This window comes from Aulonocara stuartgranti (assembly GCF_965226115.1).
Source record: "Aulonocara stuartgranti genome assembly, chromosome: 3".
Classification (NCBI taxonomy): domain Eukaryota; kingdom Metazoa; phylum Chordata; class Actinopteri; order Cichliformes; family Cichlidae; genus Aulonocara; species Aulonocara stuartgranti.
In genome coordinates, this window is record NC_138941.1 from 30083974 (window position 1) to 30209240 (window position 125267).

The 125267-nt window shown below is 39.1% G+C and overlaps 11 protein-coding genes and 2 long non-coding RNA genes across 18 annotated transcripts; 11 read left to right on the plus strand and 2 right to left on the minus strand.

The window, feature by feature from the left end:
- Nucleotides 1–14197: 14197 nt before the first annotated feature.
- syt4 (synaptotagmin IV) lies at nt 14198–22084 on the minus strand. 3 transcript variants are annotated; one of them, XM_082528785.1, is made up of 6 exons: nt 21216–21604; nt 20472–20544; nt 19110–19726; nt 18689–19012; nt 15938–16058; nt 14198–15516 (listed from the first exon to the last, which is right to left on the minus strand). In XM_082528785.1, the coding sequence occupies exons 3-6, from the start codon at nt 19593–19595 to the stop codon at nt 15197–15199; spliced, it is 1251 nt and encodes a 416-aa protein (XP_082384911.1). In that variant the 5' UTR covers nt 19596–19726; nt 20472–20544; nt 21216–21604; the 3' UTR covers nt 14198–15196. The 3 variants fall into 3 exon arrangements, with proteins under 3 accessions (XP_082384911.1, XP_082384910.1, XP_082384909.1); XM_082528784.1 differs by lacking the exons at nt 20472–20544; nt 21216–21604 and adding an exon at nt 21640–22084; XM_082528783.1 differs by lacking the exon at nt 20472–20544.
- A 6198-nt stretch (nt 22085–28282) lies between these two features.
- On the plus strand, nt 28283–29919 carry LOC309697396 (uncharacterized protein). Its single transcript, XM_082519275.1, has 3 exons — nt 28283–28515; nt 28685–28738; nt 28933–29919. The coding sequence occupies exons 1-3, from the start codon at nt 28387–28389 to the stop codon at nt 29203–29205; spliced, it is 456 nt and encodes a 151-aa protein (XP_082375401.1). The 5' UTR covers nt 28283–28386; the 3' UTR covers nt 29206–29919.
- A 1445-nt stretch (nt 29920–31364) lies between these two features.
- Nucleotides 31365–32578, plus strand: LOC309703451 (uncharacterized protein). 2 transcript variants are annotated; one of them, XM_082528259.1, is made up of 4 exons: nt 31365–31414; nt 31574–31707; nt 31859–31909; nt 32065–32578. In XM_082528259.1, the coding sequence occupies exons 2-4, from the start codon at nt 31576–31578 to the stop codon at nt 32335–32337; spliced, it is 456 nt and encodes a 151-aa protein (XP_082384385.1). In that variant the 5' UTR covers nt 31365–31414; nt 31574–31575; the 3' UTR covers nt 32338–32578. The 2 variants fall into 2 exon arrangements, with proteins under 2 accessions (XP_082384385.1, XP_082384386.1); XM_082528260.1 differs by having other exon boundaries at nt 31379–31414; nt 31553–31707.
- Nucleotides 32579–34384: 1806 nt separating this feature from the next.
- On the plus strand, nt 34385–35672 carry LOC309692420 (uncharacterized protein). Its single transcript, XM_082510876.1, has 6 exons — nt 34385–34412; nt 34491–34633; nt 34793–34834; nt 34982–35059; nt 35241–35294; nt 35469–35672. Exons 2-6 carry the CDS (start codon nt 34511–34513, stop codon nt 35661–35663), a joined length of 492 nt encoding a protein of 163 aa, XP_082367002.1. The 5' UTR covers nt 34385–34412; nt 34491–34510; the 3' UTR covers nt 35664–35672.
- A 2510-nt stretch (nt 35673–38182) lies between these two features.
- LOC309693272 (uncharacterized protein) lies at nt 38183–39767 on the plus strand. The gene is made up of 6 exons (XM_082512341.1): nt 38183–38265; nt 38549–38679; nt 38816–38857; nt 38945–39022; nt 39142–39195; nt 39392–39767. Exons 1-6 carry the CDS (start codon nt 38262–38264, stop codon nt 39608–39610), a joined length of 528 nt encoding a protein of 175 aa, XP_082368467.1. The 5' UTR covers nt 38183–38261; the 3' UTR covers nt 39611–39767.
- A 1028-nt stretch (nt 39768–40795) lies between these two features.
- Nucleotides 40796–42677, plus strand: LOC309692388 (uncharacterized protein). Its single transcript, XM_082510810.1, has 4 exons — nt 40796–40820; nt 40923–41058; nt 41210–41263; nt 41441–42677. Exons 1-4 carry the CDS (start codon nt 40801–40803, stop codon nt 41723–41725), a joined length of 495 nt encoding a protein of 164 aa, XP_082366936.1. The 5' UTR covers nt 40796–40800; the 3' UTR covers nt 41726–42677.
- Nucleotides 42678–43380: 703 nt separating this feature from the next.
- Nucleotides 43381–44462, plus strand: LOC309703363. Its single transcript, XR_014275878.1, has 4 exons — nt 43381–43573; nt 43721–43827; nt 44000–44050; nt 44157–44462. It is a non-coding gene; the product is annotated as an uncharacterized lncRNA (long non-coding RNA).
- Nucleotides 44463–51324: 6862 nt separating this feature from the next.
- Nucleotides 51325–53948, plus strand: LOC309703782. The gene is made up of 3 exons (XR_014276034.1): nt 51325–51389; nt 51534–51593; nt 53897–53948. It is a non-coding gene; the product is annotated as an uncharacterized lncRNA (long non-coding RNA).
- Nucleotides 53949–69236: 15288 nt separating this feature from the next.
- LOC309703771 (uncharacterized protein) lies at nt 69237–70950 on the plus strand. Its single transcript, XM_082528662.1, has 4 exons — nt 69237–69327; nt 69579–69730; nt 70157–70210; nt 70374–70950. The coding sequence occupies exons 2-4, from the start codon at nt 69602–69604 to the stop codon at nt 70662–70664; spliced, it is 474 nt and encodes a 157-aa protein (XP_082384788.1). The 5' UTR covers nt 69237–69327; nt 69579–69601; the 3' UTR covers nt 70665–70950.
- A 1978-nt stretch (nt 70951–72928) lies between these two features.
- On the minus strand, nt 72929–74176 carry LOC309703855 (uncharacterized protein). Its single transcript, XM_082528773.1, has 4 exons — nt 74094–74176; nt 73720–73850; nt 73553–73612; nt 72929–73431 (listed from the first exon to the last, which is right to left on the minus strand). The coding sequence occupies exons 2-4, from the start codon at nt 73846–73848 to the stop codon at nt 73153–73155; spliced, it is 468 nt and encodes a 155-aa protein (XP_082384899.1). The 5' UTR covers nt 73849–73850; nt 74094–74176; the 3' UTR covers nt 72929–73152.
- Nucleotides 74177–90018: 15842 nt separating this feature from the next.
- LOC309701750 (uncharacterized protein) lies at nt 90019–93357 on the plus strand. 2 transcript variants are annotated; one of them, XR_014275234.1, is made up of 5 exons: nt 90019–90122; nt 90327–90475; nt 90676–90729; nt 90893–92107; nt 92185–93357. XR_014275234.1 is itself a non-coding variant. In XM_082525967.1 (4 exons), the coding sequence occupies exons 1-4, from the start codon at nt 90032–90034 to the stop codon at nt 91124–91126; spliced, it is 528 nt and encodes a 175-aa protein (XP_082382093.1). In that variant the 5' UTR covers nt 90019–90031; the 3' UTR covers nt 91127–93357. The 2 variants fall into 2 exon arrangements, 1 of the variants encoding a protein (XP_082382093.1); XM_082525967.1 differs by having other exon boundaries at nt 90893–93357.
- Nucleotides 93358–94591: 1234 nt separating this feature from the next.
- LOC309701665 (uncharacterized protein) lies at nt 94592–96302 on the plus strand. The gene is made up of 4 exons (XM_082525815.1): nt 94592–94679; nt 94937–95082; nt 95509–95562; nt 95726–96302. Exons 2-4 carry the CDS (start codon nt 94954–94956, stop codon nt 96014–96016), a joined length of 474 nt encoding a protein of 157 aa, XP_082381941.1. The 5' UTR covers nt 94592–94679; nt 94937–94953; the 3' UTR covers nt 96017–96302.
- Nucleotides 96303–103000: 6698 nt separating this feature from the next.
- LOC309699889 (uncharacterized protein) lies at nt 103001–105874 on the plus strand. 2 transcript variants are annotated; one of them, XM_082523100.1, is made up of 7 exons: nt 103001–103248; nt 103862–103896; nt 104032–104168; nt 104322–104369; nt 104771–104848; nt 104990–105043; nt 105133–105874. In XM_082523100.1, exons 3-7 carry the CDS (start codon nt 104034–104036, stop codon nt 105328–105330), a joined length of 513 nt encoding a protein of 170 aa, XP_082379226.1. In that variant the 5' UTR covers nt 103001–103248; nt 103862–103896; nt 104032–104033; the 3' UTR covers nt 105331–105874. The 2 variants fall into 2 exon arrangements, with proteins under 2 accessions (XP_082379226.1, XP_082379227.1); XM_082523101.1 differs by having other exon boundaries at nt 103867–103896.
- The last annotated feature ends 19393 nt before the right edge of the window (nt 105875–125267 follow it).

The window sequence follows — 125267 nt, forward strand, 5'->3', positions numbered from 1 at the left end:
GTCCTGGTCAAAAATGACTCCAAGGTTCCTCACCGCGTTACTGGAGGCCAAGGTAATGCCATCCAGAGTAAGAATCTGATTAGATACCATATTTCTAAGATTTTCAGGGCCGAGTACAATAACCTCAGTTTTATCTGAATTAAGAAGCAGAAAGTTAGCGGCCATCCAGGTCTTTATGTCTTTAAGACATTCCTGCAGTTTAACTAATTGGTGTGTGTTATCTGGCTTCATGGACAGATAGAGCTGGGTGTCATCTGCATAGCAGTGAAAATGTATGCTATGTCTTCTAATGATACTGCCTAAGGGAAGCATGTATAATGTAAACAGAATTGGTCCTAGCACTGAACCCTGTGGAACTCCATAATTAACCTCAGTGTGTGAAGAGGACTCTCCATTTACATGCACGAATTGGAGTCTATTAGATAGATATGATACAAACCACTGCAGCGCAGTACTTGTAATACCTACAGCATGTTCTAATCGCTCTAATAGGATATTATGATCAACAGTATCGAACGCTGCACTGAGGTCTAGCAGGACAAGCACAGAGATGAGTCCACTGTCAGAGGCCATAAGAAGATCATTTGTAACCTTCACTAAAGCTGTTTCTGTGCTGTGCTGAGCTCTGAAACCTGACTGAAACTCTTCAAATAAACCATTCCTCTGCAGATGATCTGTTAGCTGTTTGACAACTACTCTTTCAAGGATTTTTGATATGAAAGGAAGGTTGGAGATTGGCCTATAATTAGCTAAGACTGCTGGGTCTAGAGATGGCTTTTTGAGTAAAGGTTTAACTACAGCCAGCTTGAAGGCCTGTGGTACATAGCCGATTATTAGAGATAGGTTGATCATATTTAAGATCGAAGAATTAATTAATGGCAGGACTTCTTTGAGCAGTTTTGTAGGAATGGGGTCTAAAAGACACGTTGATGGTTTGGAGGAAGTAATTATTGAAGTTAACTCAGAAAGATCAATTGGAGAAAAAGAGTCTAACTTAATATCAATGGTACTAAGAGTAGCTGTAGATAATATTACATCTGTGGGATGATTATTGGTAATTTTTTCTCTAATGATAAAAATTTTATTTGTGAAGAAGTTCATGAAGTCATTACTAGTTAACGTTAAAGGGATGGTTGGCTCAAAAGAGCTCTGACTTTTTGTCAGCCTGGCTACAGTGCTGAAGAGAAACCTGGGGTTGTTCTTATTTTCTTCAATCAGTGATGAATAGTAAGATGTTCTGGCTTTGCGGAGGGCTTTCTTATAAAGCAGCAAACTATTTCTCCAGGCTAAATGATGATCCTCTAGATTTGTGACACGCCATTTCCTCTCCAGATTACGAGTCATCTGCTTTAGGGTACGTGTTTCAGAATTATACCACGGAGTCAGGTACTTCTGATTTGAGGCCTTAGTTTTCACAGGAGCTACAGTATCCAGAGTCGTACGTAGTGAGGAGGTGAAATTATTAACAAGATAATCGACCTCTGTTGGGGTAGCGTTCAGATAGCTGCTTTGCTCTGTGTTGGTACAGGGCATTGGAGATGATAACAGTGGGTGGATTATATTCTTAAACTTAGTTACAGTGCTTTCAGAAAGACATCTACTTTGATAAAGTCTACTCTTCACCGCTGTGTAATCAATTATTGTAAAAGTAAATGTTATCAGGAAATGATCAGACAGGAGAGGGTTTTCAGGAAACACTGTTAAATGTTCAGTTTCTATGCCATATGTTAAAACAAGATCTAGAGTGTGATTAAAGTGGTGGGTGGGTTCTTTTACATTTTGAGAGAAACCAATTGAGTCTAATAACAGATTAAATGCCATGTTGAGGCTGTCATTTTTAGCATCTACATGGATGTTAAAATCACCCACAATAATTATTTTATCTGAGCTCAGAACTAAATTAGATATAAAGTCTGAGAAATCAGACAGAAACTCTGTGTAAGGCCCAGGTGGACGATAGATGATAACAAGTAAGACTGGTTTCTGAGTTTCACAGCTGGGGTGGACAATGTTAAGCATCAGGCTTTCAAATGAATTAAAAGTCTGTCTTGGTCTTTCATTAATTAATAGGCTGGTGTGAAAAATTGCTGCCACACCGCCCCCTCGGCCTGTGCTTCGAGATTTCTGGTAGTTAGAATGGCTCGGGGGTGTTGATTCATTTAAACTAACATAATCATCCTGCTGCAACCAGGTTTCTGTAAGGCAGAGTAAATCAATTTGTTGATCAATTATTAAGTCATGTACTAACAGAGACTTGGAGGAGAGAGACCTAATATTTAATAATCCACATTTCACTGTTTTACTCTTTGGTTCAGGTGTGGATACTGTATTGTTCTTTCTTTGTGATTGTTTATGTTTAAGTTGTTTGTTGCTGGTTTTTAGTTTGTTTTTTGTCTTTTTGGAAGCTGACACAGTCTCTATGGAGATGGGTTTTTGGGGGGGTAGCAGGAGGAGAGAAGCTGCAGAGAGGCGTGTAAGACTGCAACTCTGCTTCCTGGTCCCAACTCTGGATAGTCATATTTTGGGGGGTTTAATAAATTTGTCCATATTTCTAGAAATGAGAGCTGCTCCATCCAAAGTGGGATGGATGCCGTCTCTCCTAACAAGACCAGGTTTCCTCCAGAAGGTTTGCCAATTATCTATGAAGCCCACATCGTTTCTGGGACACCACTCAGACAGCCAGCAATTTAAGGAGAACATGCGGCTAAACATGTCACTCCTGGTCTGATTGGGGAGGGGACCAGAGAAAACTACAGAGTCCGACATTGTTTTGGCAAAGTTGCACACCGATTCAATATTGATTTTAGTGACCTCCGATTGGCGTAACCGGGTGTCATTACTGCCGACGTGAATTATGATTTTACTGAATTTACGTTTACCCTTAGCCAGCAGTTTTAAATTTCCTTCAATGTCGCCTGCTCTGGCCCCTGGAAGACAATTGACTATGGTTGCCGGTGTCTCTAGCTTCACATGTCTGAGAACAGAATCGCCAATTACCAGAGTTTGACCCCCGGCGGGTGTGTCGCCGAGTGGGGAAAAACGGTTAGACACATGAACGGGTTGGTGGTGTACCTGGGGCTTCTGTTTAGGACTATGCTTCCTCCTCACCGTGACCCAGCCGCCCTGATTCCCCAGCTGCTTGGGACCTGCCGGGGAACAGCTAGCGGGGCCTACGCTATTTTCGGCTGCACCAGCTACAGGGGCCTGGCTAGCTGCGGGTGAATGAAGGGTGCGAAGCCGAGTCTCCAATTCAGTAATCCTGGCCTCCAGAGCTGCAAATATGCTACATTTGTTACAGATATCATTACTGCTAAAGGAGGCCGAGGAGTAACTAAACATCTGACACAATGAGCAAGAAAGTGCAGGAGGGACAGGTGAAGTAGCCATGGTGCTAATGAGTCGGCTACGAGCTAAGCTAGGCTAGCGAGACAGTACAGAGACAGTGAGTGAATACTTTGGCTATAAATTAGGTAGTGAGTACACAGAAAGTGTGCTTCGGAGGAAGCACGTGAAGATTATACTATGAAAGAAGAATGTATTTAAAAGTTGTTAATTAAATCGCTAAGCAAATAAGCTACTCAGAAACACCACTGTGTTTGAGCAGGAACAGGAAGTGATACTCTACCACAGAGCGAGCGAACACCAAGTGACAGCCTTTCTATTTGGTGTTTGCAAACCAAATAGATTGTGTATATTAGGATTCATGTAAATGTCTCCAGTGTGTGTCTCCTAATCCATTCGGGTTTTTTTTGGTTGTTTTTTTGGGGGGTGGGGTGGGGTTGTACTTGTGTTTGTCTCATCTCAGCCTTAATTCCATTCACCTGCATGTTCTTATGCAATCAGCCCCATGTTCTATTTCAGTGTCTGTTTTCTTTGTCTTGCTTTCTCCGGCTCGTTTCTTTATATATGTGCATGAATGTGATGTACAGTCTAATCTCCTTTCCTTTTCATTTTTGTTTGTGTCTTGTTTAGTTTTTTATATCTTCCTGCTGTGCTTTGTGTCTGTTCCTTGTGCAGTTCTTTCCCTGCTGTGTGATTTGTATCGGTTATTAAAGCTAGTTTTCTGCTCTTGAAACAAATCCTTTATGTAATGCACTTGGGTTCTCTTTTGAACTATCATAGGGCTCACATTTAGGCAAAGCAATAAAACATCGAAACGTCTAACTTCCACCCAAAATGTCTGTATGATCAACAAAACACTAACACTTGCTGAACTAGAAAGAATATTTAATCGTTTCATCCAGTCAGTTTAATTTGTTCTCTAAAGGCAGTTCATTACAGACAACGTGAAAATCACAAGGAAATACGCTCCATCTAGTTAACTGAAAGAAGGCAGATTATCCGTCTTATTTGCAGCACTGTAATTGTACAGTCAGTGAGGAGTTGAAGGTTATTATGCCTTTCATCAAACTACTCAAATTAAACACGGCAAAAGTTTCAAACTATGAGGTTAATGTATGTGCAAGTAATCCAAGCTCAGATTACTCTCTTTGTTTCAAACAGGGTTTTTTTTTCTAATCTTGAACCTGTTTGATGTCAGTGAGGGTGGATGTCCCGAATATGATCATCATAACTCCGGCTGTGCTCTCAAAAAGCTCCACTGGCTGTTTGGACCGGAGCATCCCATTTGAAGAACGCTGGCTCATGAAAAAGGGCTAAGGGAGGTCAAAATAAATTCCCCTTTATGCACTGCATTCATGTTGTGGCATCTAAGAGTGTAATCGGCTATTGCATATTAAAAATTGTAATTATTAATTTAGAAAAAAAGATATGTTGTACTTGTTTCTTCATCTATCTTGAGATGATGTGTGCAGATGTGAGTGTGTGTGGATCAGATCAAGTCAGACGGAAAAATATGATGAAAAAAATGACAAAGGGTGGAAGTTGGAGTGAGTGAGGATATTTGAGCTCTGCAGTTTAACAACATGGCAGAAGACTACGTTCATGAGAAATAGGGAGCAGGGATCAAGGGTGTGTGTGTGTCTGTGTGTAGATGGGACTGAGTGAGTGATAACTCTTCATGGCAAGCCACTGCTGGCCACAGGGAATGTACAAAAAGAGCATAACAAGAGTAGCATCTGAAAGAAAAAGCAACGAGCAAGTGGAGAGATTTTATCTGTTTTTAAAAAGGAATTTCACAGAAAGTGGCTGAATGAGAGAAATACAAAGAAGAAGAGGAAGGAGGTGTAGGAAGTGGGATGGGAAAATCAAAAGGATGTTTTCCTCTGGGATCAATTAGGTTCTTACAAAAACTGAGTAACAAAGAAACACATTTTCTTTCTCCACAAGCACGATTCCACACAATTAAAAAGGCATTTAGATTAATGGAGGCCAGCTGTCACTAGACTTTTACTCAGCAGGCTTCTGTTTGAGTCAGTGGATTTGTATTCTACTTTTTGTATTTTGTATTGTTTGACTTTTTTTTAGGCACCAAATCTACTTGGTTTGATTTAGCAAATGATCATTTTACCACATTTGAAAATTCTCCTCCTTTATGAACATGCTTCTTCAAATACATGAGTCACTGTCTCAAAGTAAATGATAGTAAGAACACCCGAAAATAAATTCCACAAATGCCGATTGCAATTTACATATATTTGCGATATGACACATGCATAATGCATCTGCATCAATATGTATCTGAGAATACAGTTCAGCTGTTGATCCCTGTTAGGAGACATATTGGTGAAGTCCAGGTTAGCAACACATGAAATTCCCATCACTCCAGTACTCTCACTGTCTGGTTGCTCTTGTAATCTTCCTCTGCCCGCTTCTCTGCAGACCATCAGCCGCACCTTTCCTCTGTCTCTGTCAGCGACTGTGGAAATACAAGGTGATAAAAATGATGGAGTGGCAGACTGGAGATTTAATCCACAAAACAAATTTGGCTTTTCATTTTTGCTCAGAGATGAATGTCTACAATAGCTTATTCTGAATAATTCAACAGCTACTACTGAGTGCATTCACACATTTCTTCACACATCATCAGGCATTGTATGGATTTTCTACAATCCATTCTAACTGAGCAGTGCTATGATCCTACATAGCAGGATTTACTGTTGTAATGTTGAATGTATCATATGCAGTAGAGTAGACAAATGATTAGCCCAAAATTATATTTCATCTTTATTACTTGTCTCAAACTCCTTGATAGTACAGTAAAATCAGACCAGACTCGGGGAGTGCTGTGAGATCTAAGCATGAAGATAACTTTCCTAACTCCCAAAATGAAACAAGAATGTAGCCTGAGGCAAGAGGTCTAGAAAAAAAACATCAGCTGTGCAGTGCAGTGTAGAAAGTACACTATTTGTTTTAAAGAAGCATTCATACTTGATGCACAGAATTGATCATTATTTCTGAAACAAATCTAGAGTTTGCTCATCCTCAAGCTAAAATTCTGTGTTTTGCACCTTTTTAGACTACTTGTAGAATACTGTGGAGCTGCATAACTATATAAAGTCATACATGTTAAACTGCCATGTGTTGCAGCTATTGCATCTTGCACTTATAGCATTCGGTCCATCAGAATTCCCTCGCCATAAAGACCTTCCTGCTACCCGAGCTTTTGTTTTGTGAACAGTAGAAGACGCGGTTGTGACTACTCACCTTTCTTTCTCTTTGTCTCCGTCTCCTGGGTCTCTGCAGTCATAGATCAGCAGGGTCATAAATTGAACCCAGGGGAATGCTGGAATGTTGTTGTTTAATCCTTTCATTTGTGTTTCTCATTCTATTTTCCTTCAATAAACCTCCCACATACTCTGCCTGCAGTTCCACTGGACATACATATTTGACTTTCTTTCACACCTCAACATATATTCTTCTGTGAAAACAAGGAATAGACTTTATGAACTGTGAACCTTCACATATCAGTGCAGTCATGCCAGCCTTTTCTTTTCATGCCCATTATCTCACTCTGGCTCTTTTCCATTCCCTCTCCTTTCTCGCCAGCATGACTGAGCAAAGCTGTAATGTCTCAGCCTTTCCTTCCCACCTCTGTTTAACCCTTAGTGCTGTTCATATACCACACCTTCACAGTGTGAGCTGCATCAATTTTGGCCGATACTTCCGTCTTAGGTATCTGTTCCTTATTTTGAACTATTTTGGTGCCTAAACAGGTTCTCTGACATTAATAAATGGATGAGAGCAGGAGCAGTGTTTTATTTTGTAGGTTTTACAGTCATTTTCAGAGACAAATGTCTACTATCAAACAATATCATGTCCTGTTTTCCCTAAGACATAAAAACATAACAGCCATAATGATTTTAATTGCATTTTATTGAAACTTAAAATGGAAAGAACATTTTAGGATTTTGAACTTTATATATCCAACAACCATCAAACATTATCTTTTATATCTTAAAAAGTCATCATAGCAAAGAAATTATCGCAATAATCTTATTGTACATTTACTAATTATATAACACCTGAAACATAAAACATGAAAATGCAAATGAAGCTTTTACTAATTCAGCGACTAGCTAGTGCCTGTCTTTGCATGAATATAGGCAAAGGTGGTCATGGCACTGTCAATCTCCCTCTCGAACTCTATCACGACTGTCCTACAAAAATAAACACATGACATGTACCGTTTCAAAGTTTCAAGATTATTTAAATCCCTCATTTTCCTTGACTTGACCCACACTAATTGATTTAAAATCAGTATTAAGAGATAAGCTTTAAAAGTGATCAGGATCAGTCTCACTGTACAAAAATCCATTACACCTCAACAACAATTACTTATAATATTTTAATAGTTGTGTATTTTGGGTCATTTGAAAAGAAAGTCTTCCAACTTCAGCAAAAAGGGATGACATTTAGGGCTTTTTTTGTTTGTTTGTCTTTTCCACTGTTGTAAAATGTCAAAATGGGTCAAATTTGAACTGCAAGTAACCGTCAACAGTTTCACTAATCTCCTGCCTCCTGCTAAAAATTCCTCCTCCGTCTCTTCCAAAATATCATCCCCCATTTGTTATCCTCTCCATGGTCTCCGCCTTGGAAGCACTACAGCGCTCTGTTGCCATGACAGCAAAGGTAATGTCAAGGCAAGAGATCAGCGAACCTGTTTTTAACCTCTTGTTTGTGTCTGTGAATCATACAGAGACACAGTGACACGTTCTCCAGCCCCCAGGTGGTCTTAGCTTTACAGGCTGGGTCTCTCAGACCTAACAGGAGCTGGTTGTTTTTCTCACAGAGAGAACGCGTGGCCTTCATTCTGTTGCCATGGTAACGCGCATGGATCCTTTATTTGATAATTCTTTGGTTGTAATGCCCCTGGCGTAGTTTTGATTGGTTCGAATGGTGGAGGCTACAGTTAATAAACTCTAACCTTCAGCACTCTGTGTTTTGTCTGGATTGTTTTTTTATTGAGGGAGTGCTATAGGTCAAGCACATTACTGCACTGTATTCCCTGCCAGTTCTGTTTAAAAATAAAGCTATAAAAACACACCACACTTTGGTAAAGCTTGAGTTTGACCTTTTGGTCTTTTGAAAATACACATGGTCATTATTGGAAGAAAGGACAGAAATGATGAGCTAATGCTAACATGAATTTATCATATACTGAGACACTAAGTAAATGTTGATTTAGGAAATTTAAAACAATAAAACATAAAGATCATTCCTTCCATCTTAAATTATGACTTTTCCTATAGTGACCTACGATACTTAAAAAATTAAATACTTAAAAGTTTTACACAGCGCTACAAATGTATGTGAATTGAGGCTGTTGACTATTTTGTACTGTAATCTATTTTAGGCCAACATCGTGGGCCTGATTTTAGGGAGTCTTGAAATTGTACGTGCCATGTCTGTCTGTATTTTTATGGGAAAGTGATGACAGAGTTCATGGTAGGCTTTGGCACTGTTCATGTTCCCACAGAGAAAGGTAGCTGCTGGCTTGCCTTTGCATCATTTATATGAAGTCTTACCAGGCTATTTCCCTCAGATTGTTCAACATTTTGTATCGATTTATATGGACTTGCATAATTAGTGCATGCTAGCAAATAAATGTCTAAAAGACTGACAGCAGCCATACGTTTGATCCATTGGTCACAGTAGTTATGGCTCAGGTGACGCTTGTTTACTAATTCCTGGGTTGTCAGTTTGTTCCCCAGCACCTTCTCATGTAAAAATGTCCTTGGGTAAGACAATGGACCTGAAGTTACCAGCATGCATTCTAACCAAACACAAAATCAGCTGATTAATTCCTCCTTCCATAGTTGTTAATCAGTGAGACTGCCTGCTGCTTGAAATTAAAGCCTGCAGCCTTTCAGCCTTCCAAAGAATAGTGCCCATCACAAATTAATTGGTATATTCAAACGAAGCACTTTCATTCATGGGTCATCAAACTAACTAATTAAATGTTACTAGCAACAACAAAAATGTCTAAAGAGTCTAAAACTGACCTTTAATTAGGAAGGCACTGAGTTTGCCACATGTTCTACTCCCATTAACCAATGCCAAGCCTTTCCTCTCTAATGGCATCATTCCTTTTAGCTCTCACAGCCTGACTTATAGCCAATCTCTATTCCCCATTTTAATGAGGTAATTAGTGTCTGTTTGTTTATATGTGTTGTGACACAAATATCAGGTCTGATGTGGATGATCAGCTTTCTTTTTTATCAGTCTATAGTTGATGATTCGGTTGTCTGGAATATGCACTAAAATTGTCTGGGATAAATTCTGGTATGCAAGCAGCACCTGCAGGACAAACCTAAGAGTCTCAGTGAAACATGTTTAATTGTTGATGTCTGCATGACTGAAAGTCGTTTGCACAATGACTCATCCCCTCCATCCCACGGTGCACCAGGGACAGATTTCTCCACACAGACAGGTAATTTGAAAGAGGAACATGCTGAAAGATTAGAAAGGCTCTGGAGTATAGTATAAACACGGTCATGACTCAGACTGCATGAACCTTAACACAAGCTGAGCACAGAGATAAACAGTAAAAGTTAATCCTTATTACTAAAGTTAACACGGCTGAACTTTTATCCTATAGTACCACAACTAAATAGTATGTAGTTTGTATAGACTGGGATCAATCAGAAGCTAATTGGATTAGCAAAGAATAAAGCTATGCCTAAGCCCAAACCAAACCATGCATTAAGCAAAGGCCCATAAGGAGAAAGACCTAAACATAAATCTGTAGGTAACTGTGGTGAAGGGGATGTGGTGCAACTGACCTTTGTTAGCCTTTATGCTACAGTCACACTAGAGAAAAACAGCGTTTGGAGAAGGCAACCAAAACTCATGCAATGGTGGGAAGTGAGCTTGCATTTGCTTTTCTATCAGTTGCTATCTTCGAAATACTTTGGTGTATCAAGATTATAATAGAAATAAGATGCAGTCTGTTTGCGTTCAGACTGCCACCAGTTTGCAGTTGAAAGACAATTGACAATTAGATGCAATCTATTTGTAAATATACAGCAACCGACTATGATAAATCAGTGAAAATTGTGAATCTGCTGCCTTGGATATAAACAGAAATTCACATTCACTATGATATTGAGACATAGTTGCTGCAAGATGGCGATTCAACTGCAAAATGACATAGGCACTTGGCAACCTTGCTTTTGTATAGGAATGTAACTAGAACACGAATAACCTGGTAATCATTTGACTCCAGTCTACAACTACAAAGAGGTGCATGACAGACACGTTGTGTTCAGGCTTCGATTAAATGGAACTGCCTGCATTTGAATTAGATCACAGTTATTTGCAGATATTTACCAATCTGTCTTAAAGGATTGCAGTCAGTTTGATTTGGACCGTGATTGCTTGGAGACAGGATTACCTCCCCCAAGAGTAACTGGGAAAGGATGTCTGGAATATCCTATTTAGCCTACTGCCAGCAAGAACCTGGCTTTGGATAAACAGAAGATCATGGATGAGTGGATGGAGATTGCCTCTCTCCAGGCAACCTGTCCAGTCACCTTTTGAAAAAGGTCATTGATCAGACACAATGATATCACAATTAGGAACACAACAACAAGTGTGATATTTATAAAGATACTCCTTCTAATGGGTCTAATACCGAATATCATTACCACTGTCTAGTCTAGCATCAATGTTAGCATCACAAAAGATAATGTGCTATTATTATACACATGAAAAGATGACAACAAAGTTACTTTTGCGCTGAACTGTTCCTTTAGAGAATCCCTGCTCTTAATCTAATGGATGGGTTTCATCTTAGCTCTGCGGGGAACACATGAAGCAATGGGGATTTGAGGATTAGACAGGTTATTGACTGTAGTTAGGTCAATTTTAATGCACCTTTGAAACTTTTCTGCATCAGTTTATGCTGAAAATCTCAAACATCAGTTGATATCACAATATGTAATACAGTACGCGTTGCGCTTATGCTGACTCCCTACGCATCAAGACGTGATTTATTATTCTGTCCTCTTATGAAGCTTGAGACACAGTGTAGGGAGATGATAAGTCATCCATCTATTGGATATCATCTACATCTTAACTATATTATGTAGTTGTGACTGACGAAATGGAAGGATGAACAAAGTTTCCTTTTGATCACTTAACAAAAAAGCAACAAACTTTCTGAAGCTGAAAAACAAAAGACTCGGGATGAAGTAATAATTCATAATCATATTTTTGAGGGAAAAAGCCGTGACTGATGAAAAAAGATTCACCTCTGTCAGAGGTACCTGAGTGTTGGGTTTTTGTTCCTCTACTTGTTTTTATTATGGGGTGGTAGAGATGACACAGTGGCTCTGGGGTTATTTATTTCTGCCACACAGAAATATTGTATCTCATAACAGAATGATGGATAGAGACCAATAAGAACAATGAGGTGTAAACCACAGTGGTCTCTACAGCAACCTAGCTGGAATATTTAAAAAGTATCAAATCCTACCTTTTTAAGTGCAGTAGTGATAATTCTGCTATCTTGTATCTACATTTTTTCTCTTGCAGTAACAACAGCTCCTTCCTCTCTGGGTGTGAGAATGAATGTCTCAACAGCAATTATTAGCGTTACGTTAGTTCAAGAAATACTTTGACTAGGATGTTATGTAAGACTGTAGTCTCTGCTTTGAAGTTTCACCATCATATGTTTTGTACTCTCTCGTCTCTCTCTACCTCAGGTAAAGCTACCTCACTGATAACAGGTTATATAAATAAGCCCCCTCTCTACAGTGTCAGCCACGTCTGCCATCTCTCCTCTGCTGTCATCACAATAGAGCAACCTTGAAGTGAAATGTTGCATGAGATTAAATGTCTGATCTGATGCAGACTAGCTGGATAGTTTGGGACATAAATAAACAAATCATAACAGTTAAAATGTCTTATATGAGCTGCTTTGTTGACATAATGAAAGAGTATTTTGATACTTTTTTATTGGAGGAGCAAAACAAGGGTGGGAAAGGTATATTTGTTACAATGCTTAATATGGATTACTGCATGTAGAATAATAAAGTGTTGGTAATGTTTTTGCAACTTATAATGTAATTGCTTGTCTGTAATTATGATAAAAGAAAAAAGAAAGAAAGATTGACTTCAGAAATACAATGGAAATGAAACAAAAATGAAGAACATGAAATGAGACGTGTGTTATTGGTGTTTTTGTTTAAGCTGAAAATTCAGTTATTTACAAGATTAATTTTTTTCTTATCACTTCACAGTATTTTATAAAAATGCTACAATTTAAACTTTATAATTTATAGACAACTAATCTGGTTGGAATTTCTTCCTTTCTTCAGTGGATTATAAAAGTTTTTTCTCTGAGAACTGCTTTTTCTGTCCTTCACAAGTTCAAGTCATTGTTCAAGTTCTCTTGTCTATTCTCCTGCAGAAATCATATCTCAGTCATTCAATGTTTCCGCCTCTTCACTGCACTACTTTGTCTTCTTGACACTCAAATATACACACCCAGGCAGCTGTCTGCAAACCCACACACGTCAGCTATTCATAAACTCATCTCACACACTCCTAAACTAACTTTAGCCGTATACTCATCTCTTCCCCCGATCACTTCTTTTAGTCATATGTCAGAATGGCCTTATGTGATCACTTTCCACACATCACTCTGCAGCAGTCAGGTGGCCTGACTCCTGTCTCAACCTCCTGTGGCCATCTATCTGCTTCTTCCTTTGGTTGAAGTCAAAGTTATGAAGCCACGGTTGCTACTGGATTACGCATTTTGAATCTTCAGTGTCCATGTGTTGCTACCACCATGTTTGTTTGTTTTTGGACCCAAAAGTTACTTTAGTTATATGAAATTACTGAAGTTAGCAACTAATGTGGACAATCTTGGCTAACTACCTGCATTGACAAACTATGCAATGCATAGATAAACATACTAGCTGAGATACTAAAATACTGGCTAGTAGCTGATTAGTCCTAATTAAAACTAAAACACTGGAAAGTGAGGCAAGACTTCTTGGATGAGTTGTACCATGTAGCAAGGTATAATATTAATCATATTATTAATACACACTCACACACACACACACACACACACACACACACACACACACACACACACACACACACACATATATAGCATCGGCCAATCACCTTCTTAATTGTAACTGTATAGCTAGAAAAGCTGAGAATACGAGGATAGCATGGATTCGGTATCTTGCACAAAATAACCTTGAGTTCTTAAATAATGACAGACAGGTGTTTACAATAGAAACCAGCTACAGTGTTAGAAGCACTGAAGAAGAAGTGCAAGGGGACAGACCAACAGACACTGATGCAACTCAGTGCAAGACTACAGACTACAGGGTGGGAGGAGAAATAGAGGAATAACAGTTTTAAAGACTTAGATTTGCAGTTGAATTTATAATTTTATGAAAGGAAGGGAAAAAGAGGGGAGTAGCATGCTGAGGCAGCTGTCCTCTTGTTGAACCACTTAGCTGATATTAAATTCAGACATGATGACTTCATCCCCAAGCACTTAGCCACTCAGCAGTTATTACATCATCAGATTTGGAATTGAGCCGAATGATGTCATCCCTAGAGGTGGGGCAGGTGATGCGCACATCTGTGCACAGACTGTGTAATGTAGTAGTATAATTTTAAAGAAGCTTTTAGCTTAGACAGATTTTCTGTGGAGATGGTGGCTGTTGCCAGGAAAATAATAAGAATGTTTAACTTTGTTACCTTAGTTTCTTGCATCAGACTCAACCCTTGAAATCCTTTATAGAAGTGGTGTTAATGTATTTTTAATAACACACTGACAGTTAAATAAAAAAGAAAAAAAAATCAAACTCGTTTTCTTTCTCAGAACTTGCCATATTTTATAAGTACATACATTTACATTTCAGCCGTCTTTGTGCTCACAGTAAAGGGGACAAAACACAACGTAAATATTATGCGGCTCCCATCTCTTTAACACACAAACACACACACAAACTCACACAGTGGTGTCAGGACACTTTATTCGAAAGACGCGCACCCTCTCACACGTGTGTAAATGCATCCACATTACTGTCCCCGATGCAGACAGTCAGTTCCAATCTATTCTCCAACCACCTAATTTAGGCTTTCTTGCACTTAAGAAAATGATATATGAAATACCACTTATACTTACAAAACATGTTCAACAAACCAAGAGTACAAATAAAAAAAAGATAAATAAAAACAGTCTACATCTTTATGATGAAAACATTGTCATTATAAAATAAACTTTAATAATAATCCACTTTTTTACAGCTGTGTCAGATGTGGTTCATTCTGGTTTTCATATGATGGAATATAGGTTACTATTTATAGGAGGAAGAGCTGAAGAAAGAGAAGAAGAAGAAGAAGAGGAAAAGAAGAAGAGTAATAGCAACATTAAAGACATTCTGCACTGCACACGGCTACAGTGACAATTGGTTGCTTGCATGTAGATGATGCTGCATGTTTCCAGGTGATTTTCAGTGACAGTCTTTGGAATCGTTTAAAGCTTTGGGGTTCCTTTTGTCATGCCCCTGCCCTCCCACTGAACCCCAAATACTTCAAAGATAGGTGATTGAATGAATGAACGATTGAATGATGACATCACTTGAAATGAACCCCTCCTACACACATCAAAGTCCACTCTCCCCTTATTCAACCCGCCCTCATTTTAAGTCCATTGGTTACTGGCAAGCAGGATGTTGGATCCCACCCATCCTCCTTCCGTCCCTCTCGTGGTTGAACCAGATCAGATATGGATGACAGGAGCCACCAACACCCCAATTTTCTAATCCTCTGACATGACATGCCACTTGGCGATCTGGCGACGCGGGTGGTCGCAGATCTCCCTCCAGTGCTCCCCGGGAGTACCTGCCGCCGATGTGCCCAGCACAAGGCGCCCAATGACGGTGTTGGGGCAGCGTGAGTTGCCCATGTCTGAGTCCATCAGCAGTAGCTCCACGCTGGTGTCCCTCAGGCCCTCTTCGGAGGGTAGATCGAAGACAAAGAGCTCATTAAACACCGGGTTAGGCGAGCTTTTCTTCACATGGGTTTTCTTCTTGCACACGCGTTTCTTTCCATGATACATGTTCACCTTGACATATGGATCTGGAGGAGAAGAACGATAAGAGTTGAGCAAGAAAAGCCACAGCGACTATCCATGCCTGCGGCAGCTGCAGAGTGGCACATTATTTCTAAACCAGATCAATACAGCAATCAATAGAGCGGAAATGATGGATGTTAGTGATGAGGACAAAAGAGGCTGGCTGTGTAAACACTGTGTGTGTATGTGTGTGTGTGTGCTTGTCACTAAAGTGCTCTATCACATCCTGATCAGATTACTTTGGTGCGGTGGCGGTGCCATTAGTGCAACTATCACAGCATCTAAAGCAGTCTGGGATGCACAGCAGGAAGAGCAAAATGATTTTGGTTTCATCCCTTTACCGTTATGAAGAAGAAATACATTCAAGCCTGCAGTTATATGGACATGGTTTGCATATTAAACTGGTTCAGTTAAAAGCCCGTGTACCTGTAGGTCCATTGTTTTCAGTCTTGGGGAGGTGGCGAGCTTTGAGAACAACTACAGTCAGAGTGTTGGTGGTGGACTGGTAACACAGGGACAGCAATAACTCACCACGACCTGAAGATTTCTGTGGAGAAGAGAAGAATGGATAAAGTTTAAAAAAAAAAAGCAAAAATCGGCAGAGCAAACAGAGCAAACATTTGTAAGTGAAACTTACACTAAAGAAACCCTAAATCCAGCCTGTCCTTTCATGTTTTCCAATTCTACTTAATAAGCAGACATTTGTAAAGTTGTTATTCGGTTCTCAAGTTAATACATTTAAGTAGGTTAAATTAATCAGAAGAATGGATCCACTTAGTATGTATTAAAAGAATTAACACAATAGGGCGTGGTAGTTATTAAATAATGAATAACCTACAAAATTACGAGCTACAAAACAGTTTGTGGTGCTGCTGCTGCTTCCCGTGCAGCAAATGGTGCCAGTCCTGACAGCTTGAGACACTGCCGGCTAAATAATCATCACCTGCTTATGTGGTAGATTTTCATATTTAACACACACAAAATGTGTCACTGAGAAGCTCCCGATCTTCTCTACAATTTGTTGCTGCTGTCACAGTTTGCTCATGCACATACACATCCATGCCCGCGCCCCGTGAGAGTCGGCACCTCAGATGGTTGCGATCGCACCTTAGAGGCTCGCAGTCTCATGGTTGCCACAGCAACGAGAAGTAGCACACAGACAACTTCTAGCAATGACCTGATGTTCAGGTCTAAATCCAAAAGGATTGCCTGTTATTTTTAGTCTAATTAGTTTGTTTATTTGTGTATTAATGTATTTATTGTTTCTGTACTTCCAGAGCGAAAGCATGTTGGTGATGCCTGTGTCTCTTATTTTCTGGTGTATTGATTCTTTAAACTACTGGGTGGTCACACATACACAAAACTACACAAAGCAGTGAGAAAAAATCTATGTCACACAGACAAAGAGAGCCACCACCCTGTAAGGCATGGGCTGCAACTTTTAAGAAACAACTGCATGCGTCTCTCATGCTGATGTGGAGAAAATGGTTCTGTTTAATTATTGTCCCTTTGTGCACTGTAAATCCATGTTACAAGGCCAACAAGCTGCGTTCTCCGCCCTTTTATTTGCATATGAAATGTTTCTCATTCTGACAAGTTCAGCTGCGGCATAGCAAATAAATGAAAGAGATTAAGGATTTTCTTCAGCAAAAGAAGCCAGAAATAACCTGCAAAGCAATTTCATGAATTCAAAAACTAATTTTTAGCTGATTTCACAGGTTCTTATTCCCCCTTACTATAAAGCTTTGCGAGATTTCTCTCCTCTGGGACCCAGATGAGAAATGGAATTGATGAAATACAGTTTGTCTCAGCATGGGGTGAAGAGAAGAGAGATAAGAAATCTTATCCTCTTGAAGAGAGACGAGTGGAGATGGGATAAAACCTTTATACTTCACAGACTTCCATTTCCTAGCACTTCCCTAGAGTACGATATGGTACCAGAGACCATTAAAGACATTACACGTAGCTCATATTCCTTTTGAGAAACTACAAATATGCATGAACATATCCACAACTACCACACAGGGAAAGAGCTTCCATTTTAGAAGAGCACAATATCACCTCACATGTCTATAATTACACAATGAGAGATGCTCATGCATGGCCATACCATTTAATACCAGTCTATAGAGTGGTGCTCTATACTATACCACAATGATAAGCACAAGGATATCCTTTTACTTTTATTTAATTTAGCCAAACCAGGAATCATTTAGGCTAATGCATTTAGAGGAAATGAAGACATAATGTACTCATGGGTGTCAAAGTACTCAATACATTAAATGACACTTATAAACATTACTTCTGCATGTTTGTGGTCCTCACAGATGCCAGGAACAGCAAGCCTGGACCGCCTGCCCACAGATCTATAATGATGTAGTGTTGTTATCGTCTGACCTTCGTGGAATGGGAAATGTCGCCATGATAGCCTGGTTCACAGGTTGCCATTACCGTTTTAACTGTGTGATGCACTAAAGGAAAGGTATGTAGGGAGGATGTCATGTAAAGCAGTTCCAGCTGTTAAATGCAATGAGCAGATGAAATGACGTAAGAAAATAACGAACCCTAAAAAAGCTGATGAAAAACGTAAACAATAAATACCAAAAGCCTCCTTGTATCCAAAGCAGCTCAGTGTCAACTTGCAAATCCATATTCCTGTAACAGATCTCATCTCTCTCTCCACAGATATATACCCTCTCTGCTTTCTCCTCTGGTTTCACATGATATTTAATATCATTTCTAAACCAACTAGAGGCTGTTATGATAGTTATTCCTCTGGTATATACCAATGAAATGTTAATTTAAAACTTCCATCGAAGATAGAGATCACACACACGGAATGAGATTAATCATTTTTATTAAGAGAATTTGGAATCGATAAAATGGTGGGCTTGCATTTGAATGATTGACATATTATTATATTTTAGTATTTAAATGACTTTTAAGATTATTCATTGATTAATATGGTAACAGTGGAAGTAATCAGCTTACTTTGCTGAATTTGACTAAGCTGTTCTGCTGTAATGCTTTTAGGGAGTGGTGGTGTAGACAGAGATGGTGTGATGAAAAAAAGCTGAGTCACTATCAGAGCAGTTGTAGAATTAAAATTGAGCTCACTGAATGACTTTATACATGAAATACAACACTAAGGCTTCAAACATTTGTTCCAAATCTTACCTTGACATTTTTCTTGATTATCTCTCGGCTCATGAGGACACGCCCCTCGGACAAGTCGATCCCAGACAAGGGAACAAGGGTCTCGCCGATGACTTCATCACGAGAGAACCGGTCAAAGCTCAGCACCATGAAGTGAAGGGCCAACTCTGACACACGAGCAAGTGAGATGCCGTAGAAGCTGAAGGTCTCATCAAAAGTGGGGTCTAGAGTTTTTCGCAAGACTCTGGTCTTCACCCTGTGCTTTTTTTCCGGCAGTAGGGTCAGCTTGATGTAAGGGTCAGAGGTCAGCGACTGCTCGTCAGTTGGAGTCAGACCATGGGCTTCCTAGAAAAGTGAAAACAATCAAGTATTTAAGACTGTATGTATTAAAAATAAGTATTATTTTAAATGTTTTAAAAACAAACTTAAACATATACAGTACCTTGATATGAACAATGAATGCCTTCCTCTCTTCCTGGTATTCAAGGGAAAAGTGGAGGGTCCCTAGTCCAGCCTCCTTGTCTTCCCCCTGGGGCCTGTCCACAGCCGGGGTGGGTGCTTGGCTGGAGAGAGTACTGGATGGTGAAGGCAGGTCACGGCGGTCCATCACACCAGGCTGGGTGAACCCTGCATGGGGAGAAGGCAGCTCCAGATCTGGGGAGCTCCGCAGCTTCTGGTGGTGATGAAATGGTTTAGTGGTAAAGTTGCCATTCAGATCCCGTTTCTCCAGGTCCAGATGGAGAGTTGGCCTGGAGCCATTTGGGCTTGATGCCAGTTTGTCTGTGCCAGCTGCATTCACTGGTGGCGCGGTGTGGCAGTTTCCATTGACATCTGTTTTACTGGTGTCGTTAGCTGCTGTGGTGGGAGGCGCAGCAAACTTTTTCTTGCCACTGAGGCTCTCTGGGTAAATGTCGACTCCTTTGAGCATGTGCACAAACTTGTACGGAGGTGTCTTCTGGGACTTGGTGTTTTTACGCTGGCAACAGATCCACGCAAAGGCTGACACAGTGAATACGAGGCCGAAGACACTCACCACAGCAACACCTACTGGCACTGCCACTGTGGGGGAGGAAAGAATGAAGGGAAGGACAGCGGGGGTGTGGGTGGACAGATGGAGAAAAATAATTCAGCAAAGTAAAATTAAAAATAAAAACTTAACAAACTAAGCAGCAACTGTAAAACAATTTCTATCTCACAGATTTTATTGTTACACCGAGGCAAGTGAGTCCATTTTGTGATTCTGACTAATGCAGCTGCAGCCTTGACTCAGAGGGAGAACAACGCAATCTGTTCAACTCTGATCAAATCTCGGCATCACTGTTTTCAGATTCCAAACATGGTTACTCTTTATGAACAGGAAACAGATGGAAAAATAATGAACTTATGGGAAAACTACACAACGTCTTTTGTGACAAGGTGATCTCTCCATAGCAGCTTTATAAAAACAGCTAAACTCAGATCCAGTCATTGTCACAAAAGCATTATAAAGATCAGTGTACACTATTACAAGGAAACAGGCAGAAATGTTGAAAATTCAAATATTTGCAGTGAGAATTTAATACATGTGGTTTGGGCAAATCCTTATTTCAACCAGCTGGGTGGTCCTGATTTAGAAACAGTACTTAATAACGCAGATATCTTTAGTCATACTCATCAAGGATGATGGTCACTACTATTGGGATTACTAAGGCATATTTAGGGACCTATTTCCTGTCAGTTTTCCTTTTATGGTATTGCTGGAGACGGAGATATTTACAAGTGAATGCTTCAGTTCTTTGTTTTGCAGTGCTGAGCTGTGACTCACCATCAATCAAGCTGCCTTGTCATGCTACCAGATTTAAAAGGGTTGCCTCGCAGAAGAAAATGCATACCATTTCCTGCAATTAAGCAGGCGACATAGTGGAAAAGCACTCAGATCAGCCCATAAAAAGAAGGAAGAGGTGGAAGTGGCAAGGTGGTGGTTGTGGTAATCAATCACTCTGATACTTATCTTTAAAATCTGCCTTTTCATATTGTTAACACAATCATGGCTCTGCTTTTGATAATTTGAGAATCAGTACAGTATCACTAATTCACACTTTCCTAAGACAGCCTTTGTGCTGGGGTTATTGTATAGCAAATGTGTTCTGTTAACACACAGCAAGCAATAAGAATATATAGTTCCCTTCTCACTTAACCCTAAATAATTAATATGTAATCTTCTTCTATGGGATTGGGGTGATCTAATAATATTGCAGAGATTTCCATTCATATAGTTTCTTAATATTGTAGGCTGATTTTGCTCTGGCAACTGTGTAATAATCTGAAAATACAACGAAATTCACTTTATCCACGAGTAAGCAGTTCACTTCACTTTTAGATCACAGCACTTATACATATTGTTTTCTCTGCTTTTTTCATGAATATTTCAGCCCAGTAGCATCCCTGGGTGGGATGGCTTTCAAGGCAGCAACAACAGACAGATGGATGAGGCAACGGGAGGGCAGTGAGGTAGCAGCTGAACCGAGAGGAAAATAAAGAAAACAAACAGGTGCTTTCCTGGCTTTACCTGCGTTGTAGTAACACCTAGAATGCAAAAATAGTGACTTCATTATTGCACCCATTAATATCGCACTGAATAATGAGCTCCACCCTTTCCTGATAATTAGCTGTCGCCCTTTGGCCAGCTGCAAAATGGAGGAATGAAGTCCACCCAAACACGTTGTTTTACGACACACTGCGCGAGCCATTCACTTTACACTAGTTACACGCCCTACAAAAATAGCAAACAACGAAGAAGAAAAAGAAAAAAAAGAAGAAGCCGACATTTAGAAAGTCAGCTAAATTTGAAATCCATAAATTAGCTTCTGGCCACTTCCAGCCAGTGCTAGCTAACAATTTTAGGATGAGTCACGCGGCAGATTAGACATCCACGGTGGGTTTTTCTCGATGAAAACGATATCCGTGAAGTTTTGAGCAGGATTTGGACTCACCGAGCTGAGCTCCATCCTCCACCATTGGAGCCATGGTCGCTATCCAAGGTGCTGAACAATGTCCGTCTGCTTCAACGCTTCAGCTTCGGCGCTGCTTTCTGTAGTAGCCGCTCCTCTGATGCTATGCTCGTGCGGTTTTTCTCAGATTTTATTAATAATACAAAAGTCTTTGTAATGCTTCAATAATTAAAAAACAAACAGGATTTCCCAGAGAGAAGTATGGGGGATGCTCTGTTCTCAGCCTGCTGCTGTTACTCCGTGATGCGTGAGTGTGTCTCTGAGGCGGCAACACCCCGTTTCTTCTCTCTCTCACTCTCTCTCTCACTCTCACTCTTCCCTTCTCTTCACTGTTCCCCAGCTCCCCCTCCCCCCTCCCCTACGGTAAGGCTGAGCTCATCAGTGCTGACGCAGTAGTGACGGAGGCTGGCTGTGAAATCAGGACCCCCGGTGAAGCAGCACAACAGGGTTGCCAATTTTCCTAATTGATTGCTAGGAATTGAACATTCTCCTTGTGCGTCTTCTTCATCCGTGTTTATGTGATGTGGTTGTGTATTTGTAAGTGTGTGTGTGTGTGCATCCTTAGTCCATAAGAATACTGTTTTGTTATTGTGGTCATATCATTCATTAACATAACTGAGATGTATTTATGCAGTTATGCTTTACTCTGATGAAATCATAATTTTTAAGTAAAAGGTGATTATATTACAGTCCTGTAGGGGCTATAGCAACCGCTATAGGAAACAACAGGAAACAGAAAACACAATAATAGAAACTACGAAAAACAATTGTTTTATAAAGTCTTGACCACAACAAAACTTATCCACTAGGATAATGTACGTGAAAAATACCAGACAGGTTATAGGAGCATGATGTAGGCCCTGCACTGAGGGTCACCTATGGTTGCTGAACCAATTCAGTTGCATGAGAGAAGACAGCTGACAGGAATTGACTTCTTACATATATGAGCAATTACTGAGCAATGGAAGGAACACTTTCATAACCTCTTAAACTAAGAAATGGTAAATGGCCTGTATTTATATAGCGCTTTACTAGTCCCTAAGGACCCCAAAGCGCTTTACATATCCAGTCATCCACCCATTCACACACACATTCATACACTTCATACACAGAAGAACAAAAGTACACAACTGCAGTACATGCACACAGAAAGTCTGCAAACTAGAGGTGGTGCTTGAGCAAGCAGGCGTATTTAGTACAGAGGCCTGTATCACAGCAGTTCATCTCAGGTGGGCTGGAATAGAATTTGCAGAGAGGCTGCCTATAGCCATCTATTATGGAGAATTGTCTTCTGTTGAAGGACCAAAGGGAAGACCAAAAGATATGATAAGATACATAGAAATATATTTTTAACATTCTGAAACACACAGGGACCCTGAAACCTGGGAGGCACAAGAAATACAGAGATCAAATTGGTGCAATAGTTGATTGTCAAATCAACTATTAATGCTGTTGAGGACAGATGTCGACAACGCTATGTTGCTGCAAACATCATTTGGAACATAACTTCCAACTACTTGGCCAAACAATGCAACTGATGTGGAAAACTTGACTGAGTACAAGTGAGCAACTTACACTTCAGTCACGGTCTACATAAAAAAATGATGGGCTCTCACTGATGATAATGATGATGATGATAATGATGATGATGATGATAATGCTGAATAGTGTTACTTTTACTACTTGCCATCTTCCAAACTATGTAAATTCTACAGTTACACTCAATAAAGGGTTTATAGTAATTCTACAATATATCCACATATATGTCAAAGTAGGCTTACTGGCTTAATGTTTATACCTGTATCCACAAAAAGGACTGGCTGTGCATACACAAGATCATTTCTTCGGAAAAAGAAATATATATGAACACATTTAACATTTTATACAGTCAAATTCTGACCTCTGAATGCATTTCTCTTGAAAATGAAAGAAAAATCACTGGCAGTGTGACTTCAACTAACAGACTGTGCACTTAAAAGGGACACATGCTTAACAAAACAAGATTAATCAACCTTCTGAAAAATTACAAAAATATTTTAAAGCAATAAAAATATTGCATATATGCATTTTAAATTGTATTATATCAGTTTATTGCATAAAAATGTATTGTGCAAATTTTGCCATTGCCAGTAAATTGTTATGCCATGTTGGTGGGCTTCCCTGCTGTCCTGACCTCAGATAATCAGACGAAACTGCCTTGATGATTTATTGTTTGCCTTTATTTAGATTTTAACTTTTATTGAAATGGTTGTCATACATTTTCAGTCAATGTGCATCATTCATAATGCACGGCACAATGCGCCACCACACCGTTCAGTTGCATTGTTTTAGTTTTTAAGAAAAAATTAGGTTACCATATTATATTTAACATTGAATTTTCCTTCTTCACCGTCTGTTTGGAGTATAACCTGCATAGTTCATAATGCATGATGTGAGGTGCCGCACAGTTAAGTGGAATAATTTATTATTGAAGAATGTGATGCCTTTTGTCAGAGAGTTTTTGACATTGTCCATTAAATCTCCACTTTATCTTGATACCTGAGTGTTTGTTTTTTTTTACTTTTAGACTAGTTGATTGGCTAGTGCTTCTTCAGGTCAGAGATTGAGGGCGTTTTCGCCCTTGTTCACAGAGATTTCTATACAATGAGGTCTCTCTGAAAGCACACAAGACGCCCACTGCTGGCCATTACAAGAATCCTGGTTCAAGGATCTTTAAATTGGTAAAACATTATTAGAGTGTTAAATGCCGTGCAGACGCACCTGCACGGCATCTGCAGATCACGCGCGTGGTGTTAAATCACGGGGAAGCAGGGTTGAGAGCAGGGATGGACTGGGACTAAAAACAGTCGTGGACTTTGACTGGGCCCGGCCCAAAGTAATTGGCGTGTGGAAACTGGCATGAGTGTTACAAGACTTTAATTGTGGCTTATGCTATCAAACCATCAAAATTATAGCAACAGTACTGATGTTGACTAGATGTTGTATTAAAAGTATATTATGGTAGATTAATTTGAATACTCATATAGAAATGGAGGTCTCAACATACTGCAGTCCCTCTGGGTGAACCAATACAAAACAGTTATCTGAAACACACAACACATAGTACTGTATGAGTTATGATAAATCACAAAGTAAAGAGGTTTTAGTATGCAGGTTAACTTGAATACTCACCTTACTCAATGTTGGGGGATAAGTATTTTCTTCAACAGGTCGCTTTTTTCTGCAACTCTGTCTATGACCAAGTCATTGTCAAGGGACACGAGGATGTCTTTCTCTGTAGTCATAAGCATGAATGCTTCCAGGTGTTCTTGTGACTGTGTGCTTTGTCCTGATTCTTTTATATTGAGGATGAGAACAAATAAAAACTGGTCCAGATGAGTTCAGTCAAACAATGATTTTATTGAACATGTGCGTGGGGAGATGTACACAGTGACATCATCAGCATAGATCTCCACTAAAAAACACACTTCAAATTGGTTTTGTATGTCAGGGTTCTGCCCCTTCTTGCGTCAGCAAATAATATAACATACATTAGTTACAGTTAATGTCAGTTAAACAAGTTCCCGTTATCAGCAACATTTTTGCCATACATGGCATTTTTAACCATCTTTTACCCTCCAGATGTTTCCTGTTGATTTATACTTCTTATGCTTATCTTTAGCCTATCCTGTCCTAACTGTTGCTATGCAGGCACAAAATGCAGTTACAAGCAAAAATATATCTCACCTCTGGCCTAAAACTCATCTACTGTTATTTGTGTCTGTAAGCGTGCTTGCATTGACCTTTGTGCGCTCTGAGCCACCTTTACACAATATATCGTCTGGACATTCACGCCAGACGAAGCTTATGACCTTAAAAGGATTGAGCGCCAACTCTTCATGAGCACATTTGCAATGTGTGTATAAAAATAACTAAAACTACACATTTAATAAAAGTTTTAATAAAATTTATTCTACTTTTTATGTGTTTTAGAACAGAGAAACTTGCTACCTGTGTCACAGGCAAAGTAAGGAGGTACCTTTATCCCCAGCCAAGAATATGATAAGCATCTGTGAAGAGGTTGTATCGTTTCAGAATCAGATAACAACAGACTGGGCATTCCTTACAAGATTTGCACTGTTTGTTTAGTACATCTGTGATCTCTTCTTCATCACCATCACAGCCAACCCCTACCATCCTGACCTTGTACTCTTCACAGCTGCGTTTTGCATCGTTTCTTTCCACCGTCTTTGCCTCCTACTCCACTTCTTCTTCTCCTTGCCTGGTGGCCACAGCCAATGCAGCTGGCATCCAACTCAGAGGTGCAGTGGTCCCCCCTAGAGTACTGGAGTGTGAAAGAGATTAGTGGGGGAAAAAAACAGGTGTTGAAAGCATGCGTGGAGAGTGGTGGTCCGGCCCGCCGGCCTTCCTGGAGCACCGGCTGTTCTGTGATTCTCCAGAATCCACAGATGCCCAGTCCGCCCCTGGTTGAGAGTGTTGTTGTGGTGGTGTGACAAATGTAAAAATAAAGATGGCTCAAAACACGGATCTGTGGTCCCGCTGTGCCTTATTCACACCACAGCTTTATTTTCCAATTATTCTTGAACTGGTTCCTGTTATCAAACTCAACCCTGTCGACTGATCTTAATACCGGAGTCATGTGAAATAAAAATCAGTTTAAGTTATTGAGCTTTTCTTAATGACTGCTAGATGGTCATTTCCAGCAGTGATGTTTTAAAACAATGCATCTGTTTGTGTATTGTCTCCTGCTGTTGTTTCTCTTTCAAATTTGTTTCTTTAGAGCACTTCATCTAACATTGTGTGCAAGCCTCGATTTTTCCACTCCATGTCTTGGAGCTAGCACTGCATCAGATGGTGTGTTGCCTCTTGCTGTTCTCTTTCAGTACTTCTGCATTGCTTCATCGAACATGACCCGTATGCCTTCACTATTTTTCTCTGGGACTTTGCCCTGCATTGTATTTCTTGGCCTATAACTTCCATTTTATAAAGTTTGCACTGTAGCAGTTGGTGAGTTGCCTCCTGCTGTTCTTTTTCTTTTAAGCATTTGTGTATTTCTTTGGAGCATTTTATTGAACATTGTGTGCAAGCCTTGATTTTTCCTCTCCATGTCTTGGATCATGATCTGCATTTCTTGGTGTACACCTTCCAGCTGAGCTTCCATATATTGAAGTTTGTACTGCGTCACTGTATTACCTCCTGCTAATTTTTCTCTTTTAGCTTCTCTGTATTCCTTCCCAGCACTTCATCAAACATTATTTTCCTTTGCATTTATTTTTGTTCTCCATGTCGTGGAGCTTGCACTGCAGTGTACTTCTCCTCTGCATGAGTTTTCTCCAGGTGTAGTTTTTCCTCACTACATTAATCAAACTCGATGGGGTGAGCCTTTTTTCTTGGCTGTTTTTTTCAGAGACATTTTAGTAGCTCAATAAAATTTTTCAAATTTTTCTTAGTCGATGTTGATTGATAGCTGTAAACATGAAAGCTTAAAATGGTTAACCTTAAAGTTTCTCTTGCCTACTTATGAGTTATGACAAAAGGGATTCTAATGATTCTAATGATGTCACTAAGCTGCTATTAAGGTGAACAATTCACATGCAAATTAGGTAGTCACAAGACAATTTTGAATAGGGGATTTTTGTGTTTATACAATCAAGACAATCACAAGGGGAAGGCAAAACTCCCTAAGACACAATAGGCAGCCAGCTAAAGGAAAACAGGAAATATCCTATATTATAACTACTGAAAAGAACAAAACAAAACAAAACAACCAACCAAAGAAACTGAAAGGCATACAAAGGGAAAACAATTGAATCTTAACACAGATAATAAAATCCATAAACACTCAACAAAACAAACAAAAAAGACCTAAACATCACAAGAGCTAAAGCGTCAAAATACCGGAAAAGAAACAAAAGTAAAAACCACAGCTTAACAGTAATCAGAGTAAGGGCTGTAATTAAAGAATTTAATTAAATGGAAAGAACTACAGTACACTGTACTGTACTGAAATAGGTCAAAAACCTGACATAATTTTGCATTCCACTTTTTAAAATGAAAAAGCCTTTAATAATGAAGTTTAATAATAACAATAATTTCCCACTTTCACCATTTACAAAGAAAGTTTATCACTTTATGTAAAAAAATTATTTTTAATTTACAAAGTCAACTACACATTTGTAATTCCTCAACTTTTAAAAAATATTTTTCCTGATTTATTGTCCATTAGCTTATGCCTGTCCTTATTTTCAAATAACCCCTGAACAAAGTTTGCAGGAAGATTCTTTTGAAGATTATATTTGTCAGACAGCTGGTACATTAAAACCCTGTGCAATTACAATTCTTATAAAACAATATATTCTGTAGGACATACGCTGGATTGGTGTTTGTTCTGCATAAAATGGTAAAATATATCGAAATTAAAAATTAAATAAAATGTGGTTTCTGACAGTTTCTTATTTGTTTTCGTATATTGTGGTTTATGTGTTTATTGTGTGTTTATGGCTCACAGTAAATTAAGGTGGTAATTTCCTGTAAAATATAACAGCAGGCTTCTGGGAATTAAAATAGCTAGACACACCCACAGACCTGGATATCCGCCTACAGGTGAGTCGTGCCAGGGAGGACGTGACACTAGAACGAAATAAAGGATTCGTTCCATCGTATCATTCAGTTCAGTTTGTAAATTTTCCTTATATCTGTTTTTATACTGGTTGCTCTGTTAGAGTAGTGATGGCAGCAGCAGGTTTGGCCGGAAGCAACGCAGGGAATGGTGTTGCAACTACCAAAGGCTTATTTGTCATTTTCAGTCTGCTGTGTCTGGTTTGCCTGTCGAGTTCACTGATTGATGAGGAACAACTGGTAGAATAACTTTTTTGTTTTAATTAAGTAATTTTAATAAATTAATCATAACTAAGCCATCACACTCAGATTTATGATCACGTTTTCTAAATATATATATTTTCTTTTTGTGAGGTCATAATCAAATGCTTTATTTTGATGTTTGTTGGCGTTCTGTCTGGATTTGCAGGAAGAATTAAAAGAAAACCTCCAGAAACTACAACACGAAGCAGTGAGAAGGAAGGTGAGTCTATCAGCGTTCATGCTATGGATGAGTAATTTGGAGAGTCTCCTAATGCTAATATAAACATTCCTATTAAATAAGCAAAGCAAAACAAAATTGTCAATCAAGTATTTTATTATTTATATATTCTAAAAAATACCTGTACTATATATATATATATATACACTTTTTTTGTTTTACTTTTTCTCTTTCAGGCTAGTCATAAATTAGATAGAATCTACATTCCCGAAATCTTCAATGATGTTATACGCATGATGGACACTTTGTCTGAAATAGTGAAGGAACCAACGAAAGATTTTCCACCACTGCTGGATTTAATGGATGACCTAAAGACATTCATGGAAGCAGGCAAGGACTACATAGATAAAATCCTTGACAATTCAGCTGCTGAAATCAGCGACTATGAAAAGAAACTAAGTGGTGTGATGGAGCAGATAGCACACCTAGAAGTGCAAAATGAACTGTAAGTTATCAGTCATTGACTTTCTCTCATATTGTACTCACTGTATCTCTAAAACCTGTCTCAGCCTGACTTTGAAGTTCTTTTAAAGTAGTCTTGGATGTTTTTGATTCAGTGAGCAAATCTGTTTGTGAATTTGAATTTGTATTGCATTACATTACAAAGACCTTTATCATAAATAGGAATTTTTTTTTATCACATCCCATGCTTGAATTGCTCATTCTATACTCCTACATATATTTTTTATTTCACTGGTAAGATATTTTATTGATTAATAGAGAAAGATCACCACACTGAATAAAAATGACAAACTGACACTAAAATTATTAGCACCCTGGACTGCTCTGTTTTTAAAAAAATAAAAATGTCTCTAATATTGATTACTCTCAGGAGCGTGGTCATAAACTCTGGAAATGTGCATCAATACAAAAAGGCCGAAAAATTAAGCTTGTTTAATGTTCAGCTGCTTTTTAAACAAAGAGACACCTTGACTACTTTCCAGATAACCAGTAAATTTTTTGTTGTAAGACTCTATGAGTTCATGAATTAGTGATGTTAGGTGGAAAATGCATGAGTAACACAAGAATAAACTTTAGTATACACAATATATTGTATTAGAATTACGTGTTGTTCTTTAGTCGTATCATAAAAACTACACACATAGACACACACTTCTTCACTATGGCAACAGCGAGTCCCTTGCATCACAGAGCCCAGTAATACAATGTACACTCATAGTAACCCACTAAATTATCCACTCATCTAAAGACCATTCTATAATCATTTGTTCACTAATTACTGGATTTTCATCTTCTCTTAACTTGATTATAAACATTTACGGAAAAAGTTTTATCTGCTGAACAAGTCATTTAATACTCTATGTACTTAGTGAAACTAGCTCACTAAACAAACACCATTCATTTGTAAGTTTTGCTATTGTACTTGCTATGTGCTTTTGTACTTTTGTGTATGTGCATATTTCTATTAAACACTATCTTATAGACATTTGTGGTGCAATCATTTATTAAAGTGACTGTCAATTTACCCAGTTTTATGTTCAGTGCTGCGAATAAAGGAAAAGGCGAGTTTAGTACGTTGCTATTCCCCAATCACATTACAGAACATAAAAACACAAAAGCCTTCCTTGTGCAGCTCAAAATATGCATTCACTGCAGAATTCTATTTGCAAGAGCTCCAATGTGTAGTGACCAGGACAAGAGCATCCATTATCTGCAACCCCAGGAACTTGGTGCTGCTGAACCCCTCCACTGTGGCATTGTTGAGGAGGAGTAGTGTATGACTGTGCAGCTTCTCCTGAAGTTAGTTTACACTTCATTAACCACTGTGCAAGAAGGCCTCCATGCCTCTTTTCTTTGTGATCCAAAGGATACACTTGAAAAAGGAACTTTTTTATTTGAGAATTATTTGAGAAACTGTAAGAATCTCTTACTGATGTTCGGCCAGAATGTACATTGTCATGTTTGTTGAAATCCAAACACAGCATATGAGAACAAAAGCCTCGTGCCGACTGTGTAGCACAGTAGCAGAGAGGTGATACATTTTGTCTTTGACTTTGCAGTCATTGAGTCGACCGTGAACTGCTTATACCAAGTCATACCAGAGTCAAATGTGAGAACATATGTCTGACAGCTACAGCTCGGCTGAAGTTGGCTCATGCAACAATACAGTTATCCTAAGCACAACAGCAAATCTACATCAGAATGGTGGATAAAGAAAACCAGTCAAAGTCCACAGATCAATCCGCTGTGCATAAACTAACACCCCCAAGCCTCAATGACGCACCACTGTGAAGAACGTGGGGCCAAAATTACTCGATAGTGATGTGAAAGACTGATAAAGTTATACAGAAGACATTGAAGCAAAAGAATGCTCTAATTTTTTTCTGCTGTAAGACTGATTTGGAGCCCTTAACTACTTTCTCAAGCTTTTTCTGTCATCCACTACTATCATCTATCATTAAAAGTGGATTGCTGTTGGGGCGTCTCCATAGCAACTTTTTTAAATGTCATGTTAATAACTAATCTGCCTCTATTCCCGTTAAGTGGATCAAACATTACTTCAGTGAAAATGAAAGTAAAAGGGCAGCTCACACACCTGAGATATAACACGAGTATATAACGCATTTACAGCATGTCACCTCATTATGTTTTCAGCCCTCTCTTGTGCAGTACAGCAGTTCTTCCTCCATTAATCAGGTAGGCAAGATCAGTAACACGCTACAGTAAGATGGTTAATATTTAGTAGATTTTATATATTAAATCAATAATTTAACAACAGGAAAAATCCATTTGATTCTTCCTTCATCAATAATCCTCTGTCATTTTTTTCTCAAGTTGATACATCTCTTTTTCCAGCAATGGCACCATCAACTTTGTCCAGAAACAGAGGAGTGACTGGCGTCAGAAACACCAACAGATTGATTTTATTCATCTTCTCTCTGCTGTCCCTGGCTTATGTTGCAAACTCACTGAGCAACAAGGAACTTTTGGTAAATGAATTCTTGCTAAAGCTGCTTTTACACTACAGCAGTTACACCTTTATGTGTCACTGCAAGTCACCATGAGCTCATTGAGGTAGGCATTTTTTTATGTAGGGCTGAAGCAACTGAAACACTTACAACCGCTTTCTGGAAATTTCAGGAATTCAAAGAAAAACTTCGGAAAGCAGAAGAAAATGCAGCCAAAATGAAGGTAAGTCAGTGAGTTTCATGTTGATCACATGTCAGTGGAATTTGAAACAAGAAATGCATATTAGTCATATCTTTGTTGATGTTGACGTACAGTGAGAGAGCACACAATACATATACCAGTAAATCTGATCTGTGTCCGAAATGTTTTTTCATCAGGCATACAGAAAAGCAACATCCTCACAAGAACTGGATGAAAAAATGAAGCAGCTTCATTCTTTTATGGAACTAATGAAGACATCGTCATGGTCAGAGGATTTTCCACCACTGGTGGAGTTGGCAAACAGTTTGAGTCGCTTCATTGACAAAACCAAGGTTTGGTTAAAAAAGCAAGACGACAGCTTCGCTGCGGCAGTAATTGAAAATGAAAAGGAACTGGAAAATCTGAAGAACGTCCTACGATTCCTAGAGGAGCAAAATGATGAACTGTAACAGTTTCCGTGTAACTTCTTTGAATTAAATATAATATATTGTTAAAATATTGTGTTTACACATTGGTTTAGAATCCTGAGTAATTATTATTATTTTTATTATTATTGTTGTTATTATTATATTTCTGGTTAATAAGGTGGTCAGAACTTCTATTTTAAACATTTTTTAACTTTATTTTGCTTTTACTGTTCCTGACTGTTTGTTTTCTGTTAAGTAATAAAACCTTTACTTATTTATACACTTAAATTTCACAAGTATGAAATTTATGTATTTCACAAAAGTAGATCAAACTTAAATTAATATGTCCATTACATGAAATAACTATGTATGCAGCCTCAACACGTGACGGGTGTATTCTCTGCAAAACTGATACCAGAGCTCATTGAGCTGATACAGCTTGATTTTTACATCTAGTCGTTGATATTATAGTTATTCATTAATGGCACTGTCTTGTTTTAAACTAATTGCTCTGTTGGTGATTCATTGTGGTACTTTAACGTTAATTCTACTTAACTTGTCAATGAAACCCTGTAAAATTACTTTAATCATCTCCAAGTTACTACCCAATGGTAATAAAACCCAGTTAAATTAGCAACACTAGCTTTCACATGTTTTATCTGAATTGTAGAGATTTATGCACGCATCAGCCTCTTTTAAGCTGCTTTTAACCCCTCAGGGTTATTACTGGACATCCATCCATCCACTTCCGCTTATCCTTTTCAGGGTCATAGGGGGCGCTGGAGCCTATCCCAGCTGTCATAGGGCGAGAGGCGGGGTGCACCCTGGACAGGTCGCCAGTCTGTTGCAGGGCCAACACACACTCACATTCACACCTAGTGGCAGTTTGGATTATCCAATTAACCTATCCCCACAAGTTGCATTTCTTTGGACGGTGGGAGGAAGCCGGAGTACCCGGAGGGAACCCACGTAAACACGGGGAGAACATGCAAACTCCACACAGAAAGACCCCGGCCTGATGGTGGAATTGAACTCAGGACCTTCTTGCTGTGCGGCAACAGTGCTAACCACCGTGCTGCCCTGTCCAGTATTACTGGACAGCTTGATATATTTTATGACAGTAATATCACTATAGTTTTTTCTGGAAAGCTGCCATTTTGCAATACTCCTATATTACAGTGGTACTTTAAGTCATACCAAACTCAAGCATTGAAAACTTACTTGTAGTTACTATACTTCATCCACCTAGAATTTTTGCACTGCAGCCTGAAAGATGAATGATTAACATAAACTGATGATTACAAAACATTTAGCATGGGTCCATGCTTGATTTAACTGATTTTCCTTCTCTATCTGAAAATACTCAATATATATAGTATGTGGTTCCATAGTGTAGTGGTTTACACATTTGTTTTACATATGAAAGGTTGCTTGTTTATTTCCAACTGGAGACACAAAATCCCCTTTATTTATTTTATTTTTACTGCATTGTCAAAGTCTGCTGAACGTCACTTTATCTGAATCTTAATCTCTTAATTACTTGTGCTTCCACACTGTGGTCTTACTCTTCCATCTTGTCTTTGTATCTTCTATTCATTGCATCATTTTCAGTAGTGAAAAACAGTGCAAATGATTTTCGAATTCAACTACAACTACTGTCTGCCAATCATTGACAAATATAGTCTGCCCTATTGTACTCAGAATATAATCATCAACGCGCTTTCAGCTTTGATACAAGACACATTATCATTTATGATTCATTCAAAATTTTAAGACTGTTCATTCTTTTGGACAAGTGGACCCTGCTGAATGGAAAGCTCCAGCATGCTGTGTACACCATATAGATAGTAAATGTAAAAGGAGGGCAGAAAGTGCATGAAGCAGGAAGTTAAAGGAGTGTTTTTATAGTGTTTTATGTTAACTGACAACCACATATTCCAGTAAAGTGTTCAGACAAATACTACTCCTTTGAAAACAAAGGTGAAAGGGCAGTTCACACACACCCTGTAATATGATTGAGGTGATATCAAGAGTATATAAAAGCATTTACAGCATGTCCTCTCATTATGTTTTCATTCTTCACCCACACGGCAGCTCTTGCTCAGTTGATCTAACAGGTAATTTCATTAACATTGTTCAGTAAGACTGAATTAACCTTATGTACCCACAGTTTTCTGTTTCCTTTTTGTCTCAAGCTCTTGTCATTTTCAGAGCGATGGCAGCAGCAGACTTATCAAGAACCAGAGAACCAGCCAGAACTACCAAAGGCTTGTTTCTCATCTTCTCTCTGCTGTGTCTTGCTTATGTCACAAGTTCGCTGAAGACCGAGGATCAACTGGTGAATAATTCTTGAATACTTTCCTTTTTTTTTAATATAAATCGAATTATAGACTTATTTTTACAGATTTACCCCACGTAATGATGGGCTCATTAATTTTTCTTTATCTGCAAAAGGTTATATAGATCCTTCAGCTGCTGTTATTTTCTCAAATTTCAGGAAAAAATGAAAACTGCATTAGAAGAGGCTGAAAGACAGAAGGTGGGTCAATCAGTCTCCGAGTTGCTCACAAGTTGGCTTTGAAAGTCTTCCATATGTGTAGGAAGAAAGGTTATGTTTAAAAATATAAATTAACAATTGCATTTTGCATCACACTGCCTTAGTGACATTTAATATATGTTTTTATAGGCAGAAGAGAAGTACAGAAATGCAACCATCACAAAACTATTTGATCTTGCAAGTTCACTAACTAACAAGGACCAGATGGTAATTTCATATTTTCTTAACCTTTTATTTTGATGTGAAACAATTACAAATGTATTTCTATCATAAACTCCAGTATTTTTATATCACGACAACCTCATTGACTACTAGACCTTCCTACATTTGCAGTTGTTTTCACTGAGCTCATAATCCTTATGGTTTGTTCCCTGCTGGGAAATTTCAGGAAATGTTCAAGGAAACACTTCGCAAAGCTCTAAAACAAGAAGAGAGACTGAAGGTGGGTCAGTCAGTCTCCAGGTTATTCACATGTTGACTAAGACAGTTTGTCATTTGCAAAGCCTTTAGTGATGTTACACACAGCATACTGACAGAACTGCAACTGAAGGATGTGTAGGTAATAGGAGTGTACACAACACAATGTAACAATAACAGTTGTATTTTTCTCCATCAGGCAGAATACAAGCACAAAATTCGAACTGCCTCAAAACAATTTGATGAAATATGGAGGCAAGTTCTTCCTCAGCTGGAATTAGTGAAGACGTATGATTCTCCACCACTACGGGAAATGCTAAACATTGTGATGCGTTCACTGAAGAATAGCAGAACCTATTTAGACAAGAAGATGGCTTTGCTGCAAGAACAGTAAGAAGCCAGAAAAAACTCCATAAAATAATAGGAGGAAAAATCTAATTGAACTGCAACAATTTATATTTCCATCCATATCTCTGTTGATCTGTGTTGTAGATATATATGTATCTGTGAAATAAACATTACACTGAAATGTTAAAAAGTTAAATGTTTTCCAATGTTTTTGTTTGCTTTAAAGTCCAGATATACAACAAGGGAGTGAATTAAGGGAACCAAGGACACACACACACACACACACACACACACACACACACACACACACACACACGCGCTGAGGAGAACTACATACGAGCGGGAGAGTGAAACACAGGTGTATACAATCAAGAAAATCATGAGGAGGAGCCAAAACTCAAAGCAGGACACAATAGACAACTAAAACAAAAAACTACTAAACAGAAAGACAAAAAAAAATTACACTGAACAGGATAAAAAAAAGGAAAACTGAGGAAACCAAATACAAAACATAAACACTCAACAAAAAGTTGAATCTAAGTAACTAAGATAAACACAAAAACTAAAAAATTCAAGTTACTAGAGTGTAACTAAAACATTACTCAAAAACTAAGAGCAAAATGAAACTTCAGGGTTAACGCTGGGTGTTTGCTGCTATCAAGGTTGTTCATTTCTTACAGGGTGTATTTTAACTTTTGCTGTGAACCTGGGACGCTCTGAAGCAGGTTGGATTCCAGATTAGAGATCAAAAGCTTTCAAATCGCAGTCTAATGATCAATCAGGATTGCGAAGTTTATTCTACAGTTTAATCACATTGTACACTAAAAACAATGAACTGTCAGTCATGATGAATGATACTATTCATGATGTGTTTATTTGTCATCAGCTAAACTAAATAAAGGACTTCTGGTCTATATATACACGCACATACATGCCTGCATATGTGACTGAATTGCTGTACTAAGAAGCGCAAACAGCTTCTTCTGAAAAGCAACACATTTAACACAGTCGAATACTGCCCCCTGGTGCTGATTGTAAAGAAATAATGGGTCATTGGGTCATTGTCCATTTGCACTGTTAAGCACTCTCTGCTCAGTTATGCAGTATTTGGCTGAACTTCTACACTTCAGAATTCATTTTAACACTTCTACGAATACTCCATGTCACTGCTAGGCCATCTTAAATCAGTCATGTGAATTGGTGAATCCCTGGACTCTAAAAGGTTAAATCAAGCATACAAGTCTGTCACGTGTATTTTTTTTTTAAAGATCCACCGTTGTGGTGTACAGAGGCAAAATTACAAAAAAATATATCATTGTCCAAAAACTTGGACGTAACTGTGTAAGAGGCATGTTTTATTAAAAGAAAGAAAGAAAGAAAGAAAGAAAGAAAGAAAGAAAGAAAGAAAGAAAGAAAGAAAGAAAGAAAGAAAGAAAGAAAGAAAGAAAGAAAGAAAGAAAAAAATCCATTGCATGTGTTATTTCCTTAATTTCCAGTTATGTTCAATAACATTTAGGTCAGATGTGCATGATAAAGCCTACCACATTATGTAGATCACTGAATGATGCACTAATAAATGTACTCAATCAACAATGTGAATACTGTGTTTCCAGTCTTGCAGATTGCAGAGACAAAAATCCCTAAAAACAAAAGAGGCATCTATTGTTTTTAGGAACATGTAGAAACTCCAGACCCTGAGAGCTGTAACCAAAAGAGATCTGAAAGCAATATCAAAGTGGCACCAACTTTGACATTGCCACACAGTTCCTCCTAACTGCTTTCAGAAACATGATACCAAACACATGGTAACACCACTGACATAATCCAAAAGTCAGGGTTGCCTTTTGCAGCCAAGCTTGGACTGGACAACAAGGACTATGTTTCTCCATAAAGGTGTAAATTTCAATCAAAAACAATCTCTAAATGTTAAACAGTATGCTGTTATAGCTTGTTATAGTTTCTGTTTACTCTAAAGAAATTATAACAAGCTCTGTTTTGTTCCAGAAACCTCTTCCTTCAACTGCAACAGTTTGGAAATGACCAGCAATTGTTACTGAATCTGAGCTCTAGATGTGCATTCTCTTGTGTAACTGCTTTAAAATAAATCCATGCACAATATTCTCCTGACTGAATGACTGGGAAACAGCCTTACTGATCAAATATATCTTTACTATTAAATGGAAAATAATATTTACTCATATTTAACAAATACTAATACGTTATTATTAGTATATTTTTATCAGCTTACAATACATTATTACTACAGAGAATTCATTTCAAAATAGGTTTGTGCAAAAGCTATTTCTCATGGGTGGATATAACAAATTTTACTAAAAGTTAGTAAACATTGCTAATTACCTACCCTACCCTAAAATCTTATAAAATGGTTCCTAGTCACTTTTTATACAATGAAAGAAGAGCTTAGAGTGGAAAGCTTTTGGAAGGTTTTTATAGTATAATAACTGGCAGCTGTCTATTCCCAAAAAGTGTAAAGCACTGAAAATGAAACTGAAAGGGTAGCTCACACATGTGAGATGATGATAAGTGAAGTGACAAAAGAGAACATAAAGCATTTGCAGCGAGTCATCTCACCGTGTTGTCATTCCTTACCCCTACGGTAGATTACTTCTTCTTCAAGTCACAAATGGGTAAGACCGATAGCATTGTACAGCATGTCAGTGTATGTGTGTGTGTGTGTGTGTCTGATTGAGTGAGTAAAAGATTGCATTCTGGTTGTGTGTTTATGTTCAGCACAGCACGTACCACTTACTGTACCTCATGTTTACTTGATTTCATGTTCATGAAAGGTGAAGCCGGTCTCGACATCCTACATTTAGCTCTGTCTGATCAAAATATTTAAAAATATCAGCATATGTATTCAACTACAATTCTCCATTTTCCATTATTTTTGATATTCTGTTTTAACTTCAGGGCCGATGGCAGCAGCCTTATCCGCAACCAGAGGACAAGCTTGTGTCAGAGAACACAAGTGCCTGTTTTTCATCTTTTCTCTACTGTGTCTCGTTCGCGTCATAAATTCACTGAAAACCAAGGACTATGTGGTGAATTCATCCTTGCATAACATCCTTGCAATTTATTTGTTAACTTGTTAACATACACTGCAAGTTATCAGCATTTTTCTTTAAATGAAATGGGCTTTATACTTGGCTGAGCAGTTTCCATTGTCTTAAATTTCAGGAACAAATGAAGATAGCAATAGCAGAAACAAACAGAATGAAGGTTGGTCAGTCTCCAAGTTTTATATGTCATGCATCTCTAATAACTGTAACTAATAAACTAACATGTAACTGTGATTTTTTTTCTCAGGCAGAACACAAGCATAGAAATGCAACAATCACAAAATTATTCGAGCTTTCAAATTCACTGGCTAACAGTGAAAAACTGGTAAATGAATAATTTTGCTTTTGTTAATTTTGAGAAAATTAAGAATTTACTTGTTTTCATGTGTGTTTTCATTATATTAGCCCACACACTGTGCTCTGCTTCTTTCTGGGAAATTGTAGGAACTATTCAAGGAAACACTCCGCAAAGCTGTAAAAGAAGAAGAGAGACTGAAGGTGGTCCAGTCAGTCTGCAGATTACATTTGTTTAGAAATATACAACATGAATTCATAAAATTAGGAAGTAAAAAAAAAATCGATATGACATCAGTATAAGTCTAATACATGGATGTGTAGGAAACAGGAGTCTATGTGGCACAAAGTAACACTGAACAATGAATTTAAATGCTAAAAGTTGTATTTTCCCCATCAGGCACAATACAAGTACAGCATGCTGACTGCCTCAAAGGAATTTGAAGAAAAAAAGAAGCAATTTCTTCCTCAGTTGGAACTAGTGAAGACATTGCCATATTCTTCAGACCTGATGGAAATGGCTAACATTGCAAGGAAAGCCTTAAAGATTGCTAGAATTTATTTAGACGAGAGACTGGCTTTGCTGCAAGAACAAGAGAAACAAGATACTGAGTTGTAACAGTTACGTTCTGTCTACGTCTCAGTGGAAAAATATTGTTTTTATATAATTTTCCAAACATATTCTTATGAAATTATCTGCAACTTTTTTAAATAAGTAAATGTTTGATGCAATAAAAGTTATCTTTATTCCCAGAGAACTTCTTTTAGTTTTGCCGCTCTTGTCCAATGATTTGACATCATAATACAATTTTAATAAATATATTATGTAAAAAAAATAAATAAATCATGTTACGCGTCCTTTTTTGAATCTCTGAAATAATTGTCATAATGGGAAATCTTTTGTTTCTGAAGTCTGATTTTCAAGTCTTGATATGAGGCTTGAAGGGTGGGTCTGATGGAAAACCAGAAATTCATTGTCTAATATGTTGTCACAAAGTCATTAGGTTATAAGCCAAAAGAAGATCATCCAGGGTTTCATATCATAATTCATTCCTCCCTTTTGAAACATAGTATTAACAAGACTTACTTTTTCTTCAGTGTGACCAAAAATGAATGACAAACTAGTAGAGAATTATTTATTCTGATTATTTGTCTATAAATACTAATGGACCTCACGCTGATTTTGGAGACTGTCCCATCCTCTGTAACACACATATAATGAAGATTTACAGCAACAGTCTTTTCCTAATTTCCAAGTTCCTCTAACTGTGAACTTTAAACCCTTCAGGCTCAACATATGATATAAATCCATTTTTATACAGTCAGTGCCAAAGGTGAAAGTCTGTCATTACAACAACAACAACAACAACAACAGCAACAACAACAACAACAACAACAACAACAATAATAATAATAATAATAATAATAATGAACAGAAAGCACAAACTTAAAAAGCAAACTGTTATTATTTTTAATTCTTCATTGCATTTGCATTAGTTAGCAGCATGGCCTTTTATGTTGAGTTTGAATGCGTCTCCCTGGTCAGGTGAGTTTTCTTCAGTTAACATTAAACGGGAATCATTAAACATGCCTGTTAAAAGCTGCCTGTCCAAGACTCTGGTTCAAAAGAGGTTTCTAACCTCAAAAGTTATACTTCCTTATTAGATAAAGCGTTGTTAAAATCCATACTTTGACAGAACCACAGTGCACCTAAACACCCGCCCACCTACCCGCCCACAGGCTAGCCTTTTCAAGGAGTCTATAAAGCATTTTGTGTTGTGTTGTCATTCAACATTCATGCTATTATTCATGACTCCTTTTAGTAGCAGGTAAGAAGAGCAACACTGTACTGTGAGAAGATAGTGTATGCAGATTTTTAATACATCATGTCCAGTGAAATTTAAAGACTTTACTTCGTTGTGTTGTTTTAGAACTGTGATGGCAGCAGTAGATTTGTCCAGAAGCAAAGGACTGAGTGGTGTCATAACAACCAAAGGCTTATACATCATTTTAACTCTTCTGTGTCTGATCCGCCTTTCAAGTTCACTAATAGAGCAGGACCAACTGGTAAAGCGATTGTTGACTTTCCAAACGAACAGCTAAATTGAGCACTTCTACAACTAAGTCATTACATTCAAATGTACAGTGTTTTGGGGGTTTTCTGGCATAATCACATGCTTCACGTGCATGTTTGTTGATGTTTCCTCTTTATTTGCAGGGGGAACTGAAAGAAAATGTTCAGAAACTGCAACGAGAAGCATTGAGATGGAAGGTAAGTCAGTCAGTATCCATGTTGTGGAAATGGAGGAGCAATCTGGAGGGTCTATAACTATAAACCACCAAAGCAAATCAACATTTTCCATCATGCAAAGCTTTTTTGTAACATAATAGACTTAATTATTTTCTTTCTTGTTTTTTTTTGTTCCTCTGGCTTTATTTTTTCCTTCAGGCTGAAAACAAGATTGACAGAACCTACATACCAGAATTGTTAGATGATATGCCACACATAATGAAGTCTTTGTCTGAAGTGCTAAGGAAAAATTTTGCACCAGTGTTGAATTTTCCACCACTGCTGGAGATAATTGATGACCTAAAGACATTCCTCGAGGCATTCAGTGAGTACATAGGTAAATACCTTGAAACTACATCTGCAGAAATCAAGGGCTATGAAGAGAAACTAAGTGTTGTGATGGAGCGGATAACACACCTAGAGAAGCACAAAGGCGAACTGTAACATATTAATCATTACAGACACAACACATTGGTCTGTTTCTGCTATTGTATGTACTGCCTGTGTAAAACTTCTTCTATACTAAGCAGCTTTAGTTTGAAATTTTTTGAAAAGTGGCTTTGAAATGTTTTCACTGAGGAAGACTTTGTGTACAAGTGTGCTACAAAGTGTGATGACTTGATCAGCTTGTAGACATTTTCATTTTAGAGAGCTAATATAAACAAAAACCACTGAACACATAGATTGTGTGTTGAACTGCATCAGTAAATCTGGCAGTAGTCAATGACTTACAATGTTTTGCTACATGTCATAAAGAAATGTGTTTATATGGATGGTTAAATGATTTATTACATTCCCATGCTTATATTGCTCATTTGAAAACTGTTAAGATATCGTTAAGATATCCATCTAAATAATAGAGAATGTTTCCAAAGCTATATAATAAATGTCAAACTGAAAATTGAAAATACTGGAAACCTGGACTATTCCCTTGTTTCACAAAAACGTCTCTAATGTTCATTTGGACCCATTATCATTTATGCGCATTATATTTTGTATTGCTTTAAATATATGCAGGGATTTTTTTCCTTCCTCCCCTTTCAATATGTAGTGGTTCAGTCCAGAACCTATTTCGGCTTTTGCTTAACCAATTAACCAATTAGCCAACGCCACCTTGTTAAATGTTAATTTGGTCAGCTGGTTTATTTGTGAAGGTGTGATTGGTCCACTTGGATTTTTTTCTGTTTCCTGTTTTTATTTAAACACAAAATGTTTAAACAAAAAAGGTTTGGTCACTTAATAAAGTTGTTCCCTAATACTATAAGTGTGGCTGGAGTCTTCCACGTCATCAGATCTTTGTCTTCTCCATGCACCTTGGAAGTAGGTGAAGAAAAATTCGTTGCTTTAAATGCACAGCAACATTGTAAGTGAGTGCTAGCCTTAATGGATTTTTCAAATTTAAATAAATGAAACCTCTGTCCCTGTTTACTTTTGTGTGTTTGTGCAATTTTATTCCATAGTATTAACTGGATTATACTGATATTGTAATTATTTATTTAAAGTAGCTTATAATCTACTAGATATTGTATTCAGTTATATAAATAAAGTATCAGCGAGGTTTATGTTATACTCCCGTCGCATGAAAGATACAAGCAACAATACACAGCATAATATTTGATGCTTCAGTAAAGCTTTGTGTAAAATATTTTTTTATTTCAAATGATTTGAAATGATCAGTGACAATCAGATTGATGTGCATGTTAAAATAACTGTGGATCCTGGTATTTGTAGAAGCTCTAAGAAAAAACTGTATTCTGATAACCACCTATTTACATTTATTATATGTTATTACTAACTTCCTGTGTTGATTGTAGCGACTAACAAAAGTGGCACAAAATTAGTGACGCATGAATAGTACAACAGTAGAACACAGTATACAAACCTAACATCACCTTACATCATATTTGGTTCACTGATATTATTGGAAAAACTGAGACTCTGCTATTCTCTTGTTTAACAAAAATGACAGTTCTACCATTGTATCATGACTGGTTTCCTTTTAGTCTTTGTGGTTAAAATGTGTTAACCACATTCTCGTGCCTTTGCTGTCGGTGGCTTCTGTCAGTTTTTTCTTTAAATGTCACAAGAGTAACTGATGACCCTTAATTCCTGTAAAGTGGGTCTGACCGACACTATTTCTGTGGAAAGAAAAGCAAAAGGGCAGCTCACACACGAGATGTGACATTAGTGAACTAACACCAGAGAATATAAGCCATTTGCAGCGTGTCGTCTCACTGTGTTTTCAGCCCTGACTTGTACAGTAAAGCAACTCCTACTCCATTCACCAGGCAGGTAAGATCAGTAACACTCTACAGTGAGATGGTTTACATTTAATATATTCTATACAATATATCAATAAACAGGACACATCCATTGAATTCTTTTTTCAATAATATTTAGTTATTTTCTTTCAAACTGATACCAGTTTTTTTCAAACAGGGATGGCAGGATCAGCCTTATCCAGAAACAGAGGACTGATTTTTTTCATCTTCTCTCTGCTGTCATTGGTTTATGTTGCAAATTCACTGAGCAATAAGGAACTTTTGGTAAATCTTTTAGCTTCTTTTGTCATATGACCAATACATGTTTATCTGTCACTGCAAGTCACCACAAGCTCATTAATGGTTGGATTTTTTTTTTTTTTATTCAGTTCGAGATGTTTGTATGTGGTGCGGCGAAGCAACTGACACACTTACAACCTCTTTCTGCAAATTTCAGAAACTCAAAGAACAACTTCGGAAACTAGAAGAAAGAGCAGCCAGAATGAAGGTTAGTCTGTCAGTTTCATGTTGATCACATGTTGTCAGCCAAATGTGGACATGAAACTACATTCCACAACAGAATATAAACTAAACATCGTTATTTTCTTCATTAGGCAGACTACGAGTACAGTAAAGCAACCAATTCAAGAGAATATGATGAAAAAATAGAGCAGTTTTATTCTATTTATGAACTAATAAAGACATCATCAATGGCAGAGGATTTTCCACCATTGCTGGAACTGATGAACAAATTTAGTCGCTTCATTGACAAATCCAGGGTTTGGTTTAATGGGGCGGAAGATCACAATAAAGCAAGAATGAAGGACAATGAAAAGAAACTGGAAGAACTAAAGAACATCATCAAATTTCTAGAGGAGAAACGAAATGAACTCTAACGGTTTCTATTTAATATCTTCAAAATAAATACATGTTGTTTAGATATACTATGTTTTCATGAAAGAGGTGGACATCATTTATTGCCTGAACTGTGATTCATTTTCATTCATTTATACACTTTAAATAAAATCTGAAATATGATGGATGTATTACCTGTGGAAAACTTGATTCTAGGCCAACTCCTTTTTACTTCATTTTAACAATTTATATTGATAGCACTGTGTTTTTTGTTAACTAATTCTTATTTACAATTATATATAAGTGACACAATATATAATAATACTTCATTCCTGATTCTCTTCAACTTAACATGTAAAACCTGCAGCATTACTTTGATTTGGTCCAAGCTGTGCTTAATGACCAAAACTGGCACTGAATTCAGGTCAGACCTATTAAAGTTTACATTATTCTCCTGTCACTGTTATCGCCATTCAACTGTCACATTTCCGCTTTTCTCAAATCTAGTCAGAAGGTTTCTGATTATAAATAACTTGGCATTTTGATAAATGACAAATTTCATATATTGACATATCAAGGCAACAAAACAAAACATAAAATTACAAGAGAAAGTTCAAAAGAATGTGAACCAACTTATTATGAATTCAATTCTACGGTAGTTAAATTATTACACTACATATACTAAATTTGAAAAAAAAAGCAGTGAAGATTTTGTTAAAATATGAAGTGGCTTTAAAGCAGTTATCATAACAGTTTATTAGACAAAAGTATAATTAATTGATTGTTGTATTGTGTAAAATCTCACCACTAGATGTCATCAGATTGCAGACTGTACTCTCCAATCATTCAGCTGAATTCTCTTTTCTTAACCCCTGCATAATCCTAGCTATAATAACCACATAAGACAAACTTTTAGTTTTAGTTTTTTTGTTTTTTCAAAATCCATGTGTCAGTATGACAACCAGCTCATTTCCTATTGCTACAAGTAATTAGATTAGCCTAGAATTACATTGAGTGTCCCCATGGCTCACAAATGCTTATGAGTTCTTTTCTCCTTTGCCTTCTGGCTGGCCCTAAGATTTCGATGGCCCTAACTGAGATTTTATATGAAGCCCCAAAACACTTCCAGCACAGCCACCACACTGCTAGGTGAAGAAAGAAAGCAACTTGTATAAAAGGTATATCAGTAAAGAAAATGAAAAATAACATAACATTGAAAAGAACAAATAAATAGCAATGAAAAATCAATATGAATAAAAAATGAGTAGCAAGTATATCTTGTTCTAATGAAAAAGACATTAGCAAAAATTAATGATAAATTTATTACTTTCTAGTTGCTGTTTGTCAGGTGAAAAGATTTGCCGTATATACAAGAAAACACTACGAGGTTATTTGGTCATTATTTTTGTCTACAATTTGTAACAGTTGCTGTTGTAATGCAGTGTATCGCTGCATAATGGCGCCTCCTGTCTCATGACTGGTGTGTCACCCCCTTATTTAAGATAAGATAAGATAAGATAAGACTTTATTGATCCCACGACGGGGAAATTTTTGCGTTACCTCAGCGCAGGTACAGATATCACAAGGAAATACAAAAATACAAATAAGTACAATCAATGAAAAAAAAGTAAGACAATACACTATATACAATGGTAGCATACACAGTATGTGATTAAGGATATGGTTGGAAATATGCAAGACATAAACTATATAGCTTGACATAACTATTGTACCACTACTATTCCTATGTATAGACATGTACACACACACATGAACACACTAAATATACATATGCATACATATATACCTGCACATGTCCATACACATGGAAGGTCCATTATGCATGAAGTGGTGACCGTGGATGTTCACAGTGTCTAGTGACTTATGACATCGTGATTGAGGAGTTATAGAGTCTAACTGCTGTTGGGATGAATGATCTGCGAAAGCGCTCCTTCCTGCAGCGAGGGTGTTTCAGTTTCTGACTAAAGGAGCTGCTCAGCCCACTCACAGACTCATGCAGTAGGTGATGTGGGTTGTTCATGATGGATGTCAGCTTTACTAACATCCTCTTCTCGCCAATCACCTCCACAGACTCCAGGGGACATCCCAACACGGAGCTAGACCTCCGCACCAGTTTGTCCATCCTGCTCCTGTCCCTGTCCGTGCATCCACTCCCCCAGCAGGCTTCTGCATAGAAAAGGGCAGATGCTACCACAGTGTCATAGAATGTCCTTATTAATGTCCTGCAGACTCCGTAGGACCTCAGTGTCCTCAGCAGGTGGAGTCGACTCTGGCCCTTCTTATACAGGATGTCTGTATTTGTAGTCCAGTCCAGTTTATTGTTGAGGTGAACATCCAGGTACTTATAAGAGTCCACAATCTCAATGTCTTTCCCTTGGATGTTCACCGGTGTTGTAGGGGGTGACTTCCTCCTGAAGTCTATGATCATCTCCTTTGTCTTGCTGGCGTTGATTTGGAGTACGTTGGTCTCACACCAGCCTACAAAGTCGCTGATGACCCCCCTGTATTCCTGATCATTGCCGTCTGATACGCATCCAATGATGGCTGTATCATCTGAGAACTTCTGTAGATGGCAATCGTCCGAATTATAACAGAAGTCTGAAGTGTAAAGGCTGAACAGGAAAGGTGAGAGAACCGTGCCCTGTGGTGCCCCCGTGCTGCAGATTACCACCTAGGACACACAGTCATCGAGCCTCACATACTGTGGTCTGTTGGTAAGGTAGTCGATGGTCCATGCAGTCAGCTGTTTGCCTACTCCGGCTCCCTCCAGCTCCCTTCTCAGTACTGCAGGTTGGATGGTGTTGAAAGCACTGGAGAATTCAAAAAACATGATCCTCACAGTGCTCCCCGCCTGCTCTAGGTGAGAGAGGGATCGGTGTAACAGGTAGATGACAGCGTCATCCACCCCGACTACAGAACGGTAGGCGAACTGCAGGGGGTCCATCACTGAGCCCACCAGTGGCTGAAGGTAGTGCAGGATGAGCCTTTCACTCCGGTAGAGTCAATAAATAATACTTACCTTTATCCTATATTTATTTTATTTTTTCCATCTCCGATTTTCTTTTTATTTCTTTTTCTTTTGAGCACCTAGATATTCTTTTAGGAGCCATTTATTCAGTGTTAGGATAATCAAAAGTCCATATTGAGATGTAGCGTTATGATGCAGTTGTTCCAATTTTGCCCAGCCACTACTGGGGCTAACTTCTGGTTAGCGATGCTAGGGCTAACCTAAACAACCACAAAGGCACTTTATGCCAGGGGCCAGCCCTGTGTTGTCGTTCTCTAGCCACATGCATAAAAAGCCAGTATATTTAAGATGCCAGGGCACATTATCGGCTTCCACAACCCGATGTCTGCTCTTCTGTACTTTTAATTGATTAATTTTAAGTTTATAAGGATCCACCAGTTTGTTTGTTTTTTGAAAACTTAATTAGACACTTTGTTTTCATAACTTACAAAAAAACTGACTGTACCTTTAAAATTTCAAAATCTATGGAGGTTTCTGTGTAGGTGTCTGTGGCCCTTACGCAGCTACACTTTGTCTGTTTGATCATTTAAACTCTGTTCAAACGGAAAAAAAACATCATGTGGCTAACTATGACAGTGTCAATATTTGTTGTTACAATGTGACAGTTCAAGTATGTGAACATAAAGGATACCCACCTGCTTTTTCTCTTTTACTTTTAGAACTTATTGTAGTATTTTGTTTGTGTTTCACTGGCTCACTGTACTCATATTGAATTAATAAAATTACAAGAACAAATAATTATGCACAAAAAAAGTAAATACAAATATAGCTGGATACACCCACAGACCTTCCCACCCATAAGTGAGCCGTGTCATAGAGGAGGTAACACCAGGTCTTATATAACGTATGTGTGGTGTATCATCCAATTATTTTGTCATTCATCGCTTCTCCTTCCAATACCAGGTATGATCTGTGACGCTGTATTAAGAAAAGATTTTGTTGTCAAATTGTATTCTAATATCGTGACTCATAGTAAGAAAAAGTTTACTTTGTAAGTTTGGTCTCTGTTGTTGTTTCAGAACAGTGATGGCAGCAGCAGGTTTGCCTAGAAGCAAAGAAGTGAGTGGGATCACAGTCACCAAAGGCTTATTCATCATTTTCACTCTGCTGTATCCAGCTAACCTTTCAAATTCACTGATAGATGAGGATCAACTGGTAAAATTATTGATTAGTTTTGTTTTTTTAAAATTGCATTGTTTTTGTATTGGGTCACGGACCACCCAAGCAAAATGACTGTTTTTGTTTCCATTTTGGCATAATCACATGCTTCACATGTTTGTTGACATTCCCTCTGAATATACAGGAGGAACTGAGAGAAAATGTTGAGAAACTACAGGAAGAAGTACTGAGAAAGAAGGTCAGTGTCAATGTTCATGTTATGGATGAGAGTCTGTCACTGCTAATATAAATCTTTCTAATGTTATGGAATTAGCAAAGCCAAAAAAAACAAATAACTATAAATAAAATCCATCAATGTATCGTTTTATATCTTTGATATATAAATGATATAAAAAGGATATATGTATTGATTTTGCTTTGGGTTTTTTTTGTCAGGCTGAAAACAAGCTAGATAGAATTTATACTCCACTAATCTATGATGATGCTACGCGCTTAATAGACCACCTATTTAAAATGAGAAATACAGTGGAAGAGTTTAAACTGCTCACGCCATTGCGGCATTTCATGGATGACCTAAAGAAGCTCATGGATGCTACCAAGAAGTACAAAGGCAAATACCTTGAGTTAAAAGCTGCAGAACTCAAGGACAATGAAGAGAAACTAAGTGGAATTATGAATTCAATTCAATTCAATTCAATTTTATTTATATAGCGCCAAATCACAACAAAAGTCGCCTCAAGGCGCTTCATAGATACAGAGAAAAACCCAACAATCATATGACCCCCTATGAGCAAGCACTTTGGCGACAGTGGGAAGGAAAAACTCCCTTTTAACAGGAAGAAACCTCCGGCAGAACCAGGCTCAGGGAGGGGCGGCCATCTGCTGCGACCGGTTGGGGTGAGAGAAGGAAGACAGGATAAAGACATGCTGTGGAAGAGAGACAGAGGTTAATAACAGATATGATTCAATGCAGAGAGGTCTGTTAATACATAGTGAGTGAGAAAGGTGACTGGAAAGGAAAAACTCAATGCATCATGGGAATCCCCCGGCAGCCTACATCTGTTGCAGCATAACAAAGGGAGGATTCAGGGTCACCTGGTCCAGCCCTAACTATATGCTTTAGAAAAAAGGAAAGTTTTAAGCCTAATCTTAAAAGTAGAGATAGTGTCTGTCTCCCGAATCCAAACTGGAAGCTGGTTCCACAGAAGAGGGGCCTGAAAACTGAAGGCTCTCCCTCCCATTCTACTTTTAAATACTCTAGGAACAACAAGTAGGCCTGCAGAGCGAGAGCGGAGCGCTCTAATAGGGTGATATGGTACTACAAGGTCATTAAGATAAGATGGGGCCTGATTATTTAAGACCTTGTATGTAAGTGGTTAGTATTACTAGAGGGGCATAAAGATGAACTGTAGCATATTGTCTGTCTCTTTCGCTGATTCCACTGTATTCATAAAGCTTCTCTTCCATAATGTGCAGATTCAGTGTGAAGTTTTTCACTCTCATTATTATAACATTGTTATAATTTGTTGTCTTAAGTAGTATCAGTAAAGCTGACAGTTAATAATAATGTATAGGAAGAATAAACCCTGTCTGCAAATAAAGCTCATGTTTAATAATCAACGATTTGTCCAATGCTTACTCACTGATAAAATATATCATATATCATAAGTGTAGCACACCAGTCAATTAGTCACATGATGAAGGCTAACCAATTTATACACTCATATCATTAATTTAATATATACTCATTCCTCACCACTCTGAAACATAAGGCTCAGGCTTTTGAAATATGTCTGTTTATGCCTCACTGCCAGGTGATAAGGCTACTGGATTATCACATAAAGGTATCGTCTGCTGCTGGATTAAAGCAATATTCTCTCACATTCACAATATTTGTGCCTCAGTCTGAATCACAAAATTGGTCATGTGTAAATCTTATTCTACATGATGATAAGAAAAAAAACATTCTGCTCTTCAGGCACTGATAGGAATAAAACTACTATATATTTCTATCCTAGGTCTACTAAAACCAGCATGAACAGTAACGTTCTCTAAATTGTCAAATTACAAAAAATACATTATTAGGTCTGAAAAAGTCTGACTTGCTCTTTTTATATATACTCTTAACTTCATCTCTTTTTTAAAGGCACCTATATACATAGATAGTTAATAGGTTTATTATTACTGTTAGAGAAAGTTTGAAATAACCATATTACAAATTACTGACTGAAAACTGTACTTATTGGAAACCCAGACTGTGTATTGGTGGTATTGTAACACAATGATGCAATTAGTTTAATACGTCATGAAGATTTCTGTGAAAGTGAAACAACAGAAAGTGCTCAATGTAAACACATATCAGAGGTGCGCCATCAGGGAGGTGGCTGCAGGTCTGAATAAAAGCACTGTGTAAAGTCCCATCTCTTCATTTCATTTATCAGCTTGTATTTGCATCACAGGTAAGCTGAAAACTAATATTTACAACATCATAGTTTATTCTAGAACTTTTCACTAATCAGACGGTTGCAGATTCGACTGAGTATTTCTATTACCATTTTTTGTGTATTGCTAACATTGTACATTTTTCAATTAGAATATATATTCCCTGGAATTTTCAAATGTTGTTTCTTTTTTGTAACTATTCTATTTGTTTTCTTACAGTGTAAAAAATTCACGTTATTTACTCCAAACAGTGATGGCAGTAACAGTTTTGGCCAGAAGCAGAGGGGTGGCTGTTTTCAGTATCACCAAAGGCCTGTTCCTCATGTCCACCCTGCTGTGTCTGATTTGCCTTTCAGCATCACTGACAAACAAGAACCAACTGGTAAACTGATGTTTGCTTTAAGTCCAATCTTTTATTTTTATCTAATGCATGTGATTGTGAGTCACCACAATCACGTCTGTTGCTGAAACTAAGTTTCTGTCAGCCATTATAAACTGTAACCACATGTCACTGCTCCCTGTTAAGATCCAGGAAGTGCTCAAGGAAAGTTACAAGGAAGCACAACAGGAAATGGATGAACTGATGGTCAGTAAAAGTTTCTCACTGCATATAAAATATACTGAGTTTGTCCCTTGTGTGCATTAAGAATAACATCATGCTTGCAGGAGCTTTCTTCCCCTCAGGAACTCTCTGCAGGAGGGGGAGATACAGGAGAGGTGGAGGAAGATCTCAGCCTGGGCGTCTATTGTCTCATGTAGTCTGGAAGACGAGTGGATGGTGGGGTGGGTGCAGTTTTCTCTGTGGTGGGGTTGGGTGGACTGTCCCGGGCTCTGTGGGGCCGGGGGGCTCTGCTGCGCTGGGCCCCGGTCTGGATGGGCCTGGGCCCCCCTTTCCCTGGCGGGTCGCGGAGTGTGGGAGTGCCTACTGGGAGCTGGCCCCAGGGAGGGGTCACCTGCCCCTCCCTTCCTTCCCTCCCCATCTCCAGCTGCCTCCCTCCTCCTGCTCCACCACAACCACCCACACATGCAGGGCCTTGGAGTAGGGGTATGTCACCAGGATGCAGAGGAGGCTACCCCCCCCTCTGTCCCCTTCTGGCTGCCTCTGCCTCAATTTTATCCCACAACTTAGACATTCACATTACTCACACCCTCATTACACATACATATAGGATCTTGGGGGTGGGCACGATACACGGAGTCCAAGTTACCATCAGGGTGTACGCCTCACCCCTGGCGTCGTTGCCCACCTCTCAATTTTAAATACATGTAGACATTGAGGGCTAGCAGGAGGGACTATGCGCTTACCTGCTGCTCTCTGGCAGGTAGCTCCATGCCCTCCTGGGTTTTAATTGCACCTTAGAACACACATGCATCAACACTACAATGAGCGGGTGGAGGGAGGTTTGGAGTCTTCTCTCACCCCCATTCTCTGCGGCCTACTGGAGCGGGGGGGCTAGGAGGAGTGGGCCATCCGACTGCGGTCTGGGGCCTCCCTGCTGCTGCGGAGTCGGGGTGGTCTGCCTCTCCCCACCGCAGGGAAAAGGGTAACACCACCTGGGTCTGGGTGCAGTTCCCCCCTCCAGGGGCAAGGGTACCTAGACCCGGTTAGTAGAGTACGCTTGGGGAGTGTGATCGTGTGTACAGCGTCTCTTTATGTCTGTCTCCACGTCGGTTGAGTGTGAAGTACATATGAGAGCATGAGGGTGGGAATGGATGTTTGTGTCTGTGTGTGCCTGTATGTCTGTGTCTATATGTCAGGTTGGGTATCAGACGCCACCTCTCTGGGGACATCTCAGGCCCTGCAAGGTTTGGAGGCCTATCTCCACCCACCACCACTTCCCCTGCCGGTGGCGGACTCCCTCAGGTATCGGTGCGTTGGTGGTTCTTTGTATCTGGGGGTGGGTGTCCGGGTACACACCGGCTCACTCCTTGGCGGCCGCTTATTGGGGCTCGCTCGGGCCACTTTGGAGGTGGGGTGCCCCCGGCCTCTCGGCCTGGGGCTCGGTCACTCAGGCACAGCTGGCTGCCGGCGGAGCTCACGGGCGCGTCACTGCAACTCCCCCTGGCTTCTGCTCCGCGGCTGCTGAATGAGCTCTCATCTGGGACTCTCCTTAGCTCTTACTGGGACAGTGGCGCGGCTGCCCCTCTGTGGGTCTTCCTTGGTCTCTTGTGTTCTGGGTGCCTCTGGATGTCTGGAGTTTTGATCTCCTCCATACCTGCTTGATACCATAGAGGACAGGGCTGTGGCTCCCCACACTCTCTAGCAGATCATTACATGGAGAAACCTTTGGAATGCAAGCATGCTGATCCACACAGGTATGCACACAGGTGTACACATGGGTATTCACAGATGCGGACTACAGCTTTCTTGGCTGCTGCCTCAAAGCACACTGTGCGCTGTCTATCTTGCGTGCTGCACAATATCGTTTATTATTTAGTAACTATTGATATCTATGACTAGCTAGTTTATTGTGATGGTGCTTTTTTTTTTTTATTATTATTATGTTGCTCTTTGTTGTTTGCTGTCTCCCCTGTTTTTTTTGTTTTTCTTTCTCTCCATACAGGTGACCCAGGAGTTTTTTTTTTTTTTCTCTCTTCCCCCCCTTCTCACCGTCTCTTCTCCCCTTTGGTTTTCTTTCTTCCTCTCCCCCTCTTTCTTTCATTCTTTCCCCCTGACCTATTAAAAAAAAAAAAAAAAAAAGGATGACAAAGGATGAACTGAAGCTCCGCCATCACGTGATGTCACATGCTGCTGTTTCTGATGTCACTTCCAAAAAAAAAAAAAAAAAAAAAAAAAAAAAAAAGAATAACATCATGCATGACTTTGAAGCATGACTTTGTTGTGTATTTATTGATCTTGTGCCATGAAGATTTTCTTTTTCCTATTAGGAGTGCAAGTCAGACATGCTGAAAGCTTCAGAGCTGGTAGATGAATATCTGGCTCTCATGGACCCAATGATAGCAGTGATCAAGAAATTTGACGCACTGCTTGGTAAAACAGATCCTGACACAGATATGGAGGGCCTTAAGGTTTCCTTGGAAGAAACCAAAGCTGAACTAGACAGCACAAATGAAGAGCTTGATGAGGAAATTGCATCCATGGAAAAGAAACTGAGAACAATAAAGACATTGATTGAAAACTTTGGGGAGCAGCACACTGAACTGTAAATACATAAGTATTTATTTACAAGTGCTGCATCCCTTTAATTTGCACTAAAATAGTCTCTGAAAATATTTGTTTTACCTGTTTGAAAACAATGTCAATGCAAAATAATACAGAATAAAAACATTTACATTCTCTTCATGCTCTGGTAGTTGTGTCAACAACAGACAGAACTAATGACACACATTTTGACTTGGCATAATTTCAGGTGTCCTGGTAAGTAATGAAAGTGAGCATCTGCTAAATAGCACCGGGAACCCTGAAGGATCTCACAAGGCTCAGAGTGCTCATTTTCAGCTTTTTATATTATTTTATTCACAATGTCTGTGTTGTCATTTTCACAGTTCTTGCTGACACTTTGCAGTGCTCGCTGCTCTCTGCTGCAACCTGATCTGATTATTCAAAACCTTGTATGTGAGGAGCATATGATCACACAGTTTTACACCTTGGTGCAGACATGGATACTCTATTATTCTTTCTTTATGATTTCTTATGTTCAAGTTGTTTTTTGCCGATTTGTAGTTTGTTTTATACCTGTTTGAGAGCAGGCACAGTCTCTAAGGGGATGGGGGTTTGGGGGATAACAGGAGAAGAGAAGCTGCAGAGAGTAAAACTGTATATTAGGCTTTTTAATTTGGGGTTTATTACAGCCACCAGCCTTTGGTAGATAGCCTGTTAAAAGAGATGCATTTAAAATTGTAGAAGTGATTAATGTCAAGTCATCTTTGAACATATTTGTAGGAAGGTTAAGGTGAAGATAAGCTTTTTCTCCCCAAGGGTAACTTGGCAATTACAGCCAAGCGCAAACAAGCACACAATGCCTAACATCAAACAGACACAAGAAAAACAACAACAACAACAACAACGCATCTATACCGTCTCTCATTTACATCATTCAGTAGCGAAGGAATTCTTAAAGCCTTTAGTCCCACATTATTCCAATTTGTATCTCCAGCCAGGTGGAAGCAGCTCAAACTGAGAGGATAAGCTGACTGAGCCGTCTGAGACTTGTTTAAAACCTTCAGATTATGAAGTCCTGAATGTTCATTTAAAGTGGTGCCTGTCACATTGCTCCACACCTGCATAATAATCTGAAATTTGTTTTTTTCTTTTTGATTTTAAGAAAACTATATCAGCTGACAAAAAGTTACTGAATATAAAAAACCATGGCATTTGGATAAATGACAATATGGCTTCATGCCAAGGAAGAGCACAGCAGATACAATGTTTGCTTTTGGAGTGTTGATGGAGAAGTATAGAGAATGCCAGAAAGACTTGAACTCTGTCTTTGGTGATTATGGAGAAAGCTTATGATAGGGAGGAACTGTAATATTGCACAAGGAAGTCAGAAATGGCAGAAAAGAATATGAGAGTGATGCCGGGCATGTATGAGGACACTGACAGTGATCAGGTGGGCAGTTTGCCTGTTTGCATTCATTCAAAAAACTATTTATAACACTCACGTCATTAAAAGACAGGACACTTTTTATATATAGTTACATTTATATCATCTATTTTTATAGTCATTGATAATTATACTTTCATTTTATTTTGGTTTAAACTTTTTTTTTTCATTCTTTTTCATCACAACTACTGAAATTTACGGCCTTGTCAGACATACATATTTTATTAGTATTAGTCCTGACACTCACTTTTGATAAGCATGCCTTTTCCCACAGTTCAAACAACTTCTGAAAGCAGCTTAAAAGTAGATTATTTAGTGCTTTGTACATTTTCATTGCAGTGCTGAGATCATCTAAATGGTAACATTTTAAGGCAGATAGTTTAATGAATAGTGCAACCCTATCCATTTAAAATTCTTACCCCTTTTTTGTAGCACATAAATTGGATTAGTGTTTGTTTCGTATGTGCCCCCATACTTTACCTCCACACGGTCTTCATAATACAGTATGGTCACTAACTATTGTCAAAGAACATACAAACACACAGTTGTATTTGTTGGCAGCAGTGGTTAACCCACAGCAAGAGGGTCTTGGGTTCTAACCTGGGTAGGAGTCTTCTGTGTGGAGTCTCCACATGGCCTTGGGGATTTGCTTCAGTGTCTCTCTAAAAACATGTTAGATTAATACTTCCTGATCATGTCATGCATTCCACTATCTGATTCAAAAAAGCCGAATTACCACACATTTTCTTTTAAATTTGATTTTGGTTTTAGACGGAGGTGGTAATGTACATATTGTATCACTTTATACAGACAGTATCTGAACTAATCTATCCAGTATTAGTATCACTATGAGAGCTGCATAAAGCCTTGGCTTGTGATCAAAACTTGACAGAACGGCTATTCACCGAGGCAATACTGTGACTGTTCAAATATGTCCGCCCAAAAGAGTAAAGCATTGCATGTTGTTCTAAACGCGTCTGTCAATTTCAGTTTCATTTTTGGAATGTACTGTAGTATTTGTACTTACAGCAAATGAAGAGTTGTTTGTTTCCTATAAAAACAAGTGTAGAAGAAAAATACAATTTAATACAGTTAATCGCTGTTGTGTAATTATCCACTTGTAATTTCCTTTTATGTTGGAGTCTTTTTCTGCTTGGTGTGCTACTAATGTAGGCATGAAATTCTTTTGTTAGTACATAGTGATAAACAGCAGCCTTGGGGAAAAATCCTAAGGTTAAGGAATAAACTCAAAAACAAGTATTCCTTAAATGATATATTTCTGTCCTCATTGCCAGACACTAACCATCACTCTTTGGTTGTGTGGTTCAGTGGCAGATGTTCAATAAATAAGATAGAAAGACACCATTAGAGTCTCTCAGTCCTTATTTGTTGTAGATTTCCAGAACATTTGGCTTTGTTGGCAGGATCACTCATGTGACTGCTTCTGGGTTAGGTGTCAGACAGTGATCTGATATGAAGTCCGGTGCTGGCGATCAGTTTGAAGTCACTGCATATCCAGTGTTGCGGCCTCAACTGACAGGACCCAAGCCGATAGTTTCCATGTCCCCTGAGAGTGCTGTGCTGACAGAGCCTGAACTTGGGGATTCTCTTGCCTTGTGAGTAGAACGAAACAAATGAAATGAAATGAAATGAAACAAGCTTTATTGGTCACATACACAATCATACAGAGTACAACATAATGTGAAATGTGTCTTGCCCGAGCTGCGCAAAGGCTGCAGATGTAGCCGCGCCATTCCAGGGCTTGGTGTTTTTTTGGCATGGGGGGCCTAGCCAGGACCCTTACTGGATACTGGGAGGAAATCGAACTTGCGACTTCCATTCCAAAGGTGTGTGGTCTTACCACTACACTATCCAGCAGAGTAGATTCTGAGGGTTCAACACTGTTTGTGAAATCCAAGCCAAGACTACTGTCACCTATGGATTTCCACCCCCCTCTGTCATTGTTTATCACCTGCCAAATCATCTCGGGTCTACTTTGTCACCAGTCTCCAATCTGTCTCTGTTGGTACTCCCTGAGGGACTTCACCTTCACTGCTCCTGGTGTCCTGAAGGGCTCTGTATTCTCAATATTCCCAGCGACTGTCAGCCAAGCCCCCTGAGGTGTTCTGTTACCTTTGCCTACATCATCCTGCTGCCCAGCCTCTGCAGGGTCTCGACCATTTGCTTCAGCAGGTTTTTGCTGTCGCGGGCAACTCTCTGCTCTCAAAGTTGAATCCTTCTGAATCAACTGACTTTTGACTTTTGGAGTGTTTCTCACTTTGATGGACAGTTCAGGATACTGTGTTAAACCTAGCTGAACTGTGGCAACAACATATGTGTCATTTACACTGTATTTGTTTACATTTTGGAAAATTAAATATGAGGAATTACCTATCAACATTTACTGTTTATTGCATAGTAGCAGAACTACTGAGTTTAAATCTAAACGCATTTTTAAAACCAAAGGAGTCTAAGGTAAGTTTTGAAAACAAAAGTGAAAGGGCAGCTCATAACCAGAGTACATAAAGCATTTGCAACGTGTCATCTCATTGTTTTCATTCGTCACCTGTACAGTGCAGCAGGTCTTCTTCCATTCACCTGGCAGGTAAGCTCAGCATTGTACCTTTGGATGTTTTTTTACTGAATACAATCAAGGATTACATTACAATTATTCACTTGCTTCAAAAATGGGGTGCAGTCAGTTGTAATCTTCCTTTGGTGACTGTGATGAAACAGGGATGAGGGGGAGTTGGTCTGCTATGAGTTTTCAACTAAACAACGTTAATTTAGCACATAACGCAGATTTAATTGCGATATTTGTCAAATCTGTTACTCAGTGAGACACGCCGTGGTGTACATGAACCAGAGGTAGACTCACTCGGTGGAACAGACTGGGCCAGATCTAACCAGCGCAAATTTAGAATTTGTCTGCCACAGTCCTTAGTGATATTGTGTTAATTCTCACAGTGATGGCAGACGCAGCTACCAGAACAAGAGGGCGAGTCTGTGTCATCACGTGCTTGTTTCTCTACGTGTTACTGGCGATCTACTCGATACTGTGCTTCATTTGCATCGCAAGCTGGGCCAAGAACAAACTGGTAAATTTAATGATTATTTGCACATAAACACTGCAAATAATTGTTAACTGCTGAAGTGTTTCTGGACTTAAAAGGGGTTTTCATAGAAGCTTAAGCAGCTGTTATTTTATGTATTCCAATATAAATGCTGAGTGCAAAAGAAGAAACAGACACAAAGTGGGTCCAAGTTGCTCACAAGCTAACTTTGAAAGTTTGTCATGTGTAGGCAGTTAGAAAAAAATATATATATAAACTATCAATAACTATATTTCAGATTAAAATATCTATCTGTGATACATTGACAGTCATGCAAATATTATGACTACGGTCTTTTCAACACAATATACTGTAATAAATTTAAATGTTTCAAAAAATGTTATTTTATTGTTTTTCATTAGGCAGAAGAAAACTATAAAAATGCAGCCATCACAAAGCTATTTGAATTCACAAATTCACTTCCTAACAAGAACCAGCTGGTAAATTAATATTTTCTTTCATTATTATTTGTTGCTTCCTTTAATTCCATTGTGTTGTTGAGCAGCTGGCATTCTCACTATGCTCTGCTTCTTTCTGCTAAACCTCAGAAAATATTCAGGAAAATCCTCCAGACAGCAGTAGAAGAAGAAGAGAGACTGAAGGTAAGTCAGTCAGTCTCCGTGTTACTCACATGTTTGCTGAGAAAATATGCAGTTTGAGTAGATTCTAAATTATAAATTAAAAACAGCACTGCATTTGACATCAGCATACCTTTAATGTGTTACACCACACACTGAACTGTAACTCATGTAACTATTGAAAACAGCAGCACCTAAAGGAGAATGTAACATGTTTTAATTCGTGCTAAATGTTTTGTTTTGTTTTTTTCAGGCAGAAGACTACTCCTACATGGTAACTCTCTCAGGAGTTTTTGATGAAAAAGTTGATCTCCTTACTCCTAAACTGGAACTACTGGAAACATTATCAGCTGATTTTCCAGAACTGCGGGAAATAATTGCAATTGGGACGCGATTATTAAAGAATCTCAGAGCTCACTTAGACATGAAACTGATTCTTCTGGAAGATTAGAGGGTGCAGAGAAATGAATGATGAGCTTCATAAAACTGTCAAACAACAATCTGATTTTTTTTTGTTCCCATCTGTATCCCTGTACATCTGTGTTGTGCATATTCAGTTTTTGTGAAATTACATTTCATGAAATTCAATTTTCTTAATTTTTTTGTTTTTCTTTTTGTCCATCCATCCATCTTCATCCGCTTTGTCCGGGGCCAGGTCGCGGGGGCAGCCGCCTAAGCAAAGAGGCCCAGACCTCCCTCTCCCCAGCCACCTCCTCCAGCTTATCCGGGGGAATACCAAGGCGTTCCCAGGCCAGCCGAGAGATATAATCTCTCCAGCGTGTCCTGGGTCTGCCCCGGGGCCTCCTCCCGGTGGGACATGCCTGGAACACCCCACCCAGGAGGCGCCCAGGGGGCATCCTTGTCAGATGCCCGAACCACCTCAGCTGGCTCCTTTCGATGTGGAGCAGCAGCGGCTCTACTCTGAGCCCCTCCCGGATGGCCGAACTTCTCACCCTATCTCTAAGGGAGAGGCCAGCCACCCTTCGGAGGAAGCTCATTTCTGCCGCTTGTATCCGCGATGTCGTTCTTTCGGTCACTACCCACAGCTCGTGGCCATAGGTGAGGGTAGGGACGTAGATCGACCGGTAAATTGAGAGCTTCGCTTTTACACTCAGCTCCCTCTTCACCACGACGGACCAGTGCAGCGTCTGCATTACTGCAGCTGCAGCCCCAATCCGTCTGTCGCTCTCCGGCTCCCTTCTCCCATCACTCGCGAACAAGACCCCGAGATACTTGAACTCCTCCACTTGGGGCAGGAACTCATCCCCGACCCGGAGTGGGCACTCCACTCTTTTCCGGCTGAGAACCATGGCCTCAGATTTGGAGGTGCTGATCCTCATTCCCGCTGCTTCACACTCGGCTGCGAACCGTTCCAGTGCGAGCTGGAGGCCCTCACCCGATGAAGCCAACAGAACCACATCATCTGCAAAAATCAGAGATGAGATTCTGAGGCCACCAAAGCGAAAGCCCTCCGCCACTTGGCTGCGCCTAGAAATCCTGTCCATAAAAATTATGAACAGAACCGGAGACAAAGGGCAGCCCTGGCGGAGCCCATCACCCACCGGGAACGAGTCCGACTTATTGCCGGCAATGCGAACCAAGCTCTTGCAACGGTTGTATAGGGATCGAATGGCCCGTAGCAATGGGCCAGACACCCCATACTCCCGCAACACCTCCCACAGGACACCCCGAGGGACACGGTCGAATGCCTTCTCCAAGTCCACAAAACACATGTAGACTGGTTGGGCAAACTCCCATGCACCCTCAAGTATCCTGGAGAGGATAAAGAGCTGGTCCAGTGTTCCACGACCAGGACGAAAACCGCATTGTTCCTCCTGTATCCGAGGTTCGACTAGCGGACGAACTCTCCTTTCCAGCACCCTGGCATAGACTTTCCCAGGGAGGCTGAGGAGTGTGATCCCCCTGTAGTTGGAACACACCCTCCGGTCCCCCTTCTTAAAGATGGGGACCACCACCCCGGTCTGCCAGTCCACAGGTACTGCCCCTGATCTCCACGCAACATTGCAGAGGCGTGTCAACCAGGACAGCCCTACAACGTCCAGAGCCTTCAGGAACTCAGGGCGGACCTCATCAACACCAGGGGCTCTGCCATCAAGGAGTTGTTTAACTGCCTCTGTGACCTCGCCCCCGGAAATTGGCGGGTCATTCCCCTCATCCCCAGACTCTGCTTCCTCCTCGGAAGACGTGTCAGTGGGATTAAGGAGGTCCTCGAAGTATTCCTTCCACCGCCTGACAATTTTCTCAGTCGACGTCAGCAGCGCTCCGCCAGCACTATACACAGTGCAGGTAGAGCACCGCTTTCCCCTCCTGAGACGCCTGACGGTTTGCCAGAATCTCTTCGAGGCAGTCCGAAAGTCTTTTTCTATGGCCTCTCCGAACTCCTCCTACACCCGAGTTTTTGCTTCAGCCACTGCCCGAGCCGCATTCCGCTTGGCCTGTCGATACCTGTCGGCTGCCTCCAGAGTCCCACAGGCTAACCAAGCCCGATAGGACTCCTTCTTCAGCCTGGTGGCTCCCTTCACCTCTGGTGTCCACCATTTGGTTCGGGGATTACCACCACGGCAGGCACCAACCACCTTGCGGCCGCAGCTCAATGCAGCAGCTTCGGCAATGGAGACGCTGAACATGGTCCATTCGGACTCAATGTCCCCAGTCTCCCTCGGAATGCTGTTGAAGCTCTGCCGGAGGTGTGCGTTGAAGATCTCGCGGACTGGGGCCTCTGCTAGACGTTTCCAGCACACCCTCACTACGCGTTTAGGTGCACCAGGTCTGTCCAGCGTCCTCCCCCGCCACCTGATCCAACTCACCACCAGGTGGTGATCAGTTGACAGCTCAGCCCCTCTCTTTACCCGAGTGTCCAGAACATATGGTCGCAGGTCTGCTGATACGATTACAAAATCGATCATCGACCTACGGCCTAGAGCGTCCTGGTGCCACGTGCACTTATGGACACTCTTATGTTCGAACAGGGTGTTCGTTATGGCCAAACTGTGATTAGCACAGAAGTCCAATAACAGAGCACCGCTCGGGTTCAGATCAGGGAGGCTGTTCCTCCCAATCACGCCCCTCCAGGTCTCGCTGTCGTTACCCACGTGAGCATTGAAGTCTCCCAGCAGGACAACAGAGTCTCCAGGTGGAGCACCCTCCAGCACCCCCCCCCCCCCCCCCCCCCCCAGGGACTCTAAGAAGGCTGGGTACTCTGAACTGCCACTCGGCGCATAAGCGCAGATGACAGTCAGGACCCATTCCCCGACCCTAAGGCGCAGGGAACAAACCCTCTCGTCCACCGGGAAAAACCCCAACGTACCGGCAGCAAGCCAAGGGGATATTAGGATACCCACCCCAGCCCGCCGCCTCTCACCAGGGGCAACTCCAGACTGAGACAGAGTCCAGCCCCTCTCCAGGAGACTGGTTCCAGAGCCCAAGCCATGTGTAGAGGTGAGCCCGACTATATCTAGCCGGTACCTCTCAACCTCACGCACTAACTCAGGCTCCTTCCCCACCAGAGAGGTGACATTCCATGTCCCTATTGCCAGTCTTGGCAGCCGGGGGTCAGTCCGCCAGGGCCTCCGCTCCTGGCCGCCACCCGGCACACAATGCACCCGACCCCTATGGCGCCTCCTGCGGGTGGTGGGCCTTTCTTTTTGTTTCCAAGTAAAATCAAACATATTCCTTCAAATAATACACATTTAAATTCTTTTAGTTAATGTTTGGCACATTTTTTACATTATGACATCCTTGACCAATGATTCTTCAACTGTAAATCAAGTGTGTGCTTAAAATATTACACATCATTTTACATCCTAAATACTATTTCAAGTCTTGAGTAGTGCTTAATAATCCAGGTTAGGAAATCTCTGCTTTGGAATCTGGATTATATTATGTGCAGATTTAATTTCCCCAAGCACAAAAGCTTAAAAACAAGCAAACAACAACAAGAAAAAAAGCAAAAATCAAAACAAAAGGCAAACAAACTGAGGATTCACCCGATGTGTAGACTGTGAATTGGAAATGCCTCTGATATAACAAATATAATGAATGCATGCAGCTACTTTTTATACAGTGAGGTCTTTACGTTTTGTATTGTGCTTGTCTGCATTTTGTTGTTTTGAAACCAAACAGTCAAGATGTGACTAAAGTTTAGACTTTCAGCTAAAATATTATAATTTTCCTTAATTTTCCCTGTCATAAATATTAAAGAGGTTAGCATTACTTCTCAGTTGCAGTGAATTGATATGAGAAAAAAAACTGTAGAAAACTAAACAGAAGAAAGTAGTAGAGAAATAACAATTGAACATAAAACAGTGAGACACCCACTGCCTGATCAACCCTGGCAGGGCCTCCTTGAATGAGGGTATCTAGTGATAATGGCCGAAACACCCGATGAATCCAAGGTCCACTACTGACGATGTGTCCCAAATTATAATATGATAATCTAGATCAGATCTCTAATCCCTTAACCTAACCAAGGAAGGTAAAAAAAAAAATGGCAGATTAGCTTGGTTAAAAGACCGAAACACCCTGAGAAGTTGAGGCACACAATGATGTGTCCCGCTGGTAAAGTTTCTGGGCTGCCTTTCCTCATAACAGTCGTCCCTCAAGACTTTCTCCATTTAAAGCAATGCATTATCAGGGATTGTAACATCCAGTCCTTTTACTGAATCACCCTGCACAGCGCCACTCTCTTAGAAATTATACATGCGTACAACAAAATGGTTTTTTTAACTTTTGTTTTACATTCAAATTCAGACCCAGGATGTAAAGCATGAATAGTCAGAGTTTTATTTTAAATAAAATGCCACACTGATAAACTTTCCAATGCTTGAAAGTTTGGATGGACATATTTGCATATCTGAGAGCTGAGTCTGTTTCCAGAGTCAAGTTTGTGATTAAATCTAAGTGATAATTACTGCAGATGTAACACTTAATCTAGTTCCAATCATGAAAAAAATATTCAGTATTAAAAAATGGATGTGAATATTAGTCAGTTAAAATTAAATATCTGTGTTATGTTAAAGGCGACCACAATACCAGGAAGTTGATGTTTGCTGTTACTGTCAACATCATATTTAAATATATATATATATATATATATATATTGAGACAATTGAGAGGGTGCCTGATAAAGTACGACACCTGCTGGTCACTTTTTGTAGTTACTCTTGTGCTTGTTTTTTCCTTTGATTTCTTTCTAAGCGCAGACTTTACCGTCTGAAGTAAATCAAAGGGAAAACTTACCAGTCCAATCATTTTGAAAATAGATTGTGCTCTCTCAGCGTCACAACCAACTTTTTGTTTCAGAAAAACAGTAATTCAACGAGATAATCAGTACATGTACAGACTTGCTCAGTTAACATCTATATAGATGCTTTCCATGTGTAACTGTCACACCATGGCAGTGAGGGCAGATTTTGGTCTGATGAAACATTTTTGATCGTCAGAACATAGAGGACATACAGTGCATTCACGGCGCTTCACTTTCACTTCCACATTTTGTCATGTTAAAGTCTTATTCTAAAATGGATTCTATATGTTATACCTAATAATGACAAAGTGAGAAAAAGTTTGCTTAAAATTCTTGCAAAGCTTTTTTTTAAAAAACTACAATATGCTGTAAAATGTACACAAGTATTCTTAACCGTTTCCATTACACTCAATACTGAGCTCATGTGCATGCTGTTTCCACTAGTCCTCTGTCAGACATTTCTACAACTTGATTGAATGAATAGAACAACTCTATCTGTTTTCCTATTCATTCTATTTCCGGACCCATTTGTTACTGGTCCCCACACTCACACCCCTGGACCTCTTCGTGGGAACATAACAATGTGAGGGCTCGTCCGGGATATAAATTGAAGGAACAGTGATTAAGTTTTGGTGTGTTTGCCGGTCGCTTGTTTAGTTGTATTGTATCTGCTATGCTCTCTCTCCAGTTAGCACAGGGGAGTGCCAGATCAAGCTGTAGCCCCATCAGTGTCTACACCTGTTGCTCAGGGGCTGTCTGAGACAATCTCAGGTCAAAAGCAGCGACTAAGGAATATCTTGAAACGAAAAGGGAGATAAAACGATTCCAGAAAAGCTGAGATGCTGTGTAAAATGTAAATAAAACATTGTTGTTGTTCTTTTTCAGTCTTTAAAACATAGTTATAACTTTTTAATAAGCAAAAAAGGAGTGTCAGAAAGTGTTTTGCATCTCTTAATATAATCAACAACTTTGTTTTTCAATACCAGTTGTCAGCCACTGAAGTGGATTAGCTAGAATATACATAACCAATTTAAATATTGGTATAAACATTTTTTTGTTTGTTTGTTAAACATTACTTTTGTAATGTAGTGCCTTCTGCACTCTTTCACAGTTTTTTTTTAATTCTGTTTTTGTCATTTAGGTATTTTTGTGTACTCTGCTGTACTCATAAACGTGTGGCTGGAAGGCCTGATTCTCTCTCAAAAGATCTCAAAATTAGTTTATTGACTTTTATTCTATTGGAGTCAAAAAGGGCACTCAAATAAACAAGAGGAAAAAAAAGACCTAATTCTGTTGGACAAGAGAGTTTATAGAAGAGCAAGGTCAAACTTGGAGCCAAAGGAACAATGCCTCACACTTTGTTAAGTCATAGCACACAGACTCAACAAAAGACAAAAGACAAACTCTCACATTCAGCCTGTCTGGACTCATTCTAACTCTTACTTAAACAACAGGAGCCATTTCCCTCCTTTACTCTGGAACAGTCTAACACAGGGGTGGGCAACTCCAGGCCTCGAGTGCCGGTGTCCTGCAGGTTTTAGATTGCACCCTGGGTTAACACACCTGAATCAAATGATTAGTTCATTACCAGGCCTCTGGAGAACTTCAAGAAATGCTGAGGAGTCATTTAGCCCTTTAAATCAGCAGTGCTTCTTACAAAGTATTTACAAACATGCTGTTTTAATTACACATGCTCATAACAAACCTAAACGTGGGATGAATTATATGAGAAATACCAACATGTGTGTAACTTATTGCAAGTGTTATAATATTTTTCTTTTTTTTTTTTTCCTGCCTGTCCCATTTGGTTCTTTAGCCATCAGAATTGTTGTCTGAAGACCAACAAGGATACCCAATGGATTTACTTTGCCAAATGGATCATCGTGGCATTGCCGTATTGGTCCATTTGGTCGATCTTTGTTTTTATTATTTATTATATTTTATTTTCAGATATTACAGACGGGACAGACATGAGTGAGGGATAGAAAAGGGAGAAAGAAAGAGGAAGGAAAGGAAAAACAGAAGGGGAGAGGGACAGTGAGAAAAGGGGGGAGAAAAAAAATAAAAATCTCCTGGATCACCTGTTGAGAGAAGAATAAAAAACAAGCAAAGAAAACAAAAAAAACAAAAAACAAAGCAACATACTAAACACAACACCATCGCATTAATCTAGCTAAGTGTAAACAGCAGTAAATACTAAATATTCAATGTTGTTGTGCAGCACGCAGGACAGATGTGCTTCGAAGTAGCAGCCAAGAAAGATGTAATTTAAGTCTACAAGCAGTGAACACCCGTGTGCATACCTGTGTGGATCAGCGCGCTTGTATTCCAAAGGTTTCTCCATGTAATGATCTGCTAGGGAGTGTGGGGGGGCCACAGCCCCGTCCTCCAGGGTATGAAGCAGGTATGGAGGAGATCAAAACTCCAGACATCCAGAGGCCCCCAGAACACAAGAGACCATGGAAGACCAATAGAGGGGCAGCCGCGCCACTGTTCCAGTAAGAGCTGAGGAGAGTCCCAGATGAGGGTTCACTCAGCAGCCGCGGAGCAGAAGCCAGGGGGAGTTGCAGTGACGCGCCCGTGAGCTCCGCCGGCAGCTAGCTGTGCCTGAGTGACCGAGCCCCAGGCCGAGAGGCCGGGGGCACCCCACCTCCGAAGTGGCCCGAGCGAGCCCCAGGTTCCAGGCCCCGATAAGCGGCCGCCAAGGAGTGAGCCGGTGTGTACCTGGGCGCCCATCCCCAGACACAAAGAACCACCAACGCACCGATACCTGAGAGAGTCCGCCACCGGCCGGGGAAGTGGTGGTGGGTGGAGATAGGCCTCCAAACCTTGGAGGGCCTGAGGTGTCCCCAGAGAGGTGGTGTCTGATACCCAACCTGACATATAGACACAGACATACAGGCACACACAGACACAAACATCCATTCCCACCCTCATGCTCTCATATACACTTACTCCACACTCAACCAACGTGGAGACAGACATAAAGAGACGCTGTACACACGATCACACTCCCCAAGCGTACTCTACAAACCGGGTCTAGGTACCCTTGCTCCTGGAGGGGGGAACTGCACCCAGACCCAGGTGGTGTTACCCTTTTCCCATAAAGTTTTTTACTCACTTTATGTCTCTTCCACGATGTTATTTCTCTCTGCAACAACATAGGTTACAATTAGATTAGCATGACCAATTATGCAAATTAGGCGATGACGTCATTTAGCGACTTCTAGCGACTTCTCACATTCAGACTGTCTGGACTCATTCTAACTCTTACTTAAACAACAGGAGCCATTTCCCTCCTTTACTCTGGAACAGTCTAACATTATTTAATCCTTGCATCCATGACTTTGCCCATGCCTGTGTTTGATCTTGGCAACTTGTTCACCCCTAGGTGGCACTATGTCCTTCACTGCCACCATCCTTGTTCCCTGTGCTTGCATCTATGTTCCTTCTATCATAACTCTGGGATTTTGTTATTCTATTAAAACTTTTCTGAGGGCTTTGTTGTCCTCTCGCTTGACTTTGAATTCAAGGATGCAGACAGACATTTCACTGCTTCTTACAAAGTATTTACAAACATGCTGCTTTAATTACGCATGCTCATAACAAACCTAAACGTGGGATGAATTATATGAGGTATACCAACATGTGTGTAACTTATTGCAAGTGTTATAATATTTTTCAATGGGAGTTTGATTATAAGATATACTTCAAAACACTCATGTAACTTAACTCCAGTGATTGCCTTTTCTGTGAGTGAGGCACTCTATATAATTACTTCCCAATGATTTAGTAGATATGTGGATTAAACAATGATGAACAGTAATTATTTCCCAAACATTACACACACATACTAGGAAACTGACTGTGAGACACACACACCTACACACACACCTAGTTATTGGCATTTAAAGTTATTTGTTAATCAAATGTGAAACCCTGAGCTTCAAATGCAAATATGGAAGAAGTCTTATAGATACGAGAAAACATAGTGCAACACACCTAGAAACAAATTACCCAAGCACACACACAGGAGAGCCAGTATTGGCGTGCCAGTGTAATCTATTAAAGCATATTGTGATGCCACCTCTTCATTTTTTAAAAATGTATTACATTCCTTCTTGAGTGATTTTGCACTAATATTCGAGTCAACAAATACTGTGATTTACAACAAAAACCAAAAAAAGCTGCTGATTTTTTTTTTTATTTATTTGTATGTATGTGTAGTTCTATTTCTATGTATTATATTAAAACTTATGTGATGTGTATGTTTAAAAAATGTTACTATAACTCATTACCGACAGGCAGAGGTAGGAAGTAACAAAGTACAAATATTTTGTCTGTAATTGAGTAGTTATTTTTTTAGCAACTTTTTACTTTTACTCCCTGCATTTTAAAATAAATCTCTGTATGTTCTACTCCTTACATTTACAAAACAAAAAACTTTTTGAAAGCAATTTCACCACCATCATGTGTCAAATAAATTTCTCAGCTTCAACAATAAGTTGATTCTTCAGATGATGTGGCAGCAGTAAATGGGCTAGGGTGTTTTTTAAGCATTCGGGTTTTGCATTTTCACATAGAATTCCTGTGAAGTAAAACAGGCAAATATCTGTGAAACAAAAGTGAAAGCCTGACGTAAAAACACAAGCGAAATAATACGAACAGCACTGGAACACACCTTAACACACCCACACACATGGAGGAAATGGGAGGTGGAAACAGCAGTGTATATTTAAAAGGACAAAGGAGCTCTGGTCATTTATTCATTCACCAGATTCTTTTCACGTTACAGGTAAGTCTGAAAATTAAAACTGATCATCTCATAGTTTATTTTAAGACTTTTAGAAAATGATTTGAAAATTTTACAAAATGTGTTGCAGTTCAGTAGTTTCAGCATTTCTTTGTAAGTTGTGTGTTCTTTACACATCTTGATGTTTTAAATCTTTTGATTTAAAATAATAATGAAGCTAGAATTTAAAACTCTCCAGTCTGGAAATGTATTATTCACCTCTTTTTCCTAACACTTGTACATTTTCTTTTTAGAAACAGACTTAAACAGAACAGTGATGGCAGCAGCAGCTTTAGCCTCAAGCAGTGGAGTGACTGTTTCCCGCACCACCAAAGGCCTGTTTCTCATGTTCACCCTGCTGTGTCTGGTTTGCCTTTCAAGTGCCCTGATAGACAAGGACCAACTGGTACATTCAACATTGCTCAGTCAGCAATTTTACACTTAAGGACCACTAGTTTTTGCTTAATATTCAGTGACTTTATTGAAGTAATTTGCAAGTCAACAGACTTTGCGAGTGACCACAAATACGTTTTCTTATGAAATGTGTTGGGTTTTTTTCATTTCTTTATATGTTATTCAGACTTTTTGACATTTCTATCTGATTATAACAAAAGAAACAGTACAAAAATAAGCAAAACAACAACACAAAACTGTTATATTTCAGACAGAAATGGTGTAGGCCATTTGTGCACCAAAGCAGCAATGTAACAGAAAACAGTGTTTCATAATAGCACTAATATCATTAGTATTTGTTACATTATGCACTATTTTATAACTTCAGTCATACATCTATTGAACAATAACCATCTCAATGGTCACTTTGGATTTTCAGGAACAACTCAGAGAAACCTATCAGAAAACACGACAACAAATAGAAAAACTGAAGGTCAGTACATGTTTCTCACATACTTGCCAAACATTGTCTAAGAGTAGTGGTGTATTAGAGAGCTGTAAAGGTGATTTGTTTACATATTAAAAAAATTATAATGTGGCAGTAGTAAACTGAATTTGTGTAATGTTAATAAAGTGATTAAATGTTATCCTATTAGGCTGAGCATGAGGAAGAAGTGGCCTCCACTACAGAGCTGATGAATGAATACATGAGCTTTATGGACCCGATGATCGCACTGATGAAGAAAACCATGCAAGCATCACATGATGCTGATTTTCCTCCACTAGATAAATTTATGGAGAACGTTAAGAATTATGTGAAGCAAACAGAAGCTTATATTAACAGGAAGCACGAGGAGATCGGCGAAAAAATTGAGGAAAGTGAGAAGAAACTGGGAAAAACTGAGAAATTTATTGAATTTCTTGAGGAACAGGAAGCTGATTTGTAACTTAAATGTCAGTCTTTTTTCTTTTTCTCTCCTTTTCTCTAATAGCATCTATTTAGTTCCCCTGTCATATAGTACTTTGTAAAACTATGGTTTAACTTTTTCTGTCATCCTTCATTACAGTTTGACATAAAGTAACCTAGGATTTTGCTATTAGCTACAACTGTTCAGAGGATATTATGGGAGTACATCTGTGGTACTCCCATCTTTTTCTGACATGTCTTGTTTTCAGAAGTGGAAGCAATGTTTATATAAACTGACACATAATAAAGACATATACCGACTTTTAGTATTGTTTGTTGTCAAAATATCTACAGTGGTGTAAAAAAGTGTTTGTCCCCTTCCTCATTTACTAGTGTTTTAGCACATTAGAATATTTGTCACACTTAACTGTAGCTGTTTCAGATCATCAAAAAAAAAAAAAAATTAGACAAATGCCACTTGAATAAATGGTCAAATGATTTAAATGATGACTCCTTTAATTAAGGAAGAAAAGTAATCCAAACCAGCTTGGTCCTGTGTGAAAAAGTAATTGCCCGTCTTGTTAAATCGTGATTTAACTTTGATTAAATTAGTTTAGTTTCACTAAACATACTCAGGCCTGATTGCTGGCAGACCAGTTGAATCAAGAAATCATTTGAACAGTACTACTCTGATAAAGTGAAGCAGGCTAAAAGATCCCAAAAAGTACCGCATCGTGCCATGATCTAAAGAAACAAACTTCACACGTCTCAGGTCAGAGTTCATGATTCAGCAATAAGAAACAGACTAAAAAAACTCAAAAATAATGCAAAGGCTTGCGTCACATTTGTGAGACACGCAAAAATAAACAACTTTTTCTTTTATGTAATATCCCTAGCAACTAAAATGCATGTAATCTATTTACAAATTATGTAACATGTAATCCAAATTGTCCATTCGCTTCCACTTATCCTGTTCAGGGTTGCTGGAGCCTATCCCAGCTGTCATAGGGCAAGAGTCAGGGTACACCCTGGACAGGTCACCAGTCAAACACACAAAGACAGACAACTATTTGCACTCACTTTCAATTTAGATTAATCAATTAACCTATCTTCACTAAACACACGTCTTTGCACGGTGGGAGGAAGCTGGAGTAATCCCACACAAACACAAGGAGAACATGCAAATTCCACACAGAAAGACACCAGCCTGATGGTGGAATTGAACTCAGGACCTTCTTGCTGTGCAGCAACAGTGCTAACCACCGTGCCACCCAAATTGCTTGTCTACTTTTGAAATATCTAAACAATGCATTTATCATTTAGTGCATTCCAAGTTAACTTATGCTAGTAGAGTTTTTTAAAAAGTTTATTTTTCCAAACCACATGTGAAACCCTGTGCTTTGAGTTATTGTATGTCACTTGTTTTCCATGTTGAAACTATTTCAACTATTTCTGCCACTGTAACAAACACACACACGCGGGGGGGATTGAAGATCAGAACAGAAAAGAGAGTAAGGATGAGCCAGCACTGGAGGACCACTCACATTGTGTGTGCCATAGGTTTGAGTCAGTCTGCTATCATCTCTCATCTGTTATCTCAGGATGGTGGTGTATGAGAAGAGTCTGTTTGCTTGTCGTTTTCACAGAGTAGTTGAAGTTGACAGTAGTTGAAGTTATTTAATCAAATACTGATATCTAGTGTCACTAAATTTATGTAATTTTGCTACACAAAATATTGCAATTCTACATATTTGTAACCCTTCACCCTGTTATTTACATGTCATTTTTTTTCTTTCTACTCTGTCTCCTTTTACTCTCTTTGATTCTTTTAATTTCTTTCTCTTCTTTCTTCTTGCTTTCCCCTCAAGCCTCAGTGGTCTGATCAGATTGCTTAAGTTAACATAGATTTAGATTTGCAATCTGTTGCGGATTTCAGTCTTTCAAAGACGTGTAAGACAATTTAAAGAAACCTTCATTTATTCACAGAACAGATGCATTTATCTAATCATGTACAGAATATCTTAACAATTTCTTAAAAAGAAGACAAACCCTATAATTTATACCAGTTTCTATTATCTAATATAGAAGACAAAACTTAGTTATTCATGTATAGACCATTTTCATAGCTGACATTAGAAAAGACAAAAACAGGAATGTATTTATGGTGTAGAGATTTCAGAAAAAAGATTCTGTTTGGGAGCAGTTCACTTTCATGCCTTACCAGGACAACTGAACCTATGCCAGGTCAAGATGTCTGTCATTAGTTTTGTCTGTCGTTGACAGACAAAACTAATGACAGACATAACTAACAGAATATCAACATAAAGTAAATGTTTTTATTTTGTATTATTTTATTTTACATTGACATTGTTTATATTTTCAAATATTGTGATAGTTGTATTTAAATTGTATGAATGTATTCACTACAAGTTTTCAAACAGGTAAAAATAATTAATAGTTTCAAAGGAAGTTCTAGTAAAAGGGGTGCAGCACATGTGAATCATAACTTTTATCGGTTTACATAGAAGTTACAGTTCAGTGTGCTGCTCCTCAATGTATTCGATCAATGTCTTCATCTTTCTCAGTTGCTTTTCCTTGGATGCAATTTCCTCATCAAGCTCTTCATTTGTGCTGTCTAGTTCAGCTTTGGTTTCTTTCATGGAAACCTTAAGGTCCTCCGTATCTGTGTCAGGATCTGTTTCACCAACCAGCGCATCAGTTTTCTTCATCACTGCTATCACTGGGTCGATGACAGCCAGATAATCATCTACCAGCTCTGAAGCTTTCAGCATGTCTGACTTGTATTCCTAATAAGAAAAGAAAATCTTTTCATGAATGGCATAAATAAATGCAGAACTAAGTCATGCTTCAAGGTAATGCACACAAGGGACAAACTCAGAGTTTCTGCAGTGAGAAACTTCTACTCACCATCAGTTCCTCCATTTCTTCTTGTGCTTTCTCATAACATTCATTGAACACTTCTTTTGCCTTGACAGTGAACAGTGACGTAGTTACAGTTTGGAATTGGCTGGCAAAAGTTTTCATAGTGTACATGACAAAACAGCTGCATAATGAAATATAGAAAATCCGTTTACCAGTTGGTTCTTGTTTGTCAGTGAAGTTGAAAGGCAAACCAGACACAGCAGGGTGGACATGAGGAACAGGCCTTTGGTGGTGCTGAAAACAGCCACCCCTCTGCTTCTGGCCAAAACTGTTATTGCCATCACTGTTTGGAGTAAATAGCATGAAATTTTAACTGTAAATAGAAAGTTTACAAAAATAAAGACAATTTTGAAACTCCAGTGAATTCTAATTGAAAAATGTAAAATGTTAGAGATTCACAATCAAGTTTAAACAATTGTAAAGAAAATGTTTAAACTCAAGCTCAGCCGACAACTTTTTGTTTCTTTAAAAAAAGAAATAATAAGCTATAGAATTAAATAGGCTAAGTTTTAGTTTTCAAACTTACCGATGATGTAAACAGAAGCTGAAGAACAAAACAATGAAGAGATGGTGCATTGCACAGTGCTTTTATGCAGATGTGCTACCACATTCCTGATGGCTTACTTCCATTTTGACATTCATTATGGCACATTCTTTGCACATCACACGTCTCAAACCATCTCTGATGTTTCACTTTCATATAAATCATACATGCTAGTTTACTGTAAAGAGAAACTAATATGTTTATACTTTGGCACGCACGTCATATTCCTACACTTTGACCTATTAATGATGCAAATAATAACAATGCAGATTACACTACAAATGATGGAGGAATTTTCTTATTTCTGTATTCTACCATTCTGTTATATAAGCAACAAATGGAGAATGTAGAAAATAGAAAAATGTGTTTTATATTATTATAGTATTTATTAAGCTGCATGAACTTCCAAGAGAACTTGTTTTTTCAATTTATAAGAAACTAAAATGTCAGTTAACATATCATATTAATCCTTTTCATAGCTCATTTAACGAGTCTTACTCTGCTACTATATTCTGAAGCCACTTTCCCTAACACTGGAAGTCAGGATAGGCAGTCTCAAAATGCTGTTTATCAAGTTGCACATTTTCCCAATAAAATATGTGCGCGTTCACATGAAAGGAGTTTTGGCTGCACCTGACCCATCAAAGTGATTAGTGTACCAGTAGCTAAGAGTGAAACAAGAAATAAAACAGTTTCTCATGAAAGGCAACATGCTTTCTTAGGATGCCAAGCACAATATGTGCATATGGTGTAATAACCTTTATTTCACCTTCTACGTTGAACTATCTTAGAGTTTAATGTATATCTCAATTTTTCTTAATAAGTAGAACGGGAGTTCTGAGCATCTTTGCATTTTAATCAACAATGTCATTTTTATTTTTGCAATATCACCAGCCATTTTTATTACCAAAACCAAATGAATGAAGATGTCAGGGTCTCACCAATAAGTAACTTTGCAACACATCACTCACACACATACACACACACACACAGTTTTATTTAATATACAGAATTTTAAAACATGTTTTTATGGTGCAGAGAGAAAAAAAAATTAAAATTCCTGCATCACATCGCAGTATAAAAAGCTATTTTCTTCTATTTTTGCAATATCCTAAGCTAGTTGATGACCCACAGTTTTTCCCCCTCAGAATTTCACAATGACATAATTGAGAAATAAAAAAGTTTTACTTCACAGGAAACAAAGCAAGAAAAGAGTTGCCAAGAATCTGCTGCAACCATCATTAACTGGTTGAATGAGTTGGAATGCCACATACTCAGAATACCTAAAAATACTGAGAGAGAGAGAGAGAGAGAGAGAGAGAGAGAGCGAGAGAGGTATGAAGGAAAAGGAGGTGAACAAAAGAGAAGGGCAGTCACCACTGGGTGTTTCCACGACCAAGACAAACTCACCTTGAAACCTCACCTTTACAAAGACTAATTCCTATAAATGTGATGTCAAAAAGCATTGTCATGTCAGAGTGAAACAAGAAATAAAACAGTTTCTCGTGAAGTGAAAGAAAACACGTTTTCTTAGGAAGCCATGCACAATATATCCATATGGTGTAATAACCTTCATTCTACTTTCTACATTCTACTGGATTAGTGATTATTTTTGGTAGTGAAAAATTTTCATCAATCAAAAAGGCACAGTCAAGCATCAAAAATAAAAAATGGCACAATAAAGGATACTCAAACTTTTGTTTGACACTTTTTAGCACTTCTTTTGCATTCTCTTCAATTTTTCTTCAATTTCTCTGTCATCTTTGTATTATTATTATTATTATTATTATTATTATTATTATTATTATTATTGTCAGGTAGTCATTTATATATTTTAATGTCTCACAGTGACAGTTTATGTAGATATTATCCTGTAGTGTGTGAATCAGGCAGATATCTCTGAAAGAAAAGTGAAAGCATGAGTTACAAGCACAAACACACACACACACACACACACACAAAGTAGAGTTGAGCAAGGCAAAATGAGAGGTGGAAACACAAGTATGTATATAAAAGGACATGTGATGTGCTGTTTCTTAAAAGGTGACTCAAACTCACCACATTGAATTGTCTTAGTTTCAAAGAAGAGATTTCAGATTCAGCTGTGTTTTGAGTATTTCCTTTGTAATGCAATGTGACTCATTGATTTTGTACATTTTTCAAATTATAACTACACTGTGGAGGTATTGTACAGACGACACAGGAGCTGTAACTTTCCATTCCGACTTTATTCATCTCCAAACTACTACTGGACACACGCCAAAAACCAGCAGAACCCCTCCTCCCGACCTGGGTGTGAGTTTAGACAGTTTAAGGACTAAAGACTAACCATCACTCTTTGGTTGTGTGGTTCAGTGGCAGATGTTCAATAAATAAGATAGAAAGACACCATTAGAGTCTCTCAGTCCTTATTTGTTGTAGATTTCCAGAACATTTGGCTTTGTTGGCAGGATCACTCATGTGACTGCTTCTGGGTTAGGTGTCAGACAGTGATCTGATATGAAGTCCGGTGCTGGCGATCAGTTTGAAGTCACTGCATATCCAGTGTTGCGGCCTCAACTGACAGGACCCAAGCCGATAGTTTCCATGTCCCCTGAGAGTGCTGTGCTGACAGAGCCTGAACTTGGGAATTCCTCTTCCCTTGTGAGTAGAACGAAACGAACGAAATGAAATGAAACAAGCTTGATTGGTCACATACACAATCATACAGAGTACAACATAATGTGAAATGTGTCTTGCCCTAGTGGAAAACAGGTTGCAGCCATTCCAGAGCTTGGTGTTTTTTTGGCATGGGGGGCCTAGCCAGGACCCTTACTAGATACTGGGAGGAAATTGAACTTGCGACTTCCGTTCCAAAGGTGTGTGGTCTTACCACTACACTATCCAGCAGAGTAGATTCTGAGGGTTCAACACTGTTTGTGAAATCCAAGCCAACATTAGTGTCACCTATGGATTTCCATCCCCCTCTGTCATTGTTTATCACCTGCCAAATCATCTCAGGCTCTTCGATACTGTCATCAGTCCCCAGTCTGGACACCAGAGTTGTCCCACCACCTCGACCACCGGCGGGTCTACTTTGTCACCAGACTCCAATGTGTCTCTGTTGGTACTCCCTGAGGGACTTCACCTTCACTGCTCCTGGTGTCCTGAAGGGCTCTGTATTCTCAATATTCCCAGCGACTGTCAGCCAAGCCCCCTGAGGTGTTCTGTTACCTTTGCCTACATCATCCTGCTGCCCAGCCTCTGCAGGGTCTCCACCATTCTTCAGCAGGTTCACACTCTCGCGGGCAACTCTCTGCTCTCAAAGTTGAATCCTTCTGAATCAACTAACTTTTGACTTTTGGAGTGTTTCTCACTTTGATGGACAGTTCAGGATACTGTGTTAAACCTAGCTGAACTGTGGCAACAACATATGTGTCATTTACACTGTATTTGTTTACATTTTGGAAAATTAAATATGAGGAATTACCTATCAACATTTACTGTTTATTGCATAGTAGCAGAACTACTGAGTTTAAATCTAAACACATTTTTAAAACCAAAGGAGTCTAAGGTAAGTTCTGAAAATAAAAGTGAAAGGGCAGCTCATAACCAGAGTACATAAAGCATTTGCAACGTGTCATCTCATTGTTTTCATTCGTCACCTGTACAGTGCAGCAGGTCTTCTTCCATTCACCTGGCAGGTAAGCTCAGCATTGTACCTTTGGGTGTTTTTTACTGAATACAATCAGGGATTACATTACAATTATTCACTTGCTTCAAAAATGGGGTGCAGTCAGTTGTAATCTTCCTTTGGTGACTGCGATGAAACAGGGATGACGGGGAGTTGGTCTGCTATGAGTTTTCAACTAAACAACGTTGATTTAGCACATAACGCAGATTTAATTCCGATATTTGTCAAATCTGTTACTCAGTGAGACACGCTGTGGTGTGCATGAACCAGAGGCAGATTCACTCCTGGTGGACTGAGTAGAGTGTACACCTCAGGGGTAACTCTGTCAGCCACAGACTGGGCCAGATCTAACCAGCGCAAATTTATAATTTGTCTGCCACAGTCCTTAGTGATATTGTGTTAATTCTCAGAGTGATGGCAGAAGCAGCTACCAGAACAAGAGGGCGAGACTGTCAAACAACAATCTGATTTTTTTTTGTTCCCATCTGTATCCCTGTACATCTGTGTTGTGCATATTCAGTTTTTGTGAAATTACATTTCATGAAATTCAATTTTCTTAATTTTTTTGTTTTTCTTTTTGTTTCCAAGTAAAATCAAACATATTCCGTCAAATAATACATATTTAAATTCTTTCAGTTAATGTTTGGCACATTTTTACATTATGACATCCTTGACCAATGATTCTTCTACTGTAAATCAAGTGTGTGCTTAAAATATTACACATCATTTTACATTCTAAATACTATTTAAAGTCTTGAGTAGTGCTTAATAATCCAGGTTAGGAAATCTCTGCTTTGGAATCTGGATTATATTATGTGCAGATTTAATTCCCCAAGCACGAAAGCTTAAAAACAAGCAAACGCAAAGGCAAAAACAAAACAAAAAGCAAACAAGCTAAAGATTCACAGTGTAGACTGTGAATTGGAAATGCCTCTGGTATAACAAATATAATGAATGCATGCATCTACTTTTTATACAGTGAGGTCTTTAAGTATTGTGTATTGTATTGTGCTTGTCTGCATTTTGTTGTTTTACCTCCAAGTATATATGAGTTTAAAACAAACAGTCAAGATGTGACTAAAGTTTAGACTTTCAGCTAAAATATTATAATTTTCCTGTCCTGTCATAAATATTAAAGAGGTAAGTATTGCTTCTCAGTTGCAGTGAATTGATAGAAGAAAATACTGACGATGTGTCCAAAATTTTAATATGATAATCTAGATCAGATCTCTAATCCCTAAACCTAACAAAGTAAGGTAAAAAAAATGGCAGATTAGCTTGCTCGTTGTGTGATGTGTCCCGCTCGTAAAGTTTCTGGGCTGCCTTTCCTCATAACAGTCGTCCCTCAAGACTTTCTCCATTTAAAGCAATGCATTCTCAGGGATTGTAACATCCAGTCCTTTTACTGAATCACCCTGCACAGTGTTTGTACATGTGTACAACAAAAAGTTTTTTTAAACTTTTATTTTACATTCAGATTCAGCCCCAGAATGTAAAACAAGAATAGTCAAAGTTTTATTTTAAATAAAATGCCACACTGATAAACTTTCCAATGCTTGAAAGTTTGGATGGACATATTTGCATATCTGAGAGCTGAGTCTGCTTCCAGAGTCCAGTTTGTGAATAAATCTAAGCGACAAATACTGCAGATGTAACACTAAGTAATCTAGTTCCAATCATGAAAATAAATATTCAGTATTAAAAAATGGATGTGAATATTAGTCAGTTAAAATTAAATATCTGTGTTATGTTAAAGGAGACCACAATACCAGGAAGTTGATGTTTGCTGTTACTGTCAACATCATATTTAAATATATATATATATATATATATATATATATATATATATATATATATATATATATATATATATATATATATATATATATATATATATTGAGACAATTGAGAGAGTGCCTGATAAAGTACGACACCTGCTGGTCACTTTTTGTAGTTACTCTTGTGCTTGTTTTTTCCTTTGATTTCTTTCTAAGCGCAGACTTTACCGTCTGAAGTAAATCAAAGGGAAAACTTACCAGTCCAATCATTTTGAAAATAGATTGTGCTCTCTCAGCGTCACAACCAACTTTTTGTTTCAGAAAAACAGTAATTCAACGAGATAATAAGTACATGTACAGCAGGGGTGCTCAATACGTCGATCGCGATCGACCAGTCGATCGCAAAGGTAGTATTGGTAGATCGCATGGCATTAAAAAAAATAGATGCCAGCCTATCATCCATCCCGTCACTTGATTGATACAGGGAAGCCAGTCAGATGACATCAGATTTTTTCTGACGCTTGGGTCGCTGCGCATGCGCAAACAGCGGCGCGAAGTGTAGTAAAACTGACAAGCTAGTCAGCGAGTTAACTCCAATTTTTAGCTCTCGGTTTTTTCTCTTAAACCTGGCCGTCAGCAGCTACTGTCCGGACTATGCATCCCTGGCTGATTCAATTCAGTGCAAGTCATCAGAGTAAACTCAGGTAATGACAAAAAATTTACATAGTTAATTGTGTTGTGAAATATTGGATATTGCGGTTATGCATGTATATACATTGTAGATATAAAGAATCCTCAATATATTTATAAATAAGTATATGTTTTGGATTTTTGTAGTGGGTAGATCATTTTGACTTGGTCATTTTATAAGTAGCTCAGATGCGGAAAAAGTGTGAGCACCCCTGATGTACAGACTTGCTCAGTTAACATCTATATAGATGCTTTCCATGTGTAACTGTCACACCATGGCAGTGAGGGCAGATTTTGGTCTGATGAAACATTTTTGATCGTCAGAACATAGAGGACATACAGTGCATTCACGGCGCTTCACTTTCACTTCCACATTTTGTCATGTTAAAGTCTTATTCTAAAATGGATTCTATATGTTATACCTAATAATGACAAAGTGAGAAAAAGTTTGCTTAAAATTCTTGCAAAGCTTTTTTTAAAAACTACAATATGCTGTAAAATTAACCGTTTCCATTACACTCAATACTGAGCTCATGTGCATGCTGTTTCCACTAGTCCTCTGTCAGACATTTCTACAACTTGATTGAATGAATAGAACAGCTCTATCTGTTTTCCTATTCATTCTATTTCCGGACCCATTTGTTACTGGTCCCCACACTCACACCCCTGGACCTCTTCGTGGGGACATAACAATGTGAGGGCTCGTCCGGGATATAAATTGAAGGAACAGTGATTAAGTTTTGGTGTGTTTGCCGGTCGCTTGTTTAGTTGTATTGTATCTGTTATGCTCTCTCTCCAGTTAGCACAGGGGAGTGCCAGATCAAGCTGTAGCCCCATCAGTGTCTACACCTGTTGCTCAGGGGCTGTCTGAGACAATCTCAGGTCAAAAGCAGCGACTAAGGAATATCTTGAAACGAAAAGGGAGATAAAACGATTCCAGAAAAGCTGAGATGCTGTGTAAAATGTAAATAAAACATTGTTGTTGTTCTTTTTCAGTCTTTAAAACATAGTTATAACTTTTTAATAAGCAAAAAAGGAGTGTCAGAAAGTGTTTTGCATCTCTTAATATAATCAACAACTTTGTTTTTCAATACCAGTTGTCAGCCACTGAAGTGGATTAGCTAGAATATACATAACCAATTTAAATATTGGTATAAACATTTTTTTGTTTGTTTGTTAAACATTACTTTTGTAATGTAGTGCCTTCTGCACTCTTTCACAGTTTTTTTAATTCTGTTTTTGTCATTTAGGTATTTTTGTGTACTCTGCTGTACTCATAAACGTGTGGCTGGAAGGCCTGATTCTCTCTCAAAAGATCTCAAAATTAGTTTATTGACTTTTATTCTATTGGAGTCAAAAAGGGCACTCAAATAAACAAGAGGAAAAAAAAAAGACCTAATTCTGTTGGACAAGAGAGTTTATAGAAGAGCAAGGTCAAACTTGGAGCCAAAGGAACAATGCCTCACACTTTGTTAAGTCATAGCACACAGACTCAACAAAAGACAAACTCTCACATTCAGACTGTCTGGACTCATTCTAACTCTTACTTAAACAACAGGAGCCATTTCCCTCCTTTACTCTGGAACAGTCTAACACAGGGGTGGGCAACTCCAGGCCTCGAGTGCTGGTGTCCTGCAGGTTTTAGATTGCACCCTGGGTTAACACACCTGAATCAAATGATTAGTTCATTACCAGGCCTCTGGAGAACTTCAAGAAATGCTGAGGAGTCATTTAGCCCTTTAAATCAGCAGTGCTTCTTACAAAGTATTTACAAACATGCTGTTTTAATTACACATGCTCATAACAAACCTAAACGTGGGATGAATTATATGAGAAATACCAACATGTGTGTAACTTATTGCAAGTGTTATAATATTTTTCTTTTTTTTTTTTTCCTGCCTGTCCCATTTGGTTCTTTAGCCATCAGAATTGTTGTCTGAAGACCAACAAGGATACCCAATGGATTTATTTTGCCAAATGGATCTTCGTGGCATTGCCGTATTGGTCCATTTGGTCGATCTTTGTTTTTATTATTTATTATATTTTATTTTCAGATATTACAGACGGGACAGACATGAGTGAGGGATAGGAAAGGGAGAAAGAAAGAGGAAGGAAAGGAAAAACAGAAGGGGAGAGGGACAGTGAGAAAAGGGGGGGAGAAAAAAAATAAAAATCTCCTGGATCACCTGTTGAGAGAAGAATAAAAAACAAGCAAAGAAAACAAAAAAAACAAAAAACAAAGCAACATACTAAACACAACACCATCGCATTAATCTAGCTAAGTGTAAACAGCAGTAAATACTAAATATTCAATGTTGTTGTGCAGCACGCAGGACAGATGTGCTTCGAAGTAGCAGCCAAGAAAGATGTAATTTAAGTCTACAAGCAGTGAACACCCATGTGCATACCTGTGTGGATCAGCGCGCTTGTATTCCAAAGGTTTCTCCATGTAATGATCTGCTAGGGAGTGTGGGGGGGCCACAGCCCCGTCCTCCAGGGTATGAAGCAGGTATGGAGGAGATCAAAACTCCAGACATCCAGAGGCCCCCAGAACACAAGAGACCATGGAAGACCAATAGAGGGGCAGCCGCGCCACTGTTCCAGTAAGAGCTGAGGAGAGTCCCAGATGAGGGTTCACTCAGCAGCCGCGGAGCAGAAGCCAGGGGGAGTTGCAGTGACGCGCCCGTGAGCTCCGCCGGCAGCTAGCTGTGCCTGAGTGACCGAGCCCCAGGCCGAGAGGCCGGGGGCACCCCACCTCCGAAGTGGCCCGAGCGAGCCCCAGGTTCCAGGCCCCGATAAGCGGCCGCCAAGGAGTGAGCCGGTGTGTACCTGGGCGCCCACCCCCAGACACAAAGAACCACCAACGCACCGATACCTGAGAGAGTCCGCCACCGGCCGGGGAAGTGGTGGTGGGTGGAGATAGGCCTCCAAACCTTGGAGGGCCTGAGGTGTCCCCAGAGAGGTGGTGTCTGATACCCAACCTGACATATAGACACAGACATACAGGCACACACAGACACAAACATCCATTCCCACCCTCATGCTCTCATATACACTTACTCCACACTCAACCAACGTGGAGACAGACATAAAGAGACGCTGTACACACGATCACACTCCCCAAGCGTACTCTACAAACCGGGTCTAGGTACCCTTGCTCCTGGAGGGGGGAACTGCACCCAGACCCAGGTGGTGTTACCCTTTTCCCATAAAGTTTTTTACTCACTTTATGTCTCTTCCACGATGTTATTTCTCTCTGCAACAACATAGGTTACAATTAGATTAGCATGACCAATTATGCAAATTAGGCGATGACGTCATTTAGCGACTTCTAGCGACTTTTAGGACAACCAATAGCAATTTTCCTTACTGAGGAGTTGGCAACACTGGAGAAAATGCATGGAGCAGAAAACAAGCTGCACAACTTTAAGCCCAGTTTACATCGTTGGGGAGTTTGTTGAGCCATAATGTCTAGCTTTATTTTCTGTATGATTTGTCACTTTCATGTTACTTAAAAGGTTATTTGAACATATAAAGGAAAGATGTTTATGGTGAATGTAAAGCATAAGAAAAGCTATGTTGCTAACTTGTTTTTGGTTACAAAATATGTCAATACTTATGCTTACGTATTATTTTACTGTATGTTCACAGTCTTACAAATTAAAAGAGGAAAAAACGGTCTTCAGTTAAAGACACAAAGACAAAGCGATGTGTCTTGTTGTTCCTGGAACCATCTCCTCTTATGTTAAGCTCGCTGCATAGGGTGAATAGCCATACATTCACCTGAGGGCAGCAGAATTACTATCACACTCAACTGACTGCGTTTTATCTTCCCAATGCACTGATGGGTGGACAGTTCTCAGGTGCCTGTGCAGGCTGTTTGTGGAGCCGGCTCTATATGATAACCTTTTCTTGCAGACTGTACATTCTGCCTATGTATTGTCAATAAAATTGAAATGGTTCCAGATTTTGCTTCTTTTCTTGGTGTCAATCATTTTCTTTACTATATCTTTCTAATGTGATGATGTTGTCTTTTGGAAAAAATCAGAAACACAGCTCCAAATAACGTGAAGATTCATCAGCCAGATTAAGTGTTTACTGAAAATTGACAGGGATAGTGGACATCATCATCACAATTCCAATCAATCCTTTCCACACAGAGAAGCATAAACACACTCGACTATCATTAATCAAATATAACACGCATATACAAACACGATTTGTAATTCAGTTTACAATAGGGCTAATTCGCTCAGTCAGCAAGTGGCGGTATCCTCGTACACTGGGGAGTCTTCTGTTTTGTTTAACTGCCATTAAACAAAACAGAAGAAGAAGAGAACATCTGCACATGCGCGGTACGGATAGTACGAGTAGACCTAATCCGTAACTATCTTTTTTTTCCCCTTTTTGTCTACATTATATTGAAATGTTTCATTATTGCAAACGTTTTAAGAGATACTGTTAATGTCTTACCAGATAATCTGACCCGTAACTATCGTAAAATGCTTCGAGCGGAAGTAGATGCCTTTCGCACATGTGTAGCAGTCTCCTCTTGTGGTTTGCAGAGGTTGCTCTTTCTGAGCAACACTCTGCTGAGTGACCTCCGACCCGGAAGCTCCTCCTCGTGAGAGCTGTCCCTCCGACAGCTGATTCGGGCACTTCAGCTGTTTCTAATTAGACTCTAATAAGACTACTTAAGCCAGGGTTGAGTGATGGTCAGCGCTGGAGTATCGCACCAAGCCTGGTAGTGACTCAAGCATATAGTTATGTGTCTGTCGCAAACAAAACGGCTCTTAGGGACAGATTTTGAAGTGAACAACGGGAGCCGGCTCCGTGTTTCCTTTTTTTTTTTCTTTCTCTCACCCTCTCTCTTTCTTACTTTTTTTTGCTTCACACCGCACGTGAGTCTTGTGTTTGCGCTGAGCAGAGGGTCGCAAACACAGCCTTATGTTTGCCCACTCGCAGTACCACAGAAACAGAGCAGGAGGGAGAGGGAGAGAAAGAGAGCCAGGGGCAACAACAAGAGACAACATCATCACATTAGAAAGTTATAGTAAAGAAAATGATTGACACCAAGAAAAGAAGCAAAATCTGGATCCATTTCAATTTTATTGACAATACATAGGCAGAATGTACAGTCTGCAAGAAAAGGTTATCATATAGAGCCGGCTCCACAAACAGCCTGCACAGGCACCTGAGAACTGTCCACCCATCAGTGCATTGGGAAGATAAAACGCAGTCAGTTGAGTTTGATAGTAATAAAGATGCCTATTGCAACTGTTGCTGCTGCTGCATCTACAGCATCTTGCGCTATATCACCACCACCACCTATACCAAACCAGAGCTCTATTAGTTTTTGCAGAGGTCTGTGACCCCAGCAAGACAGAACTCAATTGATGAAGACCTGGCAAAGATGATTGCACTTGATTTCAAACTATTTCAGCTGTGGGTGTTAAAGGATTCAGAAAGTTTATTCATGCACTGAATCCTATGTATGCAATTACAAGCAGGAAAACACTCTCCCAAAAATCATCCCACGCCTATGTGACAGAGAACGTGCATCTTCTTTTTTGTTTTGCATATTGATTTATATTTTATTGTGTTGTGGTTTGCAGTGTTTTGTGTTGTTTTCCTTGAAATTTGTTTAAAAGGAAAAGGCTGAATTAAATTAGTTAAAATAGTTAAAAGTAGAAATGTAAATAGTTGTTTTTTGTATTTTATGTGTATTTTGTGTTTTTTGTACTTTATAATTTATTTTATACATTTTATGTGGAGTGAATGAGTAAAAGTATATAATAAACATAAATAAATAAAAAACTTTTTTTACATTAGTAATTCATTGTCTGCACAATTTTATATTGCTGTTGATAATAAATTAATTAAAGCAACAAAGTCGAAAGAGCCAGGTTAGGGTTTTCTTTTTTTGGATAGGCGAGCCGAAAGAGCCGGTTCTCTAAAAAGAGCTGGAATTCCCATCACTACAAGCGTATTGTTGGGTAATTGCTAGCGAGCTGAGCTGAGCTAACTGTGTTTGTGTTTGCTGTCTTCAGGAGGAAGGGCGAGACGGAGAGACTGGAGGAGAGATTCACGGAGTTTGGGGAATTTATTGTACACTGACGCATTGCCACACACCACGGGAAAAGGGAGTGCCACGAAGCAAGATTTGCACTGTGGATTGTTGTTTACTCATTTCTTCACAGTAAACAATAGCACTGATCTACTGTACCGAGGGGTCCGAGTCTGGGTCCGCTAACCACTTCTGACTAGTACAACACATCAGATCGTCGCAAAGCAGGTAAGATCAGTAACATAAAATATGATGCTTGCAAAGTGTAACATTAAAATTTGTTCCAGTGTGTGTATGTGTCAGTTTCTTATTTATGTTATTGACATGGTGTTTTCTTAACCTAATAGATTCTTTTAATCCTAACAGTGATGGCAGAAGCAGCTACCAAAACAACAGATCTTATTTGACTTGTAACTCATCAGTGACACCCTGGAAAATTTTTCATCCCACCCTCACAACACCCAGCACAAACGTTCCTACCTCTTAACATTTACCTGATACTACAGTTGCTGTGGACTAGGGTGAACTGTGCGTCCGATTCCTGTTATTAGCTGTCTGCCGTAGGAAGCCTGCATTCCATTTAGAAGTAGCGGCGGTCTGCCATAAATCGAAATCAAACGGCGCTTTTTTCTTTAAGAAAAGGCCTTTTATAGTCGTTCATGACACGCGTGCGCACACACACACACACACACACAAAACACTTTGCCTCACAATGCAACTTTACTAAAACCTTTGAAGTATATGATATAAAATAGAAAAATGAAGCAACCAGAGATTTAATGATGAAGACTCTGGGTTCTGTAGTTCACTTTTTACAGTCCTGAATGACTCTTTGCACATTCATATAATTTATTGAGGTGGAGTTTAGAATGCACTTTGCATTTAGACTGTTGCTGTTTAATTTTTTAAATTGTTACCTTGTTATGTCATGAATAAGGTTTACCTGCCTGGGGGTTGATGGATCAGCTGGACAAAGGACCCCCTGAAGATCCTCTACCTAATCACATGAGCCAAGGTTTGAAAACGGGTGTAGGTCACAATCAGCCAAGGTTTCGGGTGAGCTCATTGTGAAACCTAGCCCCACCCTATCATTTGATTTCCTGAGTGGGCGTTAAGGCGTCTGGGAAGGGATCTCAAAACTGAATTATAGATGGCAGATGCCTTCCATCTATATGCTGGCCCATGTCTACGGGACTGATTTCTGCTAATAATGCCCATTGTATGGACTGATAACATCCAAAGCAAGTGAAAGTCACCCAATCGCTAGCTGTACCATTACCCAGCATACATCATCCCTCCATCAATGCAATAAACGATACAAAAAAATAGCCTGTATTTAATTTATCTACTGTATCTGCTGTTTCTCATGTAGTTGTTTACATTATATAATTTATCGTGTTCAGTATATATCACTACAATGTGATTTCGGAAATATATAAATATACGGACAACAGGCTCTTCCGCGGCAATCTCTTGTAATCAAAAAACAACGTTTAGGGAGCTCTATAGTATTCAATAAGAAGACCCTGCACGTCAATTCTTGATATGAGGGGGGTACCCGACGCGTCGATAAGTGAAGCAGAGGGACCCTGACCATGCGTCACACATTTGACGAGTTAGGAGTGAGAACGTGTTGTATATATAGTTAAATTTATATCGTCTATTTTTATAGTCAGTGATAATTATACTTTCATTTTATTTTAGTTTAAAATTTATTTCTTTATTCTTTTTCATCACAACTACTGAAATTTACACCCTTTTTCAGACATACATATTTTATTAATATTTGTCCTGACACTTACTTCTGATAAGCATGCCTTTTTGGTTTTAGACGGAGATGGTAATGTACATATTGTATCACTTTATACAGACAGTATCTGATCTAATCTAGCCAGTATTTGTATCACTATGAGAGCTGCATAAAGCCTTGGCTTGTGATCAAAACTTGACAGACCGGCTGTTCAACAAGGCAATACTGTGACTGTTGAAATATGTCAGCCCAAAAGAGTAAAGCATTGCATGTTGTTATAAATGTGTCCATCAATTTCAGTTTCATTTTTGGAATGTACTGTAGTATTTGTACTTACAGCAAATGAAGAGTTGTTTGTTTCCTATAAAAACAAGTGTAGAAGAAAAATACAATTTAATACAGTTAATCGCTGTTGTGTAAATATCCACTTGTAATTTCTTTTTATGTTGGAGTCTTTTTCTGCTTGGTGTGCTACATAATTTAGGCATGAAATTCTTTTGTTAGTACATAGTGATAAACAGCAGCCTTGGGGGAAAATCCTAAGGTTAAGGAATAAACTCAAAAACAAGTATTCCTTAAATCATATATTTTCTGTCCTCTTTGGTTGTGTGGTTCAGTGGCAGATGTTCAATAAATAAGATAGAAAGACACCATTAGAGTCTCTCAGTCCTTATTTGTTGTAGATTTCCAAAATATTTATTGGCTTTGTTGGCAGGATCATTCCTTGTGACTCCTTCTGGGTTACGTGTCAGACAGTGATCTGATATGAAGTCCAGTGCTGGCGGTCAGGTTGAGGTGACTGCAGTGGTCCAGTGTGGAGTCCTAGCCAACACTAGTGTCACCTATGGGTTTCCACCACCCTCTGTCATTGTTTATCACCTGCCATCTCAGGCTCCTCGTCACTGTCGTCAGTCCCAAGCCTCTACAGGGTCTCCACCATTTGCTTCAGCAGGTTTATGCTCGGTAACTCTCTGCTCTTAAGGTTGAATCCTTCTGAATCAACTGACTTTTGATTTTTGGAGTGTTTCTCACTTTGATGGACAGTTCAGGAAAATGTGATCTCAAAAGGTATTGTCATCAGTTTGAGGATCCCATGCACAATATGTGCATACCCATATGGAAAAGATATATATAAATCGTATAAAGTTTGTATCTGTCTTGTGTGAAACTTGTATGAAAAGCATACAAGAGTGAAAACAGATATAAGATCCCTTAAAAAAGTATATAAATGAAACTTGTATGTTTTGGATACTTACTAAAACAATATATGAAAGTAATGAGAAAGTGGTCACTTTCATGAGTAACTCATATAAGCCTTATATGATTCACTATATCAAGTAGGCCACATCTTATCCAAGTCTTTTATAAGTTTTTTTCTATTTCTTTTCCATATGGGTATGGTGTGACCCTTTTTTTCACCTTCTACGTTCTACTGTTTTAGGGTTTTATGTATAGTGACAATTTTTTTATAAGCAGAAAGGGACTTCTGAGTATCTTTGTATTTTAATCAACAATGTCATTTTTCTTTTTGTGATATCTCCAGTCATTTTTATTACTAAAACCAAGTGAGTCACTTGGGGCGAGGGCATATCCAAAGTGAAAGAGTGAATGAGGAAAAACCAGTTGTGCAATCAAGCAGGGATGCCAGGAATCTGCACCTGTCAGTAACTGGTTGAATGAGTTGGAATGCCACACACTCAGAAGACCTAAAAAATACTGTATACTTATCTATTTAAAAAAAAAATCCACGTTGTGACTGAGGCATTTTCACGTGTCTCAAGTGACACTACTGATGTAATATTCCTGTAAAGTGAAACACGCAAATATCTGTGAAACAAAAATGAAAGCCCGAGGTATGAAGGTGAGCTAAACACCTCAGCCTACATATCGGGAACAACAAGGAAACACACCTTAAAACCCACGTTCATACATGCAGACGCATACGTGGCAGAGTTGAGCAAAATGGGAGGTGGAAACAGGAGAATGTATAAAAGCGCACTGCGATGTCCCATCTCTTCATGTGTTCATTCACCAACTTCTTTTTACATCACAGGTAAGTTCAGAAATTAAAACTCATATCAAAGATGATTCTAAGAAATTGAACAAATTTATTCAAAACTGTTAAAATGTGTTGTATTGCAGTTCATGTTGTACATTTTTAAATTTAACATTATAATGACATTTGAATATAAAAATCTTCAGTTTGTAACCTTACTATTTAACTTACTGTGCTTTACACTGTACAATTTCATCTTAGAGGCAGATTTACTCCAAACAGTGATGGCAGCAGTTCTAGCCTCAAGCAGGGGACTGACTGTTTCCAGCAGCACCAAAGGCCTGTTCCTCATCTTCACCCTGTTGTCTCTGATTTGTCTTTCAAGTGCCTTGATAGACAAGGACCAACTGGTAAACTGTCTTTTACGATCTCTTCACTGTAATTTCCAAGTTGATAGACTCTGTGCGTGACCGCAAATAAAGTTTGTGATGATTTTTTTTTTAATAACTTAATTTTTTTTTGTGCATTTGTTGCATTATGCATTATATTAACTTCAGCCATACGAATCTCCCAAACTGTAACCATGTCAATGTTTACTTTGGTTTTTCAGGAAAAATTCAAAGACAGCTATCAGAAATCACACCAGCAGCTAGAAAAACTGAAGGTCAGTACATGTTTCTCACATACTTAACAAACATTGTCTAATTATACTGGTGCATTAGGAGCTGTAATAAGTGACTCAAGTACATATATGACAAAATATAATGTGGCAAGAGTAAACTGAGTTTGTGGAATGTTATGAAATTAATTAAATGTTCTCCTATCAGATTGTGTTGAAACAACATGTGACTGACTCCAAACAAAAAGTGACTGAGTTCAAACAACAAGTGACTGAGATCAAACAACAAACGGACTTCATTACAGAGATGCTGAAGGAAACCGAGGCTTACATTGATAGAGAGGAAGAGCAGTTGGGAAGAAAAATAGAAGAAAGTGAAAAAGATCTACAAACACAGAAGAAATTTATTGAATTCCTTGAGGAACAGCAAACTGAACTGTAACATCCGTCTCAGTGATTTCCTTTTTCTCTGATGTTGCATCTGTTTAGTTCCCTTATCATACAGTACTTGTTTAAGTTTGGTTGAACTTTTTTAAAAGTGTCCCCCTTCTTTACAATTTTACATAAACTAGGAGTTTACTATTAGCTATCATTTTCAGGAGGATTTTATATGTTAATGATAAATAGGGCTGTGCGATATGACCAAAATCTCATATCCCAACATGAGAATTCTATTGTCCCGATAACGATATAAATCACAAAAATGTAACATTTTCTGTCAATTCTGTGAATCTCGGGCAGCTCGTCTGGCGGGAAGTGTTTCCAGCTGCGCGTCATGTAGCTGGAGTCGAGTGTTTTAACCGATGCGTGAAACTATACATTTAGCCCTTCAAATCAGCTGTGATGGATCATGGACACATCTAAAACCTCCAGGAGGCCTGGAGTTGCCTACCCCTGGGGCCCGTTCTTCGTACGTCGCTTACTACATCCAAGACCAAATCATCGCGCTAACCGTGAGCTCGCTAATCCGGTTCTCCGAACACACCTGCTGTTGACGATTAGTACAGTTGGATGAAGTAATGTGAGATCACTGGGTGTCGTAAAAGGGGCTACGCATCGATAGTAGAAACATTGATCGGCAACCCTTTGATTGGTCGGCGAAAATGTCGAAGGAGCGCGCTCGGTATTTTTCGGCAGCAGAGCAAGAACTCTTGAGTGAGGGATTTCAGGAGTTTCAGAGTTTAATCAGAACGCAAGGGAACACTGCAAAGGCTGCAAAAGCAAGGAGAGAGGGCTGGCAGAAAGTTGCTGACAAATTAAACTCGTAAGTAATTTCATATCACACTATATTATCCAATATTATATTACATTATATTATATTATATTATGTTATATTATATCCCCTTTCACATTAGAGCCACAACAGGACCCACTAGAACATGGGAACAAGTAAAAGTGAAATATAAGAATATTCTACAGAATGGTAATATTTATCACTTATATTGCTTTTCGTCTCTTGGAAAGAGACCCTGGAATAATCTGTTTGTTTGTTCATAACAGCAACCAAGAAAAGGGCAGAGCAGAAGAAGACAGGTGGTGGTCCTGCACCCCTCGTCAACAAGTTGGTTAAGTGAATAATACCCTCACGGGAAAATCGATATCTCTCTATGAGCACACTGTCGCGCTGAGCTAAAGGATCCTGTCTATCCCGCAATATACGCTGAATTCTGAGGACTCTCCTTATCAATCTTGCACCTTCCGCAATGGGTTGCTCGCGTATACGGACAGGACATGGCTGCGACAGGCTTCCCAAATCCACCTTCGCTTTTATAGCCGTGGTCTCTCATCTTGATTACACGAAGTAATTTACAATTACTACTCTGAAATATGAATTACATCTGAAATAATCAAATACATGTAATAGAATGTTAATAGTACATTTCCCTTTTTTAGGGAATGACCTGTATGTATCTGTGTGAAATCAATAAAAGGATCAGGTGCTGCATTATCTTTAGTTACATTGATAATATTTATTTATGGTGAAACAGTGGTGGAATATCGCTGTTGCTTTCATATAAATGAAGCAGACATACCTGCGTGGCCGCGATCTAATCCTGTTTACATAAAGTAAACCTGCTCCCGAGCAGGTTTACGCTTACGGCTCTGTTGCTATGACAGCAAGTCCCGGATGAGCTTCGGGGAACTGAACGATCCAGGATCACACGAAATCGTCAACAATCAAATCCAGCTTACTTAGCGAGGTACGAAGAACGGGCCCCTGGTCTAACATTATTTAATCCTTGCATCCATGACTTTGCCCATGGTGTGTTTGATCTTGGCAGCTTGTTCACCCCTAGGTGGCACTATGTCCTTCACTGCCACCATCCTCGTTCCCTGCTTGCATCTATGTTCCTTCTATCACAACTGTGGGATTTTGTCGGGAGAATGCAAAGCTGCAGAAACACTGAACTCTTTTAAGTCTAAAATTAAAACTCATTATTTAGACTTGCTTATGAGTTACTGATCCTATTATGGCTCTCTACCTGTTTGTTTTAATTTTTTCATATAAATTATTGTCTTGATTATTGTTTTATTGTAAATGCTTTTTTGTAAATGTTTTCTTGTATTTTACTTTTATGGTGTTTTATGTGTTTTATTTTAATCATGTAAAGCACCTTGAATTGCCTTGTGCTGAAAGTGTGCTATACAAATAAAACTGCCTTGCCTTTGTTATTCTATTAAAACTTTTCTGAGGGCTTTGTTGTCCTCTCGCTTGACTTTGAATTCAAGGATGCAGACAGACATTTCACTGCTTCTTACAAAGTATTTACAAACATGCTGCTTTAATTACGCATGCTCATAACAAACCTAAACGTGGGATGAATTATATGAGGTATACCAACATGTGTGTAACTTATTGCAAGTGTTATAATATTTTTCAATGGGAGTTTGATTATAAGATATACTTCAAAACACTCATGTAACTTAACTCCAGTGATTGCCTTTTCTGTGAGTGAGGCACTCTATATAATTACTTCCCAATGATTTAGTAGATATATGGATTAAACAATGATGAACAGTAATTATTTCCCAAACATTACACACACATACTAGGAAACTGACTGTGAGACACACACACCTACACACACACCTAGTTATTGGCATTTAAAGTTATTTGTTAATCAAATGTGAAACCCTGAGCTTCAAAGGCAAATATGGAAGAAGTCTTATACATAGATACGAGAAAACATAGTGCAACACACCTAGAAACAAATTACCCAAGCACACACACAGGAGAGCCAGTATTGGCGTGCCAGTGTAATCTATTAAAGCATATTGTGATGCCACCTCTTCATTTTTTAAAAATGTATTACATTCCTTCTTGAGTGATTTTGCACTAATATTCGAGTCAACAAATACTGTGATTTACAACAAAAACCAAAAAAAGCTGCTGATTTTTTATTTATTTATTTGTATGTATGTGTAGTTCTATTTATATGTATTATATTAAAACTTATGTGATGTGTATGTTTAAAAAATGTTACTATAACTCATTACCGACAGGCAGAGGTAGGAAGTAACAAAGTACAAATATTTTGTCTGTAATTGAGTAGTTATTTTTTTAGCAACTTTTTACTTTTACTCCCCTCATTTTAAAATAAATCTCTGTATGTTCTATTCCTTACATTTACAAAACAAAAAACTTTTTGAAAGCAATTTCACCACCATCATGTGTCAAATAAATTTCTCAGCTTCAACAATAAGTTGATTCTTCAGATGATGTGGCAGCAGTAAATGGGCTAGGGTGTTTTTTAAGCATTCGTGTTTTGCACTTTCACACAGAATTCCTGTGAAGTAAAACAGGCAAATATCTGTGAAACAAAAGTGAAAGCCTGACGTAAAAACACAAGCGAAATAATACGAACAGCACTGGAACACACCTTAACACACCCACACACATGGAGGAAATGGGAGGTGGAAACAGCAGTGTATATTTAAAAGGACAAAGGAGCTCTGGTCATTTATTCATTCACCAGATTCTTTTCACGTTACAGGTAAGTCTGAAAATTAAAACTGATCATCTCATAGTTTATTTTAAGACTTTTAGAAAATGATTTGAAAATTTTACAAAATGTGTTGCAGTTCAGTAATTTCAGCATTTCTTTGTAAGTTGTGTGTTCTTCAAACATCTTGATGTTTTAAATCTTTTGATTTAAAATAATAATGAAGCTAGAATTTAAAACTCTCCAGTCTGGAAACGTATTATTCACCTCTTTTTCCTAACACTTGTACATTTTCTTTTTAAAAACAGATTTAAACAGAACAGCGATGGCAGCAGCAGCTTTAGCCTCAAGCAGTGGAGTGACTGTTTCCCGCACCACCAAAAGCCTGTTTCTCATGTTCACCCTGCTGTGTCTGGTTTGCCTTTCAAGTGCCCTGATAGACAAGGACCAACTGGTACATTCAACATTGCTCAGTCAGCAATTTTACACTTAAGGACCACTAGTTTTTGCTTAATCTTGAGTGACTTTATTGAAGTAATTTGCAAGTCAACAGAGTTTGCAAGTGACCACAAATACGTTTTCTTATGAAATGTGTTGGGTTTTTTTCATTTCTTTATATGTTATTCAGACTTTTTGACATTTCTATCTGATTATAACAAAAGAAACAGTACAAAAATAAGCAAAACAACAACACAAAACTGTTATATTTCAGACAGAAATGGTGTAGGCCATTTGTGCACCAAAGCAGCAATGTAACAGAAAACAGGGTTTCATAATAACACTAATATCATTAGTATTTGTTACATTATGCACTATTTTATAACTTCAGCCATACATCTATTGAACAATAACCATCTCAATGGTCACTTTGGATTTTCAGGAACAACTCAGAGAAACCTATCAGAAAACACGACAACAAATAGAAAAACTGAAGGTCAGTACATGTTTCTCACATACTTGCCAAACATTGTCTAAGAGTAGTGGTGTATTAGAGAGCTGTAAAGGTGATTTGTTTACATATTAAAAAAATTATAATGTGGCAACAGTAAACTGAATTTGTGTAATGTTATTAAAGTGATTAAATGTTGTCCTATTAGGCTGAGCATGAGGAAGAAGTGGCCTCCACTACAGAGCTGATGAATGAATACATGAGCTTTATGGACCCGATGATCGCACTGATGAAGAAAACGATGCAAGCATCACATGATGCTGATTTTCCTCCACTAGATAAATTTATGGAGAATGTTAAGAATTATGTGAAGCAAACAGAAGCTTATATTAACAGGAAGCACGAGGAGTTCGGCGAAAAAATTGAGGAAAGTGAAAAGAAACTGGGAAAAACTAAGAAATTTATTGAATTTCTTGAGGAACAGGAAGCTGATTTGTAACTTAAATGTCAGTCTTTTTTCTTTTTCTCTCCTTTTCTCTAATAGAATCTATTTAGTTCCCCTGTCATATAGTACTTTGTAAAACTATGGTTTAACTTTTTCTGTCATCCTTCATTACAGTTTGACATAAAGTAACCTAGGATTTTGCTATTAGCTACAACTGTTCAGAGGATATTATGGGAGTACATCTGTGGTACTCCCATCTTTTTCTGACATGTCTTGTTTTCAGAAGTGGAAGCAATGTTTATATAAACTGACACATAATAAAGACATATACCGACTTTTAGTATTGTTTGTTGTCAAAATATCTACAGTGGTGTAAAAAAGTGTTTGTCCCCTTCCTCATTTACTAATGTTTTAGCACATTAGAATATTTGTCACACTTAACTGTAGCTGTTTCAGATCATCAAAAAAAAAAATTAGACAAATGCCACTTGAATAAATGGTCAAATGATTTAAATGATGACTCCTTTAATTAAGGAAGAAAAGTAATCCAAACCAGCTTGGTCCTGTGTGAAAAAGTAATTGCCCGTCTTGTTAAATCGTGATTTAACTGTGATTAAATTAGTTTAGTTTCACTAAACATACTCAGGCCTGATTGCTGGCAGACCAGTTGAATCAAGAAATCATTTGAACAGTACTACTCTGATAAAGTGAAGCAGGTTAAAAGATCCCTAAAAGTACTGCATTGTGCCATGATCTAAAGAAACAAACTTCACACGTCTCATGTCAGAGTTCATGATTCAGCAATAAGAAACAGACTAAAAAAACTCAAAAAAATGCAAAGGCTTGTGTCACATTTGTGAGACACTGTATCTCTCGCAAAAATAAACAACTTTTTCTTTTATTTAATATCCCTAGCAACTAAAATGCATGTAATCTATTTACAAATTATGTAACATGTAATCCAAATTGTCCATTCATCCATTCGCTTCCACTTATCCTGTTCAGGGTTGCTGGAGCCTATCCCAGCTGTCATAGGGAAAGAGTCAGGGTACACCCTGGACAGGTCACCAGTCGAACACACAAAGACAGACAACTATTTGCACTCACTTTCAATTTAGATTAAACAATTAACCTATCCTCACTAAGCACACATCTTTGCACAGTGAGAGGAAGCTGGAGTAATCCCACACAAACACAAGGAGAACATGCAAATTCCACACAGAAAGACCCCAGCCTGATGGTGGAATTGAACTCAGGACCTTCTTGCTGTGCAGCAACAGTGCTAACCACCGTGCCACCCAAATTGCTTGTCCACTTTTGAAATATCTAAACAATGCATTTATCATTTAGTGCATTCTAAAGTTAACTTATACTAGTAGAGTTTTTTAAAAAGTTTATTTTTCCAAACCACATGTGAAACCCTGTGCTTTGAGTTATTGTATGTCACTTGTTTTCCATGTTGAAACTATTTCAACGATTTCTGCCACTGTAACAGACACACACATACACACGGATTGAAGATCAGAACAGAAAAGAGAGTAAGGATGAGCCAGCACTGGAGGACCACTCACATTGTGTGTGCCATAGGTTTGAGTCAGTCTGCTATCATCTCTCATCTGTTATCTCAGGATGGTGGTGTATGAGAAGAGTCTGTTTGTCGTTTTCACAGAGTAGTTGAAGTTGACGGTAGTTGAAGTTATTTAATCAAATATTGATATCTAGTGTCACTGAATTTATGTCATTTTGCTACACAAAATATTGCAATTCTACATATTTGTAACCCTTCACCCTGTTATTTACATGTCATTATTTTTTTCTTTCTACTCTGTCTCCTTTTACTCTCTTTGATTCTTTTAATTTCTTTCTCTTCTTTCTTCTTGCTTTCCCCTCAAGCCTCAGTGGTCTGATCAGATTGCTTAAGCTAACATAGATTTAGATTTGCAATCTGTTGCGGATTTCAGTCTTTCAAAGATGTGTAAGACAATTTAAAGAAACCTTCATTTATTCACAGAACAGATGCATTTATCTAATCATGTACAGAATATCTTAACAATTTCTTAAAAAGAAGACAAACCCTATAATTTATACCAGTTTCTATTATCTAATATAGAAGACAAAACTTAGTTATTCATGTATAGACCATTTTCATAGCTGACATATAGAAAAGACAAAAACAGGAATGTATTTATGGTGTAGAGATTTCAGAAAAAATATTCTGTTTGGGAGCAGTTCACTTTCATGCCTTACCAGGACAATTGAACCTATGCCAGGTCAAGATGTCTGTCATTAGTTTTGTCTGTCGTTGACATAACTAACAGAATATCAACATAAAGTAAATGTTTTTATTTTGTATTATTTTATTTTACATTTACATTATTTATATTTTCAAATATTGTGATAGTTGTATTTAAATTGTATGAATGTATTCACTACAAGTTTTCAAACCTCCAAAAATAATTCATAGTTTTAAAGGAAGTTCTAGTAAAAGGGGTGCAGCAAAACTCGTCCAAAACTCAAACATGGCAATGGTGGACAAGCGGGGCTAAAAACTTTTAAATATTACTGTTTCTGGGTCACAAAATAAACTTTTAAGTTATTTTCAAGCGAGAATGTAGCTGTGTAAGCTTCAAATATCTGCTCGATTTATCAAGATATCATATATTTCCAAACGTGCTCCGACATTTTCGGAGACGTATGTGACCCACCAGCTCCACAGCAGATAGCGAGGGCGAGGATCACTAGAGCCGACGAGAACAGCGGACTCCCGGCACATCGTTTTCAACTACTCAGGTTAAACAAACCCCAAACCCCAGCAGCTGTCTATTGTATTGAGTGTCCACTAAAATAAAAATAAAAGTGTTCTAACATCTCACCTGCTTGTTTTTATTAAGACATACAAGTACACTATTTTTATTAATAGAGATTTCGCTATTGAGGTTAAACATGATTTATAAGTCACTTCTAAATGTTAATGTTAGGTTTATTTCAGTGTTTTATTTGTTCCTGAGTAAATCAGTTTGGCTGTGATTAAAGTTAAGCTTCATAACATATTTCTTACAGTTAAATTAAGAGGGGACGGCAGTAAAAACTCCAGACTTGTGACATCATCAAGTACATTGGTGTTCCAATTATACAAATCGCGAGTCCGTGCTCGTGTTCTCGGTAAGTCCGTTCTCGCCGAGAACGCGAGTACGTACTTGCGTACTTAGAATTGCGAAAGGGCCAGTGAGTGATTGAGTGATTCGTTTGCTCTATGATTCAGTACAGAACGGAGGGAGGGAGTAGCTCAAATGTGCTGTTAGCATGTTAGCAGAGCGATGCTACTGTGAACCAAGGAGCTATTGTCTTGATGTGAGCTTCTACTCAGGGTATTTTCTTCCAGTTCAGAGCAGAAGTTTTTTTGTTAAGATACTGGATGTTGTGTTTTTCTCCACAATTTTAATTATAAGCTAGGTATATTGCTGCTAACAGCAACAGGGATGAGTCAGTGAGTCAGTTGGGCTTGTGAATCATGATTCATGAGTCAGTAAAGTGATTCTCGAGTATTGAAAGATTTGTTCATGATTCGCGCATCACTAGTATACTGCATGATGCTGTAGATGCAGCAGCAGCAACAGTTGGAGATGTAGTAGACACACTGGCATCTTTATTACTATTCTGCCCCTCTGTTGTTGCTTTACTGGGTTTCTTTGGCTGGCGCATTTCTCAGGTTTCCCAATAGTGGGCAGTATTACCCCTTCAGTTTGTGGTTTCTTCTTTAGTTATTTGGTGTGCACTACACTACCCCCTTTGGTGATGTGTTGTAAGCAGCAGGCAAAGTTCACGCAGGCAGTGTGAGAAAATCAGTGTTGCCAACTCAGCGACTTTGTCGCTATATTTAGCGAGTTTTCAGACCCCTTAAAAAAAGACGTGAAAGCGCGTATCGCTTTTACTCTCAACAAGCAGCGGGTGCTGTAACGCAGTCAGTTCTTCTTTTACTCTTATGCTGTTTTGTGGATCACAAGGTTTAAAACTACTTATAAACACACACACACACACAAAGTAACTCCACCAGAGCGCCTATTTCGGGTCACTTTTGCCGGTCCAAGCCCGGGTAAAGGAGCAGGGTTGGAATTGTGACATTAAAAAAAACAATAATTGCTAAAAGAAATTTAATTTGTAGTTCTAAATAAACTCTAAATGCATTTAGGACGTTTTTTACTCACTTTATGTCTCTTCCACGATGTTATTTCTCTCTGCAACAACATAGGTTACAATTAGATTAGCATGACCAATTATGCAAATTAGGCGATGACGTCATTTAGCGACTTCTAGCGACTTTTAGGACAACCAATAGCAATTTTCCTTACTGAGGAGTTGGCAACACTGGAGAAAATGCATGGAGCAGAAAACAAGCTGCACAACTTTAAGCCCAGTTTACATCGTTGGGGAGTTTGTTGAGCCATAATCTGTAAGTAAGCAATGTCTAGCTTTATTTTCTGTATGATTTGTCACTTTCATGTTACTTAAAAGGTTATTTGAACATATAAAGGAAAGATGTTTATGGTGAATGTAAAGCATAAGAAAAGCTATGTTGCTAACTTGTTTTTGGTTACAAAATATGTCAATACTTATGCTTACGTATTATTTTACTGTATGTTCACAGTCTTACAAATTAAAAGAGGAAAAAACGGTCTTCAGTTAAAGACACAAAGACAAAGCGATGTGTCTTGTTGTTCCTGGAACCATCTCCTCTTATGTTAAGCTCGCTGCATAGGGTGAATAGCCATACATTCACCTGAGGGCAGCAGAATTACTATCACACTCAACTGACTGCGTTTTATCTTCCCAATGCACTGATGGGTGGACAGTTCTCAGGTGCCTGTGCAGGCTGTTTGTGGAGCCGGCTCTATATGATAACCTTTTCTTGCAGACTGTACATTCTGCCTATGTATTGTCAATAAAATTGAAATGGTTCCAGATTTTGCTTCTTTTCTTGGTGTCAATCATTTTCTTTACTATATCTTTCTAATGTGATGATGTTGTCTTTTGGAAAAAATCAGAAACACAGCTCCAAATAACGTGAAGATTCATCAGCCAGATTAAGTGTTTACTGAAAATTGACAGGGATAGTGGACATCATCATCACAATTCCAATCAATCCTTTCCACACAGAGAAGCATAAACACACTCGACTATCATTAATCAAATATAACACGCATATACAAACACAATTTGTAATTCAGTTTACAATAGGGCTAATTCGCTCAGTCAGCAAGTGGCGGTATCCTCGTACACTGGGGAGCCTTCTGTTTTGTTTAACTGCCATTAAACAAAACAGAAGAAGAAGAGAACATCTGCACATGCGCGGTACGGATAGTACGAGTAGACCTAATCCGTAACTATCTTTTTTTTCCCCTTTTTGTCTACATTATATTGAAATGTTTCATTATTGCAAACGTTTTAAGAGATACTGTTAATGTCTTACCAGATAATCTGACCCGTAACTATCGTAAAATGCTTCGAGCGGAAGTAGATGCCTTTCGCACATGTGTAGCAGTCTCCTCTTGTGGTTTGCAGAGGTTGCTCTTTCTGAGCAACACTCTGCTGAGTGACCTCCGACCCGGAAGCTCCTCCTCGTGAGAGCTGTCCCTCCGACAGCTGATTCAGGCACTTCAGCTGTTTCTAATTAGACTCTAATAAGACTACTTAAGCCAGGGTTGAGTGATGGTCAGCGCTGGAGTATCGCACCAAGCCTGGTAGTGACTCAAGCATATAGTTATGTGTCTGTCGCAAACAAAACGGCTCTTAGGGACAGATTTTGAAGTGAACAACGGGAGCCGGCTCCGTGTTTCTTTTTTTTCTTTCTCTCACCCTCTCTCTTTCTTACTTTTTTTTGCTTCACACCGCACGTGAGTCTTGTGTTTGCGCTGAGCAGAGGGTCGCAAACACAGCCTTATGTTTGCCCACTCGCAGTACCACAGAAACAGAGCAGGAGGGAGAGGGAGAGAAAGAGAGCCAGGGGGCAACAACAAGAGACAACATCATCACATTAGAAAGTTATAGTAAAGAAAATGATTGACACCAAGAAAAGAAGCAAAATCTGGAACCATTTCAATTTTATTGACAATACATAGGCAGAATGTACAGTCTGCAAGAAAAGGTTATCATATAGAGCCGGCTCCACAAACAGCCTGCACAGGCACCTGAGAACTGTCCACCCATCAGTGCATTGGGAAGATAAAACGCAGTCAGTTGAGTTTGATAGTAATAAAGATGCCTATTGCAACTGTTGCTGCTGCTGCATCTACAGCATCTTGCGCTATATCACCACCACCACCTATACCAAACCAGAGCTCTATTAGTTTTTGCAGAGGTCTGTGACCCCAGCAAGACAGAACTCAATTGATGAAGACCTGGCAAAGATGATTGCACTTGATTTCAAACTATTTCAGCTGTGGGTGTTAAAGGATTCAGAAAGTTTATTCATGCACTGAATCCTATGTATGCAATTACAAGCAGGAAAACACTCTCCCAAAAATCATCCCACGCCTATGTGACAGAGAACGTGCATCTTCTTTTTTGTTTTGCATATTGATTTATATTTTATTGTGTTGTGGTTTGCAGTGTTTTGTGTTGTTTTCCTTGAAATTTGTTTAAAAGGAAAAGGCTGAATTAAATTAGTTAAAATAGTTAAAAGTAGAAATGTAAATAGTTGTTTTTTGTATTTTATGTGTATTTTGTGTTTTTTGTAATTTATAATTTATTTTATACATTTTATGTGGAGTGAATGAGTAAAAGTATATAATAAACATAAATAAATAAAAAACTTTTTTTACATTAGTAATTCATTGTCTGCACAATTTTATATTGCTGTTGATAATAAATTAATTAAAGCAACAAAGTCGAAAGAGCCAGGTTAGGGTTTTCTTTTTTTGGATAGGCGAGCCGAAAGAGCCGGTTCTCTAAAAAGAGCTGGAATTCCCATCACTACAAGCGTATTGTTGGGTAATTGCTAGCGAGCTGAGCTGAGCTAACTGTGTTTGTGTTTGCTGTCTTCAGGAGGAAGGGCGAGACGGAGAGACTGGAGGAGAGATTCACGGAGTTTGGGGAATTTATTGTACACTGACGCATTGCCACACACCACGGGAAAAGGGAGTGCCACGAAGCAAGATTTGCACTGTGGATTGTTGTTTACTCATTTCTTCACAGTAAACAATAGCACTGATCTACTGTACCGAGGGGTCCGAGTCTGGGTCCGCTAACCACTTCTGACTAGTACAACACATCAGATCGTCGCAAAGCAGGTAAGATCAATAACATAAAATATGATGCTTGCAAAGTGTAACATTAAAATTTGTTCCAGTGTGTGTATGTGTCAGTTTCTTATTTATGTTATTGACATGGTGTTTTCTTAACCTAATAGATTCTTTTAATCCTAACAGTGATGGCAGAAGCAGCTACCAAAACAACAGATCTTATTTGACTTGTAACTCATCAGTGACACCCTGGAAAATAGAATGAGCAAAATTCATGAACAAATATGTAATAATACATAAAGTTTTATATGATCTTAATAGTTATTGTTTTGTAGGCTGTTTTGTTGTTTTTGATTTAGAAATTAATAATTTTACTACTATAAAAACTCATCATCTAAGTAGACAAACTATCTACTAATGTACATATATTATTTACTAAAACTAAAATGTTATAAAACTTATTGTTTGCAAGCTGCTGAAAATCTGGGACCAATAACTAATGGGTCTCTATTCCTATAAAGTGGACCAGAAAAAGGTTAGTTCAGTCAAAATGAAAGTAAAACTGCAGCTAATGCACGTGAGATGAAAGAAAGTGAAAGGACAACAGAGTATAGGGAACCTTTCAAACACGCCACCTCATTGTGTTTTCATTATTTACCAGCACAGAACATCAGATCGTCGTCCATTCCCAAACAGGTAAGATCAGTAACATAAAATATGATGTTTGCAAAGTGTAACATTAAAATTTGTTGCCGTATGTGTGTGTGTCAGTTTCTTATTAATGTTATTGACATGGTGTCTTAACCTAATGGGTTCTTTTAATTCTAACAGTGATGGCAGAAGCAGCTACCAGAACAAGAGGGCGAACTTGCTTCAGATTCATCAAGTGCTTGTTTGTCTTTATAATTCTGTTCATCTTATCTCTTCTGTGCCTTATTTTCATTGCAATCTGGGCCAAGGACCAAGTGGTAAATTCCTCCTTTGTCAATCTCTTGATGTGGTAGTAATTACAGGATTATTTGCACATACATGTAAATTCTTCCAGTAATTAAGAGCTCATTAAATGTTGGAATTGCTCCCTTTTTGTAATGGGTTATAAAAGCAACTGTTGTTCTCTCAAGTTTCAGCAAATACTGAAAAGAGTAAGCGAAGAAGTTGACAAACACAAGGTGGGTCAGTTTGCAAGTTTCTCACAAGGCTTTAAAAGTCTGTTATGTGTGTTGACAGAAAAAAAAACATTATTAAAAGTATTTTCTTTATTAATTATTAATAAACATATTATGAAGCCATCAAATTTAGGTTATTTGTGGGGTTATTTTTTGCTTGTGATAATTTTTATTTTTACCTACCTTTACCCTTACCATTACCTTCTTGGCTACTGTTAACTGAATGCTCAGACAATGCCATTGGTCAGTTGCAATGTTGGTCCTGGACAAATATATGTTGCAACGACAACAACACAGTAATATCAGATTATGCAAAAGTCATACAAGTACGGTATTTCTCTGTACTTACTACACTACTCAGTATAGTCGGGTAAATTTAATTGTACTATTTTTCTTTCCATTAGGAAGATGGCGTGTATAGAACACCTGAAATCACAAAAATATTTGATCTCGCAAGTTCACTGGATAACAAGGAAAAACTGGTAAATTAAAATCTACCAATTTCTTAATATTGAATATATATATATTGTAACATAAATATTACCTTCCTGTTTGATTTATGTTCCTTTTCTGTTGTTTATATTCTGTAACACATGCACTATGTTCTGTTCCTTTCCTTTCAGGAAATATTCAAGGAAACCCTTCAAACAGCGATAGAACAGGAAGACAGACTGAAGGTGGGTCAGTCAGTCTCCAGTTTATTCTCAGAAAGTCTATAATATGAGTAGAAATACTATATGTGAAAAGTTTCATTTTTCTCCTTTAGGAAGAATCCAAGTACAGAGTGACAATGGCCTCAAAACAATTCAATGAAGAAATGAAGGAACTTTTTCCTCAATTGGTAGAAGCAATGCTATTATCATATGATTCTCCACCACTCCAGGAAATGGTTGACATTACATTTCACATGTTAAAAAAAACCAAAACTTACATAGTCAAGAAGCTGGATTTGCTGCAAGAATAGAGAAAGGAGTAAATGACAGGAGTAAATGATGAGCTTCAGAAAATTGTAAGAGAAACAATAAATTGAACTTGTTTCTCTTTTCATTTGTTGACCTATGTAACGTATATCATGTATTTGTGAAAGGACATAATCTGAATTGTTTTTGTGACTTTCTCTAATTGTATACTTCTTAACTGCGTAAGATCTTGTCCTATAATGTTCCCTGAGTGATATTATAAAGTGAAAAGCTTCACTCCTGGTGTGAGGCCGAAGCAAGAGCACAGTTGAGCTCTTCAGTCTTGATGGAATAATGACTGCAGTACTGAAACCTGGATCCTTGTGTAGGCAGCACAACTTGTCAGTTTGTTGCAGTTATTTAGGTTCCAGTGTTGCACTTGTTTAGGCTGTGTTTAACTCACAAAGAGATCAGAAAACGGCGAACCTTCGTAGTGTATGATCAGTTTTCTGTTCTGAAGCTAAACCTGAGGTTTCCAAATCTAGCTTGTGCTTCCACATGTATGATCTGGTGTTGGCAGCATATAACCAATCACAGACATGAACAGGTCTACTGGCAAGTTGTAATAATAATATTTTGATAATATAATATTTTGATCATATTAGCTAATGTGATCAAAACAAAACAAAAATGTTTTGATCACATTACACAAGTATATTAAACACATAAACACAAATAGTACATTGTGTGAGTGTGTGTGTTTGTTGATGTTTAATTTACTTATTTACTTAGAAGCGTTTTTCTGATTAGGAAAATACTGCTACAGTGTATACCATTACATATTAACATATATTAATTTAGGTAATAAAAATTCTTAGTGATTTATGTCAATAAAGGATTTGTAACTGCGCAAAATGTGACATTTATGGGGAAATAAAGCAGTTGTGGCTACTTGGTTCTTATAAACTTGAACGGTACAGTTCTGTCATGAAAGTCCAATCAGTATCAAACAATTACAATTCAAGAAATATAATTATATTGTTTATAATGGCCTTTTTTCCATAAATTTTGCATAACATGGTCATTTTTAATGTGGTCATTATCTCATAATTATGACATAATTCATGAAATATATGAATGATTAATGGATTAAGTTATTTAGTTCAACACGAAGGTACTGACTAAGTCTCTGGCTTTATGTCATTGAAAGTTTAATGTATGGATGAACTGAGCCGTTGTAATCACTGATTAAAGAGGTTGAAATTTGAATAATACATAAACATATTTATGAAAATCTCAATCTAAACATTTGTGAATATTGTTTTGAGTGGTGAGTATGGTGTGCTCAATACACACCCATGCAGAGAGCTAATATTGAGTATGATGATGGAGGACAAGACACTGGGAATTTCCACAGACTGAGGCTTGTCTGTCAAGAATTCCAGCACCAGTGGTCTGAGTCCCAACAATAAAAGTGGCTAGTGTCTGTGGATTGATGGTATTACGCGAAATTAAAGTCCAGAAAGAGTAGTCAGACATATGCACTACAAATCAAAACTGTAGACACACCTTCTCATATAATGGTTTTTCTTTATTTTCATGACTGTTTACATTGTAGATTCTCACTTAAGGCATTATTACAATTTTTTTATTTACTACATAATTCCATATGTGTTTATTCATAGTTTTGACTCAAAACATGTTTTATATTTTAGATTATTCAAAATAGCATCCCTTTGCTTTGATTACTGCTTTGCACACTCTTGGCATTGTCTCTATGAGCTTCATGAGGTCATCACCTGAAATGGTTTTCCCACAGTCTTGAAGAAGTTCCCAGTTCCTGTTGAAAAATAAATGATGGTCCAACTAAAAGCAAACTGGATAGGATGGCATGTCGCTGCAGGATGCTGTGGTAGCCATGCAGGTTCAGTCTGCATTCAGTTTTAAATAAATCTCCAACAGTGTCACCAGCAAAGCACCACCACACCTTCACACCTCCTCCATGCTTCACGGTGGGAACCATGCATGTAGAGACCATCTATTCCCCTTTTCTGCATCGCACAAAGACACAGTGAGTGGAACCAACAATCGCAAATTTGGAGTCATTAGATTAAAGCACAGATTTCCACCGGTCTAATGTCCATTCCTTGTGTTTCTTGGCCCAAACAAATCTCTTCTGCTTGTTACTTTTCCTTAGTAGTGGTGTCTTAGCAGCTATTTGACCACAAAGGCCTGATTCCTCTGAACAGTTGATGTAGAGATGTGTCTGCTACTGGAACTCTGTGTGGCATTTATCTGGGCTCTAATCTGAGCTGCTGTTAACTTGTGATTTCTGAGGCTGGTGAATGATAAATGTATCCTCAGCAGCAGAGGTGACTCTTGGTCTTCCTTTCCTGGGTGGTCCTCATGTCAGCCAGTTCTGTCATAGCGCTTGATAGTTTTTGCGACTGCACTTGGGAACTAACTCAGAGTTTTAGCAATTTTCCAGACTGACTGACCTTCAGTTCTTAAAGTAATGATTCTTTTTACTGATGTGATTGGTTCTTACCATAATAAGAATTCTAACAGCTGTCAAATATGACTGTCAGCTGTGTACAGTGGCGGTCTTAGCCTGTTTGGTGCCCTGGGCGAACACCCCCACTGGCACCCCCCCACCCTGTTCCCCCGGTACCCTCCACCCCACACCCATTGTACATACATATAAAATATATTGTACTGTAAAAACTGTTGTTGGAACCATACTGAATTTAACCAGATAAACATAAACACACACACATAGATATATAGATATATATATGAAGAGAGAGAGAGTATGCATAGTATGCAAACGGCTTACAAACAGCCATCATAATTCATCAGACAATGAGAATAGGACAAATCAACAACTGACAATGACTAATTAATATTGTGCTGAACACAGTCCAAAAGATTCAGTAAGCTACATCAGTGTCCACTGTTTATTCTCATAGCCAAGTGGCTAACAAAAGTAAACTGACGTTTTCACTATCCCTACTAATTAATGTTATCTTGTTGTATCTCTGTTGTGATCAGTGCTATCCTCTATGCTGTTGAATGCTGTGGCAGCAGTTTGAGGGTCACAGATGCCAACAGACTAAATAAACTGATCCACAAGGCCAGTAATGTGTTGGGGGTGGAGCTGGACTTCCTTGGGGTGGTGTCTGAGAGGCAGATGTTGTCCAAGATAAGGAAAATCATGGAAAATACCTCCCACCCACTCCATGACGGACTGGCTAGTCGCGGGAGCACGTTCAGTGAGAGACTGAGATTACCAAAAGCACCACTGAACGACACAGGAAATCATTCCTGCCTGTGGCCATTTCCCCTTACAACTCCTCCATCTAACACACTGTAAACACTGCAATAGTTAGACCCTTTTTACACACACTCTTTTCTACTCCGTAATATTCTTGTCAATGTTCTTGATATATATTTATAATCACCTCTGTTAATCCTTGATATTTATAATTGAGTGATCTATATATATTGGTGCTATTTCTTAAATGTGGAAAATCTGTAACATAATGTATTGTTTGTAGTTTAGTCTGTTACTGTTACTATTTTTACCATTTCTTCTTGGAGCAACTGTAACCCACATAATTTTCTTAGGGGTTAATGAAGTATTCTGATTCTGATTGTTTCAGGACACATGACCTGCCATTATCCAATGACACATCTGCTTTCCAGTATCTTTTGCTCGTTTCTTTTCTTCTTCTTTTCTCTTTTTTTCTAAACTGAGCACCTGATGGCTTTGAACTTTTCTTGTCCTCCAGTATGAACACACATCCCCCAACCCGAGAACCACAACAACATAACCTAATAGATCTACACCCTAGTTCACAGATATGCTTTGTCTAGGATTCAAATAATTTACAACCTTTTTACAATTTACAAAGACTTGTTTTAAAAGTGGACAGTGAAGGGGCCTGTCTAACATGCAAGAGCAAGTTATTCCATAATTTAGGAGCAACAATAGACAAGGCCCTGTCACCTCTGAGCTTCCTCCTGGATCTTGGTACTTCCAGGATTCCAGGATTCATCCCTACACACCGACTGGGTGTGTAGGGATAAAGAAGCTCAGAGAGGTAAGGGAGGGCAAGTCTGTGAAGACATTTAAAAATAAACATAAGAATTTTAAAATGAACTCTAAAAGACATAGGCAACTAGTGCAATGAGGCCAGGACAAGGGTTGACCAACCTATAACAGCAAAACATGTGCAAGTAAGGGAAAAAGAGTTTAAGGTTGTTATGTTCTGCTGTTCACAATTAAACACGTATCCACGTCCTTCCTTCCTGATCATTTCTACGAGTCTAACAAAGAGTATCACAAAAAACATTTCAGGTGCCTACATCAAGTAGCGCATTGAGAGGTAGGGGTGGGGGAAAAATTGATACTGTGTAGTATCGTGATATTTTGTATTTTCTAATAATGTATTGATACAGGGACAGCAGAAATCAATATTTTATTACAAAAAAGGTTTTTGTGCTCTGACTTCAGAGCATGTTGATCCTTTTTCTGAGCAAGAATCCTGACACTCCTTCACTGTCCAAATGTGTTTAACTTTTTTTTGCCAGCAATAAACATGACAGTTTAGTTATTTTAATCTAAGACATGTTTTATTTTAATTATGCTTAAAAAAAATTTATTTAATGTAAAATTATATTTTGTTTTAATTTACTTTCAAATTCTTCAGTTGCTGAAGGAGCTGCATAGTTTTCACAAATTGCATAGTTCAGAATAGCTATAATTGTACCAGATGGTTGCATTCAGTTAAGTTGGACTAGACTGTAAAACAAACCGTTCAGTTTGTCAACAATAAAACTGACTGAAATGAGAGAAAGACTGAGTGCGAGACTTTGATATTAGATAAAATGAATATTGATAAAGTTTACCTTTATGTACAGAATCTGAATATAACAAAATATTTTAAAAAATTGCAATAATATCGTATCGTGCGTTAAGTATTGTGATAATATTGTATCGTGGGATGTATTGTGATTTCCACCTCTATTGAGAGGAGGTCAAGGGTTTGCAGCGCTGTCAACAAAACTACTTGGCTGGCTACTTTGAGGAATTTTAAAATATAAGGCATATTTAGAGTTATTTATCGAATTGTTCTTTGCTACATAATTCCATATACTGTCATGGTCCTGGGTCGGTGACCCAGTGTTTTTGGTTATGTACTTTTACTTTTGATAGTTTTGTATTTTCTAGCGTTTAGTGGTGTTCCCTCTGGTTGGTGTCTTCCCTGCTTGTGCATTCCCTTAGTGTAGTAGGTCTCTGTGTTTAGTCCGTGTCTCTGAGTCTGTGTCATTACGTGTATGTGTTTCCTGTTTTACTTTGAAGGGCTCTGTCTTATGTCAGTGTGTTCTGTTTACGTTTCCCCTGCCTCGTCAGTTATCATGTATTCCAGGTGTGTTCCCCTCCTGTTTCCCATCCCCTGATTCCTGGCGTGTGTATTTATAGTGTGTTACCGTGTCCTCGTTGCTGGTTCGTCTGTGTTTTTTCCCCTCGGTCTCCCTGCGACTCTCCGTATGTATTTCCCCGGACCTCCCTGCATCTTTGTTTCTGTTTTGTTAGTTTTACCCAGTTTAGGTTCTAGTTTTATGTTCCCAGTGCCATTGTGGTTTGTATTTCCTTTTGTTTAATAAATACTCACCTGCACCTGAGCTGCCGCATTTTGGGTCCTAATATATTCCACATGCCTGCCACACCGGACGTGACAGTACGAACCAGCCACCATGGACCCAGCGGCAGTAAACCCGTCCAAGGAGCTCCGGGACAACATTACGTTTAATGTGGAGATTCTCCTTGGGCTTTGGCTAGAGAACCCTCCGGAGGAGCTTCGCCGCACCGTGGAAAGCCGGCTACTTGCCTACCATGGCTTCTGAAGTCGCTTCCTCCGACCATGGAGGCTTTTCTCCGGCACACACCTCACCTTCTCTCAGCCACTCCTGCCTCGCTGCCCGACTCACCGGATGTGATCTTGCCCGTCGGAGCCGTCTGCGGGGAGGAAACGTCGATCGCGCCACCGGTGCGGCACCCCACAGCCGGACGTTCGGACTTCCAATTCGCCGGCTGTGGTGAGTGAGGACTCTTTTCCGTTTTCGGACTGTGTGACTATTCATTCAGGGGCTGTGTTCTGTGCGGCAGATGATTATGTGAACAGCTTATCGCCTGCCCAGCAGCCGCTCTCAGCTCAGTTAGCTGCCCTGCAGCCGCTCTCAGCTCAGTTAGCTGCCCTGCAGCCGCTCTCAGCTCAGTTAGCTGCCCTGCAGCCGCTCTCAGCTCAGTTAGCTGCCCAGCAGCCACTCTTAGCTCTGTCACCAGTGTCAGCAGCTCAATCGCTCTCCACTCAGTCTCCTGTTCCCCCAGGGACACCTGTAGTTCAGTCTCCAGTGTCTCCAGTGCCACTTTCAGTTCAGTCTCCAGTGTCTCCACTGTCACCCTCATTTCAGTCTCCAGTGTCACCCTCATTTCAGTCTCCAGTGTCACCCTCATTTCAGTCTCCAGTGTCACCCTCATTTCAGTCGCCAGTGTCACTTTCAGTTCAGTCTCCAGAGCCTCCAGTGTCACTTTCAGTTCAGTCTCCAGAGCCTCCAGTGTCACTTTCAGTTCAGTCTCCAGTGCCTCCAGTGTCACTTTCAGTTCAGTCCCCAGCACCTCCAGTGTCGCCTGTAGTTCACGCTCCAGCGCCTCCAGTGTCGCCTGTAGTTCAGGCCCCAGCGCCTCCAGTGTCGCCTGTAGTTCAGGCCCCAGCGCCTCCAGTGTCGCCTGTAGTTCAGGCCCCAGCGCCTCCAGTGTCGCCTGTAGTTCAGGCCCCAGCGCCTCCAGTGTCGGCTGTAGTCCAGGCCCCTGCGCCTCCAGTGTCGGCTGTAGTCCAGGCCCCTGCGCCTCCAGTGTCGGCTGTAGTCCAGGCCCCTGCGCCTCCAGTGTCGGCTGTAGTCCAGGCCCCTGCGCCTCCAGTGTCGGCTGTAGTCCAGGCCCCTGCGCCTCCAGTGTCGCCTGTAGTCCAGGCCCCTGCGCCTCCAGTGTCGCCTGTAGTCCAGGCCCCTGCGCCTCCAGTGTCGCCTGTAGTTCAGCTTCCAGTATCGCCAGTTTCACTCATTCACTCCATACAGGGAGAACGACTTATTTCTACTCAAGGTGTTTTTCATGGTTTAGCCGCCATTGGCACAGTTTGCCACTCCAGGGCTTCCCCAGAGGGTAGGTCTCAGTCCCCAGGTGATTCTGGACCCCTGAAGTTTAAGCAGCCACCTGAGAACTGCACCATGTCAGCGTTGCCTGGGCAGAGCCAGAGCTCAGTGCATTGCCAGTCGCCTTTATGTCAGCTAGTGGACTCCATGCCTGCTGGCTTTGTGATGGCTTCTGCTGGGTGGTCCATGGGACTGCTCCGGCCTTCGTCTCGTGTCTCCGCTGGAGGGTCCGAGGGACTCCGGCTTCCACGCCGTCGCCTGTAGCGCCACCGCCTCCGGCTGGAGCGCCATCACCTGCAGCGCCACCGTCTCCGGCTGGAGCGCCGTCACCTGCAGCGCCCTCATCATCCTCGCCTGCAGCGCCCTCATCATCCACGCCAGCTGCAGCCTCATCATCCACGCCAGCTGCAGCCTCATCATCCACGCCAGCTGCAGCCTCATCATCCACGCCAGCTGCAGCCTCATCATCCACGCCAGCTGCAGCCTCATCATCCACGCCAGCTGCAGCCTCATCATCCACACCAGCTGCAGCTTCTGCTTCGCCTGGCCCGGCCTCCGAGTCTTCAGTCTCGTCTGGTCCAGCCTCAGTGTCTTCAGTCTCGTCTGGTCCAGCCTCAGTGTCTTCAGTCTCGTCTGGTCCAGCCTCAGTGTCTTCAGTCTCGTCTGGTCCAGCCTCAGTGTCTTCAGTTTCGTCTGGTCCAGCCTCCGTGCCTTCACCCTCGCCTGGTCCAGCTTCTGCCTCTGGGTCTGCAGTTAACTGGCCACGTTCCAGGCTATTGGTCAGGCGCCATGGCCGTCATGGGCGGCCCCCAGACCCCCTTCGCCTGAGTCGCCGCCATTGCCGTCCGCACGGTCGGCCCCTTGAACTGCCACATCGCCGCCGTTGCCGTCCGCATGGTCGGCCCCCTGAACTGCTTCCTCATCGCTGTCGTTGCCGTCCGCACGGTCGGCCCCCTGAACTGCCTGCTCATCGCTGCCGTTGCTGTCCGCACGGTCGGCCCCCTGAACTGTCTGCTCATCGCCGCCATTGCCGTCCGCACGGTCGGCCCCCTGAACTGTTTCCACATCGCCGCCGTTGCCGTCCGCACAGTCGGCCCCGTGAACGGTCCGGACTCCTGTGTTGTCGGCCCCCGGGCTGGCCCCCAGAGGTGTTCTGTTTTGAACTTTGTTTTCTTGAGTTCTGGTGTGTGTGTGTGTGTGTGTGTGTGTGTGTGTGTGTGTGTGTGTTTTTTTTTTTTTTTTTTTTTTTTTTTTTTTTTTCCCTTTCTGATTTTGGACTCGTGTTTTGTTTTTTGTTTTGACTATCTAGTGCTCCTGTTTTTGTTTTGCCCCAAGCCCTCCTTCCTGGACCCCCGCCGCCCGCCCTGGTCAGGTTGTTTGCTGTTTTTTCTGGATGATTTTGTTGAGCTGTCTGGAGCCAGCCCTTGAGGGGGGGAGGGGGGGTACTGTCATGGTCCTGGGTCGGTGACCCAGTGTTTTTGGTTATGTACTTTTACTTTTGATAGTTTTGTATTTTCTAGCATTTAGTGGTGTTCCCTCTGGTTGATGTCTTCCCTGCTTGTGCATTCCCTTAGTGTAGTAAGTCTCTGTGTTTAGTCCGCGTCTCTGAGTCTGTGTCATTACGTGTATGTGTTTCCTGTTTTACTTTGAAGGGCTCTGTCTTATGTCAGTGTGTTCTGTTTACGTTTCCCCTGCCTTGTCAGTTATCATGTATTCCAGGTGTGTTCCCCTCCTGTTTCCCATCCCCTGATTCCTGGCATGTGTATTTATAGTGTGTGTTACCGTGTCCTCGTTGCTGGTTCGTCTGTGTTGTTTCCCCTCGGTCTCCCTGCGTCTCTCCGTATGTATTTCCCCGGACCTCCCTGCATCTTCGTTTCTGGTTTGTTTTGTTAGTTTTACCCAATTCAGGTTCTAGTTTTATACTCCCAGTGCCATTGTTGTTTGTATTTCCTTTTGTTTAATAAATACTCACCTGCATTAGAGCTGCCGCATTTTGGGTCCTAATATATTCCACACGTCTGCCACACCGGACGTGACATATACATTGCTTCATATAATTGATGTCTTCAGTATGTATCTACAGTATAGAAAGCAAAATTTAAAAAAATCATTAAATAAGAAGGTGTGTCCGGACTGGACTTTTGACCGGTAGTGTATATCCCTTCCTTGAGAGCAGTGTGATGTGACGTGAAAGAAATAAAAGCTTGTTTGCAGTTATTTCTGCCAAGGGTGGCACAACAGTAAGGCTTAGGGGCGGTTACTTTTTCACACAGGGGCAGGAAGGTTTGGATAGCTTTTTTTTTTTCCATTAAGAAGTGAAGGTTTTATTTAGAAACAGCATTTCGTATTTACTCTGGTTATCTTTGTGTAATAATAACATAATGGTGATTCCTTACTGCTAGAGGTAACACAGTGTCCCACTGCAACCAGCAGCAAACACACACACACACACACACACACACACACACACACACACACACACACACACACACACACACAATGCTGAGGCTAATTATGGAAGTGGACACAGCTTTGAGAATAGGACAGAGGTGTAAATAATCAGGATATTCAGAAGGGGGAGGCAAGACTCAAAGCAAGACAGCAGAATAACAATAAACTCATTAACACTAAACAGTAGCCTAAAAATACTAAAATATAAAAAAAAAAACATTTGAGTATTACATATCAGTCTTCAACCTAAAATGTACATAATGTAATAATGTATTACTGCTATGTCCTCTGCTACTAATGTATAACACAGATGATTGATATCAACAGTCTTGTTGACTCTGTCAGTGCCCTGACTGCGTGTTATAAATCCTTCATATCTAATAAAAATAATGAATGTATAAATGCATTTTTTTACAATTAGTGTTGAGGGAATTTCCAACTTATTGGTTAAAAGTAACACACTCAAAGACAAGATAATGATCTACACCATAGGTGTCAAACTCTGGCCCGCGGGCCAAATTTGGCCCGCAGCCTAATTACATTTGGCCCGCGAAGCCATACCAAATTACTATTAGAGCTGGCCTACTGGTATTATACAGCTAATATATATATTGTTTAGTATTAAGCTTTGCTTGTTCCATATTCAGTTTTTCAGCAAAACGTGTTTGAGTCCATAAGAAAAGATTCATTCTTATATCTGGAGGAATAAATATATTTCAATAAATATTAATGTTAGCCCGCGACTTTATTCCAGTTTTGAATTTTGGCCCACTGTGTATTTGAGTTTGACACCCCTGATCTACACCAACACTAGATTTTACAAAATAAAAAGACCAACCATATATTTGTGTTCAAGTTTTAGTAGAAAATAATAAAAATAAGAAGAGGATACTGAAAGCATTCATATATATATATATATATTTTTTTTTTTTTTTTTTTTTTTTAAATGGGAGACGCCCCCAAGGGTGGTGGAGAATGACCGAGCTAAGATCCTGTGAGACTTCCAGATACAGACGGACAAAATGGTGGTGGCTAACCAACCGGACATAGTGATGGTAGACCAACTCAATCACTTCGGCCGTAGTGATTGATGTAGCGGTTCTGAATGACAGCAATATCAGGAAGAAGGAACACGAGAAGCTGGAGAAATACCAAGGGCTCAGAGAAGAGCTCGAGAGGATGTGGAGGGTGAAGGTAACGGTGGTCCCCGTAGTAATCGGAGCACTAGGTGCGGTGACTCCCAAGCTAGGCGAGTGGCTCCGGCAGATCCCGGGAACAACATTGGAGATCTCTGTCCAGAAGAGCGCAGTCCTGGGAACAGCTAAGATACAGCGCAGGACCCTCAAGCTTCCAGGCCCCTGGTAGAGGACCCGAGCTTGAAGGATAAACCGCCCGCAGGGGCGTGCTGGGTGTTCATATATATATATGGCGGATTCATTCACGTTAAAGCGTTAATTTTGACAGCACTAGTATATTTACATAGTGTTAAATATATGCTAATAATTATCATTTTTACACATCAACACAAATCCTTATGCTCACGAGGATACAATCATTGTTTAAGTTGTTTAGATTTATGAAAATAAGATCAAAAAACAAGAAAGCATCTTCTAAGCAACTGTCATAGTGATTGTGCTGTAGAAACAAGAGCAGGTGAAAATGGAGGGTACAAAGCTACAAGTGTGACTGCCTGTTAATCCCTTTGTTACCTGCTGTAGATCAACCTATAGTTGCTGAGCTGGAGTCAACATGCACTCCACTACATAATTCTGGATTGGCTAGCTTTTTGTTAGCATTCTGTCTGTGTACATGTTTTCAAACAGCTGAAGTTGTGGTAGCAATATTATAAAGATTGTTCCTATCTTGACGCAGTTTACATTTTACCATCATACATTGCTAGTAATGTCCATGTATCCACTTCTCAACCATTTTCCTTCGCCTGCACTTCAACTGATTGTAGCAGTGCAAGAAGAAAATAACATATTCATCCAATTTTTTTCTTTTAACATTTGATATGCAGATGTGGAGATTGCATGTATCCCTTTGGCTGTGTAGGTGTGCTCCGTGTATCCCAAATGGGTTATGGAAAGAGAACAAGAATGTGGAGCTGCTTAAACATTCTATTTGTATTGAAGTGAAAGTTATCTGTATTCATGTCAATATAAAATATTTACCAAAGTATCTGGGGGGCCTTACAAGGTTGCTGGCTTGCTTGGTTGAAAAGCTAACGTGTAGCCACCCAGGAGAAATAAAGAAAACCAAAGATCATGTGGATAACTATGACAATATGTGAACTGTCACAGTGTGACGATATATGATATAGCAAGATACATATTTATTTGTAAAAACAATTACAGTAACAGTTACAGTCACTGCAAGTCACCATAGGCTCTTTAATGGTTGGAACTTTACAACATACATTTATTGTTATTTGTAGTATGTAAAACTCAAGCAAGTAAAACATGTCCTCTTTCTTCAAATTTCAGAAAAACAAAGAACATGAGAAAGAAGCAAAAGAAATGGTGAGTCATTAGGTCTCATGTTGATCACGTTTTCAATAAAGTTTGGTCACACATACAGGCGATAAACAAAGAACTAAACTGTGAACTCAAAAAATTGGATTTCCTATTAGAATGTTTTTAGTGATGTGATACACTGCACATTGAGAGAACTGCAACTCATTTAAGTGTCGGGCTACAATATACACAATACAGTCAACAGAAATTGATGTGTTAAAAAATATTTTCTACAACAAGGAGGATACGAACACATGAGGAAAAAATTATTTAAAAGTATTTAAGCTCGACAGCAACTTTTTACAACAATGCTCCAGTTCATTGGATTTTCTGGGTATTCATTCTCTTGAAGTCCAACCGCAGCATCTAAATTCGGTTAAGATCTGGACTTTCCCTGGGAAATAGAAACATCTTGATTTTCTTTTCAGCCATTCTGTTGTAGCTTTGCTGGTGTGCTTTGGATCAGTGTCCTGTTGCATGACCCAATCAGATAGATGGCTTCTGGGATCCTTTAGAGGAATTCATGGTCAACTCTGGGGTGGCCAGGTCCTGTGGCTTCAAAATCAAGCCTAAAGAAACACCCCTCCACCATCGTGCTTGACAGTTGGTTTGAGGACTTTGATTTACCTTATTTTAAAACCTGACACAACCAGAAGATTTTTATTATGTTTTGATATGTACACATATTTACCATTTCTGCATATGTAGCCCTGAAATATGGTAGGCATACTGTCTGTAAAAAGGGTCTCAGAGCTGATGAGGGTGATACATTTAGGTCCATTCCTTTTCACAATTTATGATAATAAATACGATTGAAGATACAATAATTTATTTTATTGTTGACTCTGCTTAACTTGACATTCACAATACTTTAATGTTGTCCAAGCTGTGGTTAATAAGACAATTAATGATTATGAAAACCTTGGCTTTTTTCAATACATGACAAACTTCAAACATTGTGTGTAGGTTGAATGCGTCTAATGTTTGTTTGGTTCTTATGGTTTGGCGCCCTCTTGTGATCTCAGTCAGTATTCTGTGAGCTTTGTCATATCTGACTACCTCAATACAAGTGCTCAGTTAGACGTGCAGTTTTTATTCTAGTAATTCTTTTGGTCAATGTATGGACCAAAATTGGAAAATTATGCATAACATGTCAAAGTTAAAAATAACTTCCATGTTTATTAGAGCACCTTCTCAATCATCGTCACAGCTTTCTTTACTAACATGTTTTTAAAAAAAAAACATTAACAACTTCTTCACACTCTTTCTTCCCGACATCACACATATTGTTCTAGGTGGTTAGTAAAATGAAACTCAATCACTTAAGTTTTTTTACTCGCTAACACTATCTGTGTTTCCACAATAAGGCAAATGTTGTTACAGAACTCGGAGCCAGCAGCAATTTGCAACAATTGCCAACTGCTGCCAAAAGATGGCAGCAAAATAAAGAATGGATACAAACAGGGAGAAGCTTTATGACAGCTGTCTGAGAGAAATATTGATTTACTTTGGTAGATTATTTTTTATGTATATTTTTAGATTTGACAAGGCAAGCACTGCTTGCTTTGCTTGTCCGGATGGAAGATAACTAGTTTGCTGCTGATTGAAGTGTGCAGCTTTTCTCTTTAATTTTCAATGGAACTCCAATTAAAGACCAGTTAAACAAATTAAGCAAAAAGATATAAACAAAAAATCATGGATTCCCATAACCTGACAGCATGTACACAGACATGTAAAGTCTCTGCTTGTCAGTGAATTCTGGTTGGAGTGATGAATCTGTGACATATCTGCTTTTCGCAGAGACATTGTGTTTTTGTGTGCATTAGTGATGGGAAGTTCAGCTCTTTCCAGAGAGCCGGTTCTTGTGGCACGGCTCCCAAAGAAGAGCTGGCTCTTTTGGCTCCCTAATGGCTCTTAAATTGCAGTCAGATGCTGCTTCGTTTACACGTGTCAGTAATATATATGTGTTTTTGCGATGCACTTGCACTCTCCTCCTCACCATCTCACTTACTGACTGAGGGGTAGTGACGTGACGGGCGATCCTGAAATATTCCAATACCAGCATTTCATGTTGCAGGATCAATTCCCTTATGAAAATATCAATATTTAATTTGATTAAATTTGGTTTTAAACTCTGCAATTAGCGGGATAGTCGGCAATACCCTGTTAACAGGAACTACAATCGCCTTCCGCCTCTCATTCATGTGCGTGCTACGTACCAAAACCCGAGGCACAAAACATTAGACCACAAAACACACAATCTTGACTGGTTCACAGATCATAACTGCCTTTACTTTCAACATAGAAATTATTCTGTGTGCGATGTATGTGGGAAGCCAGTTAAATACTGTGGCAACACAACAAACCTCGTTAAAAAAAGTGGGGAGCAGGCTCTCACTCAATGGGAGTTGTCTCTTCTGATTCACTACAAAACATCGGCTGATGTTTTTGCGCATGACACATCAATAGTGTACATGCTGTCAGGATAACAAGGAAATCCATGCTTTATGTTCAGAGTCGTTTTAAGTGTGTTTGGTAGTTACAGAAATAGTTTTTCTACCTTGTAGCTGATTTAGTCTTGAATGGAGTGGTAGTAAATGTGTTGATGTACCATAAACTTCTGAACAATGTTTATTCAAAATCAAAATACTTTTTCATAGTTAAATCAAACAATATAACTTTAAACAGTGCGTTTTTTAATGTGGTGTACATCCAAAAGCACCTCCTCAAAATCAAATAGTTTTGGGGATTTCTGCTGTGATTAATGCACTTGTGTTTTCCTCTTTTGAAATCTCAACTATGAAAATACATGAAGAACTAAACCAAAGTTTTTTTGTAGATTGTTAGTGAGTTTCCCCATTTTCATTTGTTAGAGTCACAAATGCTTTTGTTTTGAAAGCAACTGAACACAAACATTTGTAGTACTCATAGTAACTAGCACATTTGGCACACTAGGACAACTACATTTCTAGCACTTCACCTGTAACCATGCCTCCTTATACTTTTCTGCTTTAGTGTCTTGAAAAGCACAGAATAATTAACAAATTGCAAGTCTTTTGCACACTCTCAATATATCCCAAAAAAGGCACAGATCTCACATTTCTCAGCTTAATCTAAGTGCTTATTTCCCCCGTGCACTAAATAGATGGGGATACGATGTTCTTTGAGATTGTATTGATAGGAAAATGAAACTGTCACTCAGGTCAAAAAAACAAAGCGGTTGTGACAGTTAATCATGTGAGTACATGATTAACCAAAGGTTGACAAGCTGAATGGGGTGGCTGTTATACCGGCAGGTATAGCTAAGTATTCAGTGTGTCAAACAGGGTGTGTTAAATGATGATATCTGCATATCTCAAACTTAGCAAACAGTTTGACAGGTTTTAGAGCAAAACTAATCAGTGATTTATTTTTCACTGTGATGATGCCCCCACATAATCTTTCATGAAAGACATAACAAATGTCAAAGTCTATTGTTATTTGACATTTTTACAAAGGTAAAAAAAAAAGAAAAAAATCTAAATATTTGGATAACGTTAGTCAATACAGTGCAGGGTTTTACTCATTTATCATTCAAGAACAAGTACACCCGGAGAGGTGTAAAAGAGATCGACAATACATCTGCTAATGAGTCCCAACTTAGCCACCTGGCAGTTTCTGTGTAGAATTACTCCCCAACGATTTGTGTCATCATACTAAGTCTCAGCTTCAAAAATGCCTCTGAAAGCCTCTTTGAAATTGGAAGACTCAGCCACGGTAAAAAAAACAAAAAACAAATATACATTTAGCACTCATTTAATGGCTTTCTCAGAATGCAACTTTCTTAAGCTCCCTTCCTCAAACTCAAACAAAATATAATTCATCCACGTACCAACCAATCCCGCTGCCCCACAATGTATTATACCTTGGATCCCTCAGTGCTGAACATAAATAAGTCTCACAGGACAAAGCAGTAGTGATGTAGCTCACCAGAAAACCTGTGAGAATAGCTTCAAACCCTTCCAAAAATATAGCTGCAGCAGGTGAAGGTGAAGATTTAAACTGTTGCAGGATGTTGCTTATGCTTACTTACACTTAGCTGTCAGTTTTTAGGTTTTTTTTTTTTCTTTTTTTCTGTGGATCTCAGTGCAGCTTTCATTGCTCTAATAGAATTCCTTGATTTCCTAAAAGCTGATTTATTGCCACAGTGTCCCCTGGGCCCTGTCTTTAGTTAAGTCATTTTATCATAATTATACTCGAACTGGAGTCCCAAAAGCACACAGGCTAAGGCTAAGAACAGATTTACAGTTTTTATTAACAAAACTGAATGAGTCGAATGATCAAATGAGCCCCTATGCAGCCAAGGTAGAGGATTAATCAGTGAAGTGGTGATTGGTTGGGAGAATTCCTTTCAGATGTCAAACTGAACACGGAATCTGATGTAGAATTGTCTTTTTACAAGGGATGAATCAAGAGGAGATCTAATATAAAATCTAAAAATGTTATGAATCAAGAGGAGACAGCGAGGAGGTAACAGCTGAAACACCAAGGGTTTCCTAAGACGGAGGACAAGAGAGGAACAGGTCCAGGAATATTTTAACTGGAGTGAAAGTCTTGATGTGCTGCTAGCTGTGAAAATGGTCTGCATAATCAGCTGTACAATCTGACAGTTTGTCAGTCTGACTGTAGAAACAGTCCTTAAATACACAGAGGGTAATGAGCTGATCAAAAGCAGGGTTGTTGGGAACATATCTGGAGCAGAAACAGGACCTCAAACACATGTGAATCTTGTTTTCCTGTAAATGTGGTTTGTTTACAGGAAAGAGAAACAAGCAGTGAGTAAAGTTTTTCATGAAATGAAAGAATGCCACGCACAGCATGTGGTATACCCATTATCCCACTTTTTACACTGTCAGCGTCAGTCTGTTTTACTGCTTAAAGTATGGACACATTTTTTTAGTAAACAGAAAATGTTTTCTAATTTCTGCATCTCGTGCAATATACTGTACATTCAACAACTTTTTATCTTTTTTGCATCATCCCCAGCTGTCATCCAAAGCAATTTACATATTATGCAAAAGGTGAGCAGAAATGTTTGTGCACATTTGAAATATTTAAAAGTTTGAGGGGGTTTTGTAGTATGTTTTGTACACTTTTTTCCTCCTTTTTTCCTTTTTTCTACACTTTTTTTCACATGAAGATGTGTGTGCATCTTCTTGTGAAATAGGCTAAAATCTGTGAAACAAAAATGAAAGCCTGAGATAGCTAAGTGTTAATGCCTCTGCACACAGACCACACTGCAGCACACCCAACAGCACACACACACAGATGCAAACACACAAAGAAATCTATTTACTTTTCACTCCTTACATTTACAAACCATGCTTATTGCACTTATGTTTTAGAGTTATTATTTTACATCACTATAACCGTTCAGACATCAAACCAGTTTGAGCCGAAACAGTAACATATCTCATGTACTAATCACCAGGGCATGTCACGTAAAAAGAGATAAAAGAAAAAAACTGCGCTGTAGTCAGTGGGCCGATGTTTTTTTTTTTTCTTTTTTCACCACAGCACTGGAACAACTGCACGTGTCCATATGTTGCAGTTGCAGTACTTTAGCATCTAGCTAGCTTTCATTTTATAAGTGAGTTTTTAATAGTACAGCATATAAAGTGTGAAGTGGTATTCAGCAACAAGCCACCCCATATGGAAAAGAAATAGTAAAAACTTATATGTGATTACTCATGAAAGTGGCCACTTTCATGAGTAAATCATATAAGGCTTACATGATTTACTCATGAAAGTGGCCACTTTCTCATTACTTTCATACATTGTTTTAGTAAGTATCCAAAACATACAAGTTTCATTATATAATTTTTCAAGGGATCTTATATGTGTTTTCACTCTTATATGCTTTTCATATAAGTTTCATACAAGACAGATACAAACTTTATAAGAATTATATATATCTTTTCCATATGGGACATTTCCTGTGTCCGTGTTTTCACGACACATGTATAGCTGTCCATGGTTGCCGCAACCTGGTACTTGTAACATCTTCCGGCATTACCCCAGAGGGCACATTTTATGCAGAAAGTTAATGTCTTCTTAGAGAAAATCAAGATTGATGTAGCCAGGGTAAATAAAGAATTTGATCAAGAAATTTCACACACTGAAAAGAAACTGAGAAGTAGGCCTTTATTAGGCTTTCATTGAATTCCTCTGGGAATAATTTCTCTGTAATTTCTCTCATTCAGTACTTGAGTACTGTGTCTCAATAATTTTGAATAGGACTGCCCTTTTACCTGCTTGACATAAAATAGTTTTTTACTATGACTATGACTTACACTGTCAGATGTGTTAACATCCAGTGACATAATTTGAGAAATATAAACACTATTTATTGCAAAAAATACAAAATAAAGACACTATACTTCTTTTCTGCTCTGCCAGTCATCTTAAACAATAGACCTCTTTACAGGCAGACATGTTGACTTTGCATATTTGCAAAAGCGCAGGTGCATTAACAATGCACCTTTTACATCCTGGTAAACCATGAAGCTAATAGGGGTTAGGTTTGTTGCTCACGTTCACCGGAAAGGAGACATGTCTATGCAAAAACACCTCTCCTCTCATGCAGGTGCACTTGGCCTCAACCCCTCCTTGCTGCTCTGTTCTGTTTAGCTGTCCTGCAGCACTGAGCAGACTCTCAGTGTAGGCTAGAGTGAGTGAGAAAACAGAGTAATGTGTAGAAGTACGTAGCAAAAGAAGAAGAAGGAAGGAAAGACATGGATTAGATCCATCCATCCATTTTCTATTGCTTACGGGGTTTCAGGTTGTGGAGGCAAGAGTCTAATCAGAGAACAAAACGTAATCTAAGTCAACAAAAATAACTAGTTTAACAATTTACTGGGTTCTGAAAAGTGGGTTTCTTAAACCAAAAAAATAAATAAGCAGCTCATTGCTTAATGTTCCCAAAAGTGTAGAGCTAAACATTTTCTTACACTCATCTCAAAATTAGTCAATAATAGAGCCCTCTAGGTTATCAGTGGTGAGGGGTATTTATTTTTGTTCCTTTTGTTATATACGTTGTCTCAGCCCAGTGTAGTCAATACATTGCATATTTTATCATCTTACTAGTTTCACCCAATAAAAATTAGTTATGTCACTTTTTGTGACTAGTTCCTTTGTGTCATAATTGATGTAAGCTGGTGGTCTCTGGACTCTAGTTCAGGCAACTGCATAGAGAATGTCTTTACAGGAGGAAAGGGGGGGGGGGGGGGGGGGATAAATGAAATAGTCACCACCACAGGGCTCACAGTTTTTTCCGAATGCCTAAACCCTAACTGTGATTCCTGTAGCACAATTTCTAAAACTATTCAGACTTACAGCAAAACCACTCACTGAGTTTGCAAAACTAAAAGCACAAAAACTGCTTTGCACTCAGTTTGCAATTTTGTAACACACACTTTGCAAAACTGTAGGCACAATTCACTGCACAACACTCAATTACCAAATTTCCAACACACTCCTAGCAAAAGTATGCACATGTGTGGCTATCATTAACACTAATTTGCCAACTGTCTGGCACACTTTCACATGTCAAAACTGTTTTAGATAAGTAGTCCACTTTGCAATCAGCCTAAGCACTATAAACAGGCCACAGGTAAGCTGTCTATGTGGAGTACAATGGAAGGAGCAGTAAGAGCGAGAAGAGTGAGAATCAGAGGAGGCCGAGCAAGAGGATGTGGAGGTGAAGAAGTCGGAGGAAGAGGACGTGGAGGAGCAAGAAGAGGACGAGGAGGGGAAAGAGGAAGGGTAAGAAGAGTACGAAA

Bases quoted from the DNA above. Each gene is read 5' to 3' on its own strand.
- LOC309697396 (XM_082519275.1), top strand. From the start codon at position 28,387: ATGGCAGCAGCAGGTTTGGCCGGAAGCAACGCAGGGAATGGTGTTGCA. The intron at 28,516-28,684 runs GTAGAATAACTT...CTGGATTTGCAG, and splicing joins TGATTGATGAGGAACAACTG to GAAGAATTAAAAGAAAACCT. The intron at 28,739-28,932 runs GTGAGTCTATCA...TTTCTCTTTCAG, and splicing joins ACGAAGCAGTGAGAAGGAAG to GCTAGTCATAAATTAGATAG.
- LOC309699889 (XM_082523100.1), top strand. From the start codon at position 104,034: ATGGCAGAAGCAGCTACCAGAACAAGAGGGCGAACTTGCTTCAGATTC. The intron at 104,169-104,321 runs GTAAATTCCTCC...TGTTCTCTCAAG, and splicing joins TCTGGGCCAAGGACCAAGTG to TTTCAGCAAATACTGAAAAG. The intron at 105,044-105,132 runs GTGGGTCAGTCA...TTTCTCCTTTAG, and splicing joins AACAGGAAGACAGACTGAAG to GAAGAATCCAAGTACAGAGT.
- syt4 (XM_082528783.1), bottom strand. From the start codon at position 21,396: ATGGCTCGCGCAGTGTGTCGTAAAACAACGTGTTTGGGTGGACTTCAT. The intron at 16,059-18,688 runs GTAAGATTTGGA...TCTTCTCCACAG, and splicing joins TAATCAAGAAAAATGTCAAG to AAATCTTCAGGTCGTGGTGA. The intron at 15,517-15,937 runs GTACACGGGCTT...CTTCTCCTCCAG, and splicing joins TGAAAACAATGGACCTACAG to ATCCATATGTCAAGGTGAAC.
- LOC309703855 (XM_082528773.1), bottom strand. From the start codon at position 73,848: ATGGCAATAACAGTTTTGGCCAGAAGCAGAGGGGTGGCTGTTTTCAGC. The intron at 73,613-73,719 runs GTAAACGGATTT...TTCACTGTCAAG, and splicing joins TGACAAACAAGAACCAACTG to GCAAAAGAAGTGTTCAATGA. The intron at 73,432-73,552 runs GTGAGTAGAAGT...TTTTCTTATTAG, and splicing joins AAGAAATGGAGGAACTGATG to GAATACAAGTCAGACATGCT.
- LOC309692388 (XM_082510810.1), top strand. From the start codon at position 40,801: ATGACTCCTTTTAGTAGCAG. The intron at 41,059-41,209 runs GTAAAGCGATTG...CTTTATTTGCAG, and splicing joins TAATAGAGCAGGACCAACTG to GGGGAACTGAAAGAAAATGT. The intron at 41,264-41,440 runs GTAAGTCAGTCA...TTTTTCCTTCAG, and splicing joins GAGAAGCATTGAGATGGAAG to GCTGAAAACAAGATTGACAG.
- LOC309692420 (XM_082510876.1), top strand. From the start codon at position 34,511: ATGGCAGCAGCAGACTTATCAAGAACCAGAGAACCAGCCAGAACTACC. The intron at 34,634-34,792 runs GTGAATAATTCT...CTCAAATTTCAG, and splicing joins TGAAGACCGAGGATCAACTG to GAAAAAATGAAAACTGCATT. The intron at 34,835-34,981 runs GTGGGTCAATCA...ATGTTTTTATAG, and splicing joins AAGAGGCTGAAAGACAGAAG to GCAGAAGAGAAGTACAGAAA.
- LOC309703771 (XM_082528662.1), top strand. From the start codon at position 69,602: ATGGCAGCAGCAGCTTTAGCCTCAAGCAGTGGAGTGACTGTTTCCCGC. The intron at 69,731-70,156 runs GTACATTCAACA...TTGGATTTTCAG, and splicing joins TGATAGACAAGGACCAACTG to GAACAACTCAGAGAAACCTA. The intron at 70,211-70,373 runs GTCAGTACATGT...TTATCCTATTAG, and splicing joins AACAAATAGAAAAACTGAAG to GCTGAGCATGAGGAAGAAGT.
- LOC309693272 (XM_082512341.1), top strand. The intron at 39,023-39,141 runs GTAAATGAATAA...GGGAAATTGTAG, and splicing joins TGGCTAACAGTGAAAAACTG to GAACTATTCAAGGAAACACT. The intron at 39,196-39,391 runs GTGGTCCAGTCA...TTTCCCCATCAG, and splicing joins AAGAAGAAGAGAGACTGAAG to GCACAATACAAGTACAGCAT.
- LOC309701665 (XM_082525815.1), top strand. From the start codon at position 94,954: ATGGCAGCAGCAGCTTTAGCCTCAAGCAGTGGAGTGACTGTTTCCCGC. The intron at 95,083-95,508 runs GTACATTCAACA...TTGGATTTTCAG, and splicing joins TGATAGACAAGGACCAACTG to GAACAACTCAGAGAAACCTA. The intron at 95,563-95,725 runs GTCAGTACATGT...TTGTCCTATTAG, and splicing joins AACAAATAGAAAAACTGAAG to GCTGAGCATGAGGAAGAAGT.
- LOC309701750 (XM_082525967.1), top strand. From the start codon at position 90,032: ATGGGAGGTGGAAACAGGAGAATGTATAAAAGCGCACTGCGATGTCCC. The intron at 90,123-90,326 runs GTAAGTTCAGAA...ATTTCATCTTAG, and splicing joins AACTTCTTTTTACATCACAG to AGGCAGATTTACTCCAAACA. The intron at 90,476-90,675 runs GTAAACTGTCTT...TTGGTTTTTCAG, and splicing joins TGATAGACAAGGACCAACTG to GAAAAATTCAAAGACAGCTA.
- LOC309703451 (XM_082528259.1), top strand. From the start codon at position 31,576: ATGGCACCATCAACTTTGTCCAGAAACAGAGGAGTGACTGGCGTCAGA. The intron at 31,708-31,858 runs GTAAATGAATTC...TGGAAATTTCAG, and splicing joins TGAGCAACAAGGAACTTTTG to GAATTCAAAGAAAAACTTCG. The intron at 31,910-32,064 runs GTAAGTCAGTGA...TTTTTTCATCAG, and splicing joins AAAATGCAGCCAAAATGAAG to GCATACAGAAAAGCAACATC.